This window comes from Azolla caroliniana, unplaced genomic scaffold (genome assembly GCF_043228905.1).
Source record: "Azolla caroliniana isolate FFs.n. ecotype wild unplaced genomic scaffold, voAzoCaro1.0.p SCAF_3, whole genome shotgun sequence".
In the NCBI taxonomy this organism is placed as follows: Eukaryota; Viridiplantae; Streptophyta; class Polypodiopsida; order Salviniales; family Salviniaceae; genus Azolla; species Azolla caroliniana.
The window spans coordinates 21886875-22018941 of NW_028230438.1; the positions used below are offsets into that span (position 1 = coordinate 21886875).

General features: G+C 40.3%; 7 protein-coding genes and 23 non-coding genes across 39 annotated transcripts; 26 read left to right on the forward strand and 4 right to left on the reverse strand.

Moving 5' to 3' along the window:
• Nucleotides 1-10215: 10215 nt before the first annotated feature.
• Nucleotides 10216-10292, forward strand: TRNAT-UGU (transfer RNA threonine (anticodon UGU)). Its single transcript has one exon. It is a non-coding gene; the product is annotated as a tRNA-Thr (tRNA).
• A 5982-nt stretch (nucleotides 10293-16274) lies between these two features.
• On the forward strand, nucleotides 16275-16346 carry TRNAT-UGU (transfer RNA threonine (anticodon UGU)). Its single transcript has one exon. It is a non-coding gene; the product is annotated as a tRNA-Thr (tRNA).
• Nucleotides 16347-16761: 415 nt separating this feature from the next.
• On the forward strand, nucleotides 16762-16833 carry TRNAT-UGU (transfer RNA threonine (anticodon UGU)). Its single transcript has one exon. It is a non-coding gene; the product is annotated as a tRNA-Thr (tRNA).
• A 407-nt stretch (nucleotides 16834-17240) lies between these two features.
• TRNAT-UGU (transfer RNA threonine (anticodon UGU)) lies at nucleotides 17241-17312 on the forward strand. Its single transcript has one exon. It is a non-coding gene; the product is annotated as a tRNA-Thr (tRNA).
• Nucleotides 17313-17728: 416 nt separating this feature from the next.
• Nucleotides 17729-17800, forward strand: TRNAT-UGU (transfer RNA threonine (anticodon UGU)). Its single transcript has one exon. It is a non-coding gene; the product is annotated as a tRNA-Thr (tRNA).
• Nucleotides 17801-18216: 416 nt separating this feature from the next.
• On the forward strand, nucleotides 18217-18288 carry TRNAT-UGU (transfer RNA threonine (anticodon UGU)). The gene has a single exon. It is a non-coding gene; the product is annotated as a tRNA-Thr (tRNA).
• A 407-nt stretch (nucleotides 18289-18695) lies between these two features.
• TRNAT-UGU (transfer RNA threonine (anticodon UGU)) lies at nucleotides 18696-18767 on the forward strand. Its single transcript has one exon. It is a non-coding gene; the product is annotated as a tRNA-Thr (tRNA).
• Nucleotides 18768-19183: 416 nt separating this feature from the next.
• TRNAT-UGU (transfer RNA threonine (anticodon UGU)) lies at nucleotides 19184-19255 on the forward strand. Its single transcript has one exon. It is a non-coding gene; the product is annotated as a tRNA-Thr (tRNA).
• Nucleotides 19256-19670: 415 nt separating this feature from the next.
• TRNAT-UGU (transfer RNA threonine (anticodon UGU)) lies at nucleotides 19671-19742 on the forward strand. The gene has a single exon. It is a non-coding gene; the product is annotated as a tRNA-Thr (tRNA).
• A 407-nt stretch (nucleotides 19743-20149) lies between these two features.
• Nucleotides 20150-20221, forward strand: TRNAT-UGU (transfer RNA threonine (anticodon UGU)). The gene has a single exon. It is a non-coding gene; the product is annotated as a tRNA-Thr (tRNA).
• Nucleotides 20222-20637: 416 nt separating this feature from the next.
• Nucleotides 20638-20709, forward strand: TRNAT-UGU (transfer RNA threonine (anticodon UGU)). Its single transcript has one exon. It is a non-coding gene; the product is annotated as a tRNA-Thr (tRNA).
• A 416-nt stretch (nucleotides 20710-21125) lies between these two features.
• Nucleotides 21126-21197, forward strand: TRNAT-UGU (transfer RNA threonine (anticodon UGU)). The gene has a single exon. It is a non-coding gene; the product is annotated as a tRNA-Thr (tRNA).
• A 408-nt stretch (nucleotides 21198-21605) lies between these two features.
• Nucleotides 21606-21677, forward strand: TRNAT-UGU (transfer RNA threonine (anticodon UGU)). Its single transcript has one exon. It is a non-coding gene; the product is annotated as a tRNA-Thr (tRNA).
• Nucleotides 21678-22084: 407 nt separating this feature from the next.
• Nucleotides 22085-22156, forward strand: TRNAT-UGU (transfer RNA threonine (anticodon UGU)). Its single transcript has one exon. It is a non-coding gene; the product is annotated as a tRNA-Thr (tRNA).
• A 416-nt stretch (nucleotides 22157-22572) lies between these two features.
• TRNAT-UGU (transfer RNA threonine (anticodon UGU)) lies at nucleotides 22573-22644 on the forward strand. The gene has a single exon. It is a non-coding gene; the product is annotated as a tRNA-Thr (tRNA).
• Nucleotides 22645-23540: 896 nt separating this feature from the next.
• Nucleotides 23541-23612, forward strand: TRNAT-UGU (transfer RNA threonine (anticodon UGU)). Its single transcript has one exon. It is a non-coding gene; the product is annotated as a tRNA-Thr (tRNA).
• Nucleotides 23613-24021: 409 nt separating this feature from the next.
• TRNAT-UGU (transfer RNA threonine (anticodon UGU)) lies at nucleotides 24022-24093 on the forward strand. Its single transcript has one exon. It is a non-coding gene; the product is annotated as a tRNA-Thr (tRNA).
• Nucleotides 24094-24509: 416 nt separating this feature from the next.
• On the forward strand, nucleotides 24510-24581 carry TRNAT-UGU (transfer RNA threonine (anticodon UGU)). The gene has a single exon. It is a non-coding gene; the product is annotated as a tRNA-Thr (tRNA).
• Nucleotides 24582-24996: 415 nt separating this feature from the next.
• On the forward strand, nucleotides 24997-25068 carry TRNAT-UGU (transfer RNA threonine (anticodon UGU)). Its single transcript has one exon. It is a non-coding gene; the product is annotated as a tRNA-Thr (tRNA).
• Nucleotides 25069-25477: 409 nt separating this feature from the next.
• Nucleotides 25478-25549, forward strand: TRNAT-UGU (transfer RNA threonine (anticodon UGU)). Its single transcript has one exon. It is a non-coding gene; the product is annotated as a tRNA-Thr (tRNA).
• A 414-nt stretch (nucleotides 25550-25963) lies between these two features.
• Nucleotides 25964-26035, forward strand: TRNAT-UGU (transfer RNA threonine (anticodon UGU)). Its single transcript has one exon. It is a non-coding gene; the product is annotated as a tRNA-Thr (tRNA).
• A 417-nt stretch (nucleotides 26036-26452) lies between these two features.
• TRNAT-UGU (transfer RNA threonine (anticodon UGU)) lies at nucleotides 26453-26524 on the forward strand. The gene has a single exon. It is a non-coding gene; the product is annotated as a tRNA-Thr (tRNA).
• Nucleotides 26525-43551: 17027 nt separating this feature from the next.
• LOC147866597 (pentatricopeptide repeat-containing protein At5g39350-like) lies at nucleotides 43552-46654 on the forward strand. The gene has a single exon (XM_087317032.1). It carries the CDS (start codon nucleotides 43593-43595, stop codon nucleotides 46566-46568), a length of 2976 nt encoding a protein of 991 aa, XP_087173158.1. The 5' UTR covers nucleotides 43552-43592; the 3' UTR covers nucleotides 46569-46654.
• Nucleotides 46655-47156: 502 nt separating this feature from the next.
• ALB1 (ALBINA 1) lies at nucleotides 47157-56863 on the reverse strand. Of its 2 annotated transcripts, XM_087317045.1 has the most exons (15): nucleotides 56537-56862; nucleotides 55455-55633; nucleotides 53887-53971; nucleotides 53459-53775; nucleotides 52937-53060; nucleotides 52722-52814; nucleotides 51367-51462; nucleotides 51079-51216; nucleotides 50806-51009; nucleotides 50340-50501; nucleotides 50141-50248; nucleotides 49926-50060; nucleotides 48414-48575; nucleotides 47810-47930; nucleotides 47157-47323 (listed from the first exon to the last, which is right to left on the reverse strand). In XM_087317045.1, exons 1-15 carry the CDS (start codon nucleotides 56792-56794, stop codon nucleotides 47235-47237), a joined length of 2271 nt encoding a protein of 756 aa, XP_087173171.1. In that variant the 5' UTR covers nucleotides 56795-56862; the 3' UTR covers nucleotides 47157-47234. The 2 variants fall into 2 exon arrangements, with proteins under 2 accessions (XP_087173171.1, XP_087173172.1); XM_087317046.1 differs by lacking the exons at nucleotides 47157-47323; nucleotides 47810-47930 and adding an exon at nucleotides 48303-48335 and having other exon boundaries at nucleotides 48378-48575; nucleotides 56537-56863.
• A 2014-nt stretch (nucleotides 56864-58877) lies between these two features.
• On the forward strand, nucleotides 58878-67837 carry LOC147866599 (splicing factor U2af large subunit B-like). Of its 2 annotated transcripts, none has more exons than XM_087317035.1 (18): nucleotides 58878-59355; nucleotides 61164-61369; nucleotides 61576-61692; nucleotides 62919-62995; nucleotides 63153-63214; nucleotides 63800-63844; nucleotides 63967-64026; nucleotides 64203-64263; nucleotides 64357-64469; nucleotides 64547-64662; nucleotides 64740-64838; nucleotides 66023-66098; nucleotides 66241-66329; nucleotides 66413-66476; nucleotides 66571-66723; nucleotides 66977-67058; nucleotides 67153-67220; nucleotides 67379-67837. In XM_087317035.1, the coding sequence occupies exons 1-18, from the start codon at nucleotides 59251-59253 to the stop codon at nucleotides 67514-67516; spliced, it is 1731 nt and encodes a 576-aa protein (XP_087173161.1). In that variant the 5' UTR covers nucleotides 58878-59250; the 3' UTR covers nucleotides 67517-67837. The 2 variants fall into 2 exon arrangements, with proteins under 2 accessions (XP_087173161.1, XP_087173160.1); XM_087317034.1 differs by having other exon boundaries at nucleotides 58879-59355; nucleotides 63144-63214.
• A 1818-nt stretch (nucleotides 67838-69655) lies between these two features.
• Nucleotides 69656-72214, reverse strand: LOC147866600 (uncharacterized). The gene has a single exon (XM_087317036.1). It carries the CDS (start codon nucleotides 71863-71865, stop codon nucleotides 70402-70404), a length of 1464 nt encoding a protein of 487 aa, XP_087173162.1. The 5' UTR covers nucleotides 71866-72214; the 3' UTR covers nucleotides 69656-70401.
• A 9045-nt stretch (nucleotides 72215-81259) lies between these two features.
• Nucleotides 81260-81333, forward strand: TRNAV-AAC (transfer RNA valine (anticodon AAC)). Its single transcript has one exon. It is a non-coding gene; the product is annotated as a tRNA-Val (tRNA).
• Nucleotides 81334-82097: 764 nt separating this feature from the next.
• LOC147866602 (transcription factor bHLH115-like) lies at nucleotides 82098-85434 on the reverse strand. The gene is made up of 5 exons (XM_087317037.1): nucleotides 85090-85434; nucleotides 83851-83913; nucleotides 83662-83739; nucleotides 83169-83331; nucleotides 82098-82736 (listed from the first exon to the last, which is right to left on the reverse strand). The coding sequence occupies exons 1-5, from the start codon at nucleotides 85212-85214 to the stop codon at nucleotides 82464-82466; spliced, it is 702 nt and encodes a 233-aa protein (XP_087173163.1). The 5' UTR covers nucleotides 85215-85434; the 3' UTR covers nucleotides 82098-82463.
• Nucleotides 85435-87364: 1930 nt separating this feature from the next.
• GI (gigantea protein (GI)) lies at nucleotides 87365-100658 on the reverse strand. 6 transcript variants are annotated; one of them, XM_087317039.1, is made up of 17 exons: nucleotides 100512-100658; nucleotides 100160-100361; nucleotides 99990-100040; nucleotides 98929-99428; nucleotides 96358-96429; nucleotides 96188-96242; nucleotides 95944-96086; nucleotides 95547-95842; nucleotides 95362-95420; nucleotides 94262-94502; nucleotides 93836-93986; nucleotides 92754-92972; nucleotides 90887-92410; nucleotides 90720-90788; nucleotides 90323-90544; nucleotides 90157-90240; nucleotides 87365-88018 (listed from the first exon to the last, which is right to left on the reverse strand). In XM_087317039.1, the coding sequence occupies exons 4-17, from the start codon at nucleotides 99016-99018 to the stop codon at nucleotides 87767-87769; spliced, it is 3477 nt and encodes a 1158-aa protein (XP_087173165.1). In that variant the 5' UTR covers nucleotides 99019-99428; nucleotides 99990-100040; nucleotides 100160-100361; nucleotides 100512-100658; the 3' UTR covers nucleotides 87365-87766. The 6 variants fall into 6 exon arrangements, with proteins under 6 accessions (XP_087173165.1, XP_087173168.1, XP_087173170.1 ...); XM_087317042.1 differs by having other exon boundaries at nucleotides 98929-99413; nucleotides 100160-100371; nucleotides 100508-100642; XM_087317044.1 differs by having other exon boundaries at nucleotides 95547-95833; nucleotides 100160-100371; nucleotides 100508-100642.
• Nucleotides 100659-117276: 16618 nt separating this feature from the next.
• LOC147866604 (uncharacterized) lies at nucleotides 117277-128423 on the forward strand. 3 transcript variants are annotated; one of them, XM_087317047.1, is made up of 6 exons: nucleotides 117277-117402; nucleotides 117573-118403; nucleotides 118616-118627; nucleotides 118713-118801; nucleotides 119014-119146; nucleotides 127795-128423. In XM_087317047.1, the coding sequence occupies exons 2-6, from the start codon at nucleotides 118220-118222 to the stop codon at nucleotides 127881-127883; spliced, it is 507 nt and encodes a 168-aa protein (XP_087173173.1). In that variant the 5' UTR covers nucleotides 117277-117402; nucleotides 117573-118219; the 3' UTR covers nucleotides 127884-128423. The 3 variants fall into 3 exon arrangements, with proteins under 3 accessions (XP_087173173.1, XP_087173175.1, XP_087173174.1); XM_087317048.1 differs by having other exon boundaries at nucleotides 117317-117345; XM_087317049.1 differs by lacking the exon at nucleotides 118616-118627 and having other exon boundaries at nucleotides 117279-117402.
• The last annotated feature ends 3644 nt before the right edge of the window (nucleotides 128424-132067 follow it).

The following is a 132067-nucleotide window of genomic DNA, read 5'->3' on the forward strand; positions in this document are numbered from 1 at the left end:
CAACATAAGCATTCCTAGAGTTCGAGCATCGTCTTGCTCGACTCTCGGAGCGGGAACAACGATTGGTGGGGGAGGATAAAGTCCTAATGTTCGTAAAATCGATCGATCGAAAAGAAAGGATGGACATCGGGATTGAACTCGAAGACGATGACGGTGCGAATGGTCTTACCGAAGATTGGGCCAAAGCCCAAAGGGTATGCCAGAGACATGATGAGAGGAAGATGAGAATCTTGTGAACGATATGGCCGATGAAGGATGGTCGATTGAAGACAAACGATGGAGCCGATATGAAGGCCGAAATACAACATGATGGTGCGATGGAAGAGGGTGTAAAACAAGCTACCCTCTTGTCTTGCGAAAGAACAACGACGAAGGATAAGGCTGATAACCCAAGTGTAGAAGAAGATTTCAGAATACAAGTGTCCGAAACATCGGGTGAAAAGGGGTAAGCATAATTGATGCAATGAAAGAGAGCAAGGAGGACTTGATTGAGGAGGTCACCACGAAAGATGACATCGAATTGAAGGTGGCTATGGATGAATCAACGACGGATGGCCATATCGAGACTTTCCCACCACTGATTCCAGAGACTCCGGCGGTTGCGTTCGAAAGGCAACGTGAGACCGAAGAGACGGAAGGTGGCGGAGAGAAAACAAAGGTCGAAGCCGATGCGTATGACAGAGAGATAGCCGAGAATATGGCTATGGGTGAAACAACGGAGGATGATAATACCGAGGATTCCTACCCACTAATTCTAGAGACTTCGGCGGTTGTGTCCGAGAACCAATGTGAGACCGGAGAGACGGGAGGTGGCAGCAAGGAAGGTAAAGTCGGAAGCCGGTTCGGATGGAAGATGATCCGTCTGAAATTCCGATGTAAACAAAAGCACGACAACGCGAAGGTCGGGTCTACGATGGGAGAAGCATGTAATACGGAGCACGCGCTACGGCACCAAAAGAAGCACGTGCTACGGCGTAAAGAGAAGCACACGCTACGGCGCAAAAAGAAGCACGCGCTACGATGCAAAAAGAAGCATGCACTACGGGGTAATACGACATCTTCCTCCACAGTGACGTTGATAGAGGCAAGTGAGTCACAGATCTCTTTGATTCGGGCCGTGTAATCGGCTAACGACATGTCCTTCTGTCGGACATTGCTCAACTCCTGTTGGAGTTGCAGCTTCCGGGCCGTAGTGCTTGCCGCGAAAAACTTCTTTAGGTTTCCCCAAGCTTCTTTTGGCTTCATGGCATCTCGGACATGGCTCAGCAGTTGGTCTCCGATACTGGACGCAAAGTAGTACACCACTCTGCTTGCCACTTGTTTCCACACAGGGAAGTCCTTGTGTGCCGCATCAGGTGTAGTGTCGTTTGCTCCGTCGACATAGCTTTTGTATCTCTTGGCCCTAGGCTTATCTCTATCACTTAAACTAGTAATTTTACAAGTTCCATATTCGGAGAACCAAAATTGTTTCCTATTACATTTAATAGTTTTACAAGGGTTTAGGGTCTTAGTTTGCCTCGGGCTATTGCGGCCCCACTCATTAATAGCCTGCATCAAAAATCCTCTCGGCTCTCCCCGTTGAGGGAGGCTCGATTGCGCTCATGGTTTGGCCTCACCGTAAGGAATTGGACCGAATGCTTCCCATCTTGGCTCTTGACCCTCGCATATGCCGACCCGTTGTCTAGCACCTTCGTCTCCATGCGAGCCGCCGTGATGTATGGTTCACCCAAGATGACCGGGTGCGAGGACATCTCTTGAACAAAGAAATGTTGATCTATTTCTACGTCCCCCACCTTCACACGTACATCCGGTTGCTTGGGTCGCCGCTCTAATCTTCCACCCGTGCTTTGTGTTGATCGACCACTTTCCCTTTATATAAAAGTCCATGGACATAAGGTTGATCTCAAAGCCATGGTCGATCAATGCTACAACCGGCTCTTTTACATCTCCGACCCGTACCGGTGTCTCCGTCGTCGCTCTTGCCCAATGCGGCCTTGTGTAGTGATTGTCCGCATAGTCTTCGTCTTCCTCAGGAACCTCAGTTGGCAATTGTTGAGAATCAAGCTCAACTTGGTCGAGTGTGTGAACTCACCTTGAGAGTGAAGAGACACTCCAATGGTCAAGAGTCACCATTATGTCACCACTTTGTATTCTAGCATTTAGTATGAGTCATAGAATCATATTCTATGAAACATAACTTATGAGCTTTCACATTCCCCATGCTTCATGAGGCTTGTAGTTAATCAACAGAGAGGGTGACTACATAAAGCAGCCTCCTCCCACCTTGTATTAATGTTGAGTCTTTCTCCTCTGTTAATATACTTTTAACCTTGCGTATACTCTGTGTGTGTCTCTCTCTCTCTCTCTCTTACACACACACATAACTCACATCTCTTCCGCTTCACAAGAATCCATCTCTTGATTCTTTACATGGTATCAGAGCGATTTGGTAGCTCGATCTAGCCCATTCACCTCATCGTGATCGTGTGTTGAGCTCTACGTCGACGACCAAGAATCGGCTCATAGCTATCGTAGCTTCACTACATAGCTCGCATTCGAAGAGAGAAGAAGAAGAAGAAGGAGAATCGACATAATGAATACTAAAATGGGGAGCGCTCTCCCTATCGAGAAGTTGGATCGAAACAACTTCGCATCTTGGGAGTACAAGATGTACCAATACCTTGTCGGACAAGGCTATTGGAGCTACATCAAAGGAGCGCATGAAGACCGACCCGCCGAAGCGGCTCCCGGATACGCGACATGGGAGCCGCGTGATGTATTGTTTGGCAACATGTGTTCACGACCACATGCTCGGTTACATTCGAGAAGCCAAGACGCCGAAGGAAGCGTGGGAAAATCTACGAAAGATTTTCGCCGCCAACACGACCGCGAGGAAGTTTCAACTCCGCCAAGAGTTGAACAACATTCAACAAAGGGACATGTCCATCGCGACATACACCTTGAAGATCAAGGAGCTTTGCGACTCACTTGGCTCAATAAGTGTAAGTATAGATGATGATGAGATGGTGCAAATATGCCTCGACGGCCTCGCACCACGGTTCGGCGCGATGCGAACCACCGTTCTAGCACGGGAGAAATCTCCCTCCTTCTTCGAGCTCCAATCAATGCTATTGGTCGAAGAAAACCACGTGCGTACAAGGAGCAATGAGTTGGAAGGACACATGCTCTACACACACTCTAATGGAGGAAGAGGACGCGGATGAGCGAGAGGCCGATTCGGCCAAGGACAAGGCGGACAAGGTCCGACCTACGACAACAACTCCCAATTTCGGCCGCAAAACGGAGGCCAACGAGGAACCTTCGCAAGAAGGGGGAGCTTCCACTCTAGCCCGAGCCATCAAAACGCAACCGAATGCGGATATTGTGGAAAGCTCGGCCACCACGAAGAAGAGTGCCGAAAGAAGATGCGTGAATCGGCTTCCACAAGCCGACAACTCACGAATTATGCACACAACTCCGACTACGAGGATCGTGGCGGAATGTACGCATATAACTCCGACCGTGGCAGAATGTTCATGATGAAACATAGAGCAAAGTCTATGTCGGCCTCTACCTCAACTAGTGCCCTCAATCCCGAGGACGTATGGTTTGTTGACTACGGAGCCTCAAACCATATGACATCCCACAAAGAATGGTTTCTCGAACTTCAAGAGCCGGAGCAACCCGGTTATGTCGAAACCGTAGATGACACTACGCACCCGATTCGGCACATCTGCAATGTTCCGTTCGGTGAAAGAGGTAAGCAAACATACATTAAAAATGTCTTGCATGTACCCACCATCACAAAGAATTTGGTCTCGATCGGCCAAATCGTTGAGCAAGGGATGCAAGTATGATTCAACCAAGAAGGGTGCTTCATTGAAAAAGAAGGCCGAATCATCACATGCGGAAGAAGAGAGGGCCGGATGTTCATTCTCGATTCGCACGAGATGAAATCTGCCATGTTCGCGAAAAGCACGAAAGCCGACTCCGACATAGAGCTATGGGATAAGCGAATCGGCCACATCAATCTTAACAAACTCAAAGCAATGAAATCGAAAGGAGTCGTCATCAGACTCCCGACATTCATAGAGAAGGAGATTGAAGGTGTATGCGAAGCGTGCCAATTCGGCAAGCAACACCGACACCCATTTCCAAAGGAGCGGAATGTGAGCAAAGGCGTACTCGACGTAATTCATTCCGATGTATGGGGTCCGGCTCAAACGACGACATTCGGCGGATGCCGATATTACGTGCTCTTCATCGACGACTTTTCTTGGCACACTTGGATCTACAAGATGCGGCAAAAGAGCGAAGTGTTCAGACACTTCCAAAATGTCAAGAATGAAGTCGAGAAAGCCACGGGCCGACATGTACGATGCCTTCGATCGGATGGCGGCAAGGAGTACTTCTCGGACGATTTCACGGCGTATCTCCGAAAGGAAGGAATTCGGCGAGAATTCACTTGCCAACACACTCCGCAACAAAACGGAGTAGCCGAGCGCAAAAATCGGCACATCCTCGAAGTAGCGCGGGCCATGATGAACGAGAAGCATATGCCCAAGTCATATTGGGCCGAAGCTGCAAATACGGCCGTCTACCTAATGAACCGGTGCACAACATCCGGCGTGCACGAGGTCACTCCGCACAAAAGATTCTTCGGAAAGAAGCCGAACCTATCACATGTTCGGATATTCGGCTCCATTGCGTACGTGCACATCCCCAATGAGAAGCATCAAAAGCTCGACCCGAAGTCGGAGAAATGTATCCTCGTAGGATACTCATTGGAGCAAAAGGGGTACAAGTGCTACAACCCCTCAACTCGAAAATCTCGGGTAAGTCGAGACGTCGTCTTTGACGAGTCCGCATCCTGGTACGCACCAGAGACAACTTCGACTCCGACCCCGCTCGACTCGGAATCCACCGAACAAGAGATAGAGGATGAAGATCACCTTACGCGCATGTTCGAAGAAAGTTCGATCACGACCCGACTGAGCCACAAGAGCCTTTGAGCGATCAAAGCACATCACGGCCTAGCCCGAAGATGGACAAAGGCAAGGCGAAAATGGTGGAATATGAAGACAATCGCTTCGACAACGATGAATCGACTCACTCACTCGACAGTGAGTTCGGCGGTTTCGAGGTACCAATCGGAGCTAAGAAAGCCCTCATCTCTGCAAATGAAAAACTCCGCCGATCCACCCGTGAAAAGTACCCCGTCAGCCGATTCGGCTACAACGATTATATGGCGTACCATTACGCCTTTATGATGAAGGTAGCGACAATATGGGAGCCGGAAACCTTTTCGGAAGCCGTGAAGGACCCGCGATGGATCGAAGCAATGAACGAGGAGATGGAGGCACTACGGAAGAACGAGACGTGGGATCTTGTTTCCACGTCACCACACAAAAAGGCGATCGGATGCAGATGGATCTACAAGGTGAAGTATAACGCCGATGGCTCCGTAAACCGCTACAAAGCTCGACTCGTAGCGAAAGGATACGCTCAGACGCATGGCGTCGACTACGAAGAGACCTTTGCCCCGGTGGCAAAGATGATGACGGTGCGGACCGTAATTGCGATTGCCGTGGGGAAAGGGTGGCACCTCCATCAAATGGACGTCAAGAACGCCTTTCTACAAGGCGAATTAGAAGAGGAGGTGTACATGATCCAACCACCTGGTTTCAACTCGAGCACTCATCCAAAAGCCGTATGCCCACTCAAGAAGCCACTCTACGGCCTCAAGCAAGCACCGCGTGCTTGACATTCGAAGATAATGCAATATCTTCATCAAATCGGCTTCCATATTTCAAAATCGGACAACTCCCTCTACATACGAAGCGATTCCGCAAGTTCGATCGTCATCATCTTATATGTGGATGACCTAGTCATTGGAGGTGAGCATCTCGTCGAAATCAATAAGGTCAAATCCCTCCTTTCCGACAAGTTCGAGATGACGGACATGAAGGAGCTTCACTACTTCCTCGGCATCGAGGTAATTCGGACTCCGGCCGGAATCATGATCTCTCAACGACACTACATCCTCAGCTTGTTATACAAGTTCGGGATGGCTGAGTGCAAATCCGCGGCAACCCCGCTCGATCGCAATCTCAAACTAGATGCGAACTCTGGCACCAAAGCGTGTGAGCCGACTTAGTATCGGAAACTCATCGGGAGTCTCATCTACCTCACGATCACACGACCCGATCTCAGTTATCCGGTTGGTCTCCTTAGCCAATTCATGCAAACACCGCGTGATACTCACTTGGATTGCGCTAAGCGAGTTCTACGGTACGTGAGTGGCACAATGGATTGCGGCATCCTTTACAAGTCCGCGATGCCAATACGACTCGAGGGGTACACAGACGCCGATTGGGCCGGCTACAAAGCTGATAGAAGATCAACCTCCGGATTTGTTTTCTCCCTCGGCAGCGGAGCAATATCCTGGAGTAGCAAGAAGCAGCCCACCGTCGCTCTTTCGAGTACGGAGGCGGAATACAGGGGCGCAGCCGTAGTTGCGTGTGAAACCGTATGGCTCAAGAGGATTTTGAAGGATCTGGGCGTACCTATTAAGGATCTGACTTCCCTTTACTGCAACAACATGAGCAGTATCTATCTGGCTCGAAACTCGGTGTTCCATGCGCGGACAAAGCACATCGAAGGAGTAGCAAGAAGCAGCCCACCGTCGCTCTTTCGAGTACGGAGGCGGAATACAGGGTCGCAGCCGTAGTTGCGTGTGAAACCGTATGGCTCAAGAGGATTTTGAAGGATCTGGGCATACCTATTAAGGATCCGACTTCCCTTTACTGCAACAACATGAGCAGTATCTATCTGGCTCGAAACTCGGTGTTCCATGCGCGGACAAAGCACATCGGAGTGCACTATCACTTCATCCGAGAGTGCGTTCTGGCTGGCGATGTCGACCTACAACACATTAGCACCAATCTTCAAACGGCCGACATCTTCACTAAAGCCTTAGGAGCCGACAAGCTATGGCAATTCATGACCGATCTCGGATTGACGATCCCTGACCTGCCAAGCTTGAGGGGGAGTACTAAAGACACTACGCAATAACGCATGGATTCCGCAACCACGCAACGAAGCAGTGAAGAGCCGATCTACCGCGCAAAGCCGCAAAGAAAGACGCAAGTCGAAGCACAGACTTCGCAACTACGCACGCAAGCCGAAGCACAGACTTCGCACAACGCAAGTTGGAGCACGGATTCCGCAACTCCGCATAAAACGACGATGCGAGTCGACGCGGATTCCGGAACCCGAGTTGAAGCAGGCGGATTTCGGATACCGTCTGAAACCGACCCGACTTGAGCTTGAGGGGGCGTGTTGAGAATCAAGCTCAACTTGGTTGAGTGTGTGAACTCACCTTGAGAGTGAAGAGACACTCCAATGGTCAAGAGTCACCATTATGTCACCACTTTGTATTCTAGCATTTAGTATGAGTCATAGAATCATATTCTATGACACATAACTTATGAGCTTTCACATTCCCCATGCTTCATGAGGCTTGTAGTTAATGAAGAGAGAGGGTGACTACATAAAGCAGCCTCCTCCCACCTTGTATTAATGTTGAGTCTTTCTCCTTTGTTAATATACTTTTAACCTTGCGTATACTCAGTGTCTCTCTCTCTCTCACTCTCTCTCTCTCTCTTACACACACACATAACTCACATATCTTCCGCTTCAGAAGAATCCATCTCTTAATTCTTTACAGCAATGCATTTACAATCGCGGGCTTTGTCACTTCTTGCTCCATTGAGAGCCGCTTCCTCTTCATTAGGTCGATGATGACCTCATGGAATTCTTTCTTGGCAATTCCAAGGACCTCTCGCAGAGTAAACTCTATGCGACTATCGAGGATCCTTTACTCCACTACCTTCTTCAACTCCGTTGCTTGTTCGATCTCCGAGCAAAGCTTGAAGTTGTGGGGGTTCCCCTTCTCTTTCCATCTTTCGTCGCGTGCTTGAGACTGGTTCGGCTCTTCCCTTCTTCGTGCACCTCGAGCGTCGTATTTCCTTGATGGACCGGCTCCCTCGTCATTTCCTACCTTCTTCTCTTCTACCATTACTTCGTAGTTTTGGCAAGCGGCTTCCACTAAGCCTGTCTTTTCTTTCACCAGATCCTTCCACCCGGTTGCTCCTTGGACCCTTCTTTCCGCTTCATCCGCTTCTTCTCTTTTGAACTTTCCCCTAGAGAGGCTTCCAAGGATTGACGGCCAAAAGTCAAACTCTTTCTCCTTTTGCCTCCTCACCTCTTTCCCCACTCGGATCCTAGCCGACGCCGAGTAGTGGACGGCTTCAACATGTCGTGCTTCGGCCTCCTCCATTAGCCTTCTCATGCCCCCTCGGCCCTGATTCAATCCCAAGGGATGCCTTGTCTCTGTCGAATAGACCCTATTGTTCCAAAGATAGACAATATCCCTTCTTAGGGCCTCTTGAAAGTCTCCACACTCCCTTCATTGGTGGTCGGGATTGTCGCACCACATACATCTTTGCGTGAACGGGGGACGTCGATCTTGAGGGCTGCCACTCTCTCTCCTAGCTTGCGCTATTTGGAGATCTCGCACCATCTTTTTGAGCTCGTCTATTACCGACCCTCCCGATGGTGCTTCAACCACGTTTCTCTCGGGGATGAACCTTGCATTTGCTTGCTGTCTTCTTGGAGGTGCTCTACCACCCTTGGATTCGTGTGTCTCACTAATGGAACCTGTGGTTGTTTGGCCACTCAACGAAGACCCGTTGTTCCATTCCCTTCTCTTATCGAAGCGACTACAAACCCGTTTTACCATAGCCCAATCCGTCATGAGCCCATCATCAGTTTCGAGGAGGAGGACCTTGCTTGTGTCAGGCACCATCCTATCGAGAGCCGAGAGTCACGCGAAGCGCTTCTCAAATTCTTGTGGAAGTGCCATAGTATTTCTCCCCTTGCCGGGAAGCTCAACCCACTCCATTAGATCCCTTTTCAAAATTCTGAGTGAGTCATCAAGGCCGTACTTTTAGAGGAGTCTTTCTTCGAACTCCACCCAACTGCAATAGTCCACTTGGATCTCAAGTACCTCTATTTTGATACTCGGTGTTACCACTCTAGCGAATCCGGTTAGCCACCTATCTTCGGGGACGTTTCGCATAAGCATTTCGGCCTTATAGGCATCCAAGTAGCTCGTGGTATCTCTTCCATTGAACTGACCCGTTGTGCCGACCACTGTCTCTATAGCCCGGTCTAGCCCGATGATGCCTTCTCGAGCATTTACCAAGCGGTCCGCCGCCGCCGCCATCGCTTCAACGAGTTATTCTCAACAAATCATGGTTCTCCCTTGCCGCCCTTTCACGTCAGGTTCGCCGCCGCCGCCATCGCTTCAACGAGTTATCCTCATCGCATCTTGGTTCTTCCTTGCCGCCCTTTCACGTCAGGTTCACCAATTTTATGTTGCAATGTTTCACGCGTGTGTGTTACTTGGGCGGGACCACGACAGTCTTGGACTAGGGAGTACTGAAGGGATAGGGAAGACTCGAGGTTTGCTTTGAGACAATACTACTTCCCAACCCCTTCCAAAGCAAGGTCTCGTTACCCCTTTTGTGATGCCGGTGGCTTTCGTTGATCACGACTACTCGAGTTCTCGAGCTCACCGGACGAGCTACTGATCAAACGGGTACAAGCAAAGATGAGCACGCAAGATGAACACACAAGGGGATGATAACACAAACATGAATGCCCGTACGTCTTTATGAGGAGGAGAGGTGCATGGGCATGACCGACCGCTCCCTTGTCACAAGACGTCGAACATACGAGGAAGACACAAAACACATGCACAAATGCTCATACGCCTTTATGAGGAGGAGAGGTGCATGGGCAAGCCCGAACGCTCCCTCGTCACAAAACGACCAAACGTACAACGAATACACAAACAAACACACAAATGCTCGTAAATCTTTATGAGGAGGAGAGGTGCATGGGCACACCCGAAACGCTCCTTCCTCTCAAGACGACAGAACGTACAAGGAAGACATAAACACACGCACAAAATGCTCGTACAAGCAAGATCGTTCTTTAAGTGTTGCGTTCAATCCTTCATGGGGCCATATGTCATCAAGAACGTAAACGTGCAAACAATAATATATTATTAAGGTTGAACGTCATAAAATGTCAACAACAAGTCGGATCTTAAATTAATTAACAAATAGGACATCTACGAATACCATAGCCTCTATAGCTCAGTGGTAGAGCGTCAGTCTTGTGAACTGAAGGTCTTTGATTGAATTCAATCCTCAGTGGGGGCATATACTGTTGAGGACAAAGGCCGTCAATGCGGAAGATCAAATAGCATTCGATTCGTGTTGAGTACCTGCGTATGACAGTTTGCAAGATCGTGCACAGAGAGAGAGAGAGAGAGAGAGAGAGAGAGAGAGAGAGAGAGAGAGAGAGAGAGAGAGGCACAAAATGACTTTCTATTCAATAGAAAAGAATAATACAACCAACCTTACAAAAAGGTTACTAGGTCACTTTATATAGTGACGACTTAGGGCAACTACCATTTATGCTAATTACACAAATGGCCCAAACTTGAGCTATACAAAGGGATAGTGTGAATACGTCCATTATACACTTGTATTCGACACTCCCCCGTAATGGGCGTATACATGGGTTATCTAAGATTACAGGTATAAACCTAGGTTCTCGGACATATCAGTTTTGTTCGAGTCGGCAGGGTCCGAAGGCAGAAGACCGGACTGGTCGGGTCGGAAGAGTTGAAGCCGATCATTAAGGAACTGATGTCGGTTGTCTGAAACCATCCTGCGCTGTGTCCGGCTCTAACCGGACTGGTTTGTCATTACGCCCATCTGATGCCGAAGGGACCGAAAGCGGTCTGCCGAAAGACACTTGGTCATTCCATCTGCGACATTGTCGGTTGTGGATATTTTCTCTAGACCGATTTTCCCTGAAATGACGCAGTCCCGAACGAAGTGATATCGAACGTCGATATGTTTGGAGGCGTTGTGGTGAACCGGATTTCTCGACAAGGCAACAACACCTTGACTGTCGCTATAGACAACTGGGGCCGAGTCATGGTCGACTTGTCGGAACGTGTGCGCCAGCCGGCCGAGCCACAAAGCTTCTTTTGCAGTGTCGGACACAGCTACATATTCTGCTTCGGTCGTTGAGGTCGCTGTGCACTCCTGAAGTTTCGACTTCCACGAAATTGCTCCATTGCCGAATTTGAAGCAGTATCCAGTTGTTGATTTCCGACTGTCTATACAGCCGGCGAAGTCCGAGTCGGTGTAACCGACTACGCCTGAGGTTGAGTTTGGGCCGAAAAGAATGCCGTGGTCTTTTGTGCCAGCCAGATATTTGAACACATGCTTGACTGCGTTCCAATGCGATCGGCCAGGATTGTGCATAAATCTGCTAACGACTCCTACGGCATGAGAAATATCAGGCCGTGTCGCGACCATCAGGTACATAAGGGAGCTGACTGCCGGTGCATACGGTACCGACTTCATATCTTCCCCCTCCGGACCGGATGTCGGGCAGTCTTGCTGAGAGAGCCGAAGATTCATGGGGAGCGGGGTTGAAGCAGATTTGGCTGATTGCATGTTGAAGCGTTCCAAGACACGTCCGATATAGTCGGTTTGAGACAAAAAAAGATGTCGTTTATCGCGATGCCGACTAATCTTCATGCCAAGTATGTGTCGTGCCGGACCGAGGTCCTTCATGGCAAACTTCAACCGCAATTGCCGAATGAGATCGGCAAGTTCGCCCGCGTGGCGTCCAGAAATTAGCATGTCGTCCACGTAAATGATGAGGAAGATGGGTGATCCATCTTGAGCTGTGTTGGTAAAAAGACAATGGTCCTCATCGCTTTTTGAGAAGCCGATCGATTGGATGAAGTCGTCGAACTTCTTGTACCATTGTCGCGGTGCCTGTTTGAGGCCGTATAGACTCTTCCTGAGTCGGCAGACTAGATGTTCTTGGCCAGTTGCCACGAAGCCTTTTGGCTGCTCCATATAAATTTCCTCGTCAAGATCACCATGGAGGAAGGCTGTTTTGACATCTAGCTGAATCAGCTCCAAGTTGTCGGCTGCCACTACGCCGAGTAGAAAACGAAGGGTTGTCATTTTCACCACTGGTGAAAAAATCTCGTCGAAGTCGACGCCATATTCTTGTCGGAAGCCCTTCGCAACTAATCTGGCCTTGTACTTTGGGGTGGTCGAATCAGACGTCTCTTTTAGTCGATAAACCCACTTGCAAGGAAGAGCACGTCGATTCTTAGGTAATTCGACCAGATCCCAAGTCTTGTTTGTCCGAATGGAGTGCATTTCCGACTCCATCGCCAGATGCCAGGTGGCTGAATCGACAGATGTCGATGCTTCTTCGTAAGACGTCGGTTCGCCGGCGTCGGTGAAGAAAATTCCAGGAGAATACCTCTCCGGAGGTTGCGACAGTCTCTCGGATTGTCGAGGTATGATTGGACTGGTCGCATCGGGTATCGAGGTCGGATGGTCCGAAAGCGAATTATTCTGCTGTGCCGAGTCAGAGTTGTCCGAGTCGGTAGTGTAAGGTTCAGCTACCCATGAAGCTGACCGTGTGTTAAGAGCGGGGCCTTCTTGAAGGGTCGGCACATCGGAAAATGTTACCCTTCGGACTTCGATCGGTGTTTCGACTGATGGATTCATAGCCGACTCGTTGAACACAACGTCCGAACTTCGAACGATTTGTCTGCGTTCGGGGTCCCAGAGTCGGTATCCCATTTCGCCGTCTGATCCATATCCAAGGAAGATGCATTTCCTGGACCGAGGTGCAAGTTTTCAGCGATCATCTTTCGGAATAAGGGCGTACGCCTCGCATCCGAAGATCCTCAGCTTGTCGTAATTCGGCTTACTGCCGATCCATAGTTCCTGAGGAATTTGAAGTCCTAGAGGTCTGCTTGGCGACATATTGATTATGTGTACTGCTGTAAGTAGAGCCTCTGCCCAGAAGCCATCCGACAGTCCGGAGTGTTGGAGCATGGAAACTATCCGTTCTTGGATTGTCCGATTCATGCGTTCTGCAATCCCGTTTTGCTCCGGACTGCGTGGTGCCGTAAATTCACGTCGGATGCCGCGTTGTCGGCAGAATTTGACGAATTCTTCTGATTTGAACTCTCCCCCATTGTCGGTCCGAAAGCATTTCAGTTTTCGGTCAGTTTGATTTTCTACCATAGCGAGCCAATCGGAGAAGATCGAGAAGACACGATCTTTGGTGCGAATTGGATAAGCCCACACCTTTCGAGTCGAATCGTCAATAAAACTGACGAAGTAAGAGGCACCGCCGAGAGACTGATGCAGCATTGGGCCACAGACGGCCGAGTGGACTAAATCGAGAGGTCTCGTTTCTCTTGGTGCTGATGTCGGGTGTGATGCGGCTGCTTGTTTGCCATACTGGCAATGGTCGCAGAATTGAGGGTCCGAGAAGGAGAGTTTAGGGATGTATCCGGCTCTAGATAGGTGCGTAATGCCGGCCTTGCTGAGGTGTCCTAATCTTCTGTGCCATAGTGATGACACAGGAATATCCACCAAAAACAGGTTACCCTCTCTGAGCGTAACATGTAACGGATACAATGAGTGTATCTTGGGTCCTCTAGCAAGCAGGAGGTTCCCCCTGTGGAGTGTCCACCCTCCCGAAGAAAAACCGGCACGAATGCCGTCTTCATCTAGTTGTCCGACTGAGATCAATGGCCTTGAGAGCTCGGGTACATGTCGGACATTGTGAAGTACAAGTGTAGAGCCACCTGCAAGGTTGAGCTCTACTGTGCCGATTCCAATGATGTCACAGTGTTGCGAGTTGTCGACTCGAACTGAGTCGGAGTGACGGATCGTATATTGCCGAAATTGGGATCGATGAGGAGTCACGTGAAATGACGCGCCCGAATCTAAGAGCCATGTGCTCGATTCTTCAGTCGTGAGCAGAACTTCTGATCCGATTGGATTTTCGATTGATAGTATATTCGGGTCGTTTGGTAGCACATCAGCTGAGAAGCTGACGTAATTGATCTCCTCATGCCGGCCACTCTTCTTGTCTGATTTCTGAGACTTGTCGTTCTTGTTCTTGAGTGCGCGGCAGTCGGCTTTGATGTGTCCGGGTTTCTTGCAATAGTTGCAGATTCGATTATCCCGTGACTGGCTCCGTCTTCTCTGATTGTTCGGCTGCCGTGAGGAATCTCTTCCTCGTATGTTCGATCGGTCTGTCGAACCTTGTACTACGTAAGCGTCGTCTGTTGAGTCTTTGGCGAAAGACTTTCTCCGAGCTGCTTCGGTCAGGATTGCGCTCGTGACTTCGGAGTATTTAACAGCCGTGGTTGACGCGTTGCACACGGTTGTGACGAAAGTTTCCCATGATGAGGGAAGGCTGCTCATGAGTATCATTGCTCTGAGTTCATCCTCGATTGCCGTCCCCTGAGATGAGATTTGGGAGCTTATGCTTTCGTACTCATTGAGATGTGCTTGAACCGAATCGGATTCTTTCATCCGCAAGTTGTAGAGGTGCCGGATCAGAAACATCTTCGTTGCGGCGACCTTCTTTTCGTAAGTGTCCGACAGTGTTTTCCACAGTTCGAATGTTGTCGTACACGATTGCACCGTAAAGTATACCGATTCCGATAGGTGCATCCGAATCGTGGCGCGGACGATTCTGTCCAGCTTCTGCCACTCAATTGGTTTGTATCCTTCTGGAGGTTCTTCATTTTCGATGGGATCGATTTGCCCCTTGACTATGAGATAGTCCTGCATTTGCTCTTTCCAGAAGTTGAAGTTCGATCCATCGAACTTTCGTAGACTCATTTCTGATGAGCCGGATGTTGATGCCATCAAATTTGGTTTCGGTTGATGAGGCTCGGTTCGGAGTTGACTACGAACCTTGTTGGAGTGCAGCCGGTTGGCTCACCCGATATCGTTCTAGTCGGATTTGAACCCGAGTCGGTTCGGCTTCGGATATATGTATTGTTGAACTTGCTCGAATTGACTCCGGTAACTTGAGGGACAGAACCGACTGGTCTTCCCGAATGTTGCCGAGTCGGAGTGAGCCCGGTTCGCTTCCGAATATATATGCCAAATACCGATTATTAAAACCGATTGTCTGAACCGATTCTGCTTCGGGTGACTGCAGCGACGAGAGAGACGGATCCAACTGATCCTCCCGAATGTCGATCAGCCGGATGAAGCACGAATTGGGGTTGTTGTCTTGAGACCGATCTGCACCGAGTGGTTACAATGAGCGGCGAGCAGCGTTTGATGACCTCTTCGGATGCCGTTTAACCGAGTGGAGCACGATCGTGTCAATGTTGCACAAGGGGATTTCACCTCGAGCGGTTACGATCACAAGGAACAGAGTACAACCGGCTGGCTTACTCCAAGCGAAGATGATCTAACGCGATGAGATGCAAGCCTCGTTTTTTCTTCTTCTTCTCTCTTCTTCGAATGACGCAAGAAACCGAATGTTGTGCAGGCTGAGACGACGGCCGACAGCGGGTTGAAGGACCGAATACTGTGCAGGCTCTGATACCAAATGTTGGGGACAAAGGCCGTCAATGCGGAAGATCAAATAGCATTCGATTCGTGTTGAGTACCTGCGTATGACAGTTTGCAAGATCGTGCACAGAGACTGAGAGAGAGAGAGAGAGAGAGAGGCACAAAATGACTTTCTATTCAATAGAAAAGAATAATACAACCAACCTTACAAAAAGGTTACTAAGTCACTTTATATAGTGACGACTTAGGGCAACTACCATTTATGCTAATTAGACAAATGGCCCAAACTTGAGCTATACAAAGGGATAGTGTGAATACGTCCATTATACACTTGTATTCGACATATACCACCAAGTGTCTTCGCTCCTATAGCTCAATGGACTTCTTAAGAGAAATGAAGTCTTGAGTTCAATCCTAAGTAGGCGCATATGTCAATAACGTGTTCTGTCATCTGTTGACAACACTTTCAATGCTATAAAAAGTATCTTGTAAGAGCTTTTGTAGAAAGTTATGTTCTACCCTTAGTGGGGGCATATGTTCAAAAGTGAGTTTTTGTATACCTTGACGCATTGACTAATAAGGAACAAGCAAGATTGTTGGTTGAGTCTTGTGTTCAATCCTCCATAGGACCATATGTCAACAAGAACATAAGCCTGCAAACAGTAATATATTATTAAGGTAGAACATCATACAATGTCAACAACGAGTGCGATCTTAAATAAATCAACAAATAGATAAAGGCATGTACAAAAATCCATAGCCTCTATAGCTTAGTGGTAGAGCGTCAGTCTTGTAAACTAAAGGTCTTGAGTTCAATCCTCAGTGGGGGCATATGTCAACAAGTGTCTTCGCTTCTATAGCTCAATGGTCTTGTTAATTGAAATGAAGTCTTGAGTTCAATCCTAAGTACGCGCATATTTCAATAATGTATTCTGTCATCTGTTTACAACACTTTCAGTTCTCTAAAAAGTATCTTGTCAGAGCTTTTGTAGAAGGTTAAGTTCTACCCTTAGTGGGGGCATATGTTCAAAAGTGTGTTTTTGTATACCTTGTCACATTGACTAATCAGCAACAAGCAAGATTGTTGGTTGAGTCTTGCGTTCAATCCTCCATAGGGCCATTTGTCATGAAGAACGTAAGCGTGCAAACAATACCATATTATTAACGTTGAACGTCATAAAATGTCAACAACGAGTGCGATCTTAAATAAATTAACAAATACACAAAGACATCTACAAATACCATAGCCTCTATAGCTCAGTGGTAGAGCGTCAGTCTTGTAAACCGAAGGTCTTGAGTTCAATCCTCAGTGGGGGCAACAAGTGTCTTCGCTACTATAGCTCAGTCGTCTTCTTAAGTGAAATGAAGTATTGAGTTCAATTCTAAGTACGCGCATACGTCAATAATGTTCTGTCATCTATTGACAACACTTTCAGTGCTCTAAAAAGTATCTTGTCAGAGCTTTCGTAGAAGGTTATGTTCTACCCTTACTGGGGGCATATGTTCAAAAGTGTTCTTTTGTATACCTTGACACATTGACTAATAAGCAACAAGCAAGATTGTTGGCTGAATCTTGCGTTCAATCCTCCATAGGGCCATAAGTCGTCAAGAACATAAGCGTGCAAACCGTAACATATTATTAAGGTTGAACATCATAAAATGTCAACAATGAGTGCGATCTTAAATATATCAACAAATAGATAAAGCCATCTATGATAATACATAGCCTCTATAGCTCAATGGTAGAGCGTCAGTCTTGTAAACTAAAGGTCTTGAGTTCAATCCTCAGTGGGGGCATATGTCAACAAGTGTCTTCGCTTCTATAGCTCAATGGTCTTGCTAAGTGAAATGAAGTTTTGAATTCAATCCTAAGTAGGCACATATTTCAATAATGTATTTTGTCATCTGTTTACAACACTTTCAATGTTCAAAAAAGCATCTTGTAAGAGCTTTTGTAGAAGGTTAAGTTCTACCCTTAGTAAGGGCATATGTTCAAAAGTATGTTTTTGTATACCTTGACGCATTGACTAATAAGGAACAAGAAAGATTGTTGGTTTAGTCTTGCGTTCAATCCTCCATGGGGCACTTTGTCATGAAGAACGTAAGCGTGCAAACAATACCATATTATTAAGCTTGAACATCATAAAATGTCAACAACGAGTGCAATCTTAAATAAATCAACAAATACATAAAGACATCTATGAAAATCCATAGCCTCTATAGCTCAGTGGTAGAGCGTCAGTCTTGTAAACTGAAGGTCTTGAGTTCAATCCTCAGTGGGGGCATATGTCAACAAGTGTCTTCGCTTCTATAGCTCAATGGTCTTGTTAAGTGAAATGAGGTCTTGAGTTCAATCCTCAGTAGGCGCATATTTCAATAATGTGTTCTGTCATTTGTTTACAACACTTTCAGTTCTGTAAAAAGCATCTTGGAAGAGCTTTTGTAGAAGGTTAAGTTCTACCCTTAGTGGGGGCATATGTTCAAAAGTGTGTTTTTGTATACCTTGACGCATTGACTAATAAGGAACAAGCAAGATTGTTGGTTGAGTCTTGCGTTCAATCCTCCATGGGGCCATATGTCATGAAGAACGTAAGCGTGCAAACAATACCATATTATTAACGTTGAACGTCATAAAATGTCAACAACCAGTGGGATCTTAAATAAATCAACAAATAGATAAAGACATCTACGAAAATCCATAGCCTCTATAGCTTAGTGGTAGAGCGTCAGTCTTGTAAACTGAAGGTCTTGATTTCAATCTTCAGTGGGGACAACAAGTGTCTTCGTTTCTATAGCTCAGTCGTCTTCTTAAGTGAAATGAAGTATTGAGTTCAATTCTAAGTACGCGCATACGTCAATAATGTTCTGTCATCTATTGACAACATTTTCAGTGCTCTAAAAAGTATCTTGTCACAGCTTTCGTAGAAGGTTATGTTCTACCCTTAGTGGCGGAATATGTTCAAAAGTGTTCTTTTGTATACCTTGATACATTGACTAATAAGCAACAAGCAAGATTGTTGGCTGAATCTTGCGTTCAATCCTCCATAGGGCCATAAGTCATCAAGAACATAAGCGTGCAAACTGTAATATATTATTAAGCTTGAACATCATAAAATGTCAAGAACGAGTGCGATCTTAAATATATCAACAAATAGATAAAGACATCTACGAAAATACATAGCCTCTATAGCTCAGTGGTAGAGCGTCAGTCTTGTAAACTGAAGGTCTTGAGTTCAATCCTCAGTGGGGGCATATGTCAACAAGTGTCTTCGCTTCTATAGCTCAATGGTCTTGCTAAGTGAACTAAAGTTTTGAATTCAATCCTAAGTAGGCACATATTTCAATAATGTATTTTGTCATCTGTTTACAACACTTTCAATGTTCTAAAAAGCATCTTGTAAGAGCTTTTGTAGAAGGTTAAGTTCTACCCTTAGTGGGGGCATATGTTCAAAAGTATGTTTTTGTATACCTTGACGCATTGACTAATAAGGAACAAGAAAGATTGTTGGTTTAGTCTTGCGTTCAATCCTCCATGGGGCAATTTGTCATGAAGAACGTAAGCGTGCAAACAATACCATATTATTAAGCTTGAACATCATAAAATGTCAACAACGAGTGCAATCTTAAATAAATCAACAAATACATAAAGACATCTATGAAAATCCATAGCCTCTATAGCTCAGTGGTAGAGCGCCAGTCTTGTAAACTGAAGGTCTTGAGTTCAATCCTCAGTGGGGGCATATGTCAACAAGTGTCTTCGCTTCTATAGCTCAATGGTCTTGTTAATTGAAATGAAGTCTTGAGTTCAATCCTGAGTAGGCGCATATTTCAATAATGTGTTCTGTTATCTATTTACAACACTTTCAGTTCTGTAAAAAGCATCTTGTAAGAGCTTTTGTAGAACGTTAAGTTCTACCCTTAGTGGGGGCATATGTTCAAAAATGGTTTTTGTATACCTTGACGCATTGACTAATAAGGAACAAGCAAGATTGTTGGTTGAGTCTTGCGTTCAATCCTCCATGGGGCCATATGTCATGAAGAACATAAGCGTGCAAACAATACCATATTATTAACGTTGAACGTCATAAAATGTCAACAACGAGTGCGATCTTAAATAAATCAACAAATACATAAAGACATCTACGAAAATCCATAGCCTCTATAGCTTAGTGGTAGAGCGTCAGTCTTGTAAACTGAAGGTCTTGATTTCAATCTTTAGTGGGGGCAACAAGTGTCTTCGCTTCTATAGCTCAGTCGTCTTCTTAAGTGAAATGAAGTATTGAGTTCAATTCTAAGTACGCGCATACGTCAATAATGTTCTGTCATCTATTGACAACATTTTCAGTGCTCTAAAAAGTATCTTGTCAGAGCTTTCGTAGAAAGTTATGTTCTACCCTTAGTGGCGGAATATGTTCAAAAGTGTTCTTTTGTATACCTTGACACATTGACTAATAAGCAACAAGCAAGATTGTTGCCTGAATCTTGCGTTCAATCCTCCATAGGGCCATAAGTCATCAAGAACATAAGCGTGCAAACCGTAATATATTATTAAGCTTGAACATCATAAAATGTCAACAACGAGTGCGATCTTAAATATATCAACAAATAGATAAAGATATCTAGGAAAATATGTAGCCTCTATAGCTCAGTGGTAGAGCGTCATTCTTGTAAACTGAAGGTCTTGAGTTCAATCCTCAGTGGGGGCATATGTCAACAAGTGTCTTCGCTTCTATAGCTCAATGGTCTTGCTAAGTGAAATGAAGTTTTGAATTCAATCCTAAGTAGGCACATATTTCAATAATGTATTTTGTCATCTGTTTACAACACTTTCAATGTTCTAAAAAGCATCTTGTAAAAGCTTTTGTAGAAGGTTAAGTTCTACCCTTAGTTGGGGCATATGTTCAAAAGTATGTTTTTGTATACCTTGACGCATTGACTAATAAGGAACAAGAAAGATTGTTGGTTCAGTCTTGCGTTCAATCCTCCATGGGGCAATTTGTCATGAAGAACGTAAGCGTGCAAACAATACCATATTATTAAGCTTGAACATCATAAAATGTCAACAACGAGTGCAATCTTAAATAAATCAACAAATACATAAAGACATCTACGAAAATACATAGCCTCTATAGCTCAGTGGTAGAGCGTCAGTCTTGTAAACTGAAGGTCTTGAGTTCAATCCTCAGTGGGGGCATATGTCAACAAGTGTCTTCGCTTCTATAGCTCAATGGTCTTGTTAAGTGAAATGAAGTCTTGAGTTCAATCCTGAGTAGGCGCATATTTCAATAATTTGTTCTGTCATCTATTTACAACACTTTCAGTGCTCTAAAAAGCATCTTGCAAGAGCTTTTGTAGAAGGTTAAGTTCTACCCTTAGTGGGGGCATATGTTCAAAAGTGTGTTTTTGTATGCCTTGACACATTGACTAATAAGGAACAAGCAAGATTGTTGGTTTTGTCTTGCGTTCAATCCTCCATGGGGCCATATGTCATGAAGAACGTAAGCGTGCAAACAATACCATATTATTAACGTTGAAAGTCATAAAATGTCAACAACGAGTGGGATCTTAAATAAATCAACAAATAGATAAAGACATCTACGAAAATCCATAGCTTCTATAGCTCAGTGGTAGAGCGTTAGTCTTGTAAACTAAAGGTCTTGATTTCAATCTTCAGTGGGGGCAACAAGTGTCTTCGCTTCTATAGCTCAATGGTATTGTTAAGTGAAATGAAGTCTTGAGTTCAATCCTAAGTAGGCGCATAATTCAATAATGTGTTCTGTTATCTGTTTACAACACTTTCAGTTCTGTAAAAAGCATCTTGTAAGAGCTTTTGTAGAACGTTAAGTTCTACCCTTAGTGGGGGCATATGTTCAAAAATGGTTTTTGTATACCTTGACGCATTGACTAATAAGGAACAAGCAAGATTGTTGGTTGAGTCTTGCGTTCAATCCTCCATGGGGCCATATGTCATGAAGAACATAAGCGTGCAAACAATACCATATTATTAACGTTGAACGTCATAAAATGTCAACAACGAGTGCGATCTTAAATAAATCAACAAATAGATAAAGACATCTACGAAAATCCATAGCCTCTATAGCTCAGTGGTAGAGCGTCAGTCTTGTAAACTGAAGGTCTTGATTTCAATCTTCAGTGGGGGCAACAAGTGTCTTCGCTTCTATAGCTCAGTCGTCTTCTTAAGTGAAATGAAGTATTGAGTTCAATTCTAAGTACGCGCATACGTCAATAATGTTCTGTCATCTATTGACAACATTTTCAGTGCTCTAAAAAGTATCTTGTCAGAGCTTTCGTAGAAGGTTATGTTCTACCCTTAGTGGCGGAATATGTTCAAAAGTGTTCTTTTGTATACCTTGACACATTGACTAATAAGCAACAAGCAAGATTGTTGGCTGAATCTTGCGTTCAATCCTTCATAGGGCCATAAGTCATCAAGAACATAAGCGTGCAAACCGTAATATATTATTAAGCTTGAACATCATAAAATGTCAACAACGAGTGCGATCTTAAATATATCAACAAATAGATAAAGACATCTACGAAAATACATAGCCTCTATAGCTCAGTGGTAGAGCGTCAGTCTTGTAAACTGAAGGTCTTGAGTTCAATCCTCAGTGGGGGCATATGTCAACAAGTGTCTTCGCTTCTATAGCTCAATGGTCTTGCTAAGTGAAATGAAGTTTTGAATTCAATCCTAAGTAGTCACATATTTCAATAATGTATTTTGTCATCTTTTTACAACACTTTCAATGTTCTAAAAAGCATCTTGTAAGAGCTTTTGTAGAAGGTTAAGTTCTACCCTTAGTGGGGGCATATGTTCAAAAGTATGTTTTTGTATACCTTGACGCATTGACTAATAAGGAAGAAGAAAGATTGTTGGTTTAGTCTTGCGTTCAATCCTCCATGGGGCAATTTGTCATCAAGAACATAACCGTGCAAACCGTAATATATTATTAAGCTTGAACATCATAAAATGTCAACAACGAGTGCGATCTTAAATATATCAACAAATAGATAAAGACATCTACGAAAATACATAGCCTCTATAGCTCAGTGGTAGAGCGTCAGTCTTGTAAACTGAAGGTCTTGAGTTCAATCCTCAGTGGGGGCATATGTCAACAAGTGTCTTCGCTTCTATAGCTCAATGGTCTTGCTAAGTGAAATGAAGTTTTGAATTCAATCCTAAGTAGGCACATATTTCAATAATGTATTTTGTCATCTGTTTACAACACTTTCAATGTTCTAAAAAGCATCTTGTAAGAGCTTTTGTAGAAGGTTAAGTTCTACCCTTAGTGGGGGCATATGTTCAAAAGTGTGTTTTTGTATGCCTTGACACATTGACTAATAAGGAACAAGCAAGATTGTTGGTTTTGTCTTGCGTTCAATCCTCCATGCGGCCATATGTCATGAAGAACGTAAGCGTGCAAACAATACCATATTATTAACGTTGAACGTCATAAAATGTCAACAACGAGTGGGATCTTAAATAAATCAACAAATAGATAAAGACATCTACGAAAATCCATAGCTTCTATAGTTCAGTGGTAGAGCGTCAGTCTTGTAAACTAAAGGTCTTGATTTCAATCCTCAGTGGGGGCAACAAGTGTCTTCGCTTCTATAGCTCAATGGTATTGTTAAGTGAAATGAAGTCTTGAGTTCAATCCTAAGTAGGCGCATAATTCAATAATGTGTTCTGTTATCTGTTTACAACAGTTTCAGTTCTGTAAAAAGCATCTTGTAAGAGCTTTTGTAGAAGGTTAAGTTCTACCCTTAGTGGGGGCATATGTTCAAAAATGGTTTTTGTATACCTTGACGCATTGACTAATAAGGAACAAGCAAGATTGTTGGTTGAGTCTTGCGTTCAATCCTCCATGGGGCCATATGTCATGAAGAACATAAGCGTGCAAACAATACCATATTATTAACGTTGAACGTCAAAAAATGTCAACAACGAGTGCGATCTTAAATAAATCAACAAATAGATAAAGACATCTACGAAAATCCATAGCTTCTATAGCTCAGTGGTAGAGCGTCAGTCTTGTAAACTAAAGGTCTTGATTTCAATCCTCAGTGGGGGCAACAAGTGTCTTCGCTTCTATAGCTCAATGGTATTGTTAAGTGAAATGAAGTCTTGAGTTCAATCCTAAGTAGGCGCATAATTCAATAATGTGTTCTGTTATCTGTTTACAACACTTTCAGTTCTGTAAAAAGCATCTTGTAAGAGCTTTTGTAGAAGGTTATGTTCTACCCTTAGTGGCGGAATATGTTCAAAAGTGTTCTTTTGTATACCTTGACACATTGACTAATAAGCAACAAGCAAGATTGTTGCCTGAATCTTGCGTTCAATCCTCCATAGGGCCATAAGTCATCAAGAACATAAGCGTGCAAACCGTAATATATTATTAAGCTTGAACATCATAAAATGTCAACAACGAGTGCGATCTTAAATATATCAACAAATAGATAAAGACATCTACGAAAATACATAGCCTCTATAGCTCAGTGGTAGAGCGTCAGTCTTGTAAACTGAAGGTCTTGAGTTCAATCCTCAGTGGGGGCATATGTCAACAAGTGTCTTCACTTCTATAGCTCAATGGTCTTGCTAAGTGAACTAAAGTTTTGAATTCAATCCTAAGTAGGCACATATTTCAATAATGTATTTTGTCATCTGTTTACAACACTTTCAATGTTCTAAAAAGCATCTTGTAAGAGCTTTTGTAGAAGGTTAAGTTCTACCCTTAGTGGGGGCATATGTTCAAAAGTATGTTTTTGTATACCTTGACGCATTGACTAATAAGGAAGAAGAAAGATTGTTGGTTTAGTCTTGCGTTCAATCCTCCATGGGGCAATTTGTCATGAAGAACGTAAGCGTGCAAACAATACCATATTATTAAGCTTGAACATCATAAAATGTCAACAACGAGTGCAATCTTAAATAAATCAACAAATACATAAAGACATCTATGAAAATCCATAGCCTCTATAGCTCAGTGGTAGAGCGCCAGTCTTGTAAACTGAAGGTCTTGAGTTCAATCCTCAGTGGGGGCATATGTCAACAAGTGTCTTCGCTTCTATAGCTCAATGGTCTTGTTAATTGAAATGAAGTCTTGAGTTCAATCCTGAGTAGGCGCATATTTCAATAATGTGTTCTGTTATCTATTTACAACACTTTCAGTTCTGTAAAAAGCATCTTGTAAGAGCTTTTGTAGAACGTTAAGTTCTACCCTTAGTGGGGGCATATGTTCAAAAATGGTTTTTGTATACCTTGACGCATTGACTAATAAGGAACAAGCAAGATTGTTGGTTGAGTCTTGCGTTCAATCCTCCATGGGGCCATATGTCATGAAGAACATAAGCGTGCAAACAATACCATATTATTAACGTTGAACGTCATAAAATGTCAACAACGAGTGCGATCTTAAATAAATCAACAAATACATAAAGACATCTACGAAAATCCATAGCTTCTATAGCTCAGTGGTAGAGCGTCAGTCTTGTAAACTGAAGGTCTTGATTTCAATCCTCAGTGGGGGCAACAAGTGTCTTCGCTTCTATAGCTCAATGGTATTGTTAAGTGAAATGAAGTTTTGAGTTCAATCCTAAGTAGGCGCATATTTCAATAATGTGTTCTGTTATCTGTTTACAACACTTTCAGTTCTGTAAAAAGCATCTTGTAAGAGCTTTTGTAGAAGGTTAAGTTCTACCCTTAGTGGGGGCATATGTTCAAAACTGTGTTTTTGTATACCTTGACGCATTGACTAGTAAGGAACAAGCAAGATTGTTCGTTGAGTCTTGCGTTCAATCCTCCATGGGGCCATATGTCATGAAGAACGTAAGCGTGCAAACAATACCATATTATTAACGTTGAACGTCATAAAATGTCAACAACGAGTGCGATCTTAAATAAATCAACAAATAGATAAAGACATCTATAAAAATCCATAGCCTCTATAGCTCAGTGGTAGAGCGTCAGTCTTGTAAACTGAAGGTCTTGAGTTCAATCCTCAGTGGGGGCATATGTCTACAAGTGTCTTCGCTTCTATAGCTCAGTCATCTTGTTAAGTGAAATGAAGTATTGAGTTCAATTCTATGTAGGGGCATACGTCAATAATGTTATGTCATCTATTGACAACACTTTCAGTGCTCTAAAAAGTATCTTGTCAGAGCTTTCGTAGAAGGTTATGTTCTACCCTTAGTGGGGAAATATGTTCAAAAGTGTTCTTTTGTATACCTTGACACATTGACTAATAAGCAACAAGCAAGATTGTTGGTTGAATCTTGCGTTCAATCCTCCATAGGGCCATATGTCATGAAGAACGTAAGCGTGCAAACAATACCATATTATTAACATTGAACGTCATAAAATGTCAACAACGAGTGCGATCTTAAATAAATCAACAAATAGATAAAGACATCTACGAAAATCCATAGCCTCTATAGCTCAATGGTAGAGCGGTAGTCTTGTAAACTGAAGGTCTTGAGTTCAATCCTCAGTGGGGGCATATGTCAACAAGTGTCTTCGCTTCTATAGCTCAATGGTCTTGTTAAGTGAGATGAAGTCTTGAGTTCAATCCTAAGTAGGCGCATATTTCAATAATGTGTCCTGTCATCTATTTACAACACTTTCAGTGCTCTAAAAAGCATCTTGTAAGAAAATTTGTAGAAGGTTAAGTTCTACCCTTAGGTGGGGCATATGTTCAAAAGTGTGTTTTTGTATACCTTGACGCATTGACTAATAAGGAATAAGCAAGATTGTTGGTTGAGGTCTTGCGTTCAATCCTCCATGGGGCCATATGTCATGAAGAACATAAGCCTGCAAACAGTAATATATTATTAAGGTTGAACATCATAAAATGTCAACAACGAGTGCGATCTTAAATAAATCAACAAATAGATAAAGACATCTACGAAAATCCATAGCCTCTATAGTTCAATGGTGGAGCGTTAGTCTTGTAAACTGAAGGTCTTGAGTTCAATCCTCAGTGGGGGCATATGTCAAAAAGTGTCTTCACTTCTGTAGCTTAGTGGCCTTGTAAAGTGAAATGAAGGTCTTGATTTCAATCCTAAGTGGGGGCATATGTCAATAATGTTTTCTATCATCTGTTGACACTTTCAGTGCTCTTAAAAGTATCTTGTCAGGTCTTTAGTAGAAGGTTATGTTCTACCCTTAGTGGGGGTATATGTTTAAAATTTTGTTTTTGTATACCTTGACGCATTGACTAATAAGCTGACGCGAAATATGCGGAATTTTACTTGGCCATAACCAAGTCTCAGATCGTGTCGTTTAGAATTGAATACCGAGAATGGGAATGGAGGTGAATACACGTACACACAAACAATATGAGAGAGGGTACACAATATGTTAACGTGGAATGCCCTAAATGGGAAAAACCACGGGAGCCCACAGACTCCAAACTATCACTATGTCAAAGAATACAACAGGGGGCACATAGGCAACGACCTCGTTGTCGTGAAGAAAACCGTCCACAAGCGGAATCGGTGCACCGGAGTGTAGGAACCGGCTCTTCATGCACGTGCGCCTTATGTTGTACATAGGAGATCCTAGGCAGGTAGATTCGGTAGGTAGGAAGTAAAGGGGAAACGGCTCCTTCCTTGCCTATAAAAGGAGGGAGACGAGGAGAGGCGAAGGATCGCGGAGAGTCGAGGACGAAGCGTTGTCGGTTTGTAGGCGAAGGCTTCTCTCTCTCTCTGGCTCGCAAACTCCGTGGCTGCTTTCTGTGCAGGGTTTCGGGAGGCTCGCGCTGCTCTAAGGAATGCCCGAGTGCTTCCGGCAGCACCTCCAACCTACTCTTTCCTCTCTGTGCGTTTACGAACAGGCATCGGCATCTGTCCGCCGGCCTGTTCGGTTGTAACAGACTTCGTGCTTCTTATTGTTTGTTTGTTAATATATATATTTACATACATTCGTGTCTCTCTGTGTCACTATCGCACTCGCGTCTCTGTGTCGAAGGGATGTGTCCCTGTGAATCTACTCGCACCTTGTGGGTCTCTTCCCCTCTCCTTTTCTCTCCTGCTCTTCGGTACAAGACCCCCGAGGTACCGCCTCGTTCCACGCATCCGCGAGGAATACCTCGACATCTTGGTGAATCGACGTGAAGGAGGCGGCAGAAGAGCAGAAGATGAAAGGGTCGGATCTTGCGGAGGCCATGGCTTCGGCCGTGGATCGGATATTGAGCGCACGCGAGGGCTCCGGCGCCCTCGACAGAGCCATTGAGGCAGTCGTCGGTAGGATCGGCCGGTTCAGCGGAAAGGATGCCACGAAGTATTTGGCGTCCTACGGGGCAGAAATGCTGATGCGGGACATTCCGAAAGAGAGGCGTCTTGCCGGGTTCCCTCGAATTGCGATGCCGAGCATCCATGCGGAGGTGCTCGAGGTACGGGCGGAGAGCCGTACCTGGGAGGAGTTCGAAGGCCGACTCCTAGAGAAATACGGGCTAGACGACGCACTCCGGGTTTCGAAACGGGACTTCATGGAATGGGTGGAGTTCCCCGGCAAGGGAAGAAACGCGTCGGCACTCCTTCGGGAGTTCGAAGAACGCTTTGTGCGCCTTTCAGCGCTTGACCGAACCGTTCTGGATACGAGCCGGGTCCTACTGTTCGTCAAGCCGATGGACGAGCGGGACCGGGATCAAGTCGGCTCCTTACTGGAAACCGAAGACGGGCTGACGACCGACTGGGCTGCGGTTAAGAGAGTCTGTGGCCGTTTCGACAAACGACGAGAATGGGCTGACAACGGGGCGGCTGTTGCGGGCTCTATCACAGCAAGGAGGCTTGAACCGGCACCACAAGGGCGAAGGGAAGAAACCCGGGAATGGCTCGAAACCGGTCCGGCTTCGACCGGCATGGTCAGTGGCTCGTCCGGAGGAGCAGCGCTGGAGGAGTTGACGCGGGCGATAAAGGATCTTCAGATCGCCCAGACTCGAAGGGAAGGCGGCGAACCGACTCGTGACCGACGGCCGGTAGCAGGGAACAGGTGCATGTGGTGCGACGAGGCCGGCCACATCCGGAAGGACTGCGGCGATTTCGTAGAAGCGTTTAGGAACCGGGTGGTGTACCTGTGGGAAGGCCGGGTGCACGCCGGCGACACCAGAAGGGCCCTAAACCGAAACGACGGGCGAGGAGGAATGAAGAGACTGATGGAAGAGGCAGCGGCCCAACACGAGGAGGCCATCCACTACTCGGCGTCGGCCGGCATTCGGGTCGGGGGCAGCGAGGCCTGAAAGGAGGGCAAAGACGGATTCTGGTCGGCAATGCTAGAAGTTCTTGCCGGCGCACGGCTAAGGAAAGATGAAACGGACCGCGTTGAGAGACGTGTCCGGGAAATAACCGGGTGGAGCGATCCGGTCGAAGAGAAGACGGGCTTCGTAGAAGCCGCCTGCCGGAACTATGAGGCTCTGGTAGAAGACAAACGAGTGGGGAAAGTCGGAGCGGCTGGGCCCTCACAATGGTACGAGACCCGATTCGGGCAACGACGGAACGATGCCGGTGGGTCCAGCTCGCAAGATAACCCCAGGAAGGGCGGATACCGACTAGGGACGGAAATAGAAAGGACTACGGACCTACGAAAGATCCTAGAAGAACGGATCCTCGACAGCAAAGTGGAGCTGTCATTGCGAGAGGTGCTAGGGATCGCCAAGAAGGAGTTCCACGACTCCATTGTGGACCTGGTGAAACGGAAGAGGCTGTCGACAGAGACGGAACCAAAAAGACCGGTGGAGGTGCGGACGACGCACATCGACGACATGGCGCTGGAAGATGAGTGGGCGGAGAGCCACTATTCGAGGCCGCACTGGGCCCAAGCGACCACGGAGACCCCGGTAAAGATCGGAGATGTTCAGGAACCGGTGGTGGCATTGGTGGACCACGGTTCGCAAATAAACCTGATGTCCATGGACTTCTATAAGAAGGGAAAGTGGCCAATCAACACCAAGCACGGGTGGAAGATACGGGCGGCGACGCGCGCCACCGAGGAACTGCACGGGGCCTGCCCGAACGTGCGAGTCAAGATTGGCGACGTCGAGATTGACCAGCACTTCTTCGTACAGGAGACGTCCTCGCACCCGGTCATATTAGGGGAACCATACATCACGGCGGCGCGCATGGAGACCAGGATGCTAGACAACGGTTCGGCCTACGCGAGGGTCAAAAGCCAGGACAGGCACCATTCGGTCCAATTTCTGACGGTGCGACCGAACCACGAGCGAAACCGCGAATCCCTCGGTAGCGAGAACCGGGAGGATTTTTAGAGAGGGTTGCCAAGGCGTGGGGCCGAGACAGTCCAGACACTCGGGAAAGACCCCACAGCTGTACAATAGAACCGAAACCGAAGATACCTTGTACGATAGGTAGGAAATTTTGCTTCTCCAACGACGGAGGGTGTGTAATGGTCGGCATCGTTGGCCGAGAAAAGGCAAGGGCGGAGGAGCGACTTCGAGCGTGCGGAGTTCTTGGCCCGGACGAGGAAATTAGCGGAGCCGTGGAGGCGGTCTCCTTCGACGACACCTTGGGGATGCTGAGGAAGGTAGCCGGAGAAGACCTTAACGAAGACCAGACGATACCGGTATGTTCCGAAGAGATGTACGAAGTCATCGCGGACTTCAGTCAAGGGCTCGAGTCGGATCGGATGGCCCGAGTTAGCACGAAGTACAAGACTGTGGACCGGAAGGTAAGGCCGGTCGCGGCACCCTTACCGGAGGGCAGCGAGTCCCGAATCAGAGGGGTGGCGTCGGACCCCAGTTTACGAGATCTGGCCTGCATAGGACACACCTTCACCGACGGGACGCTCCGGGAGCTCAAGATCGGTGGGGGCGGGTTCCTACTGCCGGCGGAGGAAGACCGGTTTCGGAGAATGCTCGGAAGGCACGAGAAAGCCTTCACATTCTCACCGGAAGAGATCGGGTGCGTAGACCCGACGATCGTGGAGCCGATGGTAATATTCACGGTACCGCATGTGCCGTGGAATCTCAAGCCGATTCCGGTACCGAGAGCTCACATCCCGAAGTTGATGGAGCTATTGAGGCAGAAAGTAGATATGGGCATTCTCGAACCGTCGAGTGCCCCATACTCGAACCGATGGTTTACCGTACCAAAGAAAAACGGAACGATGCGCTTCATTCAAGACCTGCAGCCGGTCAACAGAGTGACCATTCGGAACGCAGGAATCGGACCGACCATAGACGAGTTCGCGGAGGCCTTCGCCGGAAGGTCGATTTACTCGGTCGGTGATCTATACTCGGGGTACGACCAGTTCCAGCTAGCCGTGGAGAGCAGAGACATTACGACGATGCGAACTCCCCTCGGCCTAGTGCGAATGTGTACCTGCCACAAGGAGGGACCAACTCGGTGGCCCACATGGTGAATGCAATGAACAAGGTACTGAGGGATTGCATCCCGGACATCACCAATGCATTTCTAGACGACATCCTGATCAAGGGGTGCCCGGTGGAAGAGAAGGACGCAACACTCGGACCAGACGGATGTCGGCGATTCGTGGCAGCACACATTGACGACTGCGAGAAGGTGCTACAAAGGCTAGAGGATGCGAGGCTCACCTTCTCCGGGGAGAAATCGGCCTTTGGGCAATCAGAAATCCTGGTGGTCAAACACCTATGTGGACCATATGGCCGGAAGCCGTCTCCGGCAAAGGTAGAAGCCATCTCCGCGATGAAGGCCGATTGTAGCTCGGTTACGGAAGTTCGGAGGTTCCTGGGGGCATGCGCGTTCTACCACATATGGATCCCGCATTACGCCCACGTTGCGGAGCCGCTATACGGGTTGCTGAAAAAGGGGCGAAAATTCGAGTGGCGAGACGAGCACACGGAGTCGGTCCGGAAGCTAAAGGAAGCTCTTGCGGCAGCACCGGCGCTCCGGAAGGCTGTCTACGAGAAGGGTACCCCGGTATACATAACGGTGGATACAAGTCCGACCGGGATCAGATGGGTCGTCAACCAAGAAGACGAGGACGGCATTCGGTTCCCGATCCGATTCGGCGCGAGGGTCCTCAGTGAGCGACAGCGAGGGTACGCCCAGGTTAAACGCGAACTCTAGGGTATCGTTTCGGCGATAAAGGCTGACAAAGACTACTTGATCGGGACAGAAGTGATTATCGAGACGGATTGCCTACCAATTCTCGGCATGGTTTCTGGATGCGCTACACTGGACCTGGCGATGCTCAGGTGGATAGCGTACATCAAGTCCCTGGATCCGGAAATACGGCACATTTCCGGAAAGGACAACGCCATGGCCGACATGCTTTCGAGGGCGAGGTTTGATGACGAGGGCGGCATAGTTTCGGAGGACGAAGAAGTCGGCGTGGACTTCTTCGAGGCGGCGTACGTGACGACCGATGGGACGAGCACTCTGGCACTTAACGACTTCGACGAGAGCAAGTACGACGGCGAGTGGCTCCAGATCGGTGGATTTTTGAGGACAATGACGCCGGATGCGTCATGGACGAAGGACGAGGCCAACAGGATCCGGAAGAAAGCTTACCGATTATTTCTCCGGGACGGATACTTATGGAAGCACCCGAAGAAGAGGAACGGCGTCCCGCTCCGGGTGGTGGCGATGAAGGAAGATCAGGAGGAGCTGCTGACGGCTTACCACGACAGCCCTTGGGCTGGTCACCGTGGAACGTGGGCCACGTTCGAGAAGATAAAGGGGAAGTACTGGTGGCCGGGACTGTACCGGGACATGCATCGGTTCCTGACAACTTGCGAAAGCTGTCAGATGCACTCCGTAGTCCGACATCGGGACGAGCTTCACCCTACGTACCCTCCAACCATCCACTTCAAATGGATGGTAGACCTGGTGACGATGCCGATGGGAGTAGGACAAATGCGGTATCTGGTCCTGGCTCGGGAAGATCTGACGAACCAGGTAGAAGGCCGAGCCCTTCAGAACAAAACGACCGCGGTCGTATGTCGGTTCTTGATCGAGGACGTGATATGCCGGTACGGGTGCGTCAGGAAGATCGTGGCTGATCGCGGGGAGTTGGACGCCGAAGAGGCCGAGGAGCTGTTCGACCGGCTAGGAGTCAAGCTCTCGCTTACCACTGCGTACAATCCGGAGGCGAATGGGAAGGTGGAGTGCGGACACGGACCGATCGTCAAGGCGTTAGTTCGGGCATGCGGAGGTCAAGTCGAGAACTGGCCGCGGCTGTTGCCTTACGCGTTGTGGGCAGACCGAACTACGCACAGTTCGGTAACCGGATTCATGCCGGCAGAGCTCATGTTTGGGCAGAAGCCGATCATGTCGATGGAACGTACGATCTCCTCATGGGCAACCGTGGACTAGAGAGACAAGATGAGCCGGGAGGAACTGTTGACGGTGCGCATACGGCAGCTCGAGCGAAGACCGGAGGACGTGGAGCAGGTTGCGGAAAAGCTTCGGGTGGCAAGGACGAGGAACAAAGCCCGGTTCGACTGGACGCACCGGCTCCGACCGAAGAAGATCGAGGAAGGCGACTGGGTGCTAGTCGACGACAGCAGCCTCGACAACCAGCACCGAGCGACACGAAAGTTCGCGAGAAGGTGGTTCGGGCCTTACGTGGTACAAAGCGCCAACGACAACGGGACATACCATCTGGCGGAACTCGACGGCACGAGAATGGCGATACCGGTAGCTGGGAAGCGGATCAAAGCGTTCAAGAAGCGTCACGACGACGAGCCGGATCCGGATAACCTGGACTGGGACGACGAACGATCCGAAACCGACGAAGAACCGACGGGCGGGGAATAAAGGCTGGACCGGTTTTCTCTGTCCCAACTCAATTTGGCGCATGCCGGTGGATGCGCGGTTAGGTGGGGGCGGATGTCGTGAAGAAAACCATCCACAAGCGGAATCGGTGCACCGGAGCGTAGGAACCGGCTCTTCATGCACGTGCGCCTTATGTTGTACATAGGAGATCCTAGGCAGGTAGATTCGGTAGGTAGGAAGTAAAGGGGAAACGGCTCCTTCCTTGCCTATAAAAGGAGGGAGACGAGGAGGGGCGAAGGATCGCGGAGAGTCGAGGACGAAGCGTTGTCGGTTTGTAGGCGAAGGCTTCTCTCTCTCTCTGGCTCGCAAACTCCGTGGTTGCTTTCTGTGCAGGGTTTCGGGAGGCTCGCACTACTCTGAGGAATTCCCGAGTGCTTCCGGCAGCACCTCCAACCTATTCTTTCCTCTCTGTGCGTTTACGAACAAGCATCGGCATCTGTCCGCCGGCCTGTTCGGTTGTAACAGACTTCGTGCTTCTTGTTGTTTGTTTGTTAATATATATATTTACATACATTCGTGTCTCTCTGTGTCGCTGTCGCACTCGCGTCTCTGTGTCGAAGGGCCGTGTCCCTGTGAATCTACGTTCGCACCTTGTGGGTCTCTTCCCCTCTCATTTTCTCTCCTGCTCTTCGGTACAAGACCCCCGAGGTCCCACCTCGTTCCACGCATCCGCGAGGAATACCTCGACATCGTGCTCACACTCTTCGCCTGGCGGCGGTTTCAACTGAGAATCACTCTGAAGACCTCACTAAGATGCAAATTGAGCATCGCAAGAGTTGCATGCCACGAGTTATGCAAGATCGTAAAGAAGGGCATCACGCCTTTTACCGAGATGGGCGAGTGATCATAAATGATCGCACTACTAATTGACGGCGTGTGGCCCAAGTGACAGAAAATGCACTTAGGATGACCTTATGGAATTGTAACGGCGCACTCTAGACACACCCTGCCCGCCTAGAGGAGATATTAAAGGTATCAGATATACTTTTCTTGGTAGAAACACACCAAAGCCCAAATAGAGGACTCCCACGGGTCGAAGGATTCCGTTGGGAGTCCGCTTTTAGACAAACCTCATGTCGACACACTACCAGGGGATCTGGAGGTGTCGCGATATTGTTTCGTAGAGAGCTAAATAATAGGATAGAAATTCTGAGGACAAACCCAAAAGCTCGTTTTATGTGGGTGAAAGTCGCCACAAGCAAGGACCAGGCAGTATGTTTCGCCATTTGTTACTTTCCCCCAAAAGGATCTCGTTATAATATTGTTGGCTCGGCGAGATTAGTCGATGAAGGAATGCCACATGGGCCTTCCCCATACGAACCTCTATCAGATGACATAATCTGATATTCTTCCCAAGGAGAAGTATTCCTTGTAGGATACTTCAATGCAAGAACCCAATCCCGACAATGCACAGTATTTCAGATGAATAGAAACCTAGGAATGGTAAATGTCGATCCTTTAGACATAGGCACCACACGTAGATCAGAGGATCAAGGTGCAGACGCCACGAGCTTGGCAGTCGGCACCGGATGGTCATATATAATGGTTTAGCCAAGTGGCCGGGCTCAGAAGAGCTCACATGTTTCCCACATAGAGGAGGGGAAAGCACAGTTCATTATCTAATAGGACGCCTTGAAGCTAACCACATGATTAACTCCTTCCGGGTGGCCCCATGCCCTATTGGTGCAGACCATAGTTTCTTATACTTTGAGCTAAAATGTGATATCTCTAAGGTCACCAACTCTAGTCAACCACGTCATCACACCACAAGACATTTCACACATGAGCTCTCTGACATATACTCTCAACATGTTCAGGCCCATCTGTCCTCCCTTGATCCCTCCCTACTTTTAGAAAGCCTTAGTACGAAACTCACACACATCCTTCACTCCGCAACGACTAGTAGTTTCCCATATACAAAATACTCAAATCAAGGTAAATCAGGATCTATGCCACAAAATAAATGGTATGATGAGGATTGTAGGGACTTACATAGACAACTTACAATATCACAACTCAATGGTAGTATTACCTCAATACAAGCTCACAAAGAAATGCTCAAGATGACACGTCGTAAGAGACAGGTGTGGGAGGCATCCCAATATTGGGAACTCTACCATATGCTCATGAGTAGCGATTGCGCCACGGCATGGAAGAGACTACGAGAGCCAAGACCACAAACACCCATCGAGGATCTCGAAACTTGGCACACATATACAGAGAGACTTTACCAAATCCCAAACCAACCACCCATTCCAATGCCTTCCACACCCCGACCTACCACGGGGTCATAAAGAAATTACAACATAGGAAGTCCATGGACCACACAGGATTGCGAGCAGAACACATTATATATGCGAGAGAGTGCCTAGCTCCCTTGCTAACTCTAATCTTCAATCGTGCCCTTGCGGAGGGTTTTCCACCACATTGGACTATGAACACAGTGGCCCCCATACATAAAGGGGGGGACCCCATGGACCCAAATACATATAGGACCATTATGATAGGTCATACCCTTGCTAAATTATATGGTGCAGTAATGGAAGCAGAGCTTAGCGATTATATGGAGACCCTAAATCTTCGTGCACTTGAACAACCTGGCTTTAGACGAGCCTTCTCCACCATTGATCATATCTTCACACTTAAATGCTTAATTGACCAAACTAAGGCTCGCAAGAAGAAATTATATTGTTGTTTTGTAAACTTCTGCAAGGCCTTTGACACAATACCTAGAGAGCGGTTGTTTGATAGGCTTAAAAGCTTGAGGATACCAGATGACATGGTTTGGGCCATCTACGCACTATATGAACAAGTGACCGGGTGTGTCCGATGCCCAGGTGGCCTATCCAATTGTTTCACTAGCACTATTGGTGTAAAACAAGGTTGACCCCTATTACCGACACTTTTTGGGTCTACATTGATGAGATCACAGATTTTATTGCTCGTAAGGGAGGCAATGGAGTAATCCTTGGGGATACGCAGGTTCGTATCTTGCTCTATGCAGATGACATAGTTTTGCTCTCTGAATCCGAACACAACCTACAAAGGCACCTTAATGCCTTAGATGACTTTTGTGCACAACGAGGATTGGTAGTGAATCTAGGGAAAACTAAAGTCCTTATCTTCCACACATTGGCCCAAGTTAGAGCCAAGTGTCACCTAACTATCTCCCATAGCCCAATTGAGGTGGTTGGATCATACATCTATCTCAGAGTCACTTTCAGTGCTCGCTCAGGTAAATTCTCGATGACACAGGCAACAAAGGATAGACTTACGAGAGGACATGCATCCCTGTCACTCCTAGAGAGACAATGCCACCAAGCATACTTTCAAGAGCCACGGACTAAAGGGTGGCGCTTTGACTCATTAGTGACCCCCTCCCTCATGTATGCATCAGCGGTTTGGGCTCCAAGATTACCATCTTTCATGTGGACGAAATTAGAGAGACCATTGGTGATGATGTTATCACGCCAACTCCGAAGCAAATCAATAGTACCACATGACATTATTAGGGCTGAGTTCACATTACCCCCAATGTTAATAGAGGCGCTTTTCCAACTTGTATCTTTCTTCATAGGATACATAGCCAACCACATGATAGAATATCTCATCGAGCCTTTAAGGCCTCTCGATCATTGTATGAGTCCAGTTATACTAGCTCATGGTATGGCATGATGGTGAGTTGGCTTCTTGTGAATGGTCTAGACATTAATAACCTACCTCCCCTTAGGTACAACCACACGATTGATAACACTTTAATCTCTCATGAGGACCGCAATAAAGTAATATGCCAAGACATATGGCAAATTTACACTTGGTATAAATGGATCACCCCATGAGAGCCACTCCCATCTAAAATGTTGTACGATAAGGAACACTTCATGCACTTCTCTGAGTTAGGTTTTATCACGTGGCCAAAATATCTAGGTGTATTCTTACCACATGCACCAAGGGTTGCCATTGGAAAACTTAGAATATCATCTCACCAACTTGAGATTGAGAATGGTCGTACTAATGGAGTCCCTAGGGAGGAAAGGATATGTAGGTTATGTCACATAGAGATAGAGGATGAGTATCACTTTACATGCAAGTGCCCAATCTACGCCGAGATAAGGGAAAAATACCAAGACATACTTGGTTCCTCTCCCTACCTCCCCAAACTATTAGATATTCTAGATATAAAGAAATTAGGCAAATACATTCTAGAGCTAAAACAACACAGAGAGAATAAGTTACAAAATGTTGACAATAATGTTGTTAATGTTCACCAACATGTAACAAATGAAGTTTTTCAGGAACAGGGGGAGCCAATAAATGTTGACACACTTGCACCACTCGGCCTTTCCCTTGATGAGGCAGAAAACCAAAGAAGAACCAGACGTCCTCAGGTGCCAGGTTTCAAAGCAACTCAACGTGGTGTGGAAGCAATAATGAAAATAAGGGAACGTGAGTTACACCGCCTAGAAGCCATGGCTAGGGCACTCTCTACATTGGAACCACGGGTCACACCCACATCAAAACCCTTTCACCCCCCACTTCTTTTTGAGAGGCTTGGGTGGAAATAAAATTAGGATTGGTGTAAAGTCACTTCCTTTATTGAGTATACCACGTATTGTACACTACTAGAACTCTTTTAGCTTAAGTTCTATATTTACTTTATTTTATTTTAGTTATGATGACTGGATAAATACTCATTTTGTTGTAAACCAATTGTCTCATGGGCCAAATTTGGCCTTAGAAGACGTTAATATCTCTCTCTCTCTCTCTCTCTCTCTCTCTCTCTCTCTCTCTCTCTCTCTCTCTCTCTCTCTCTCTCTCTCTCTGTACAATAGTTACAACTACAACGCAAAGAATGACCAACTACACAAAATCATACTCATAAGTGTTTGCCCTAGGTCATATTTATACTAATATGACATTAGGACTATTTATAGGTATAGCCCAAATGGACTCTCAGAAACATATTTACCTATATGTCCCTTCATCCGGTGAGAGGTTCTCACCGGGCCTGCATCATCCGGTTCTCACCAGGTCTTCCTTGCCGGGTACTCATCATCCGGTTCTCACTAGGTCTTCCTTGCCGGATACTGATCATCCAGTTCTCACCAGGTCTTCCTTGTCGGGTACTCATATCCCATCCGGAGGGACCAAAATCCTAACAAACTCCCCCTTCACTCCGGCATGGGATGCCTCGTCAATCCGATCCGCTTCCGGCATGTGTCAAGACTAAGAGAGAGAAAGAGAGAGAAAAAGAGATAGAGAGATAATTGAAAGAGAATTATTATATTGAAGCGTAAAATGGATTACAAAGAGTAGGCTACAAAATGGCGTTGAACCAATTTAGGTTTGGGATGGGTGGTAGATCCCTATTTATAAGTAATAGAGAACTCTCTAGAATATTCTAGGTTATCCTAGAATGTAGAGTAATCTAGAAGATCTCTAGAGTATTCTAGAAGGTTCTAGTGGTATAGAACACTCTAGAATATTCTAGGTCATTCTAGAATGTAGAGTAATATAGAATATTCCTATGATATTAGATTTCATATTCTAGAGACTATACATATAAGAATATTAATACAATGGTTAAGGATTTGACATGTGTACAACAAGGTCGTGGGTTCAAATCCTTAGTGTCATGATAACAGTCACATCATGCATCGAAAGGATCATGACAGCATGCATCCAGCTTGTCGGATGTCAGCACCTTGGCCAGCATATCCGACCCGTTCTCCTCCGTGTGGATCTTCGTCAGCACGAACTCTCGATCTTCTACTCACCCCCGGATCTAGTGGTACCTGTGTTGGATGTGCTTCATTCTGGAATGGTATGTCGCGTTCTTTGCAAGGTGGATGGCACTTTGACTGTCGCAGTAGAGCCGGTATTCCTCTTGCCGGATCCCTAGCTCTCCGTTGAAGTCCTTCATCCACAATATTTCCTTGCCGACTTCCACAACTGCCATGTACTCCGCCTCCGTGGTTGACAACGCGACCGTCTTCTACAACCTTGACTACCACGAAACAACTCCCCCTTTATATGTCATAACATATCCCGATGTTGACCGGCTGGTATCCGCATCAGCCGACATATCCGAATCGGTGAAACCGTCAAGTTGAGGTTTACAATAGCCGAATCGGAGACACATACTTGAGGTGCCTTTCAAATACCAAAGTATCCATTTTACCGCATTCTAGTGCTCCTTGCCGGGATTGCTCATAAACCGGCTCACCACTCCAACTGCATATCCGATATCCGGTCGGGTACACACCATTGCGTACATTAAGCTCCCAACGATAGAGGCATATGGTATCTTCATCATAACCTGCAATTTGCCGGGAGTGTCGATCCGACCGGTTTCGCATCTGACATGTTGAACCGTTGAAGCACCTTTGTCACGTTGTCGTGAAGATTTCCGGCTACAGTGTGAAACTGGGGTGGAATAGGGCAAGTCGGTGGTGTGCAACACGTGCACATGTATAGTAGGAGACAACGTATAGAATAAAGGGGTGGCTTTGTCCCACATTGTAACGCCCTCCCCTCCTTGGTCTATAAAAGGGAGGGAGGGTCCCTTGTTGAGGGGTTGCCCATTTTGTGTCGTAAGGGTATACCATTTTGTGAAGGGTCTTTCTTTTGTTACGAGTTTCTAGGGTTAGTAACTTCTTTTTCTTCTTCTCCTTCTTGAGAAGTTGGGCGCGACAGCCATGGCGGCGAAGCTCTGTTAGGGTTAGCTTCTTTTCTTCTAAGCGTAGCTCGACTCGAAGTCGGGGTTGTATCTTTCCCCTTGTAATATATACATACATATCTGTTTGCGCATATTGGTGTCTCTGGTGGTGTCGGGTGCATAGCCCTCCTTTGTTTCATGTACATAAGAGTCGGTGTAGCACACGTGCTCCCTCTCTTTCTCTCACTCTCTCTCTCGTGTTCGGATGCCTCTAGTACGTGTCCAGAGTCGGTTTTCTACTTAAATACATTTAGAATTTGAAACACATCACCTCTATAGCTCAGTGGTAGAGCGTCAGTCTTGTAAACTGAAGGTCTTGAGGTCAGTCCTCAATGTGTGCAAATGTCAATGAGTGTGTTCTTGTATCTTTTTAGGGTTTGAGAGTTCTACAAAACAAAAAGCAAGATCTTTTGGTAGAAGGTTGATTTCAGTCCCTAGGGCAACTGATCTCAATAAATGTGGTATTCTATCCCTTAATGCTTTGAGTGTTACTCAAAGCCACGATTAAGATATTTGGTTGAAGGTTGATGTCAATCCTTAGTGGAGGCTTATCTCAATCATCTCTATAGACGTCAAAACGATAATATCCCTTGAGTGTCATGTTGCTCGTTGAGGGAAACTCAATACACCATGTAAGCATAAGGCTAAGCACATGCTGAAAAGGTAATTCAATGGTGCATGTTAAAAGAGTTAATGTTATTTTTATCCTAAAAGAGAGCTCATTTTTGGGTCTATTACTGTGGGGATTCGTACGTCTTGACTTCATCAACAAACAGAGTTGTATGGTAGTGAATAAAGAGACGCAGAGGAAGTTGTATTACGTGCAGAACTATAATTGATCATGAGATAGGTTTTTCATAGTTTTTCCTATGATGAGTATGCTCAGGTTATTTATGAAAGGAACGAGTGTATGAATTGCATTATTCAATTCTACGGTGTGTTATCATTTGACCACTTCAAATAAAGCGGTAAAGTGTGAACACACTAGGGCCTACCGTTTTTCTGCCTATATAAGGAGACTAGCTACCTTCTTCTCAAGGGGAGGATTGACTTATGTTGAGACTATGATAGTGTGGCTATGGCTCTTGTTAGCTAAGGACGTGTGATCCTTGCAGAACCCTCAACGGTATGGGACATCGAGGAGGTTCAAGTCTATCTCACGTCGTTGCTACGGGATGGTTGACAAGTGGTTGACACCCCTCTTCCTTTCTTTGGTCAATACATCCTTATATTTTGCTTGATTAAATAGTTAGATTGTAACATGCCGAAAGTTGAGGATATGCCCCCAACATTGTTCTTTCTTTTAATCTCATCACTTTATGGAAACGAAAGGCTTTCAAAACTATGTAACCCATGTAATTTGATTTACATTGCCAAATATGTTATAACGCCACGAGATTTATATTTGAAAATCTCTTAGAATATTCTTATACTTTCATTTTTAGTTTTATTTGTATCTTCTAGCTTGAAACCATAAGTGATGTTGCTCCAAGGAAGATACAACTAGGGAATATGAGAAACTATGAATTTCCTAATGGTCTTAAGTTCGATCATTAGTAAGTTGTGTTTCAATAACACCATACCTTCATATTATGCGTTTCTTGGAAGTTATTTGTTTCAAGATAGTTCAAGTCACAATTGATACATGAAGTCAATCACTTAGAAATGGTCTCATAGAGTGGGGGAAACCATTAAACTAATCACTTACGAAGTAGAGGAAGAAAGAGCCATGTTGCTAGCAATGTTATCATAGAACTTACTCATCGTAATTATAATTTGAGATGGGCAAACATAATATTGACTACTCAAAGTGAATGACAATGCATGTTGTAGTGGCAACAATTTTAGGAGTATCCGAGAAAGAAAAAATTCCTCAGCGTTCATAGCATTCAACAAGAGGAGTAGTTGAAGTACACCTACTCCCTGTGGAGCGAGAGTCAATGTGTGACATGGATAAGGAGTTACTTTCTTCAGGCCTCAATGGAGTAATTGAATTACAATATGCCATTATTGATAGGCCCCATACAAAAGCAACACCGCATACAACCAACGAATTCCACAAACTAATGGTGAATGCTAGAGAAACAAGCAAAACCACAACCCGTGGTGGGTTATATATACTTGACGATGAAGAAAATTAGGGTGGAGGCATGCCTTCAGAGTATGAGAGAACAAACAAGGAACCAAAACAAAGTCTCACAAGAGACAAAAAGAGTCAATAATGCCTTGGATCAATGAGAACATGAGACAATAACCCAACTTCCAAATAGCACCTAGGAACAAATATAAAAGGGTAAGAGTGGAATTGGAGCATTCCATGCAACTCTATAGGTAGCAAAGAGGACATCGATGAAAGGCACAAAGATGAAGATCTTCCATGATAGATGCCCCACATATAGATGTGAAGGGGATGTATGATGCCCCACATACATATGCATCCTCACCAATTGAAGATTTGGATCAAACCGAACTGCGAAACTACAGCTTAACAACTTAACGCTTTAAACGGTTCGGTTTAAACGGTTTGAAATCGTTGTTAAAACGTTTTTATGGTTTGATGCTTTAGGGTTGTCAGTTGATTATCATTATAATATATATTTTTAAATAATCTTTTCATTTTTAAGCCTAATTCTCACATTTTAGGAAAAATCTTTAAAATTTTGAAAAATTAAAATTTGCAAATAATGAAAATTTTTGAAATTTATAATTGAAGAATTGAAATTTGACTTAATTTGAAAACTAAACCAAACCACGGAACCACGGTTTTAACAGTTAAATGGTTTAACGATCTTGACTTTTGTAACGGTTCGGTTTAAATGGTTTCGTGGTTCGGTTCAGTTCAAGTTTCAAAAAAAACAATTTAACGGTTCGTTTTAAACTAGTTTGGTTTTGACACTCTCCTAGGGAACCAAACCAAAGCATTGCTTATTGTTAGATTTGGTGAGTCCAGCAAACCCTGGAGATGGCCGAGCCCTAGCAATGGGCGCGGTTCGGTTCGGTTTCAAGGCAAAGAAACGAAACTGAACCGAAATTGAACCGTTTATTTAAAACAAAAACCAAACCAAACCGTTTATGAACTCTCAGTATTGAAACCAAGCCGAACCATTTAATAAAAAATTTTAAACCTAACCACTTAAATTGAACTAAGTAAACATCTAAATAAACAAAAATACATTAAATTAAATAAGCATTTAGGTTAAATTTATTAAATCAATAAACTATTAAGGTAAAACAAAAGTTAACCAAAAACCTATAAACCCGAGTTTTAGAACCGAAACCAAACTGATTATCGAAAATCCAAACCAAACTAAACCATTAAACCAATAAACTGTTAAACCATGGCTTAACGGCTCAGTTCGGTTTGAGCCGAAACCGTGCCCATTGCTACCAAGCCCGAAGATTTTTGGACATGATGAAGGAGGGGCAATTTTGAGAATTTTGGAGAAACATGGAGGAGGAGGGGTATTTTGAGGAATTTTGTGAAAACCTTTGTTAGCATATGTGAAGCAGCAGGGAACAAGTAAAAAAAAAAAGCTCTTCTGTTGAGAAGAAGCAGACAGGGTATGCTCAGACAATGCTCTAAGAAGAATAACCCAACACAGAAAATCAATTGTTTCTCCTCCTCCTCCATTGAAAGAGGTGCTCGGCATGAAGAACCTCTGCAACCTAGGCCTTGCTATGCCCCCCTCCCAAAGAAACAGAGTCATTTGGTTCCACTATTTCTGCACATGGATCAGTCCAGGATGAGGAACTTGCAGGGAAATCCTGATTCCTCCACTTATGCAAGCCTCATTCGATCTGTCACTCTCTCTAAATCCTTATCAGAAGCACATCGGATCCATGAAGAGATACTCCGTTCAGGCATTCTCCATGGAAATAATATCCTTTTCATTGCTAACCTTCTCATCAGAATGTATGCTCATTGTGGAGATCTTTCCATCTCTGTTTCTATATTTTCCGAAGTCTTCATTAAGGATGTGTTCACATGGAATATCATGATTTCTTCATTTCTATTACATGGAGAATACCGACAAGCCATATCTCACTTCAATCAGATGATGATCCAGGGTATTATTCCTGATAAATGTAGCTTCGTTAGTGTTCTGTCAGCTTGTGTGAACGAAGAAACCTTAGATGAAGGTAAGCAAATACATAACCAAGCCTTTTCACTTGGTTTTAATGAAGATTTGCGAGTGGGTACTTCATTGCTTGAAATGTATAGAAGATGTGGTGATATTGACCAGGTTTTGTTTAGCTTCAGTAGAATGCTGGATAAGGATGTATTCTCATGGAGTGCTGTGATTTCTGCATGTGCGAACTATGGGAAATGTCAAGATTCTATGTCTTATTTCCAACAAATGATTCAAGAAAGTATCTTTCCCGATGAAGTGATATTTTCAAGTGTCCTTTCATCATGTCATGGTTCAGAATTTTTACCAAGTGGAAAACGGATACATGCTTGCATAGTTGGGAATAATTATGATTTAGATATTGTCTTGGGAACTTCTTTGATTAACATGTACAGCCGATGTGGAAACATACATAATGCATATAGCATGTTTAAGAAACTACCTAAGCGAGATACCATATCATGGAATGCTATGACTGCTATGTTTGTGAAACATGGCTTACATAAAGATGCCCTAAAGCTTTACAAAAAAATGATGCAAGAAAAGGTGAGTCCAGACCGTGCTACTTTTGTGAGTCTTCTCGAAGCATGCTCCATGCAAGAGTTGTTGAATGGTGGCATGAAGTTGCATAGAGATATCATGTTTATCGGATTTGATTCAGATATTCTTGTGAATACATCTCTTATGAACTTGTATTCAAGGTGCAACAACCTGAAACATGCATGGAAGGTTTTTGAAACAATTGCTATTCATGACATTGTTTCATGGAATGCTATGATTGATATTTGTGCTCAACATGATCAAAGTGAAGATGCTCATCAACTATTTGGAGAGATGCAAAATAATGGTCTTGTTCCCAATAAGGTGACCCTTCTAAATATGCTCCAAGCATGCACAAATGAGATAGGTTTCTCTCAAGGCACCCATATACATAATGATATTGTGGCCAGATCATTAGAACTGGATTTGGTTGTTGCAACTGCCCTTGTTACCATGTATGGAAAATGTAATAGCTTGGAAGATGCATGGGAGTTGTTCACAAGGATACCTGCGAGGAACTTGATTTCATGGAATTCAATGTTAGCATCTTATGCACAACATGGTAGAGTTGAACAAACTTTTGCATTGTTTGAACAAATGATCTTGGAAGGAGATTTGCCAAATAAGGTAACTTTCCTGAGCATGCTTTCTTTGCATCAAAGTAAACTGTGTGTATCTCTAGTTGGCCGATTGCATTCTTTCCTTTTAAGCATTGGGCTTGACAAGGATGTTTCTATTGGAAATGCTTTGATATGTATGCATGGGAGGTGTGGCAATCTTAAGGCTGCAAGTTTAGTATTTGATACATTGTCTGAAAGGGATGTAGTTTCTTGGACGGCTATGATGTCGGTGTATTGTCAAGAAGGGCTCCATAAGGATTGCCATCTTCTTTTTGAACAAATGCAAAGGCAAGGAATTACAGTTGATAAAATAGCCTTTGTCATAATGATCAATGCATTTTCCAATGCTGCAACTCTACATGAAGGCAAAATGATACATTCACATGTTGTTCAAAGTAATTTGGACTCAATAATTGATGTATCAAATGCCTTAGTCAATATGTATGGAAAGTGTGGAAGCCTTGAGGATGCATTCCAAACGTTTGATGAAATGCAAACAAAGAGCAAACAGACCTACATCAACATTTTATCGACATGTGCGAACTTGGTTGCCCTTTCATATGGGAAACAAATACATCATGAAATGATGCAAAAGGGTTTTTTGTTGAATGGACTCTTAGGAAATAATCTTATCAATATGTATGGGAAATGTGGCTGCATTCTTGATGCTCAAAGAGTGTTTGATAAGATGCAAGATAAGGATGTAATATCTTGGAGTACCATGATTTCAACATATGCTCAAAATGGACAAGGGAAAAAAGCATTGGAGCTGTTTGATTGTATGAAGCGTGACAAAGTATGGCCAAATGAGGTGACCTTTCTTGGTGTTCTTTCGGCTTGTAACCATACTGGGTTGATAGATGATTGCTACCATCACTTTATGTCAATGAATGAAGATTATGGAATTTCACCACTAGAGGATCATTACACTTGTGTTATTGATCTCCTTTCAAGGTCAGGACGACTAGATGAAGCGGAGAATACGATACTCAAGATGCCTTGTGAAAGTAGGAGTATTCCCTGGATGGCCTTACTTGGGGCTTGTTTATTTCAGGTAGATGTGGCCAGAGCAGAACGTGCTGCTAATGAAATTTTCTCACTTGAGCCCAAGAATCCAACACCATATGTGATGCTAGCAAATGTGTATGCAAGTGCAGGGAGGGAGGATGATGCTACAAAAGTGCTCAGTAAAATGAAACAAAAGGGCCTTTATCATGCTTCTAGCCCAGATTTGATTGGAAATGTCTAAAAATGCCTTTGAAATTCTTCTTTCAACTCTATGCATTCAGAGTTTGGAAAGCTCAGTAGAAATTCTTCTAGATTGTGGAAAATGTATTAAGAACATTTTTAGAAATTCTTCTTTCAACTCCATGTACATGTACGGAGTTTGGAAAAACTCAGCAGAAAGAAATACAAATCAAGAACAAAATGCCCTTATAAAATTGGGACTTAGGTGATTGCTTTTAAGATTTAGTTCACACCTCATTTTCAAGTAAATTCTAATATGTTTTTGGTCAAATGTTTGGTCTTACAATCTATACACCCAAAGCCTTCTCTTAAAATCTTTATCAGTACACAATTTGGAAAATAAAAACAAATCTTTATGCACAACAAATTGATCCTCAAGTGTCCAATCAACTTTTTTGATGGCACAAACTATCTCATAACCAAAGAAAGAATTGCACTGGAGATTGATGAACATAAATTTTTTTATTAGCTTTAATCAGATACGAAGATTAGTAATAGAAATACAAAAGATTAGGACTAGGGTTTATGCCTTCATAAAAATCGGACTCAGATTTGAACATAAATATCACTGCTGTCAAGTTTACTCTACAGTTGCAGATGATTTTCTTTGTTTACATCGACAATGTGCTGAAATAGGCATGGAACGCGCGTAGTCAGAGAATACACATCAGTAACTGCTCTTCATTTCTGACAATGCCTCTTTTGTAGCTGCTGAAATGACAGCATCAGACGCATTCGGTAGATAATAATATTTTCCTGGTATAACAAAAAACAACAAACAAATGCAATACGGTCAGTTTCTAAAGGCGGTTTTCTAAAATAAGGAAAATCCATTACTTTATGATTCATGCATGTTGAGTGAACACTTCAGGATTTTAAATAACCCCACCAAATCAGGTCTAAGGCATCCAAATTATAATTAATATTTCATTATAGATGTGACTGTACAATACTCTAGTTTGCAAATAAACCAGACCCATGACAAATATGCTAAAAGAGTTTTTCCTTACACATGCACAATCACCATGACATAATATTGGATCGAGGGCAAGAGAGTGGGCATGAATATCTACAAAAGCATCCCTCAACAACAAATTTTCCTTTCTCTTTGTCTGCCATTTAATGCCATAAGTGGATAAACTCACGCGGTCCAAGGATACCCATGCACTTTGCTCTTTTCTTAGCATAGTAATAAATCAATCTAATGTTTGTACACAATTTAACCTATTATTTGGCCATTACCTTGCGCAACTCTTGCAATTTCTTTCGCAAAACCCGTGGAGACAAACTTGTTTTCTGTGTCAATTACTAGCAAAGACATGCCAGCTTTGTAAATCTTTCCAGCCACTTCAAGAATCTCTTCCTGCAGACATTCAAAAGAGCAGACAAAGATTGGAATCACATATCAACTTCCCAGGAATAATCTGTCTGAATTCCAAAGTCAGGGAGTTTCATTGGAGCAATTAAAACTTTTATAATTTATAGGCGTTGGAACAACTGAAGTTACTGTCATGTTATTGACTATTGAAGTTGGCCAAAGATAATCATCTTCAGCAACTTGGAAAAATAACCATTCCTCTCAAACGGATGATTCTATAACCATTCTCACTTTATATCCCAGAACTGTTAATTACAACCACAAATTCTTTGAAACCCGTATATCAATGATTCTTCATCATTCAGAATGGAAAATAGAAATTTTCAATCACGTATGTCAATTTCCTTGTTTAGAAGTCTTAGCAGCAGTGAATCACATTACAATATATTTCTTGTAGAAAAATATTTTTTATTAATAAACTAAGAAGAAAACTTTTGTACTTAAAATAACCAGGAAAATTATTTTCACCTTCAGCTCAGCCTGGGAAGGTCGAGGTGCATCCTCAGCCAAAGCTTGTGGATCACCATTTGACTTTTTGATGGAAACATTGGCCCTCCCATCTGTTATAGCCACAATCATAATTCTACCCACATCGCCACTTTTCTCCGCATTTAAGCCCACTCGGACAGCCTGATAAGCAAGTTATCTATCATACAAGTATCCTTCCAAGTACATCAATGGCATGCTTCTAATGAAGAGAGCAAAAATCACATGGATTACTAACTAGCTTAGTAATGACGGGGTTGTATTTTATGAAAACAGAAAATGAAGAGTTCCTCCTTACATGCCAGTGCCATAAGTCTCAGATAAACCAGGAAAAAGAAACCCTAAATCTGATCCTTTTACAGCATGAGATGCAGAAGATAGCAGATGATTACCAGTATCAGATTAGAAGTCATATTACACAGTATAGGATGTTACTCTCAAACCCTTCCACATTGACAGAACCTTTCAACTTCAAATTGATCAATCAAGTTTTTAGATTCCATAACGTATAACTTTTCCACACATCAACGACCTGAACAAACAGACATTAACTTTGAAAGCAACTTCTATGCCAAAATAATCTGTAACTGGTTGTGCTCGATGGAGATGGAAGGTCCTGTAAAGATTAGTCTCCTTTAAAATAAGTTTTGAAGCTCTAGTAGTCAGTAACGCCTTGTTTACCATCATGTGGTCAGTTTTAATGCAAATCCATAAATCAAGGAAAAACCCCATCAAACAGAGAGAGAGAGAGAGAGGGAGGGAGGGAGAGGGAGGGAGGGAGAGAGAGAATGAGAGAGAGAGAGGGAGAGAGGGAGAGACGCAGGAGCCATTCACCAATGTCAAGAAGCAGGAGGGAGGAGGTTGGCGTGCAGACTTAAAGTCTTGACATGTGTTGTACAGAATAGCCAAATATCCTTGGAGTTTCAGTTAAAGCAACCAAGATATATGTTGTTTATTTTAATGCATGGCTGCTTATTTCACCATCCTAGAGCACCTATGGAACACTCCAATTCTCTCACACATAAGTTAACATGATTTCTCTATTGAAGACATTAATGTATCATTTCATTTCACTTTATTTTCTAAATCTCCTGTGCGAAAAACCACCAATTCACATGATTGAACTGCTACTGGTTCTAAACAATGGCACTCTTATCAGTTACATTGTAGTACTAAAGGAAAAATCTCAATATGAGATGTCATTCCACAGATTGAGACTCTTTGCCAAAGTGGGAAACATAGTAGTATGAATTCCATGGCATTCCAGAAACCTCCTATGTGTATTGATATGATGTTGCAAATTGTGTCTCTTTTCTATTTATCCTCTTTCCGTGTCAAGGTTTCAATTTGTATCCTATTCATCCTCCTAAGACAGGGAAATAGTTCATATCCTAACTATGGATCATCCTTGTTTGTTAGCATAATTCTCTCAATGAATCTAATTGTAGTAGTACTGCACAAAACAAATTTGCAGGGGGAAAGAGAAGCAAGGACCATGCTTAACCCATGTGCCAAGGGCGATCCACCTCCACAGGGCAACCTTTCCAGCCTATTCCTGGCCATAGCAATAGACCTTGACGGTGGCAGAAGAACTTCTGCAGCATCACCTCGGAAGGGAATGATTGAAACCTATTTAAACAGAAGAAAGTTTGATTAAGACAGTTCTAGGGAGAATCGTCAATAAAATCCTACGAGTAGAGAACCAGAACCTGATCTCTACTTGTGTAGCTTTCTGCAAGAAGTTGCATGGCTGCACCTTTGGCATTTTTCATTCGATTTAATGCCATACTGCCACTTGCATCCACAACAAATATCACCTGAAACCAAAGCATATCAACAGATGATGAAATATGTACACCTTGTAAACAGAACTATATTTGTCACATCCATTGGCAACATGGAGATTACCAGGGCACCTGCTTTCCTTGCCATTCTTTTAGCTCGCATATCTGATTGTTCTACATATACTTTCCTTCCTTGTCCCTTCTCTTCAGCGCGTTCTCGCCGCAGCTTCTGATAAGGAGCTGCTGCTCTCATAGTGGCATCAACAGCTAGTCTTCTCACGGGACCCTAATAGTACAATCATAATCTAAACTCTTAGGATTCTTACATTTCCATTGAAGCAGCACAAATCAAGCCTTTAATTATCTAGGTATTGGCAAAATAATCATACTTCTTATAAACATCCTTTATCCAAAGATTACTGCGCTTGGATGGCTACATTGGTTGTTACTTAATAGTCAACAGAATGCAAAAATTCTCAAATTTGTAATGAAAGCAGAAACGTTTGTTATGCATATCAATAAGTTACTTATTTGCAGGTTGCTAAACGTTACAGCAAATGCATAATTGGCAACAAAAGGAAGTATCTTACCTTTGGTAGCATAGGTTTAATATATCGCCCTCTATCTTCAGAAAATATCACATTCTTAGCTCGACCTGCTTTTCCCTTCCGTCTTTGAGCTTGTTGAGCAAAGAAAAGAAGCTGTGGATCTACCATCCCACCTTCAGCATCGAAAATAAACTCTTCTGGTACTTCTTGATCTTGTTCTTCATCTTTCTCGTCATCATCATCCTCCTAGAAGGAAATGAAACCCAACTTTAAAAAATCCTCAACTTAATAACAAATTAACTGGCATTAGTTTACCTCTTCCTCTTCATCCTCTTCCTCCTGATCATTCTGATCCTGATTCTGGGGTGGAGGTGGAGGCGGTGGTGGTTGATTTTGCTGCTGGTCCGGGGGTAAATCCTGTGGAATAGATCGAGGCAAGATAACTAATTCCACCTGCAGTGCAATTTGCTCAACATAAGATATATATGGCTACCTCTCTAAATAAAGAAATCTGTGTATTACTCCAAACAAAATCCATCATTCATCAACTATTATTTACCATGCTCTCTCGACAAATAAGAAAATTGGAATATAAATACTCACAGCTTTCTTTAAATCATCGACACCAACTTTATCACGACCCTCTAAAGCTGCCAAGGCCTTTGCAACTCGTACAGCATATAGCTCCGCTCTATGACCCTGAACAAAATGACCTAGTTATTTGTAACTCTTCTTCCTGAGAAATAAGGTCTCTCACTCCTTTTGCATCTTGTAAGTCATTTTGGCCTTTTGAATACATTAATACCGCATTTCATTTCATCTCCAGTAGTACTACCAGCCTCATGCTGACCTTAGCAGACATATTACCACATATTTGTTTAGTTACTATAGGCACAATATCTTCTCTTTATCCTTGGTAAGACATAGTATCGGATCTTGCCAGGATGCAATTTTCTTTGGTCCATAGGTCATTTTTCTTTTTTGAAGACGTTAATATAATATATCATTTCTCGTGTCTCTGAAGACCACTTACTCAAGCTTTGATACCACAAGTGCAATATGTATCAACCAACCTGAACCAAGCAATAGAGTATCAAACTAGCAGAGAGGCGGACAGCTCAAGTGATGATGGTAGATCTATCACTAGAAAATGAAGTGTTGCAAAAACATTGATTACCCTACTCCTGCAACCCACCCCATTAAACAAATTTACATTTGCGTAGTTCTTCGGCAACATCACACTTTTACCTTGGCTTTTTATTGTTTAATCTTACCAATGGTACAGATTGATGTAAATGACTGTACAACCCTTTAGAAAGGATGGAACGCATGTGACAATTGGTATATTAATTTGAACATAATTGGCAGTGTAAAATTATTCAAATAGAAAAAGAGGTGCACTTTGTCTAGCTCTTACCGTTGCAATTAGAAAGACACAGGTTCCACACATAAGCCTATACGCATGTGACAATTGGTATATTAATTTGAACATATTGGGCACAGTGTAAATATTATTCAAATAGAAAAAGAGGTGCACTTTGTCTAGCTCTTACCATTGCAATTAGAAAGACACAGGTTCCACACATAAGCTTATACGGCAGTAAAGTCTTCACATAATGCATTTTGTTGCATTTATTCCAACCTCTTAAACAAATACCAGTCCTAAATGAAGGGTAACATGATTTAAAATTTGGTATAAGTTAGAATATCTCCTGTTACATCAGCCATGAAAATCTCTGTAAACATGGCCACACCTATGCTATAATATTGAAAAGACTAATAGGAAATGATTATCATGAGCTACAATCTTTATGGCTTACAAACCAAGCAGCCTCATGAGAAGACAAATGCATTATCATTGTCCACCTAGCTCTTAACTCTTTATAATAAACCCTGATAATATATTGATGCTTAGATAATGAATTACTTAAATAGACCATTTTGTGGAAATAGAGTACCTGGCAAGCACCACGGACAGCCTCAGTAACAAGGTATTTCAACTGCTCTCGGCTAATTTGGACATCCTTCAACCATTCTCGAGCAAGTAAAACCTGTCAACCACACATATTTGGATATGTTGATACAATGTGTAGCACAAATATCTTGAAGAAAAATGAATATACATTCATTGTTCATAATTTTTTATCCAAATAAGTGTGATGAAAATGAAAACCTGCAGTTTTGCAGCGTCAGTGGCTTCTGAAGTCTGCTTAAGAATAGATGGTGCATTATCCTGGAATTGGGTAGCAATACCAACGGCTGCCACACGATCTTCAAATCCTAATTCACCATCTGCACTGCATCATAAGGTTCAGTGTATACATCAAACTTATGTTTGAATTATACATAATAATAGCAACACATAAATTACTTTATGGAACAGCTCCAAAATAATGCTGAGTTTTCTTTATTTCCCCAAATGCTCTTGAGTTTCCATTTTTTTCCTCAAACACCCTTGGTCAAGCCCCAAGAGAAAGAAAAATGGAATGATTTGACTATTTAATTCCTCAAATAACAGATATAATTTTGAGAAACATGGGATGAATCAAATAGCACCATATAATTGCTCTTTGAGAAGTTGACTGAGGGCATTTGGGGAAATTTAGGAGAACAAAAATAACTCGATCATATTTCAGAGTTTTTCACATTATTTTATAGATGAATCAAAGAGAAAGCTACAAATGAATTTTGGTACCTCAAATTGATTGCTATTCGATCAAGAAGATGCTCACGGACAGAACCTTCCTCAGGGTTATAGGTGGCAATAAGAAGTGGCTTGCATGGGTGTCTAAAGCTTATGCCCTCTCGCTCCACCACATTTACTCCTTCCGTAAGAACATTCAGAAGCAAATTACTTATACCTTCATCAAGAAGGTTTATTTCATCTACATAAAGTACACCTCTATGAGCTTCTGCAAGAAGCCCAGGCTGAAATACAGTAGTTCCTGTTCTCACCGACTCCTCAACATCAACAGAACCCAGCAATCTATCCTCTGTTATTCCTAATGGAATCTAACAAGCCAGTCACATAAATCAAAACCAAGAACTATGAATTCCTCCCACTAAGAGAGAAGAAAACAAAAGCAATCCAAAACAATTGAGCTCAAATAATGATTATTCAACCTGGATAAATGGTGCTCGAATTATCTCTGTTTTCAATGTACCATCTGCATTATACTGCACATTATCAGCAAGGCCAGCTTCCCATCTGCATCATTTGAGATCATGATTGGATGTACAAAGCATAGTGAAATCCATCAACTCATAAAAGTTTATGTTATGAACCTTTACAATTACATTCAAGAAAAATTAGCACGAGGATGAGTTTTTTTTCCGCGGGGGAGGAGGGGAGACTACGTTACAACTGCATCCATTAGGTTGAGAGTCTCTGTAAAAGGAAATCAGGAAGGTCCTCCTAATACGTGTTAAGTTAGACACGCCATGATGCTAAGCTACGCTGATTTAGGTTGCATGAACAGTTAACAAGTGAATATATAATGCAGGCAAACATCCCATGATGCTAAGTCACGTTGATTTAGGTTGCAAAAACAGTTAATAAATGCACAATTAATTCAGACAAACAACCCATGATACTAATCCACATGGAGTTAGGTTGCACAAACAGTTAAACAATGCTCAGATAATGCACGAAAACATCCAATGATGCTAAGCCACATTGATTTATGGTGCACAAACAGTTCACCAATGCATAGATAATTCAGGCAACCTGTCAATCAGCATTTTTAATCATTCTCGTCTGCATCCTTTATACATAAATAGGACGAAAACTTTCCCACCCCACCTATAAAAAAGAATCCTTGTGAAGTTGGGCATCACATATCATCAATCCACATTGATTAAGCCACATATACAGTCAATAGTTAATTAATGTATGAATACCACAGGCAGCCTATAAATCATCCTTTGTGATCATTATAGGCAGATCAAAGTGGCAAAAATGAGTTGGGAGAGTACCATATATACTTCTATAGCAGCAGAATACTTTGAGCTTCCAGATTAAAGACTGGTAGAGAGAAACAGAGTGAATGAGTGAATGGTAGAGAGAAACAGAGTGCGCTACAGAGAGTGGTCTATTAACAAATTAAAAGCTAAAGTTTGGGTATGTTCTCGATCTGTTCGTCATTTAATATTTTGGATCAAAAGAGTTACCATAGGGTGGCTTATGACTCCTATAATCAAAGTCACAAGCCTCAAACATGTGGAGAGATACATAATAGGTTATCAGGTTCTTGAGACCCAATATACTTTCTCCCGAGATGCATGATTGATTGGAAATGCTTGAATGATGCAAACTGTTTGATAGAAAAAATATGCCCTAGAATCAGGTTTACCAGTTAATATTGCTTTGAGAATTCAGCTGTTCGCTTTTTTCTATGTATGAATATGGCCACACTGAAACCCTAGGTCTTATCTACACAGAGTGCAAACTATGTCTGATCATTGGGCATATATTTCTAGCCTTAGTTTGACTCCTAATGCAAAATTGATGCACTGTTATGTGTATGCTTACAATGGGGTCTAGAATTAATTTGATTCATAATGCACAATAGATGCATTCTCATGTGTATGCTTACAAACAGGATCACCAATGTGTGAATGAGCCTATAAAGGGAAAAGAATAACTTTCTTTTAATGCTCTGAATGTGCATTCAAGGGACCAAGAAACTGACTCATCAGGGCAAGTGGGATCAGCATTGGCAATCGACCCGGCAACAACTTCTATCGGTGGGATCAGTGCATGCATCCCCCTAGCCATCACAGTCTTAGCTGTACCCCTCTCTCCTGCTATAGCTATGCCCCCAATTGCATTGTCCACAGCACCAAGTAAGAGAGCAGTTTTAATGGCATCCTGCAGAGATCAAAACACTTAACACAAACCACTCCAAGATCTCAACTATTTATAATACGTTCAAGAAAAACAGCTCTACAACCTATTTTCATTTAGCTGCAAAAGAAAGGGAAAATTACCAACATAGCACTATTACTTGCGGAAATTCCCAAAAACCCATCCAATTTTGAAGATGAAAATGCCATAGAAGCATGCAATGATGAAACCAAAAAGAAAATGACTAATCACTTCCATCCACACACTAATAGCTTTCCATCAAGTGAGAATTACCACTATTCAAACATGAATCAGCCCCAACTATTTTATAATCACTATATAGTGTGAATCAGATCTATGTTTTAAACCATGGCATTTCAGATATTGTGTGACCATTTTTTAGGAATTTCCTCAAACATTAATTGTTATATCCAGAGTCTTTCATTTAGTTGCAAAGAGAAACTAAAACCACTCCGTTTTTAAGTACAATAAAGCCATCCCATTTTGCATGAAATTACCAGATCCATCCCATTTGGAAGAAAATCAAAACCATTTTGCTTTCATGAGCTGTAAGAAAAGTAAAGCTATACCATTTTTAAGAATAAGAAAAACCAGCCCACTTTTATTTAATTGCAATTAAAAACAAAAACAACCCCATTTTTATTTAATCGTCCAATTTTTAAGAGAATCCAGAACCATCCCTATTTTCACTTTAGTTGCAAGAAAATGAAAACCATCAGGAAAAGAAAAACTGGCACATTTTCATGCAACGACGGGATGGAAATAAGCCACTTTCTGTGCATTTAATAAGAGAAATACATTTTCTTTACATGAAAGTATAAACAAAGCCCAGTCATTTAACCCCCCCACTTTTATTTTAGTTTCCAAAGAAATGCAAAAGGAGAAGGGGCAAAAGAAGCAGCTAACCTGTCCAATTACAGCTGCGAGAGGGAAATACTGACGCCCATACGGTTGGTCTTCGATGCTTCTGCGAGAGGAGGAAGTAGCAGCACCATTGGAAGAAGACGGAATGGTTTGAGCTACAGATGCTGCTGTTTGGAAAGTACAGCGGAGACGAGGAGAGAGAGCGGTTAGGTACGGAACCGGTTTGGGGAGAGAGACGCCCAGAAACGGGGAAACCAGGCCATGGCGATGGGTGAGGCTCTGATGAGGGAGAGCTACCATGCCTTCTCTTCTCTTCCCTCTTCTTTTTCTTCTTCTGCTTCTTCTTCTTCTTTGCTAGAAGGTTCTGATAAGGCAGTTCAACTGAGACTGAAGTTTAAGCTAAATGATGATGGCTATGGGATCAAAAACATGAATATGTAAATAAGTGGATAACATCATATTGATTCTTTTATTTTTATTTTATTTTTCTATTTATTTCTTTTATTTTTTATACTTATTTACTATCTACCTGGTACCATATGTACATACATATGTCCATATTTGGAAGAAATGGCACCCACTTCCCCATATGTGTCGATATGCCACTCTAATTGTGCATCATAACGAATATATTGTCCAATCTAAACCACAAGAATAGGTATCTCCCCACCTGAAACCCCTCCAAAGAAGAACATGTGAAATATAGGTATCTATCTATATACATTATCTTATTGTTCGTAGAAAGAGAAAGAGAACGACAAAGGCTGCCCAAATGGATGTAGCTCAGTTGGTAAGGTTGCCCAATGAAGAGTAGGTGGTCATGGGTTCAACCCTTTGTATTCCATAGTGGCATCTACTGAAATAAGAGATATATATAGTGTAATAGAGAGGTGAGAACATTTGGTTTTGAACCTAAGATGTTGTGTTAGTAGTGTAAACCACTTACATTGGGGTAAGCTAATTATGATAAATAAAAAGAAGGTTATGGTAAATGGTATTCTCGTTTCGGATATTGAACATTTTTTAGCATCTAGTGCACGTTAGTAGCCTGACAATGGTGCACACTTATTCTCACGCGTCTCACCAACAAGAGGGTTTGACCATGAGACGATCCAGCACACCAAGGTTGCGGTGGTTCTCACGAAGATTGCCTATGTAAGATGTAGGATTTGACATTGTATTGAAATGCATGTAATCATATCAATTGTAAATAAATGATGGAGTCATAAATGGGTTCTTTGGTCTCAGCATTAGAGCTAAAGTTAATGCCTGTATCTCTTTTATCTTAATTAGCTTACCCTAATTTATAAGTTGTTGCACTACTAGGTCTAGGGTTTGAAACTTAATTTTCTCATTTATCTATTACTTCATATATATCTCTTTATTCACTAAATGCCACTATGGAGTGTAGGGGTAGGTTTTACACTACTAACACTAGGTCTTGGGTTCGAGAACGATTTTTCTCATTTCTCTATTTACTTCATACATATATCTTATTTCACTACATGCCATTTGTGGAATGTGGGGGTTGAATACATGACCTCTTGGTTTCTATTGGGCAACTTACCAATTGAGCTACATCCTTTAAGTTCTCTCTCATTAATTACTTTCATGAAGTTCAATTTTTTGAACCCAACAATTGTAATTAGCTGAACGCCCTCGTAATCTCTTTGCAAATCATACGTGTTGGTAAAATCCTAGTTTTATAGCTCTCTTTGCGTGTGTTCAAGTGCGGCAAAGTATCTATTGTTTATAGTTAAGTGTTAATCATACGACCGTGATTTAAGTAGCGCACAAAGATTGGAGTTTCTATAGCACGCACGAGTGCACATGAGTAGCTCAAGGGTGGTTGACACCCACTCTTGCCCATCTTGCCAACAAAGAGTGCATACAAATGATACAATGTTGCATACTAACATTTTGTGATGGTTCTCACGAAGAACACATAAGTAAGACATAAGATTTAGTGAAGTGCCAAATGACACTACGCATGAATATACTCATGGGAAGGCCAAATAGTGTGTTGTTATGATTACTTGATAAAGGGAGACATGGTGATCTGTTAGTTTGTGTTTTGAGAGGGAGGGTATCCTCAACTCTCCTCCGCCTCCAGACTCCTCGTGGCAACAAAGACAAAAAAGGGAGGAGGGGTATTCCGAGTAAATTTCAAAAACCCTTCCTTACGAGAACATGAACTGAAAAGGGAGGAGGGGTATCTCTTGTAAATTCCTAAGAACCCTTCATCGTAACTGGAACACACAGAAAAGGGAGGAGGGGTATTTCTGGTAAATTTCAAAAACCTCTTCCTCCTCAGACTGACACAGGCAAAAAACTGTCTCTCTGCCGGGATTCAAACTCAGAGGGCTTCTCTGAGGATTAGGTTAAAACTTTGCCGCCGCCGCCGCCGCCGCCGCGTCTTCTTCTTCATCAATTTGTCGTGGTTACAGTAGGTTTTTGAACTGAAGATTAGCTTCCCTCGGAAACCCTGTTCGATTCTTAGTTAAGCTCAATATGGACCAGGGTCAGGGTCAGGATATGGGCTAAGAAGAGGAAACCCAAGCAGAAGGAAGGAAGAAAGAAAATTTACATCTTGATTTTTCATGGATCTTTAGCAGAAGAACCTAGTAGCAAAAGAAGAAGCAGAAGGAAGCGAGGGGGAAGAAGAAGAACAAGGAAGAAGGAGAAGCAAAAAAAGTAGAAAAAAATAAAAATAAAGCAGACATCTTGAGACAATCCGCGTCAGATCTTCAATCAGAATGGGAGTTTATGAAAAGGACGAGGATCTCTTCCCTGATTGTGGAAAAGAGGAGTCTCTATCTCATAGCAGAAAAGATCAGTCTAATGGAAATAGATCCCATAGAGTAAGAGCTCCTTGATTATTTTGATTCCTCTTTTTCATTCTTTTTCTCTTTCTCTGTATTCTATGTTGCTGCATAATGGATAAAATCTGTATTTGATTGTGCAATCGAGGTTCTGTAAGATTTCTAATGCATTAGTTTCAGCTGATTCTCTTTGAAAGGTAATCAAAGTTGTCCATAATCTCTTGACATTTTCTGCATAGACTACAATTTTCAAGTGCGATCTAGTTTCTGTAGGATTTTTCACGGCATTCACATTTAAATTTTACTTGTTCTTTTTGACAGGTAATCAAAACGGTTGTTTTTATATTTATTTTTCATTGCTCAATAGAGTGCATTTTTCTTGTGGATTGGCAATTATATCACTTCTCTCTTGAGAGGTAGTGAAAATAACCGTTTTTCCTAAGATTTTTATTGTTCAATAGACTGCATTTTCTCATGAATTAGATTAATCTAGGTATTTTATGCATTTACTTTTTCTTTTCAAATGAATTGTCATTTTGATGCTACACTTTAATTTAGATGTCATTTCAGTGCTACTTCACATCAATTTTCGCGTTTATTAAAATGCTTGTTCTTTCGAGAGGTACCAAAACAATTAATGCAACAGAATCTCCAATGCATTTCTTGTTTGAGAAAGAAATGATATTCCTTATATGAAATCGTTTGCCAGGAATGCTGCATTTATATGTGAGTTCGAGTACTATGAGATTTTGACTGCATTTACTGGTGCATCTACAATTCTTGCAGCTTTGCGGAACTTGTGATATTACCTCATTTCAAGAAACTAATGCTTTTTATGCCAGCTTTGATTATACATGCCAAATACAATGTGTTCACTCTGTGAGTTGAGTAACTTAGGAGTTTTTAATTCCCACATTGATGAATGAAAGAGACGGCATTATGGATTTTGTGAGGCAAAGCATACCAATCTATCTATATACTGTGGAGGGTAGTCCTTTCACCTCCATAACCGTGTACACCTATGCATGTACATCCTGGCTCATAATTTTGAGCATTAAAGGTGAATACAATGAAAAATGGGCTCTTTCCCATGTAGGAAAATGCAAAATGTATTGTCAATACATTGTGTGGGATGGAAGTTCTGTACTCATGCGTGCCGTCTAAAGCTTACTGTGAATGCGCACTATATGGCTGGTTTAATATTCACTTAAGAAAGAGATGATACATCATGATTATTTTAAAAACTTGCGATGTTTTGAAATGAATTTAAAGACGGTATTATAGCAGTGATTATTTGGTCATGCATCTTAATTTAGACACAAAGAGTGAACTATAATTCGAAGTATACTTTTCTTCTTTTCCTAAAACAAGTTTGTGATAGAAAAATCTCATAAGGGAAAAAGTGAAAAATATGATTTGTATAATTTTTTTTTTTGCAATTGCCCAATGCATGGCTATCTGTTAGCAATTCTATGTGAACATCATGACATCTCTGGAACTCAATATTTGTGTCTCTTATTGCAATCCTTGAACATTGTGTAGCAAACAAATTTATGATGATTCTCTGATGTTAAGAGTGATGTATCGGATTACTACTGCCATGAAGCATTTTCAAGGTCCACTTATTCTATCAGTGTAGGTTGCATGGGTAATTTTTCGCATGTTGAGCTTTCCTTAAATATGTTGAAATCAGAGCAAAATCTTCTCTATTTCAAATTGTTATTGCTATCTTGGTTCCATGAGGTTTTTTTATACGTATTCAAGTCACTTAGTCCAGTAGGCAGCAACCGATTTTTTTAAAGGATTTTCTAAACAATGATGATTGTTATTCTATTATAATGTGACAGCGAGATTCCCATGAATCTAAAGGTAGAAACCATACGAAAGATCATGATGTTCCTTCAAAACGTCAACGTGGAGATGATAGAGTTCGTAAAGAAAAGACAGATAAAAGTAGTGAAAATAGATCTCAAAGAGACAACGATCAGAGATCTCATAGAGATAGCGAACATAGAAGAGGCCGTGATCGTGAAAGAGGGCATGATCATGATAGGTATGTCTCCCATTTTTATGATTTGAATGAAAATTTAGTGTGCACTATATAGAACATCTTGTTGATAGAACTTTCCATTAATTTGGCATGATTAACTCATGATAAACTTTCACAATTTTTTGGATTGTAACCTCATTCTAATTCTTAGACTAGTTCGCTATTATCAAGGAACGTGAGGGGGTATTTATATAATTAAACTGATACAGGCATAGCCAAGGTTACGGTCAGGATCGAGAACGTAGGCACAAACAAAAGTCTCGATCTCGTTCAAGGCGCAGGTCTAGGCAGCGTTCAAGGTCTCATTCGCTTTCTCGTAATACAAGGTATGCTACATGTTTCAAAAGTCTTGCTATTGTTACTTATTAGAGTTAGTCCTCATTAAATGTAAGATACTAGTTAACATACTTAATCTATACAAGTGCAAAACTGGCAAATTATCTCTGTAAATGCAGGAGAAAGCAAAAGAATGTATCGTATTTTTATTTGGGAGAGAGCTAGAGCGAGAGAGAGATCTATTTATGCTTGAACAGGACTACTCTGCCTATTAGTCAAATCAATTTTACGATGTAATCCACGTACATAATCTATTGTAAAACCCGAAATACCTGAAACAAAACAATTGTACTCTAGCATTTCAAGTGATTGTGTTATGATAAACATACAGCCATTATAGATATGGATCCCATACAAAATAGATATATGGAAGGTGGGATAAGGATACCTCTGAAAAGGAAGTCATATCTTCATAGTACATTATATGAAGTGGCTACTCTATATCTCTCCCATGTATGATTGGACTTTTTGTATTCTAAGGTCTCTCCGGAGTCTGAGTTCAAGTTCTCATTTTTGTAACGCGATTCTCTATGGATGTGACTTGAAGTGAATGATCACTAATAGTCTCAGTATTGGGATTATGTCTCCCAAGAAGTTTGGGCTTTGCACCTAGGATCTTTTCCTTGTTCTATTACAACCTCTCTATAGTGATTTGCAATAGATCTTTGCCTTGTTTATTACAAGCTCTCTATAGTTGTTTATGCTGGGCACTTCTGTTTTGGATATGGGCACTTCGGTTTTGGATATGTATCACTGGAAGGCGTAGACCATTCCTGAATAGACTCTTGACAGTACTTTGGTGTCCTCAGATGTTGAGCATCTTTACATTCTACATTATCTTTTCTCCACTTTGTTTGCCATGTATCCTAATGGCTTCTAGGGTCTCAAGCCTCAACTGTGTGTTGGATCTATCCAGTGGTCACCGTCATGTAGGAATCTAATATAATCCTCTTAGCTGTCTTGCAACATGCTGCAATGTTTTTATAAGGCATGATCCTATCCTAGTTTAAAGTTTCTCAATCAGAGTATATTGTGGAATGTTGAATGTGATCATTAGCATGGTACTCCATTGTCTGATGAACTTATTTTCCTTGCATTCAATGAAAATTGGAGGTTTTTGATCAAGAGGAACCTTGTTTAGATAATGTAAAGTTCATTTCAGGAATTTTCAGGAATAAATAAAAGACATGTTTGTGTTTACTCTCCTTTTTGATAGATCATCCAAGCGGCAAAGTGGATTTGACATTGCCTTGCCAGCAGTTTCTTCTTTTGATGCTGGTGGTGCGTTTACAGGTTTGTCAGTTTTTTTTCATGTTTCTGTAGCAGATTCTTTTACTGTGATTGGTAACTAGTTTTCTTAAATAAGACATCAGCAAATCCATATTTTGTGAATGCATGGAAGTTTTTATGTGATTCAAACTGACGGTTAAGTAATGCATAGGTCCTGTAGCAGCTGGCCTACCAACAGTCCCAGATGTTCTTCCTGGAATGTTCACCTTTGGTGCAGCTCAGGTATAGATCTATTGATATCAGGAGAACATTCTGAAATCTCCCAGGGTTTTTCTTTATTTCCCAAATGGCCTTGGGCATCCCTGTCTCAAGAATGTTTGTGCTTTAGTACTAACTCTATGGTCCAACAAACATTTATCCCCTTTTTCTCAATTATATGTGTTATTTTGAGCAACTATATTGTTACATCATCTCCTTGTTTCTCTCTTTCAGGGGTTGACCTAAGGCATTTGGGGGAATAATTGAAACTAGGGATAATTGGTTCTGGAAATAAATAAAAATCTCAGGGGTATAAAGTTTTTCCCCAGTAAAAACTACCAAAATAACAATTCACTTTTTTGGAAATTTGTAACTAGCATTCAAAATGTGCGCACATAAGCTAGCCATGACGTCCTTCAACACTGTTTTTCCAGAGTATATCAAGCATACTTATCTTATATGTGTCTGTTTAGAAGTATGTAATCATGAGTATGTAGCTTTGTTCAATGCTTGAGGCTTGGAGACACTGCAATATATACAACCATATGTGATAACGTTTGACTTTTGTACATTCTTCACATCTAAAAATAGAAGCATTACCTTTTGCAGTTTGGAAGCTTACCAACTGTCTCTATGCAATCTATGACTCAGCAGGTCTGCTCGTTCTCCTGTTAGATTTATTGTATGCCTGATGTGTCTTATTTTTGTGGCAAATTTATTCAGCATCTCATTTACTTTATTTTGACAAATTTGGCTCATACTTTCCATGGAAAAAGGCAACAAGACATGCAAGGAGAGTTTATATTGGGGGTCTACCTCCATTGGCCAATGAGCAGGTATGTGTACTGTGTGTTTTGGTGAAGTGGAAGTACATATATAAGAATCCGATTGTTATCCATTATGAAATGCATAGTATCAAGTGTGATGGTAGATGAAAAATTCAATCAAATCTCTATGCTTTGTGGAGTATGCAGAAATATTTGTTTAGGAACTAAGTTTCTTTCCTGCCTAGACGATTGCAACTTTCTTCAGTCAAGTAATGGCAGCCATTGGTGGCAACACAGCTGGTCCAGGTAAGAAATTATTGGAACTGGAGGGATTACTATGCTTTAAATTAAAAGTGGTTTATGCAGATAACTGATCTCAAATTTGTATGATTTCACTAGGTGATGCTGTAGTAAATGTGTACATTAATCATGAAAAGAAGTTCGCTTTTGTGGAGATGCGAACTGTTGAAGAAGCAAGCAATGCAATGGCCCTTGATGGAATTATATTTGAGGTATTTTTGTTGGTATTTTATCGTTCAGTTGTTATAAGGTTCAAACTGAATTATATTTACATAGTTCTCATGTGCAGAGTGTCTCAGTCAGAGTAAGGCGGCCGACAGATTATAATCCCTCAGTAGCTGCTACTCTTGGCCCAAGTCAACCAAGTTCGCACCTGAATCTATCTGCTGTTGGGCTTACACCTGGGTAAACTCATTTAAACATTTTTATAATCCGATTATAATTACTCTATTGATATTGATATTTTTATTTTTATTTCTTAGGGCTATTGGAGGTGCTGATGGCCCAGATAGGGTTTTTGTTGGTGGGTTACCATATTATCTAACAGAACCACAAATCAAAGAACTCTTGGAGTCATTTGGGTATGCCACGCATACTGAAGAGTTATGATAGTAAACATAATACTGAAATGTGCTTGTGCATATCTTTTTTTCTGTAAAACGTATATGGTTTATTAAGGTGGATAGTTTCATCTCATATGCAAATCTATAGCAGTAATGTTTACTCTGATACAATGAAACATGGTTCAATAAATTAATCAGGTTCTCATTATCATGAAGGAGTACGAGGACATATAACCAAGATTCAAATATTTTTGTTTCATAATGTGATTAATCATCATTGGATGTGTACCGTAGATTAATCTCTCACTATATTGAGCTATATGCTATGAATTCAAGGGATTTGATACCCTGTATCAGGCCATGATGCTGAATAAGTACAATTATAGCACTTCCTAGTGTGTAGCTGCTTTGACTTGGCATATGCCATTAATTTAAGTAGACTTGTTATCCTGGATCATACAATTGTGCAGTCCCAATGAGAGGATCCGCTGTTTCCGTTTCAGGTGGAAAGATCAATATTTTAACAATATATTATCTAAACAATAAATAAGACATAAGTCAATACATGTTACAAATAAATAACCACTGAGAATCAGTTAAGAACATGATGCAAAAATCAAGAAAAACCTTGATGCTGAGCCAGCATCAAGAAGAAACACGGCAGTAGGAAAAAAGGTAAAGCGAAATTCCCTGGAAAATGAGAAGAGAAGAATCTGTAGAATAACAAGTTCAAGCCTAGAAACAGGAAATTTCATAATCCAACCATAGGATTCTGTCCTGGTGGTGAAGTAAGATCAACCCTGTGAGCTTACTTCCTCAGGTCTGAACATCCCTCATACTCCCTCAGCGAAGTATGAGGGTTTAGGGAGTTGCAGCCTTCCCAACAGGGTTGGGGAGGCCTGCATGATGAACCATTGATTCAGTTGGTAGAGCACACCCCTGATAATTGCAACTAATATGAGCCCTATAAGTTCTGGTGCTTCCTTAGTGCTGCTGGATTTGCTGTAGGCCTCTCTTCCAATGGTGCTGGCGTTTCTCAAAGGATAATTTGTTGCTAAAGGGGCATTCTCTATTTTCTCCATTGCATGGGCTTTGAAGCTTACTACCATTGGTGCTTTGAGTTTTGCAAACATGTACAGAATCTAGAAGCACTTCATTGGACATATTGATATGAGTAGGAATTTTGGATCTTCTGTTTTCAGATCTCTACGTGGATTTGATCTGGTCAAAGATCAAGAGACAGGCAACTCAAAAGGCTATGGGTTTTGTGTCTATCAGGTAAATAAGTTAGTCTCTGAATGTTTATGTGGCTAATTGGCAGCTTCAAGAGACATTTATTCAGGGGATTCGCTAATGCATGCCAGAAGCAACAAAAATAGCTGTTTTTGTGTTGATTTTAATTACTTCATAAACATATCAGGATCCAGCTGTAATTGATGTGGCATGTGCAGCACTAAATGGACTTAAAATGGGTGATAAAACGTTGACTGTTCGAAGAGCGTCAGCCAGGTAAAAGAAGTTGCTGGGTCAATTTAGGATTCAGGAGTTCAAATTTACACAAACATTTTCATGTATAACTACATTTTGTGCAGTGGGCAGCCAAAACCGGAGCAAATGTTTGCTCTTGCACAAGCTCAACAACAGTTGACAATGCAGGTATTGGACCCAGGAACAAAGTTATGTACCAATTCTTGTGCAGTAATGCTCCTTTAATAAACTAATAATTTATCTGGTATATTTAATTGTTTAGAAGCTGGCTATGCAAGTCGGTGGAACAGTTTCTCTTCCAGGTTTTCCTGGCTTGATGACAGGAGTATCTGCTGGTTTGATGCCTGGAATACCTAAAATGACTAGTATCCCTTCATTCATTGAGATTCCATCGAAGGTTATTTGCTTGAGCCAGGTAATGGCTTCTGTTTGTTTGATTCTTTAGATGCATAATATATATGATGGCATATCCATTCGCATGTAAGAGATTTGTACATACATGATAAGTACTTACATGTATACTATATAAATGTAAATGCCAATATATATATATGTAAGTACAACAAAAATTCTGAAATGGCATATGAGGCCTAAAAACATTAACTTTGACAAGAACATGGGGAACACAAATTTGGAAGAGAGTTTTAGAGGAAATGCTTGTTTTACAGGTAGTGACCATAGATGAGTTGAAAGAAGACGATGTATATGAGGAGATATATGATGACATGAAGGATGAGTGTGGCAAATATGGTGAGTTGCCTTTTCTGTTTACTTCTAAGCACCGTACAAGTTTGCCAGTGTCCTCAATGAAAGATATTGTTTCTTATTGTGTTTGTTTAATCAGGAACCCTTGTAAGCATAGTCATTCCTAGGCCAAGTTCAATTGGAGAGAGTGGTGCTGGTGTAGGAAAGGTAATAATAGTTCATGGCTTAGGTAAATTAATCATGTATGGCTGTAAAATATTATAAGCTTTGTTTTCTAACTAAACTGGGTATATGCCTGGTCGTCTGAGTGTGGCACTGTACGACATCGCTGTTTCTATGTTAACGTTTATGATCTATTCTTGCAGATATTTTTGCAATACAGTGATGAGACTGAATCTATAAAAGCAAAGGGTATATTGCATGGAAGGAAGTTTGGTGGCAACACAGTATCAGCTGTTTATTATCCGGAAGCTAACTTCGTAAGGGGGGAGTATGATAGTTAACACATTTTGTTTTATAGTAAAGCAAGTCTCTTTTTCAGGCCCTGAAAAAAGATGGTGGCATAAGTGGAAGATGAGGAATATGTAAACAATCATGTATAAGTATTTTGCAGTCCTTTGCAAGGATGCCAAAATCTTTTGCTTCAAAAAAGCTTCGTAGGATGTTATGTGTTTTCAGAACATTCAAATGTATTCACTGGCAAACTGTAGATGTGAGTGTGAAAGGCCAACTAAACTTACACGTCTTTAGAGCAGTTACAATGGAACAGTTGTATCAGACAGTTTTATTGCTACCTCATGTGAATTGTGAATTGGAATTTGTAATTGAATGGTGTATCCTAATGGAAGGATAGAAAGGCAATGAATATCTTTTTTTGAGGGCAAACATAGGCCAAATATCTCAGTTTGAAGATGGAAAACATCTAGAATCAATTGATCAAGAGCACACCATCTCTCTTCCCAAACAGGGGAGACCTAGAATATTGGTTCCCCTTGGGCATGATAAAACTATACAAATTCCATTGTTGGTTTGAAACTTCAATTAACATGTGCACAGCATATTCTCTACACATACACAAAGTATAGCATATTCTACATGTGCAAGAGCACACATGCACTTGAAGAAGTAACTAGCTAGACACAAAAGAATCAAGCTAATGGATGAACCTACTCCTTGATCAATTAATGATGATGATTAAAGCTGCTTATTGGCTACATTAAGGTGAGGATCAGATTGGGGAGTTGATAGCATTCCTTTTATACGTGCTCAATAAAATACATACACCATCAAAAGTGCACCCAAATGCAAACATCAAGTGAATTACAAATACTCACTTTATAGATAGCTAAGGCTAAGGGAATCTTATATGTAGTTTGGTTTTGTTTCCATGTGTATGCTATACAATTAATACCCAAAGATTTAACATATAAATAGTGAACACAAATGACAAACAAGTGATTTTGTTTTCCATCTTGCTTGTTGTACATATAAATGCTGAACACATATGGCAAAAACAAGTTATTTTTGTTTTCCATCTTGTCTCGAGTCACTTGTGGACTACATATATATAGTCTTCTCCATTTTATTGCAATTTTTGTATCCATCCCTAAATTAGATTAGTTTCAAAATATCTTCCTTTGGTGGTAGTTTGTCAATAGGTTCGAAATTCTCGTTGTAGTCACGATTAATATTGGTGACAAACACAAATGAACTTGTCAACATGATTAGTACTAACTAAGCTAGTTAAATTTGTCATTTGTCGAGACATAGTTCCCATTGTTATTAGTGCTAATTATAATGGCTAATATTAGTTACTCCTTGATTAAGTTCTTTGTTAGCAATATTAACCAACAATACAAAAGGCATGACCCATGGTAGCATCCCTCACAAAATGGGGAAACAAGAGATATCTCGAGATGATGTTTGAAGATATGTTTTAGACATTTAACATAAAAATATTCAAAATATGTTGGGATACAACTCTACCAACACTTATGGAAACCCATCTCATCAAGAATCCAAACGGCACTAACATGTGTAAAAGCTTCTTGTTTGGAACTAACATGTGTAAAAGCTTCTTCTAAAGTTTTTTTATTGTTAAAGATGAAGTTACAAAATGTTCAATCATGGCTTCCAATGACAAGCAATTTGCGAAGGATTAATGGACGTGTATTCTTTTAGTTCCTCTCATTTGCTATTTGCTTTTGAAAGCCAAATTTGGAAGGGTTCTCGACATTCTAGACCATATAGTAGATGCCATACATGATCATATATACAATAAACAAAACACGCAAACTAGAGACATACCGAGGGCTGAACCTTGTAACAATCCTTTTTTTCACAACTTTCTTTTTCTTTCCATAGAGTGTCCCATATCCAAACATCCTTTAGACATAGATGCCCCAAGACCAAGGGATACCAAGGCCCAAACATAAGTTACCCATAATAATTTATCTACAATACAAACAAATGCCTGAAAAGAATTGATCTACAAATACAAACAAATGCCCGAAAAGGACCAATATATACTAAGGACCCAAAAAGACCCATCCCCACAAGATTCACCTTATCAAATGATAGGAAATCGGAGATGTTAGATTTCCAAAGATTTTACTACCACACGTTAACTAGAGAAAAACATAAAAAACAACAACAAAAATCCTCTCTTTTGATTGATGAGTCTTCATTATCAAGCATGGGGATCAGCATCACATTGGGATCCTTAGTTTGTACTTATTTTTCAGAATTTGGGGTGTTTCAAGGACAACAAGAGATCGCCTTATCCACACATCCATTGGTCACTAACTTTAAGTACTACAAGTAACAAACTTACACAACGCTTTCTCATACGTTCCTACATACGATATGTATATGCACCTTTCATTTACTAATTACCCCATCCCCACCTTCTTCAATCCATGGGGCACACACACAACTCCAACAGCTCTTGTATTGCTTTGTATCATCGTGTGTTCTCTGGTATGTATGTCTTTCAAGCCTTTCTCACGATCAAGTCATGATGATCTGCCTTAGGGCTAATTAACTTGGGATTCACTTCTATAATGTCTGTTAATCTTGTGCTCACCTCGATCAAAAGGGCACATCGCCTAACCAAAATAAAAATAAAAATACTGGGGTGGATTCGACTCGAAGCCCCGCTCACCCCCGATCGATCGTTCATTATTAGTCCATTGTCCGTCCGTCCGTCCGCCCGTCTGTGACCGCAATTCCGATTGGGTTGAATGTCGGTTTCGTCTCTTGTGATTTTGGCTGTTACGGGCGGTGGTGCCGGCTAATCGATCCAGTCAGTGCAAATTGCTGCAGCTTACTCTACTTGAGTCTTGCGCAATGTGGATTGAAAGGATTTTCTGCATTGTTATTAGTATCATTACAAGTGATAATCTCCTCCTCCTTGGGCTGTGCCGCCCCGGCTACCGCTACTCGCAGCTGAGCTAACAATAGTATATGCTGCTGCTGCCTCTGCCTGCTCGGCTGTATGATTGTTGATGAAAGCTTGAGCAGCAATGGCCATATTAGGAGGTATAATATGTTGCTCTGCCATTACAGAGATAGTGTCCTGCACATACTGCTGGCCTCCTCCATCCATATGGTATTGAGAAGGAGGTGGAGCTATGGCCCTTGCCACTGCCCCTGATGGCGTCCATGGCGACGACACCAGAAGCGGCCCTGCCCACATTGGTATCGCCCCATGGCCTGCTTCTGTATTTGACCTAACCAGCCCTTCTGATGGCGATACTGATGCTAGAGGCACAACACCTCCACCATCAGGACCTGCTCCAGAAGGGGTGCTCATCACAGAAAACAGTGGCCTCGCTAGATTTGTAAGGAAATCGGTGCCCGCCTGTTCGTCTTCTTCTTCATTCTTGAGGTGCCTCAGAGTTGAGCCTCCCTGGATGAGGCCGGTTGCTTTACCCTGGTTGAGATCCATATCCATGGGCGGATTGGTGCAGGGATCACGGAGCGTGCAGCCATGGCGATCCGCATCACTCAATCCCTGGCCTGTGTACAACAACTCCATGATCTTCAGACTTGCAAGGCTATGGCGATGGCTATGAGGATGAGGATGAGGAGGAGGAGGAGGAGGGGGCGCTGCCCATTCATTGCCATGTGGAGCAGGAGTGCCATGATCTCTTCTATCTGTACCATCACCATCACCACCACCACTAGTACTACTATTGAAAGCAGCAATGGCATAAGGGGTGTGAACATATGGGTATGGTATGCATCTTGTGTCTGCGAGATCTGCCGGAGAAGAAGAGGAAGAAGAAGCACGGCCGGAAGGAGGAGGAGCGGTTGCGATGGATTCGATGACGATCGGGTCCACGGTGGGGAAGAAGAAATTGTTGTCGAGGAGCGAGGGGCGGGCGGGGGCATAGGGATAGGGATAGGGATAGGGATATGGGGGGATGATCATATTAGGGTGTAGCATGAAAGGCATGGAAGTGCCATGGTGATGGTAACTGTTGTAGTGGTGATTGAGAGGGGCCGTTTCGGATGCGGCAATGGCAATTGAAGAGGAAGAGGAGGAAGATCGGATAGAGGCGCTAGAGATGTGGAAGGAGGCGGGTACGGTTCCGGTCCCCGTGGCGGAGAACACGGCGTGCTCGGCGTGGCGCAGGAGCCATTGCACCGTCTCCCCGTCCGACTTGTGTCCGAGCTCGCGTGTGAGCTGGAAGATCCGGGCGGCGCACGCGGCCGGCATCCGCACCCGCCGCCCCCGCCCGTCCACCTTCGTGTGCCGGTCCTTCGTCGAGCTCCTCCTCCCTTTCTTCCTCCGCTTCCCTCCTCCTCCTCCTCCTCCTCCTCCTCCTACTTCTTCTTCATTCTTCATTCTTCTTCATATTCTTCATTCTTCTTCATATTCTTCATTCTTCCTCATATTCTTCATGCTCCTTTCATTCCTCTTCAAATTCTTCATTCTTCTTCATATTCTTCATGCTCCTTTCATTCTTCTTTAAATTCTTCATTCTTCATCTTCTTCATGCTCCTTTCATTCTTCTTCAAATTCTTCACTCTTCTTCATGCTCCTTTCATTCTTCTTCATCTTCTTCATGCTCCTTTCATTCTTCTTCAAATTCTTCACTCTTCACTCTTCATATTCTTCATGCTCCTTTGATTCTTCTTCATTCCCATCCCCCCCATCCTTCTTCTCCATTCCTTCAATCATTTTGCCCCCCTTCTTCCTTTTCTTTGTTTTCCTCTCTCTTTTATTTTTTTCAAGGACCGGATGCTTTGGGACAAACAAGCAAGGAGCCCAAAAAAAGCACAAAGAGCAGCAAAGAAAGAAACCAAAAGGCAAAAAGCAAAAAGCAAAAAGCAACAAGAACAAGGAGGAGAAGAGAAAAAGCTTGGGTAGTTACAAGAGAGGTTAGACGAGAGTCTCTAGCTCGTGTGCGACCTCTTTTGAGTCCTCGATCTTATTCATCGTCAATGCATGAATCAAAGAGGGTTGGTCTGAGCAATGCATCTTTTGCTTAATGCCCATTAGTGCTTAGTGATAAAGAAGAAAAACAAAAGGCAAGAAAGATCTAGAATTCGATACCCACCCTTCCCCATACGGACGCAAACACCATTATCGCCTCGTCATAGATTTGAGACATTGCAAAGCCTTTATTCACTTGGTACATCGAGTTCTTCCATGCTATCTTCGAAAGATATTGGTCACTCACCCATATACACAAATCTTTCTTAAATTAGGTCCACAATGAGACGACATAAAAAAAGAAGGAAACATGAATTATGAGAAAAGGCGAGACAATGTCTAGAACGAGGGGAGAGAAATGCAAACGGATTAGAAAAGCAATGGACGAAGACAGAAAAGGGAAAACCTAAAAAGCATCACTACCCCTTTTTGGCAAAAAAAAAACTAAAAAAAGAGTCACATGTGCTCCTTCATCAATATATTGGGGCAAATTATATCGCCCTTTAGATTCTCATCCATTTACTTTTCTTTTCGTAGCAATTGGAGATGGTATCACAACACAAACGGATGTTTACTTTCATATATATAAAAGCCTCCTTCCTTATCCACATCGTTGTCGAACCTCTTGATCGAAATCAACGTTGGTTTAGACACTTACAAATACACGCCTCCAAAGCTTTGATTGAATTATTGGAAATTATCCTTGATTGTATATAACCACATACATAGACATCACCAAAGCAAATGTATCCGCGATGTTGGTTAGTCACATTCCACCATTGTTTCAAAGCTTAACTAGATATCTTGTCCAATGTTTCCATAATCTTTATTTCAAGCAAAATACTATCATGGTTTCAAACTCACATATAGTGGTCATTAAAGAATTGTAAAATGCGTAGATTTCATTTTATTAACTCAGGCTCACACACTTGCATAACATTGGCTGGACAATTTGTCGCATTGTCTGTCATTGCTTGCAATTACTTACAAGTTATACCTATTTGATTACTATCAAATTATGACTGATCTATTGGTATTATGTCAAACATCCACGTATACATGCATCTTTACTCTTAATAAACAAAAATTGCTAGGAGCAACAATATTTATGATGTGAACAACTTGATTTTTCATACTTGAATGGTCCACTTGCTTATCATTATGAATGTCGGGGCAAACAAACAAAAACTACTTTATCACATTTGCTGTTAATTACAAAGAAAACGTTACATCATTCTGATTTTAAATCACACATTCCTCACCAATGTGCTGAGTTATTGGACCATTGGCAAAATGTCAAGGTGAAGACCATGGATATGTTAAATTGGAGTTATATCATCTACGTTTTCTCTGATTTTGCACCTTCTTCGTTTTCTTCATGTTTTTGCATGCATTTTTTTGTATGTGTCTTTGATCAATGGGAAGGGTTATGTATATATATATATATATAATGAGTTCAATGGTACAAATTTCATAACATTGTTTGTAGTTATTATTTAGGAAAAATATACGTTTTGGTCATGAAAAACTCATACGTAGGGAACGAGGGTAAAACTGGTCATGTTTATATCCCATTTTTCATGTGCATATGTGTGCATTGTCGACCTAAATGCTAAAACGTATATATAAAAATCATGCATACTTGGCGAAGCACTCAAAATATCATAAAAATCAAATTGCCACCACTTGCCTTATGAGAGTACTCCATATGAATATTAAAATGATGCAACAAAATGTCAATGCCAAGCATCCAATTGTGAAAATTTTTACTATTATTTGTATCCGCTTAATTATAGGAACCGTCTCTTCGATAACAGTGAAAAGTCTATTCTTCTCCTCTTCTTGCACAATGGTGCAACGAATAGTGCCATCTTTCATTTTGTGCATGTGGCGTTTCAATCAAATCAATATCCATGTCGTTTTATCTACATCAAAGAAACTATACTCTATCCAAGCAATGCATAACCACAATTTCTTTGATATAACATGCGCATCAACACATGTCGCGGTCTCCATGGGATTTTTTCTTCAATTATAGAAACTTTGACAAGAACATCTAGCATTGACAATCATATTTAGTTTACATACTGATGTTTATTTCATGATATTGATAACCATTTCGATGCCAAAGATTTTATTACTAGAAGACAAATATCTTGTAATCCCTATAGGTATTACACAAGCATATGTTCTTTTACAAATAGATGAAAAATGTATAACACGAATGATTGTATAGAAAAATTATGAATTAACATATGGGGGTGGCGTAGGGGCCAAGCAAACCATCAAAAATATTTTGGTGCACATTGCTTTTAACATTTCTTTGAAAACATCCATACACTTGAAATAGAAAATATGATTATATTATTCCATCACCGTGAATTACATATAGCGTTACAAAAGAATTTAAAAATGAGGATTTCACAAAATTGGACTTTGTCAAGAAGTTCTGTTGGTATAACCTATTTGGAAAACCTTAGCAATCTTGTTCGGAAGAAGCACTTTCCAAAATGTCAATTAAACCTTTGAATGGATTACACAAAATACAATATGCATACACAACAACATACAAATGCATAACCCAATAGTATATTTGTAGTTATTCATTGTTTTGATTTAGGTAATCCAGTATTACATATGCTATAGTAGCTAAACCTTGAATTGTGTTATTGAGTTTGTATGATTGTACTTACTTTAGACATCTTATTAGAAAATCCAAGAGCCTTGTTAAAACGATGTGGATAATGGTGGCGATTCATTTCAACAAGCTCACAATGTTTCCATTCATACGTACACAACTCAAGATTGTGGGAAGGCACACAAATCTCATAGGATTTTTTCATGCATTGGTGAATTTTTTACTATACCGAACTCAGCCATCCATGCATAATCATGCTTCTTGTTGGAATGGTTATTTCAAGTTACCGTGTCTACTTTGTATAGCTTATAGTACAACTGTATGACACAAATCTTATCCTATATTATCTCCCTCACATTGTAATCATTTGAAGTAAAACAACATAATTCACAACTATGATCAAGTCCCTTACCTATAAGGATGTCATAGAGTGTCACCCATTAGAGAAAATTCAACCACCTAGAATTATTACTATGACCAAGAGATATGCCTTTAGTACGAGGTCACACTTTTTCAGAAGGGAAATCACCATTTTATCTCTTATTTCCAAAAATGTGATTACAAGTTTATCTCCAACGAGTATTTGCAATACACCTCTCCTCATTCTCTTCTCCTTGTGTTTCAGAAAAGAGCTTTCTTCCTTGTCATACTTCTATGTTGGGTTGAGTCATTTGATTTGAAGTGAACATTTTGATTGTAAGATATAGCTCTCCAAAGAAAAATATCTACCCCTAGCCTCTAATTATTTCTAGCACATAAAAATGATTGAATATAAAGTGTTCAATCACACTACTGTAGAATATAGACATGTGCACATTGTGTCTATTCAGGATCAACATCAATTAGCATCTAGTTAGACCAATATTTGTCGGGATCTCATATGGTTTAGTTCCATATAGAAGTTCCTATAATTCTAAAAAGCAATACTCATGGAAAGTTGTATTAAAGTATCGTCCAATCACTTGATGTTGAGAACCTTGTCAGATATTACTAATGTTGGCACAAGGTAACAAGGAGGAGGAAACCCACAAAATAGCACTACTAAAATGTAAAAGAAGTATAAAAACAAAAGTATAAGTTTGTTACTTCTTCTTCACTATATCATCTTGAGTCAAAGCATTAATCTCTCTCTCTCTCTCTCTCTCTCTCTCTCTCTTTGGTGAGAACACACAATTATATTAATAAAAGCGTGTAAAAAACACTACTTACAATGGGTGTCGCAATGGAGTATGGTCACCCACTAACTACACTACATGGGCAGTGGAATATGTTGAATTGCCAATAGGCAAGACAAACACTCCATTGAGGAAAGAATTTCCATTGCTCTAATAAAGAAAATTCCCACATTAGTATTCCCTTCAACTTTTGTAGATATGCTTTCACTCCATGCCTACCATCACATACAAAAGCATTGCGCATATCCCAATTACGACGCAAACCCCAATATTTGAGAAATAGGAAAACGATCTTCATCTCTAATTTTGGGTCATCTTATGTAAATTGTGCAAACACCCACTGTCTAGGTGTCAAATAATACCGTGATAAAACTTGGCAAATTTGTGAAATGTAACTCCAAATATGACAAGCAATCGGACATTGTATAAAATGATGAGTACTATATTCCATTTGAATTGTGCAAAAGAAGCAATTATTCGCCGCTAGTCCATGACACTTTAGAGCTACTCCTAGAGCCAATCCTCCAATCAAAACTCTCCAAATGAAGACCTTTGCTACAAGTGGCAATTTAGAATGCCAACTACGTTTTAAGATCTACCACCACCCATGATCAGATTTGTGTATTTTCCATTCTTCTTCAGATGCCAACCACGTTTTAAGACCCACAATCTCATTATTTGTTGCAAGCCTTAATAACATCACTAACAATGATTGAGTAACAATAACAAACAACAATGGACTAAGTGGGCATCCTTGACGAACGGATATTGTGAGGGCAATATCTGATGTACCTCCCCCATAAGGCATTACTTAAGACACCACATCTTGTCCTAATAAAAATATGAGGCAAGAAATACATGGTCCAAATCCCATTTTATGCATTAACCCAGAAACAAAGGACCAATTAACATAATCATAATCTTTCTCCAAATCAAATTGCAGCACCATAATCAATTCTTGATGAGTGTTTCGTACATAATCCGTTATGGGTATGAACATATAATATCCTGTGGTAAGATTGTACCGTAGTATTCTATACACGTGGATAAAGTGTGAGGTTTAAACGAGAGTGTAAAAGGGAAGGAATAATTTTAATCCTTGGGATTGAGACAACCCATTAAGGACAAGTATGAACTTGCATGGGGGCCTTAGGTCTGGCTATGAATATGAGGCCTAGCTACCCTCATTTGATCATCTCTTCACTACGTTGAGACTTTGTCCTTGTGGTGGATCAACTCTTGTACCGAGCATGCCAGTACCAGGTACGACTCGAAGCCACGACGGTGGTATGGGACGCCGATCGAGGCTCAAGTCCATCTCAATCCCTTCGCTCGGGGGTGGTCGGGTGGATCAATACCCTTCTTTCTCTCTCCTATCTTATTTTTCTATCTATTATATCCTTATCTCATGCTTGCATTAGGATATAGCTCTAACATAATCCATGGCCATTTGAACATTCACCACATTATGCGATATATTCCTACTTGCAATAAAACCATATTGGGCGGAATGTATCAACTTTGGCTTGACTATAACATAAAACTCTAACCTCTATCTTAAGTGTTTAAGGTCACTTCTTTTATATGGAAGTTTCTCTAAATTTGTAAACAAGCAAAATTTGTGGTGTTATGTTTGTAAGTATTCTCTCTCTCTTTAAGCCTTGGCTCTCATTTTGACCCATAACTTATAACATAAATATCTAATCTCTATCTTAAGTGTTTAAGGTCAACTTTTTTTTATGGAAGTTTCTCTAATCTAAATAAGCAATATTTGTCATATTATGTTTGTAAGTATTGTTCAATAACTTCATGTTGAGAACCTCATCAAATGACCATCCTTAGCACAACGTAACAACACAAGAGGGAACCCACAATATACGAATGCTAAAATGTAACAGATGTATGAAAGTGAAAGCATAAGTTTTATAATTCTTCTTGAGTTTATGATCTAGGGCTAGAGCCTTGGTCTCTCTCCCTCTCCCTCTCTCTCTCTCTTCATGGGCTAGGTCCCATCTCATAGATCACAATAGGTCTTCCCTATCTATCTATCTCTAGTAAGAAGTTAGAACACACAATTATATAATTTAATAAATGGGTGTAAAAACACTACAATGGCACTATATTGAGTGGTGTCACGACTATGTGGGCAGTGGGACTTGCTAAATAGCCAACGGGCAAGACAAACATCGCATAAGGAAATAATTTTCAAAAACACAAAATCATTGTGCATGATTCAATTATGACGCAATCCCCAAAATCTCAGAAATAGGAAAACGATATCCATCTCCGATTTTGAGTCAACAATGTGTAAATTGTGGAAACACCCATTGGCTTGTTGTCAAATAACATGAAATCAATTGCCAAATTTGAAATATGTAACTCCAAATTTGATGAGCAATTGGACATGGCATGAAATGATGAGCACTATCTTCTCTTTCTCTTTCTCACACTTTTGGAGAAAACATACAATTATATTACTAAATTTGTGTGAAAAACACTACAATGGTACCACAATTGAGTGGTGTCAACACTACTGGGTGGTGGGACATGTTGAATCACCAATAGGCAAGACAAACACTCCACCGAGAAAAGACTTTGCGCTTGATTTGATTAAGAAAACGGTCACATCTCTGATTCTCTCCCCCTTTGTCTCTCTCTAAGCCTTCATAGTCATTTTTAGTCTTAGCTCAAACTTGAAATATACATATTAAGTGTTTGAACTCAACATCTTGTATGTGAGTGTGGTTAGTTTCCTTGTTCTGATTAATAAGAGTCGTCAATGGTGGTATTTTGTAATAATGTGCATTTAGTTATTTGTTTAAGTAAATGTGGTAGCATAATTGAAGTTAAATGATCTAGTTCACTTTGTTGGCGCATGCACGGTTGAGAGTGATCAATACCTTTCTTGTCCATCCCACTTAAAAGTATCTTGTAACAATGAATTAGTCTTAGCTCAAACTTGAAATATACATCTTAAGTGTTTGAACTCAACATCTTGTACGTGAGTGTGGTTAGTTTCCTTGTTCTAATTAATAAGAGTCGTCAATGGTGGTATTTTGTAATAATGCGCATTTAGTTAGTTGTTTAAGTAAATGTGGTAGCATAATTGAAGTTAAGTGAGCTAGTTCGGTTTGTCGGCGCATGCACGCTTGAGAGTGATTGATACCTTTCTTGTCCATCTTGCTTAAAACTATCATGCAACAATGAATTAACTTGTCAAACTATCATCATATATTAAGTTGGCTAGATTGCTTATTGGTTTAACACAAATGGCCTATGAAGTTATCAAACATAAACAGGTGATGCGTATACATGTTATGAGTTTTATCATTATCACCTATAAAAATAGTAAACTACAAAGTTTGTTGAAAATTTGGTGGTTTAAAACAACAAAATTTGCCAATAAGCTCACACTTCAATTTCTATAAAATTTCATTTGAGCACTATGAAGGATTTTAATACAACATTGTAGCCTAGGTATATTATCTTAAACCATAATCTCTCACACTTTTTGACTTAAAATCTATGTGCAGTGCAATGTAGTGGATAAAATTGACCACCGCTTCTTCCACAAGTAATTCTTGTGTGTAGTCAAAAGTTTAGCACTTTACAAGTATAGAATAAAGAAGTCATGTGTATAAATATATGTTTGTCTGCATGTGGAATGATACATACATAGTACATATATACATTATGATGATAATGTTTTCGCCTAAATATGGGACACAAAGATGGTTGGTGCACACAATGTTCTCGTTTCCTTTTGGTGAAAAGTTTACCAGGTTTGCCTTTCATATTTACTGGTAAAAATGAAGAATAAGCAATAATATCATGCTTAATGGAAGAGGAGGGGAAATGATGAAATTGTTATATTTTTTGTTTGCTTGTGCGAGAATATTGTTAATTCTCATAATTCTATTGTACACAATAGTTTTCTTGACTCATATGGTGTACACAATATTATGCTCTTGAACAAGAGCATAATACCAATGCATATATAGAGGTTCAAAGAGGTAACATAGATATTTCTATTATTAACTAAGAAAAATAACTACAATGCCTATGACAACCTCGTTCTACAAGCTCAAACACATTATGCAAGGCTATCACATGCACAAGCACAAGCACAAGCACTAAGCACTTCGTTCTTGAACTAGATAATATTCTCCATCAACAAAATATAGTAAATGTAAGCATCTCTTTCTTTGAGCAAGCATTTTCATAAGTGTAACAAAGAATATAGAGAAGATGACGTTGCCTTACGAAATCTTCAAGATAACATTTGTGGTTGTCTAATAACCATCTACATAACATGTAGTGGTGCCTTCACATGGGAAACTATATGCTAATGGCCACAAAATTTGAATCATCTTGTTGCTCAAACCATCTGAGTTTGGGAAGTAGACATGTTGCACATCTTAATACATGAGTACATATATGCTTTCAATAATAAAGAAAATGAGTGAATCCATGAATATGATGGTATCGTTAGCTAGATAGAATGACGGTGCACATTCATCATAATTTAGTTTTTGATGAAAGATTATGAATATTAATCGAAGGTTTGAGGACTAGAGCCCAAATAGCAACTTCCTGCCTTGTTTCACAAGCTAGAAACCAAGGAATGAGCAAATAGAAGTGTGCATAAAGACATACATATATATAGAGAGATAACTAGGACGTAGTAAGCCTAAAAAGGAAACGAACATCATGAAAAAGATCCATGGGCACCTCATAACCCAATTATTATAGAGGATTTGCTTACAAAATATAGCATATGTTGCTCGTCTCATTCCAATATGTATCCAAATTTAGTTTGGCCAACTTTCATTTGAGCTGAACGTTCCCCACCACATTCAAGTGTCTTAAAATATTGTACAAGCATTTTTATTTGTAGAAAAGAATGTCCTTTTAAAAGTAGTATTTTTTTATAAATATACTTCATGTTTTTATTGAAATATTGATAAATTTTCTATTTACTATAACCAGTGGTCTCGTGGTGTAGTTGGTTATCACATCAGTCTAACACACTGAAGGTCTCCGGTTCGAGCCCGGGCGAGGCCACTCTAGAATTTAAGTATTTTGGTACTTTCAAAAAAAATCAAAGGCTTTTCAAGCATGGTCAATACCGTGATGTTTTCTTTGCTTTTTTTACTGGTATTTTCCCAATTTCTGTTAGCGGTTGATTAAAGCATCAAGCTAGTTCAAGGTCTCTCATTCAAACCTTCATGACACCAAGTTGCATTGGTTCATGTTGAGCAAACACGTGATTATGGTTAAAAGATGATACAATAGACACATAAGAGAATGTCCTCCCAAGGAAGCATACACAAGACAACCTTGGAATGGATTTAGATATACATACCCTACGTTTTGCAATATATGAAATGAAAATGACATTGTTCATAAAGCAATGAAGATGAAATGGAGTTCTGCGCTTCTTCACTCATTTAACTTGCCAATCAAGACAAATCTGTTCTCAGATCTGCTAGTATATACGTCATTTCATCAACGCTACGTTATGGAGGGAAAAATTAATATGGCATACATTTAACTTGCCACTCAATACAAATCCATTACAAGATCCACTAGTACATATAATATGGATTCCATGTACATCTGAATGATCAATATATCAACATAAGATATTTTACGTTATTTAAATCTATTAAATAATAATAATTACCAATCATGCAAGTCATGAAAACAGAACTTCAGTTCAAGAAAAGAAAAAGCAACAAAAATGAACATTGTCTTTCCTTATACAAAAAAGGTTTCATCAAAATGTTAGTAAGTTGCAAATCGCTAAATTATTGTGGACAAATATATCAATAATGCAGATACCTTTCTGTAAAGATCAAAGAAAAAAATAGGTTAAAATGCATTTCTCTGCATCAAGAGGCCTCAACATAAATGTAAGTATTCACTTGCAGGTCCAAAGTTAGCAAGGTTGTCAATGAAGTGCAAAAAACAGTCAAAAGTCAATGTCCTTAACAAGTGATCTTGAGATGTGTCGACTTGTGTGTGGCAATGTAGTGCAACTCTATAATTTGGAAGACAATTTTGGCGGATAAAAGAGAGTAACTAACTTATTTCCAAAGTCAGCTACCTATCTTTGAAGACAAGGGTCTAATCTTCACCACAGTTTAGCTGGCTATGTTTGAAGAATTAATAAAGAGAGCAAAAATGTAATTCTATGCAACCGGAGGTCTCAACATGTGATCTTGAGATGTGTCAAGGGCAGCTGGTGGCATCCATTGCCACATCCCCATTCCCATTCCCATTGGTACAGGAACTCTATGCTTCACAGCAGCTGCTTGAAAGGCAGTCATGGTCCCATGCAATGCAGCTGGATGTGGCATATTGTACCCAGTTGGAATTATTGGTGTTAACTTCATCTCCTGTTCCAACCTTTCCTTCTCAGCCTTCAACTTTTGTTTCTCATCTCGAAGCTCACTTTTCTCCAACTAAAAGAAAGAAAGAGAAGAATTTAGATGTATGAAAGATAGACACATATTCTCATCAATGGTCAGGAGAAATGTGCCCTATTCAATAAAATGCCAGTCCAAAGTTTGGAACTCATTCAATAGAAATAGTTTACAAAGGGAATATAACATCCAACAGGTTTTATGTGAAGTATTTCCAATAAAATTCGTTTTCTTTTCTCATCATTAATATGTCCTCAATTACTAGCATCTCGGTTGCCCTCTCTTGTTCATCAGGAAAACTCTGCTATGAACTCATATATATGTTAAGACTAAATACCATATATCATGCTCTACATATGTCTATCTCATTTTGCTCTACATATGTCTATCTCTACAAGAAAATGAAAAGCCTGAAATGGAACCTTAAAACCTTTGACCAAAAAGAAATAATACAAGGGAATAATTTCAAACCTTAAGTTTCTTGATTGCTTCCCGAAGCCTTTCATTGGATTCGGTTACTTGCTGAGCTTCAGTCCTTAACTCATTGAGAGTATGCAATGCATTCGCAAGAATAACCGTTTTATCAGCTGTTGGCGTCCTTCCTGGCTCTAGAAGCGTGCTTAATTCCAAGAATCTGGGATATCCATTTTTATTTTTTCAAAAGTTGAAGATTTCATGACATTTGAATGATACACACACACACATATCTTTCCTGGTCCACCCAAAAGATTTAGAAAACAAAATGAATATAGTCGATTACCCAATTACCATCATCTTTCAGCAAAGTAAGTAAAATAGTGAAGATTTGCAGAGAGGTTTTTAAGACTTTTGTAACAATAAAGGATATATTGGGAACTTTAAAAATACTCGTGGTATTTTAAGAACCTTGAAATTAGTAGGAGTAATTTGTGACGAATTGGGGGTTATTTTGGTGAATTTCCCATGAAAATATAAAATATTGAACCTATCATTAAGACGATCCCGACGTATCTTTTCTCGACATGCCTTGTTCGACGTTCCATTGCCATTAGTGATTCTTGATCTATGAAATACAAGTCAATTAATAACATCAAAAGGGTCACATTTGTTTTTGAGCATGAATTTATATTTTCATTGAAATCATTGTTACTATCTAGACGGTACCGAATTGCACCTTTTCCTTGAGCTTGGTTTTTCTTGATCATTCATACCATGTCTCAAAGAGTTGTTATCGACGCTGTCAAAACAAATGCAAAGTTAAATTACAAATTGTAATCTTTAAACATTATTATCTGTTCTAGTGAATCTTTTTCTGCAACAAATTAATAACTCTGCAATTCAATTCCTGCAGCTCCTGATGGATAATCTAGTTATTGACACTCTAAGCTTGTACAAGTTTACACTAATCAAATATTCATGCAAATATTTAGTCACCAAATGTGTAAAGCATTAGATATACACAAGAAGATTTATGCATTTTCACATGAGGGAAACAGCTCAATTCCCCTGCAATGTTCAACACGGCGAGTGAGATAGGGCTCCACATATCTAACTAGGTACAGTAAGTAACATTGAAAATTGCTACCATTAGGAAAACTAGAGCCCACTTTCCCCAACATTTTAAGTTTTTGTAGGCGAGGTTTCTGCAGCGCAGGAATCAGGGTATATCTTCCCTTGTGAGAAATTAGAACATTATCAGCTTTCATGAACAGCTTCATCTTTCAGGCTCATCATCTCTCCCTGAAATGTTCAACATGATGAGCTTTGGCCAATGATCTGCATACCTATTTAGGCATGAGAAGCAGGGAATATTTTCCTGTGTGGGAAATCAGATCCCATTCTCTACAATTTCTCCCTTTTCTGCTTAACTTAAAATAAGCTTTTTCGTAGGTAAGGTTCCAGACACTTTTACCTAGATGGAGTGGGAATCACAGGAGACTTCCCCATATGGAAAATAATACATTATTTCTTATGTGCTAAATTGAAGTTAACTTTCACTGATCCGGTCTCGGCAAGATTCTGCATCCATGGCCAAGCATGGAGGGAACCAGGGGGCATTTTCCTATGTAAGAATTTGGAAAAGAGCCATAATTTTACAGCTGGGGACATTTTTTTCTATTTCGGAAATATGTTTTAATAAGCAAGGATCCACAAACCTAATGAAATACATTTTTTCATCTGGGAAAGAACCAGAATTTCTCATGCAGAAAGTTAGAACCCATTCTCCTCACCACGGGTTACACCTGGGAAATTCAGGCCTAGTTTCCCATACAGTGTTCAACCACTGTATGAGCTTCTCCAAGACTATACAATGTATTCTTTTGTGAAGAAAAATGCGCCAAACATGGAAAAAGCGTAGGAAAAAGCTCATGGAAGGGAAAAAAAAACAACAAGGAAAGAAAGAAAAACATACCTGAGATCATCAACCTGCTCATTGAGGCCACACCAAAAGAAGGAAGCATTGGGTTCTTCCAGAATTTGATCATCCAAGAACCATTTGCTCTGTGGAGGAGGAGAAGAGGAAGAAGGAGACATCATTTCTGAATCGACTCTGTTCTTTCTTTCTCAAAATCTCTTCCTAAGAAAATTAGAAAGCCCTAAAATTTTCTCTCTCTCTTCTCCCTTTCTTTTCCTTCTTTTCTTGCAAGATTTAAGGACCCAATTGCAAGAAGGATGGAATGGGGGAGATCTTTACACCCATCAAATACAAGTGCCACCATAGACACACAGAGAGAGGGTAGGGGAGGAGAAGAAAGCAAAGGAAACATAAAATGGATTTTGACTATATCTTCTCAATTTATGTATAAAAAAGTGTGAGGTTCTCATGTAAAGATACATATTGCAAGTCTATGATTCTTCACTAAATTTGTTGTGAATCTTTTTTTACAAGTCTAAGGTTCTCCTCTTCTATATATTCTCTGTGTGAGGGGTTCTCAAGTCCACAGCCCATGTTTTTATCAAGTGTGTTCGAGAAAGAATAGTCTAACAAATTCCTTTTCCAATTTTGTAAATTGCCAGTTTGAAACATATATGAAATCGGTGATACAAGACCAACCCGATATCCTGCCCCCTTCTATGCAATGCGAATACAAGGAGCCGATTTTAAGTTGGTTAATGAATCATTTCATGCAAGAAATCATGAGAGCCCTCTCCTCCCAAAATCATCATATCATGTGAAAAGCTTGGGATTCTTCACTAATGCACGTCCTTGCTCTACATCTGAACTCCTTGAGGGTAATTCATCTAATATGGCATCAACCACAAAATAATCAACTTAGTTGACCACTTCTCAAGGCTTCTTGAGGATGTAAAAAATTAAGTGGTGGACGGGCAAGGAAACTTAGTGTGTAGGATCATATGTATGCATGCTCAATCAATAAGAAAGCTTCTATTGTTAAGCATGTGGCACTTGCACATCGCTTCTAATGTAAGTTGGGGCCGAATTTGGAATAAGCCTAAGTTGAGTTAATCATTTATTCAGAAAAATATGACGGCATCCACCAAAATATTACTTGCCTATTTGCAACAGTTGTTGAAATTTGAAGGTTTATGTATCCATTTATATGCCTCGTGTGTATAACCAATATAGTACAAAAACTTTATGTATATTACAAAAAAATTTCTAATTCATGAAGTGTAAGGTTCGTAAAGTTAACAATATGCATGTAAGTATGCCTAGATGATTGGTATGTGTATGGCCTTGTGTGCATGTCTTCTATATTTTTCAATGTCTAGTATTTCACACAGACATATATAGATACATGTCTATGCAAGGAAATTGAGGTCTAATAAGAAACTTCTACATCAAGTTGCTATTTAAGACAATTACAACAAGTGCATATAACTCATTGCGTTTGACAAAGATAACCATGTTTCAATAAATGAAAGGAGACTCCTTTTCGAAAGGGGTAATGTTTTGATGAAATGTGTACTAGAAAGAAACAAAGCATGTGATACATTGTGATACATCACAAGGATATGCAATCGAGAATTACACAATCCTGAAGATGAAAATCATTCCCATTTAAGCGCAAGCTGGAAAATGCCATTCCATGTATTAGAGCAAAGAATGTATGTTCTGCATCATTCATTTATTTTCCTATCTAAAACAAGATTCAATTTGGATCAAAATCATGCTGTTGGGTTTATGAGATGGAAATGGGTTGAAGGAGCAGAGACATTAATACCATGCAATTAGTAAAGTCTAGTGAATGATATGTAGGTATTTTCAACATTCAATGTTTAAAACTTGCTAAAGTTGATGTACAATGCTCCCACATACACTTTCATCTTGGTTTCCTGTCTAGCCATCTCCATTTTAGTGAGTATTCACTACAGAATGAAACTTCAGTAGCATCCCATGTTAAGCCCAAGAGGAGCAGCACATCAAAAGAACTCTACTATCTCTTTCATCAATCTTGTGCTTCCAAAAGAGCTCAATGGAACATTGATATGATGCATACTCAACTCCCCAGTTAGTTGTAACTTGTAAAAGCATCATTTAAAACATGTTGTAACCACATTACAAATGGCAACATTTTGTGACTAATAGTCTTAACATTCATTTCAATGCACAAGAAGAGTAGATTGCGTTACAGATTAAGAAACAAATCGCTCTTAACACAAACAATTTTTCTCCAATATTGTGTAACATAGTTTTGCGGAAAACGTCCAAAAAACAACATATGTTTTCATAACAGTCACATTTGTTAGCAAACGTATGAAAACGAATATTTGAGCAGAAGAATGTGAATATTGCTTTCTATGGAATTTTTGCCCTTGCATTCATACAATCAAACAATTACAATTCTGTATTGCAAAGTTTGAGTTATCCTCCACCATTCTATATCTCCATTTCTTTGAGGATGAATCGTATCATATTCATATTATCCCTGTACAGCCCCACCACAAAGGGACATATAAAAAAAGAAAAAAAGTTAAGATACACAGCCTCCTGATTTGTTGATGTGTGAGTGATTGCACCTACACGAAGCCTTGTGGAGTAAACTAATTCCTCATAACAAAATTGAAGGAATATGTTATATTGTGATTAAGCTGATAAAAAGCTTTGTATGTAAAAAAGCTTTGCCTCATACAGAAACACAACAGCCAAGTGACGTTGCTGCATCTAAAAGCATTGAAATAGACATTCCCATGGCTAATAGATGTCGCATTTCTCTTGCAAAACATTGCTCTACCGACAGTTTCCAATCTTCTTCTTTCTTCTTCTCCTCTGCACATCCTAACTTTGAATACACATCATTCCGAAGTAATGCCATACTCAGAGCTCTCACATGAGCACTGTTGTGTGATAGGCAGTGGACAATTGCAGGAAGGCGCCTCTGTAAATTTAAGGAAGCTCTCTCTCTCTCTCTCTCTCTCTCTCTCTCTCTCTCTCTACTCAAGCATGGATAACAAGATCAGATCAGAATTCTTATTGGGTGTTGAAATGGCGGCATGCAGAACGCTGCTTGTAACCGACTTTCTCACAGATATGCCACCTTTGGTGCTCTTATGAGACAATGTGCATTTGCAGTTCCAAGATCCACTAACTAAACTGTGGCTATACACTCACTCACGCCACCTACTCTTCCCTATGGAGTAGAAACACGGGACTGAGTCTTAACAAGGCAAATAACTGAAAAGATTTAGAGAAACCTTTAGTCTTTCTCGCATGATAAGGAGCAAAGCATCAGTGCCCCATGATATAATCCAGGCAGAGATGAGAGCAGCCCCTATAATCATCTAGGCATTATTTTTATCAATGACCTGTATCCAATTGCTTTGGGACCTCCCTGAATGAAGGTACCCAAGGTTGGCAATTTATATCATCAAAACAACTTGCTGAACATAGAGATATTCACTGTTGGTATGCTGAAATGTAACAATGGTTCGAGCCACATGGCATAAGTGTAAATTCATTACCCCCTTTCCAATATAGATTCAATTGTCCCCATCTAAACATGACCAAAGTAAAAAAGAATCGAGTGATCCGAACTGATATTATAAACTAGGGGAAAAAAACGTGGATCAGCCCCAAAATATCTGAGCTGTAGGAAGATGGCCCACTATAAGACACTGCTTACACAAATCAGAGGATGGATGCTTCATCTGGCCATCTTATATGGGCATAGGACTATCTTATGCACTGCAATATGTGATAAGGCAGCTGCAAACTTCATCAGATTAGTTAGAGATTGAAGTATGCAAATATGCATGAATACCTCCAGAAGAAAGAATTTGCTGATTATATCATCAGGGAAGTAAAATCTGAAAAACAGTCACTAGAGTGTTTTTTATGAAATAAGAGGGAGATACGATTACCTCTTTAAGTAGGGCTTTGGCCCACTGAGCTAGGTAATCGAATATGAGGACCAACGGTGCCTAGGACTTTTCTTGCAAGAACTCAAGATCCACAGGGAAAAGTTGTTGAACGACGACAGTACAGCTACAGAAGCTCATCCACAAAGAACAATCACAACTTTCTTTAGCCCCATTACTCCTAATGCTACAAGTCAATCAAGGTCTACAAAAATGGGCTCCTAACCAGGACATTGCAAAGGGGTTACAATTGATTAGGCAATTGCAATTCTCCATGCACATAAGCCCTGGCCTCATGGACCACAATCTCACCGCCCTTGTCATCGAAAAATAAAGGCCATTATCTCCCACCATTGTAGGTGCTTCCCTCACTTCAGAGACCTCTCCATTCTGGATCAACCTATGCTAGAGATCTTTCAAAGACAAATTACAATAAATTTAACTTAAGAATCTTACATGCACCATAGCAGGATTATTTGGTCACTTTTTATGTTATTTACTTTTCTTTACTTAGTAGCATTTATTTTGGTTTGTTCTCAAAAACAAGACAAGAGTTAAGATGTAATCTCTTGTTTCGTCTTATAGGCTAGTTTGGCCTCTTAAAAGACGTGAATATATCTTTCTTTCTCTCTTTCTCTCTCATGGGCCAAATTTGGGTACAAATCCCATTATTTTCAATGATTGGGTACATGTTACATTATTTTCGATGATTGGGTACACATCCCATTTTTGTAATCAATTGTCTCAAGCGCCAGATTTGGTCTTAGAAGACGTTAATATATCTTTCTTTCTTTCTCATACATGTTGGGCCATAACCCTAGTGATGCTCCATATTTTTATCAACCAGTAGACTCAGGTTCAAATCCCACCAATTTGTTGCTACAATTTATTTGAATGCATTCAAGAAACATCACAAGACATATATGCCAAGCAACAATAAACAGGTGCAAAATAAAGTAGAGTCAATCCAAGCCCACCTGTTACTGACATAGCAAAACCAACGATTTCATACAAGAAACACACAAGAATCTTAAATAGCAGCTCATATTGTCAGAGCAACATATTGGATATCTATCCCACCACTCTTGATCTTAGAACAAAGTGTGGTTAGGTTTAAGTTAAGATTGCATATCAACAGCCGTTCATAATGGAAGCATACCTTTAATAGTGTCAGCAATGACTCTAAAGCAATACTATTACTTGCTTGCAAAATTCGGGTAGCATCTGCTGCAGCCTCTAACAACTAAAAAACAACCCCAGAATAAGCAAATAAAATAGATGGAAAGCAAAATATTGTAGTGCTGGAACATAATAAGATGTATTACCTCTAACTGTGGCATTGTGCACGCTTCACCATCAACAGACAGCCCTTCTGTTGCTTGTTCAACAATAGATGAGTGCTTTGCCACTACAATCAAAGCTTCAGGTGCACTGTGTAATCTCAGAAGCTCAGCCAAGAGGCACACAATGCGCTTATTCACCCTCCACATATCGACAAATTCTGGGATATCAGCATTATCCACCCAGGGTTGCAGGTCTCTCTCCACCTGTAAATCAGTTAATAAAATCAAAGCAAGAGAGCAGATTCATCTTTCTGATAACCAACTTTGTGATTCTGCTTTGACATCAACCAAGTTTAATAAAGAGTAACTGCATATAAGAGAAATGGGAAAACGATAAACAATGGCGGGATGCAATCATAATATTCAAGAGATCATTAACCTGAAACATGATTGCTGATGCGGCCTTCTCTGGATACACAGAAACAATATTGCATAGAGCTTCAACAACCTAAAATAACCAAAATTAAAAACATGAATCATTTCCCATGTCAATCAGAACAGAAATTAAAACAGAAAAACTGAATGAAGGTTGCTGAACTACATCACCTGTCGCCACCCTCTTTTAGCAGAGGTGCCTTCACCACTTGCAGGAACCTCGGGTGCACTAATTAGTTTCTTGCAAAGCAATGGCACAGCTGCAACAGATAAGTCTTTATTTTCTTGTAAAACTGTTGTTATGAAAGATCCTACATTATCACCTGACCCATTCTCTTTTTCCATGCACAGAAGTGACACCACATCTGACGCATTTATTGGTAGATTCACTAAATTTTTCTCTCTATGGGTCTTAAAAGTGACATTCACAGAATATGTTGGTCCACTAGAGCCACAACCATTACATATCTGCAATCTTCTACGTGCATTCATGCCTGTAATAGATGAATCTACAGGAACGTTTGATCCAAGGGCCATTGACCTTGAAACTGTACAACTTTCTGATGCTTCAGTACACATATTTTCCGGATCACCAGAAACCCCTACTGTATCAACAGCTGCAGCTACAACCTTTCTATTACCTTCAACAAGAGCTAACACAGAAGCAGCCTTGGCAGATAATTTTGGTTCCAGTGAACAACGCATTATCGCTGAAAGAGCATGCATGCATGCCTTTGAATTGCCCAACACCTCAGATATATGAGCAGCTACTACAGCAGCAGCAACTATTTCACCTGAACTTCTGCTACCACTAGCTGGAATTACATTATCTGATTGTGGTACTAAAGCCAATAATGCTTCTAGCAGCCTAAGTAGTCTCCATGCATTATTCATGGCAGATGCAACTCCATTCTGCAAACCATTCAATCCTCCATGATCATGGTTGTTTAGCTCCCCAGTGTTTGATTTCGGTAAGAGAGTTGCTGGTAAAGAGAGGAGCTGAACTTCACAGGCCAATGCACACACTGCAGCTATAACATATGAGTCAAATGTGGACACTGCTCCCCTTTCTTTCTCTGCAGTTTTTCTCACTCTGACAGTTGCAGATCCTGTGTCCACTTCTGATTCATTGCTACAATGTGAGTTTTTGGATTTCCTTATACCTTGTTGTATAGCATCATGGCTCAGATAAACTGTGAAAGCAACTGACAGCAATCGAGCTGCAAGTCCTGCTGATGGGCATGCCTCGGTAAATAAAGCATGAACCATGGCCCGCAACTCTGTACTAGCTGTGTGCTTCAAACCAAATCTACCCGCACCATATGAACTATTCCTCTTTGTCCCTGCTCTTTGCTCCTGATGCTCCTCAGTTGGAACTGACCGATGCAAAATAACTTCAACAGTGGCAGTAAATATTCTTAGTAAACAAGCCTCAGAAGCACTTCCTTGTGGCAAATACTCGAGCACACGGAGTAGAGGCCGGAAAAGGTTCCATGATAAAGGAGGAGGTTGTAAAGGTGCTGCCACAACAAGTTCTGGCAAATTTGCAGCACAAGAGTTCAGGGGCAGAAGTCCATACGCTGCCTCCCATAGTGTGCATATTTGCCATTCAACATCTGGCCCATGATCACACATCAACGAGGCAATACCCCTTGCAGTTGCCTCTTCAGTGGCTTTGGCAGCAGCAATGACCATCTTAGAAAGAAAATCATTATACAAGTTAGACGCACAATAGAAACATTTGCTCCATGTAAGTATATTACATCCTATCAATCTTTAATGTCATGTGTTCACTTATTAATTAGAAAGGCAAACTCTGAAATACCCATGAATTTTTCTTTATTTCGCCAAATTGCCGAGTTCTCATTTCATGGCCAATTTCATCCCTGTTTCCTCAATTACATATGCTATTTGAGAGTTGCTCTCTTTCAGGGATTGAATCAGGGTACTTGGGAAATGACGAAAACTTTACGGCATTTGGGGAAATATGTGAAAACTCAAGGGTAGCTTGGAGCTTTTGCAAAGTGCTTAAAATTACCTGCTCCCGTGGACTTGCAGCATGTCTTGGGAATCCGTACACTGACTGCCGAACTCCATTGAGATCTTGAGCATGCCCAGGTGGAGGAAACAGCAAAGCTGGCTGTGAAAAAACACGAAATAGCAAGGCTGCTGCTGCATCTGCTGCGATCCCAGAGCGCATTGCTAGAGCTGCCCCAACAGGTCGTAAAAAATGCAAATGAAGCCAATTCCTAGGAAGCTGGAAAAATACATAAACGGAATAAGATCAAAGAAGACTAACAAATGCATGTAGTTATAAACCATTAGCAAATTGAGTAGAGCAAAACATTCAGCTCTATGCAGTACAAATCTCTTAGGTAGGGCAGGATTTCAGACAAAATCATAGATGCACTAGAATTGAAGAAATGCATATTCTGAACCAAATGGCACCAATCTTAAATATCAAGCTAGTACACTACAGCTACTAATAAGCATCTCCCTCTCAAACCAAGATCATACTATTTATACAGTCTCCACCCTTGGGAGATTTTTTCTTTACTTCTACCCTATTTTTCATAGAACAAGCTGGAGACTGAACCTCATCAGGCTCATCGCAACATATGTTAATCAGACTTGCATCTCACCAACTTTTAATTCCCCTTTCAGCCAGCGCAACAGGTGTTGCAAATTATGTAAACGCCAATTCCAATCGTTGCACCAATTCTTCACCTATGCTTCCAAGGGATCCATTCAAGAATAATCCTGGTAACATGGCATTACCTGCTCACTGAAAAGGATTCTGTACCATCCTTAATAGAAGAACTCGGATAGCAATTTTGGAAAGAATCTTGACGAGGTTCCCAAACAATTGAAAGTTTTCCAATTCAGATGAAGAAAGAAGGTTGCAACAAATTTGCACATTAATGGAAGTCTATATTGGGCATAAACAAGCAATACACAATAACATGTTGAAAAAAAATGTAATATATAGAATACATTGCACTGCACTTATGTTAGAAATAAATCAATATTTACAAATAGGAAGGTAACAATTATCTCAGTATCAAACCAATTTGTACATGAGATACAATTTGTACGCTTAAAAATACTCTTGCAACTGACCTGCATTGAAGAGTTATAATCTTCTGCTGCCCTCAGTAGTTCCACTAGCTGAACGGCTGCATCAAGTGCATCAGGAGCCCATGATAGTGGTGCCTCGAGAAGACCTAAAAATAAACGTTGAGTTGCACCGGGGGTGGCGATGGCATAATATCTGAGCAGAAAAGAACAATTAAATAAAGGCTGGCATAACAAGAATCATGGCATTAAATAAAGTGTCCCTGACATGATCTTTATTTGCTTAGATGCTGAAAGAGAGGAAAACGGATGAATTGACCATATAATTGCTCAAATATAATATCATTGCTAGAGAGGGGGTTGAAAAAGCTAATTTAAAGAAATAAAGAAGAATCAATCAGAGTTTGTCAATTACAATATTTCCTCCGTCCAACACATCGAACATCAGCTTAAGATGATGCATGTTCTCACCTGTGAAATAGACGAGCAAATGGCTCCAAAGGCGGTAATCCTGCAACCAAATGCTGATCCAAAGCAGTAGCTGGTGGAGGAAGTAATAAAGCTGGTACAGCAGCTGCTGTAAGGTCAGCTGTTTCATAGCGTGCAACTTCATCGTCACAAACACTCAATATTACTGCAGCACCATTAGCAACAGCCCACCTCGGAGTTGATGGCATTAATTGAGGATGCTTTCCAGGACCCTTGGTCCCAACTACAGAAGAAGACAATATTCTTAGAGGTAGCATAATCTACCTTCGTAAACAGTGACTGCATTATTGTAAAAAGACACACTGAATCCATAGGTAACACATTTTATGCCCCCTAATTTTTCTTTTTCCATTACATGCATTGTGATTCATATCCTTGTACACAATAAAACTTAAATGACCAATAAGTCACATGATTACTACTGAACAGAAAAATGAAGACTTTAAGAGAATGGTTAATTAACAGCTCCAGGAAAGTTGACACACTGGTTAAAGCCATAGTCCTTTATACCAGAGTTAAAATTCAATTCTCACCACAACCCTTAGTTGCCACAAACGGAAATTAGCCCGCATTAAGAAAAATAAATTGGTGATCACTTATAGATGAACAGGGCTCAAAATTACTATGTAAGATTTTCTATGAATGCCACAATACGTGGGTGAAAATAGAAACATTTCCAAGAAACTGACCAGTAATATGACCAAACCCTCAGGAAAATGACAATAAGTTCTAACATATATGCTGGAATTTCCACTGCCTGCCCAAACTTTGTGAAACCATATCAAATTCCATATAGAATCATCTCATGCTGGATAACTTCAAAGGCACCAATTTCAGTTGCAATGATCAGGCACCAAATCTGATTGGTGTCTATTACTCATGATTACACATGTTCACGATCTTTAGTTTCAGGAAGCTAGAGTCAAGGACATGTTTTTTGTTACTCACATTTGAAGAGTTAACATAAACAAATGTAAGCTTTGCTAGATCTCGTAGGCCATTATGATCCTCTATGGATGTTAAGATATTTTTCTTTCTTTCTAAGTTCACTTGAGGTGGGATATACATAGTTAAACCTTCACCTGTCGTTGGTGGTTTTAGCTCTCCTCCAGCTGCATATTTCCCCATTACACCACCACACCTGTAAGGAGAATTACGATTACAAATCAAGGCTATTATTGGACCTAGATTGCCAGAGAAAATAAAAAAAGAAGCATGTCCATGCTGGCCCTAAAGAATTTCAAGAGGAGTAAAACTATCTCTTTACCATCTGAAATAGTCGCTTTTCACACCCAATGGAGCAGCAAGTAAACTATCAGTAATCCAAGGTGTCAGAAACCTTGTAGGCATCTTTCGCTCTTGATCTTGGTAAGCATGTACCTCCTCAACCATGTGACTTGAGGCAGCACTGCCTGAACTTGATTCACATCCAGCAGTTTCAATGGATCGTCGCAGTATCTGACTGCTCTCAGTATTAGAAATTGGACGATTATAGTGGGTTAACACTCTAAGAATTTCCCCACATGCCAAAGCCCACTGTTCAGACAAATCTTTCTGCAAACACTTCATTGAAGAAGACAAGTTTAAATAAACAATTATAAAAGAAGTGCCTAGGCCTTAAGTATGTCTCTAGCATCCCTATACATCAGGAAATTTTAGCATACCTCACTTGAAGGATTGAATAAAGATATGAAGGATCCAAAAGGGGGTGCTTTCTTGTCATAACTAACAGTTCTATCGATGATACAAGACAATAATGCGTGTAAAATTGCATGACCATGTTCAGGATGATGCAAGATAAAAATCGCTGCAAAATAACAAATTTGAGTGTCAGATCAGGCTTACGACGTGCAGTCTCTAAAACAAATGGTGATTCTCAGTATTGAAACAAAGGAATCGAGATTTTACCCAATACATCATCCAAGAGTGAAGCTTCTGAATGAGGATAATGACTTCGAACCAGCTGTAAGTTTACAATAGCAAGCACAACGATGTCCAAATACAAAGAGCATAGTTAGATTCTAGACCAACTTTTAAAAAAAGTCTTACGGAGACTATAAAACAACATTTGCAATTACCTCACTAATATCATGTCCGAAGGCCTCTGATGCAAACTGAGCAAACAATTCCACATATGCCAATATCTCTGTCTGAACACCACCACATCCATATCAGAAAGATGGTTGACCAGAAAGAAAGAAAGAAAGATATATTAACATCTTTTAAGAGGCCAAAACCACCCATAAGACCAAACAAGAGATTGCATCTTAAGTGTTATCTCATCTTTGAGAACAACAAATCAAAATAACATAAATGTCACTAAGGAAAGATAAAAGTAAATAAGACAAGAAGAGACAAAAAGAATCTTGTTATCAGCACATGTAAGATTCTCAAGTAAGATATATCGTAGCTTTTGTCTTCAAAAGATCTCTAGCATGTAAGTATATTCCAGAATGGAGAGATCTCCGAAGCGAGGGAAGCACCTGAGATGGCGGGATATAATGGCCTTTATCTGTCGATGACAAGGGTGGTGAGATCGTGGTCCATGGGGCCGGGGCCTAAGTGGACGACAAATTGCTATTGCCTGATCTATTGTAACCCCTTTGATATGTATGTCCTGGTCGGGAGCCCATTTGTGTAGCCATTGATTGACTTGTAGAATTAGGAGTAATGGAGCTAAAGAAAGTTGTGATTGTTCTGTGGATGAGCTTATGTAGCTGTATTGTAATCGTTCAACAATTTTTCCCTGTGTACCTTGAGTTCTAGCAAGAAAAGTCCTAGGCACTGTTGGTCCTCATATGCCATTACCTTACGTAGAAAAATCCTCCACATAGAAGCAATGAGATCAAAATAAGATCGAATTATATGCAGTAGCCACTTTGCAAAGAACCTTTGAAATTTCCAAGAAGAAATCTGCTTAGTGAGCCAATATTGCAACAGCCTTACATGACACAATGGATGCCTTCCACCAAAGGACAACAAGTTACAACAAGACCCTTATCATGAAAGTCCCCTGCTTCAATGTTCACTTGACGATATGCAAAGGCTGTACCAAACCTTGCATTAAAGGCAGAAAAAAGGCTACCCTCACTGGCACACAGCATATCTCAGACATTTCCTTTCTTAGCGCCTATCCTAGGACAGTTCCCCTTTCTGATATAGAATAACGTACGACAGATATTTAATAGACATGAAAGAAAATCATATGAAACTACATCTTACGTTACAGTGTATGAGATTGAAATCTTGCTTATTAAGTCACACAGAAAGTACAACTAGAAACATGGCACACATTTGACTCATGGTAAAATTCTCCCTTGAGGTATGAATGTGGGAAGACGTTATAAACATAGGCTTGGCAGGGTGATTTTTTAGCTGATTGTTAAACAACATTGATGATTGAATATCATATTGTAGAACCGTAATGGGCCTTCATACTCATAGTTTATAATATATATGAAAGCCACTCTCTTGTCATTTGCTCAGTGATTTGCACTTGGCACACTTCTTATTAAGATGTTTCTTCCTACCATTAATCCATTAATCAAAGGAGTGTCATTTCTCATGGCAAAGGTATTTGAGACACCCTGATGTGCATCAATCATACAAAAAGCCCATTGTTACCAGAAGAGTGTGAAAGCAGTTGGATGGAGGTTAGGTGATTCAATAAATAAGACCCTGAGCCCAAATTCTCGTTATTGAGTGATCAATTGGGGCCACGGTCAGCTGCTCCTGAAAACCCCCATTATTGGGACTGATGCCATATTCACTTCCACCACGAAGCAAGTCCTTTACCATGTATGTGTGTATGGTTTGGTCCTTGTCATATGCGCAGGTTGGAACCCAAGATAATTAATAGTCGTTTGGTATATGTACTAAACTAAGGCTGATTGAGATTAAAATCCTGACATTGAGCGTTTTTAAACCTACATCTAAGTCCAGACTTCAAATCATAGTCATCTAGACTATGCCAACTATGTGATTGTCTATGAGCTGGATCAATCTCTACCTAAATGTTTCCATTAATGCAGGTTTATGTGTGTACTTAACAATGTATTGTCAGTTATAAGGATTGTGATTCCAACTGGAGACATAGTACAGACTAATTCTCATTCTTCATCATAGTCTACATTTTCTTCACCTCAAAGAAACTGAATAGTACAAAGGATAATCTCAGCATACACAATTATTATTTGACTGATCTCCATGCTTCCTCAACCAATGAGTTTGTAAATATCTCTAGCTATTTGCATCCACAACAGAAAATCGGAGAGGATCCCTCAAACCATTTTTCTAACCCTCATAGCTGGAACAGCATAATATAGCCCACCCTTCAAACTATAATTTGTAGTCTTCTGTATCCTGCAGTAGCACCAACGTCATTATTGGTTATATTCCTGTGCTATATTGGACATTATTCGTCTCAAGATGAGATACAATTACTCTAAATTTTGCTTATATCATCTCCCTTGTTGTTAGATGGAGCTGATGACTTTTGTGGGCATGAGTTTCTATCTTGACTAATCAGAGTAGATCAAATGACTTTCAGAATTCAAACCAATTTGAATCTATAAGAGTGTAAAATCCAAACAAACATTACAAAATGAACAGTTTTTATAAATAAAAAAAGCGGAAAATCTGAGTTTGACCTGTCGTTGATCCAAATCTCGCGGAGGCGGTCTGACAAGGGGGGATGACAAGAGTCTGCGAATCCACTTCTGACGAGGGACAGTACTCATTGCAGGGTAAATGACTAATTATTTTCCTGTTTTGTAAAGCAGTTGACTATATAGATATCAATTTGGGATATAGTAATGAATATGAAAATATTTCTGCTTTTGTTTGGATCTGATAATGTATATCCTTCTGCTTTTGATTTGATCCGATAATCTCTATAGTTCTGCTCCTGTTTAGAATCTGGTAAAATGACTATACTTCTGCCTTTGGATCTTGCAGTGACTTTATTCTGCCTCCTGTTTGAACGTGGTAATGACTTTGCTTCTGTTATGGATCTGATAATGGATATAAAATTCTGCTCCTGTTTGGGAGAAACTGTTGTATGGCGCAAAAAGGTTAGGGATCTGGTAGCAATAGTCTTTGAATCCACCACGATGGGATCATGAACACACTTCCACTGTAGAATGTGCTGCTGCCAGAAGTTGTATTCGTTTTTTAAGGATTAATGCATAAGCTAATCAGTGCACAAACAAGATGAAGAAAACACACAAGTAGACAAAGTAGCGGAGAAGAAGAGAGAAACTGTTTGAAGGTGCGTTACATGAATCCGTAGCACAATATCAGATCACAAACCAAAGCTATGCATAAACAAAGTAGAAAAAACTGTCTGAAAATGAAGATTACATGAAACTGTATCAATCAAAATAAAAGTATGTGCATAGAAGAAGAAGAACAAGAAGGGAATGCGAGTAACTGTGAAGCTGAGGTGTTTGAGAATTACGGCCAGAAACTAACACGTTCACAGCAGAAGAAGAAGAAGAGAAATCAAGTAACTGTCTGACGCTTTGAAACAGAAGAAACTGTTGAGGGTCGGGAAAAAACAAATTTCTGCATACGCGAAGAAGAAGAAAAAAAGAGTCTGAAGCTTTGAACAGATAAAACTGTGGAGGATGTGGACAGAAAACAAACATGTGCATACATGAACAAAGAAGCATGGAACTGCACACGGAAGTAGTAGGGGAAAAAAACAAACCTTTGCATAGAAGAAGAAAAGGATGCAGCGAAAGCGAGAAACTGCATGAAGCTGCGAATAGAATAAACTGTTTAGTATTAGGGGAAACGTCAACCTTTGCAAAGAGTAAGAAGAAACTGTCTAAGTCTGCGGGCAGAAAAAACAGTGGAGAATTAGGTAAAAACACAAACATTTGCATAGACAGACGAAGACGCAGAAGACTGTCTGAATCTGTTGAAAGTGAAGAAGAATCACGAGACTGTCTGAATCTGTTAAAACTGAAGAAGACACACAAAACCTTCTGAATCTGTTCAGGACGAAGAAGAAGAAGAAGGAAGAAACTGTTTTAAGCGGTCGAACGAAGGAGGAGCACAAGCATGAAACTGGCTGAATCTGTTGAAAACTATCAGAAATTAGACAGAAGAAGCTATAGATAATTAGGGAAGAGAAGAAACATTTGAATAGACGCAGAGGAAGAAACAAGAAGCTGTCCGAAGCTAACCGGTTTAACTGTAAAGGATTAAGTTAAGAAATCACACCTACCTGTGCATGGACGAAAGGGAGCCGCAGACCTATCCGGAGCTTCAAACGGAAGAAACTCTAGAAATTAGGTCAAACCACAGAGAATCTGTGCAGACACGAAGGAGACGAAGGGAAAGCAGAAACCTGCCATGGCTGAAAGCAGAGAAGGAAGAAGAGATCCTCGTCCGACGTGGCGTTTCTGTGGTCCTACGTGGCCTCTGATATTTACCTCCAACCAATCAGAACGCTCCGTCCAGTTCCTAGTGGCCACGTCATCGAATCTCCCATGATAGCCCCAAAGAAATATCTACTGCTGCGCTGGCGTAATGGACGGTGTGGATGTATCCGCTGCTGCTCGCGATTGGTTCCACGTGGCCAAGTGCACGTCCAGTTATAGATCTTCCCATGTGGGACTGTTTCCAATCGGCTTCTGCCACGTGGATAGAAGGGGTTCACGCGAGTCTCTTTTATTCTATGCACACATAAACGCACGTAAATCCCCCACGACTGGCAATCCACCAAACTCTTGGGAACCAATAGAATTTACTATCTGCGTTTTTCATTAGTAATTAGACATCGGTGAATATCTCAATAGAGCTCACCTGCAAAAAACACAACAAACCTCTCTCAACCAATCCAGTTCCGTTAACAGGCGTCAAAGACTTTCAGAGGGGGTTTTTTGTGTGCATGTTCACCAAATATAAGAAATTTATAATCTATGTACAAATATGTATGTATGTATTTAGGCCTATATATTAAGGCAAAGATTCTTGGAACATTCTTTCTTTGGGCAATATCATTGGTCGAAATACCTTCGAGAATTCATCGATATCTTTTTAATGTCCATTGGTTATATATATATATATATATATATATATATATATATATATATATATTGTGGTGTTCATGTGTTCTTATGTGCATTTCACAATATATATATATATATATATACATATAAAATTTGTCATTTTGGATCAAGGAAAGGGCTCGTAAAAATACCTATTGGTCGAAATGCCTCAAAGAAGTTCGTTGATATTTTTTTAATGTAGACCTGTTTTTATGTTTATATTCTTTCTTTGGGCAATATCATTGGTCCACATAACTTATAGCATTTCATCGATATCTTTTTAATGTCCATTGGTTTATATATATATATATATATATATATATATATATATTCATTTATGTTTAGAGATACATATACATTTTGTCATTTTGGATCAATGAAAGGGCTTGTAAAATACATATTGGTCAAAATACCTTAGAGAACTTCGTTGATATATTTTTAATGTAGACTTGTTTTTATGTATATGTGTACATATAGTTTCACTGAGGTTTAGAAATACATATAAAATTTGTCATTTTGGATCAACGAAAGGGCTCATAAAAATACCTATAGCTTCAGTTCACATAGGTTGTTTTTCAACCGATCATATAGCTATTAGTTGTGAGTCGTGACCTTCAATTATTTTTTAATATGGAATGCAACACCATTTGATTTACATGAATCCTTGAGAAAGCATGTTCATCTTTTGCAGATATTGTCAATATATCCATCATACTATGGGTAATATCTAAAGTCTACCTCACGATGTGAAATTAATCACCATATGCCCTAATAAAAAAGGTAGTTTACCTTTAAAAACATAGTAACTATAATTACATGCATATCTACATAATGTGATATTTTCACTGTAATTTTCTTGAGCAATGCACATTCATTTTACACAATTGATGCTCCCAAGTATTGCACATTTGTTTACATGATTACTATTGCTCATTAACAATTCATGAAAATAATTAGCAAGGTTGATTGTAAATATTCTCTTTTATTATTTGGGGAGTTCATGAGGTCAAGATCGGGGATTATGAAGCAAATTCATCATGTACATATTTGACATCTCATTGTTGAATTTCATGTGTAAATTATTGTGTATTTGCCTATAAACATTGATAGAGACAACATCCTTTGTATTGCATGGATTAATTCAATTGGTTGGTGTCCTAGCGTTATGAAATTTTGATTTATGCATATAGACATACATTGATATGGTCGTCCTCTTAACCTTTAGACTTTAGTTTTTTTAGCATGTAATCTTCATTGACAATATAGCAAAGTCATTGTATTCACACAACATGAAATTAATCCTCATCGATGACATAGTGAGCACGTGTAATAAAGTTTGGATTTGCTATATTCATGATGCACTTACATTGTTGAATACTTTAATTCATGTCTCATCTCTCTCGCTTTGTACCTCGTAGGCAAATTTATAAGAGGTTGTGCATAACATTAGGCTATGTATGTAATCCCTCATCGTTTCATGAATGTGCATAAGTTGAATGATAAATATTAAAACAAGGAGTACAAAGGGCAAACACACGATAATGAAATACAAAGCATGAACCCGTAAGGGATTTTTGTATACCTCACAAATAATAAATTATAATTTGTTGTTGAATGATTGGTTTGTTGGTTCACGCTACAATAGGCGGTTGTTTTACAATCTTCCTGGGCTATTCCCATTAATACATAAGGGTTTTTTCCATATCAACCGTCGTACTCACAATTTTCACACTTAGGAATCCATGTACATTAATCCACTATGTATTATTCTTACATGCAAACTTGACTAAATTGATTACTATTTTGATCAAGCGTGTTTTTTTTATCTTTCTTAATTATATGTTTTATCTTGGTTATTATGGCAATTAGAACCTTGACATTAATTAAACAATATATGTATGTGTGTGTGTGTGTGTATATATATATATATATATCGAGAGAGAGAGAGAGAGAGAGAGAGAGAAAAGAGCAGAGGTTACGAAAGGAGAATCAAAATTAGAAAAGGGGTTCTGCATGTCGTTGTGTGTCTGTCTATCTACCTCTCTCTTTCTCGTTCTCTCTCAAGAGACAGATTTCCTATGACAGAGTGTAAATAAAGACACTCAAAACGAAGAAATTGAGAGGGAGAAGGGGGGAGAGAGAGAGAGAGAGAAGAGCTTCGTAACGAGATATAGCAAGTTAAAATTGATGGTCTGTGCGAGAAGTAGCAATTAAAACAAGGAATCTTGTGTTGTTGGCATCCACATACTCAACACACATTGCGGGTCTTCGATTGTATTCATCATCTTCGACCTCTTCAATCGGGTGAGTTCCGGTTGTCTTTCTTGTTTATGGAAAATTGTTTTTATCCCGGATCACTATCACATCGAGAATAATGGATATAAACATAAAATCCTCTCAATTTGTGGGGGACATCAATATGGAAACAATTGATCCAAAAAAGAGTAATGTGATGGTTGAATGTAATCGTGAAAGGGAAGACATTGGAAGCTCTAAGAGGTTTAAGGGCATTGAGGAAATTAATGAGAAAAAAACGACATGTGCCGAAATAATACATGTAGATGAGGTTGACAAGGATAATTGTAATTGGGATACTTTATGGGGAATTGCCAATACCTTATTGTCTAATATTGTGGAAGAAAATGAAAATGCAACAAAAGAATGCAATGATAAGGATGTGCATGATGTGGATGTTGGTGTTAAGGTATTGTTGCAATCTTTTGATATATTCTATGATCGTGCAATTATATTGTTTTTGCTAGGAAACCCCCATACATTAATTGGATTAAACAATGGTTGAACACAATTGTGTCACCAAATTGTGTTGAAGATATATATGCAGGACCACAAGGGTTTTATGATGTAGTGTTCCGTTCACCGGAACATCGAAGTGCACTGTTGTCTAAAGTTCCAATGTTTTTTTATAACCGATTGGTGCATGTAATGCAATGGTCCCCTGTTGTGGACTATCATGCTTTGTTGAAACAATAATTGCCCTTTTTGGGTAACAATAGATTGTAAGCATGTTTTTTTATGGCCACTTTTACTAGAGTTGATGAGTCAAATGGGTAAAGTGTTGGTATCTCCACATGCAAATGCTACAAATAAGTGCAGATTTTGTGTGTTATGAGATACAAGTCGTAAGAGGCCAGGATGGGTGCGTATGAACACACCTAGAATGAAAAGACTTTGTTTTAAATTGAAGTGGGAGACATTTGCAGGTCACTGTTTTGGATGTGGTGAATGGGGTCACTTTATGGCGGAATGCCATCGTAATTGTCCTTCAACTATAGAGGTTCCTAATGAAGGGAATGGTAAGGAAGGAGTTGGGAGAGATGTTGGTGTGTCAGATATGGTGGTTGTTATGGATGAAGGAACATCATCTAAAGCAGGTTATAAAGAGGTTTCACTTCAAGGTTTGGGCCCTAAGAATAAAGGAACTCAATCTATGGATATGGAAAAACAAAATTTGGTAGTTATAGATAAGGGGAAAAAACTGTTGGATAGAACTAGTAATGATGTTGTTGTTGAAAAGGATTGGCATCAGGTTAAGGGCAAGTTGAAGGGCAAATCAATGAATATGCGACGTAATAGTTTGCCCACTACTCGTGAGACTACTTGGAAAAGTAATTCAGGAACTAGGGAGGGTCCTCGAAAAGTTCCTTGGCAAAGACAATTTAGGGATAAGGGATTACCCCTTCACCTTCAATTTGATTCATTGGGACGGGTTGTAAATTCATCGAATTCTTGAGGTTTTCGTCAAGCGGGAGAACCTAAACAAAAGAGTTCGACAGACAACTCTAAGGATGTGGTGCATGAAAATCCATATGCAGCATTGGGACATGCTTTGACTAGTTTCATGACATCGATTGCTCTAAAGGAGCGAGTGCACCCATAACATTTTTGACTGAATAAAAGTGGTAACATGGAATGTGAGAGGGGCATGTTCTCCTCATAAGAAGTATATATTATGGCAAACTTTATTAAGTAAAGAATGGGATATATTATGTGCAATTGAGCATAAGTGTCATGAGTTAGCAGGATGCACATTTCATTTGCGTGGATATTCATCATTCTATGCAGGACATCTTAATAATCATTATTCAGGTGTGGTATTAATCGTGCGGGATAAGTATTTCCTCAGGTGGTGCATAATGATCCTTATGGTAGGTTTTTGGTTCTAGAAATCACTTTCTTTGGCGGGGTTGTGTGGGTGGTTGGGATTTATGCCCCTAACCAAGCCACTCAACGTATTGCATTATGGGGCTCACTCCGTCAAACCCTATGTGTGGGCCGTCCAGGATTACTTATGGGTGATTTTAACATGTGTGTTGATGCATCTCAATCTACGTCTGAACATTCAATCATGGATGATCCTAAGCAACTTGCTTGGGATTCATTGGCTATGGAGGTTTTGAAGTTGGATGTTTGGACATGGTTACATGGGAATGATCCATGGTTATTTGACACCTAAACAAAGGGTGTTTGCACAATTTACATAGGTGGACCCAAAGTCAGAGATGGAGATTGTTTTTCTATTTTTGAGATATTGGGAATTGTGTCATAATTGGAATATGCGCAACGCTTTTGTATTCGATGGTAGACATGGAGTGAAAGCATATCTACGAAAGTTGAAGGGAGTACTAATGTGACAATTTTCTTTATTGGAGCAAGTGGAAATCATTTCCTTGGTGGAATGTTCGTCTTGCCTATTGACAATTCAACATGTTCCATTACCCATGTAGTGTAGTGTAGTTAGTGGGTGACCATACTTCATGGTCACACCCATTGTAAGTAGTGTTTTTTACACATATTTATTAATATAATTGTGTGTTTTCACCAAAGAGAGAGAGAGAGAGAGAGAGAACATTCCACAACCGCATCTAGTGAATTAAGGGATATGTATGAAGTATATAATAGAGAGAGAGAGAGAGAGAGAGAGAGATGTATGTATGTATGTACTTTAGGGGGGAAAGCAAGCTTATTTTCTTACACATATGAGCATATATTGTTGTCGTTTTCCTAGAGTAGTATAGTTGCAATCACATATGGAAGGCATATGGAAGGGGTAAGGAAGAGAGAGATAAGCATGGCGTTATTCTCCACAATAAATATGTAGTAATTCATTTTCAGAAGTAAGTCAAGTTCTTCTTTTGTAGTGTCATACTCATAATTATTTGTGGCTACTAAAGAAACCCATAATGCATGCATATATGCAGAAACAATCAATGAATGGCTATCACAACAAACACTAAATATAGAGATAAAAAATAAACATATACCCCACAAATTTTTTAAGTATGTATATATAAACGATTCAAACTAGCATTACATTATAAAACATACGTTTGAGACTCATTGAAACTAAGTTTCATGAGCAACACTAACCCATAAGTTAATACAAAATAAAAGTAGCGACCTTCGTTGGCATATTTCCCCAACACGCCATACCGTCCCATTCTCCCACTCAAGTTATTTTACAAATAGACCCTTAGCTTTGTCGCTCAAATTGGTTGCCACCCAAATAAGCAACATGTACATTATTGTGGCCATCAACTACTCCACATAGTAAGTGGAAGTAAAGGCCCATTGGGATCATACACATGCATTCACAACCCATTTTCCGCAAGAAAGCCTTTATCACTTTGTCAAGTTAGTCCATGATCAAAGGCGACATTTCATCAACCAAGTCATTTATGCCTTAACAATGTGATCACAAACTAAATAGGCTTCACAAGTAAACTCCATGAAATGACAAAGTAAGACCCGCTCCAAAGCAAACAAAAAAATCACAAATGGATGAGTGGAACTCTAACCATATACCTGCTCATGATAGCCTACATTATTTAGCATTAGGCCACGAGCGCAACCAAATTTATCATTCTCATAGCAATGATCCACTAAGTCATTGTAATTGTGCCGCTTGTAGCTATGCACAAAGCTCACTATGTGCATGACAACATGGTGGCCATTCAAGGGCCTATAAAAAGAGTATACAAACAACCTAGTTGTTTGAAGGGAGAGCATGGAAATCCCATGAAGTAATATTGTGTTGGTTATCCAATATCCTTTGAACATGAAGTTCTTGGACTGTCGAAGTCTCTTTGTAGCATAATGTAGGGTCCTTACTTGTCCTTTCATGTCTCATTGTGTTAACCAAGCTATTATTCTCAAACTTTATTGGATCTCATGTCTTTTGTCTAAAATCTCAATTCTTCATCAGTAGCACACAATCCTTTGTGCAATCCACCACAAAGACATTTGGAAAACCCGATATCAAGAAAGTGAAAGAGATGGCAAATTCAATCATAAAAAGGTATTGTACTAGACATATTCCCAACAATTATCCCATCCAACTAAGATAATTGGATATCTTACCCTACCATAATCCATTAACAATTGGCAACAATTCAGTTGAGTTTGAGAGTGTCAAAACCAAACCATTTAAAAAATTTGAAACTTGAATAGAACCAAACCATGAAACCATTTGAATCGAAACCGTTAAACCATTAATCCATTAAAACCACAATTTCATGGTTTGGTTTTGGTTTTTAACTTAGGTCAAAATTCAATTTTAAAAATTTAAAAGATTTAATTATTTTAAATTTTTATTTTTCAAAATTTCCAAAATTCCCCTAAAATGTGAGAATTAAGCTTAAAGATGAAAATTTTGTTTTAAAAACAAATTATTATTATTTTAGCAAATATTTAAAATATAAAAAAAACCACTAAACCGTGGGTTCTAACCATTTAAACCAATATGTTTAAACTTTAAACCATTAAGCCATGGTTTCGTATTCTATTTGGTTTAAATCGAACCATTGCCGATTGTTACCTACCATATTAAAAGTAGCCATAGAATTGGTTCGCAAGGTTATGCCTATAATAGTGGGTGTGTCATGCCTTGATTTAGCACGATACATACTTGTTCTTTGAGCTATGTGGTGGATGATGCTCTCTCCTTAGTGAATGTTTTGTGTTATATGCATTGGTGTTTATCGTGATGGCGATTGGTATGAAGTTCATAGCTTTAATTGACACAAAGACTAGTGTCATGACCACCTCATGTGAGCATTGGTTGCGCATGGGTTTTAAGAATGTGATTATTGGCTTTGGCCCTTGATTCCATCGTATGCATAATGGATTTTGAAACTAGAACAACTAATATTGAGGCTCGAGTAAATCCTACAAGAACCTTGGCGAACTCGTGCGCCCTCAAACAATATTGGCACGAGCCAAGCAAGTGCATGATAGTACCAAGCACGCAATTGATATACTTTCCAATCAAGAGGTATTATAGATCTAAGTACTAAAGTAAGCTTAAGATAAGGATAAAGTAATAATAGATAGAAAGGAGAAAGAGAAAGAAGGGTGCCGATCCACCCGACCACCCCCGAGCGAAGGGATCGAGACGGACTCGAGCCTCGATCGGCGTCCCATACCACCGTCGTGGCGTCGAGTCGTACCTGGTGCTGGCGCGCTCGCTACAAGAGTTGACCCACCACACGAGCAGAGTCTCGATGTAGTCAAAAGATCATCAAATGAGGGTAGCTAGGCCTCTTATTTATAGCGATACCCAAGGCCCCCAGGCAAGTTCACACTTGACCTAATGGGTTGTCTCAATCCCGAGGATTAAAAGTAATCCTCCCCTTCTTTACACTCTCATTTAACCCTCACACTTATCCGCGTGTATAGAATACTACGGTAAATTCTCACCACGGGATATTAAATGGTCATGCCCGTAACATACTCCCCCTCTTTAAAACATTGCACTCTTGCAATGGAAAGTTAGGGAAGTTAGTTCTAAGAGTATTTTCGCGTTCCCATGTGGCATCTTTTATTGATTTATCCATCCATTTTATTTTAAATTCTCGGATTTCTTTAGTACGTAATTTTTTTGTTTTAACATCGAGAATTCTTTCTGGTACATGTGGTTTAGAAGATAATTCTTGAGAAGTAACTAGAGTTTCAGTCGTAATTGTATTGTCGCCAGAACCTAGAAGTTCTTTTAGACGACTCACATGAAAGACTGGATGAATTCCGACACCATTAGGAAGAGCGAGACGATAGGCTGATGACCCAATGCGTTTGAGGACTATAAAAGGTCCACAAAACCGTGGGGCTAACTTAGCGCACTTACCCGTAGACAATGTCTTAGAATTGTGAGGTACACGTAAAAATACCTTCTATCCAGGGTTGAATACACGAGGTTGCCTATGATGATCGGCATAAAAACGCGCTCTATCTTGAGCTGTTTTTATATTATCTCGTGCAATATGCAACATATCTTGCATATCCCGAAGAAAGTTTTGCGTACTTCGCAACTCATCATGATGTATATTAACATCAATCGGAGCTCGTGGCTGAAAACCATACATCAACATAAAAGGACTATATCCCGTCGACGTATGCTTGGAGCTGTTATAAGCAAACTCCAAAATTGGGAGATAGCGTTCCCATTTTGTTGGTTTTGCACCAACGTATGCTCGAAGCATGTCCTCAATAATTTGATTTACTCGTTCTGTCTGTCCATCGGATTGAGGATGATGCGTGGAGCTCATGCTCAACGTAGTTTCTAACTTCTTAAAGACTTGTGTCCAGAAGTCACTAGTAAACTTTGGATCTCGATCACTCACGATATCCATCGGTAACCCATAAAAACGAAACAATTCGTCAACGAATTGGTAAGCCAATTCAGGAGCTGTTACCGTGGTTTTGGTAGCAATAAATCTGGCCATTTTAGTTAGTCGATCAACGACAACCTAGATGACATCATGACCTTTTTGGGTGCGAGGAAGGCTAACAATAAAATCCATGGATATACTTTCCCACTTATTATTGGGAATGTCCAAGGGATGTAAAAGTCCTGCGACTTTAAGTCGCTCGGCTTTGTTAACCTGACACTGGTGACATTTAGTCACATAACTATGTATGTCAGGACGCATCTTAGGCCAATAAAATTGAGTGGAGATGAGAACGAGTGTACGATGTATTCCAGGGTGCCCTGCTGAGGGTGCATCATGGCATTAAAAAAGAATCCTCTTTTTGACCTTGGGTAAATCTGGAACACAAACCTTCCCATTACGGTAGAGCAAACCGTTAGCAATGTGGAAGTATTCCTTTGAGGATGTGGTGGTGTCTGTTCCAGACTCAACTCTTGCCCAATATTTTGCGAAATAACTGTCATCAGGATACTTTCCTCGAAGGTGATCATAAAGATCTGATGATATTTCAGTGAAGCTAAGCGTGTTAACTTCACGGATGCGACTTAGTGCATCAACGACAGTGTTCATGGAACCTTTACGATATCGTATGGAAAAATCAAAGTCCTGGATGAGATCAGCCCATCGTGCCTTACGACCTTTCAGGTCTTGTTGGTCACAGAAATATTTCAAGGACTCGTGGTCCGTAGTTACCACAAAGTGATTTCCATAAAGATAATGGCGCCATGTTTTGAGCGCATGTATAACTGCAAATAATTCCTTTTCTTGAACGGTATACCGACATTGAGCAGAATCAAGTTTCTTACTCTCGAACGCTATTGGTTTACCATCTTGATATAAGACAACACCTATAGCATAATCGCTCGCATCGGTTTCAACCTCAAAAGGTTTTGAAGGATCAGGTAAAAGAAGTGAAGGAGCCTTGCAAACCAGGTCCTTGAGTTCCTTAAAGGCAAGGTCTAGTGTAGCATTCCACACAATAGGTTTTGTAGACTTACGCGTTTGACCTTTTAAAAGATCAGTAAACGACGTCGTCAATTGGGAGTAATTACGAAGAGACTTTCGCAAAAACCCGACAAAACCAAGGAATGATCGAACTTCTCGAATATTCCGAAGAGTGGGCCAAAGCTTGATTTTCTCAATGCGAGAAGGATCAATTTCAACTCGTTCGGTTATGAGATGTCCTAGATAAGTAATTGATTTCTTGAAGAACTCACATTTTGAGATATTCGCATAAAACTATTTGTCATGCAATGTTTGTAAAACAAAGCGGACATGTCTAGCATGTTCTTGTAATGTACGGCTATAAACTAAAATATCATCCAAGAAAATAACGACAAATTTTCCAAGTTGTTCTCGGAAAATGTCATTCATTTCTTGTTGAAAAGTAGCCGGAGCATTGGTCAAACCAAAAGGCATAACCAAAAACTCGTAATGGCCATAGCGCGTACGAAATGCCGTTTTAGGAACATCGTCCTCACTTATTCGTATTTGATGGTAGCCAGTACGGAGATCAAGTTTCGTAAAATACTGAGCTCCCTGGAGACGGTCAATTAGATCGTCAGCCCGGGGCAATGGATACGAATTCTTGATCGTCACTTTATTCAAGCGTCGGTAATTAATACACATACGCCATGTGCCCTCTTTCTTTTTAACCAAGAGAACGGGTGCACCCCATGGAGATTTACTATAACGTATATAACCCATTCGTAAATAGTCCTTGAGTTGCTTAGATACCTCATCTTCTTTGGATTGACTTAAGCGATACGGAGGTATACTTATTGGTGCAACACCAGGTACAATATCTATACGATGGTCTATATTACGTTTAGGAGGTAACCCATCAGGTAGTTCACTTGGAAAAACATCATGAAAATCATTTAAGATTTCATCAAGTTGTTGTTGTTCAAAATATGATAATTGAACCGGGACATTATCGATATTGTAAACGTGAATGTCCGGATCAAGTACACAATAAAATAACGTAGAACAAGACAACTCAGATATTGATGGACACGAGGAAACAATCAAGAGGGATTGTTTTTTTACACATTGAATAAAATGCGTACAATCGTTCAGTACAAAAGAAATGGAATCACGAACCCAATCAATAAATAAAGAAGAGTTTTTATTATAAAACCAGGAATAACCCAATATTACATCGGTGGTACAAAGATTCATTACATGGAAGTCTACTTCCTCTATATAAGTATCAATAGAAATTCCTAATGAATGAATCGCCCCGTTGATGTATTGTACTCTTCCATCAGCCAAGTGCACCGTGTAGGTGTGATCACTTACGGTGGGTTGGATTCCCCATATCTGAACCAAACGATCATTCACAAAATTGTGTGAGCTTCCCGAATCAAATAAAAATTGTACGGGAGATCCATTGATATACCCGTTTGCACGTAGTAAATCATTGGGACCCAATACATAGTGAGGGAAAGAACATTGACAATTACTTAAATGATGTGTATAGACTTGAAGGACATTAGGAATCTGACCTTTATGGTCTGCAGCTTTAGCTTTGTTGTCGTGCTCTTTCCGTTGGAGCTTTCGACATTGATCTTTTGTATGACCCTTCTTTTTGCAAAATACACAAAAAGGATGTTGTCGCTTACAATCGCGATCCATGAATTCGTTGGGTGTCTTGCGTTTCCCAACAAATTGCGACTGCTTAGTCCCGGGCGCTTCGTTGGGTTTGTTATGGTCCTTCTTCGAAGTGCGTTGATAGCGAAGAACTATTTCAACGGCCTCTTCGAAGGATTTTGGATACTTATCGTGCACTATCCAGTGATAGTTCGAATTGGGGATGCCATTGACAAAACAAGCTATCAACCAATTGTCCCCTTCTAGACCCGATTTTTGGATTTGGGTTCTAGCATGGTGAACATAGTCTTCTAGCGAGGAAAATTTCCTGCTAGAGAGGTTCATTAAAGCTTGTGCTGCCTCGGTTCGAGAGGGAGGTTGCAGAAATTGGCCCTTAAAAACTGTGACAAAATCTGTCCAGGTATCGGGCAATTTCCCCATAGTACGGAGGCCACGCCACCAGGCGGCGGCCTTACCCCCGAGTTCTCGGCCGACATATGCAATCTTCGTACTATCTGGCGTGGGATAGAGCTCAAAATGAGACTCCCATCGTCCCAGCCATGTGCAGATTGCTTCTTCGGTTCTTTCCTTTTTGTCTCCGGTAAATGGCTTAACGACAAATGATGGTTCACCTTGTCGCTCATCAGGTCTATTAGTCTCACGTTGTAGACTAATGACACGTGCCTCAAGAGCACTCTGAGATTGCCGAAGTTCGGTCATCTGTTGAGCGATGAAACTAAGGTATTGGGTTATTTGTGCCAAATACATCTCAGTGGACATTTGTCCAGGAGGATTCCCTTGAGTTCCTTCCGCTTGAGTGGATGACATGGGGTCGTTAATTTGAGCCATTAAAGATTATTTCTGGAAAAGAAATAGGACAAGGTCAGAAATATAGTCATAACATCATGTCGTGATGTAAACATATCATGGGCGAGCATTAATCGATATCATTATCTCACGTCAATACCCCTCTAGACGTATGAGATGAGATTCAAGATCAGGTTACTATGGTAACACAAAGGTGTTTTAAAAACCATGGGGGTGACAAATAAATGTCTTTCCCTGATCTCTATATCGATTTTTTTATGGTGGCTCCCCGAGGCTCAACCATGTATGTTCGCGTCATGAATTGTTTATACACGAAAAAAATGTTAATAATAAACTATGTTTCGGTGCCCCCATATGTGGTTTCAGCTCTTTAAGTCCTATTACGAGGACCCCGAGGTGCACTTAGACCTTAAGTCTAAACATGTGTTATAGTCATATGTATCAAGGATGTTGTATGGTCTTGGTCATATTTGAACTCAAGACCTCGAGAACAAATACATTAAACACTTGAGCCAACCAAGTAAGTTGCTCTTCTCGAATGCTTAATATTTGATGCGTATAAGAGATATGCGAGATCATATATGTTTTTTTTCAAAGAACATATATGTCAAGGGTCCTTATTTCGCCCTCATTTACCAAAACTATGTTGGTACGTTACCTATCCTCAAGTCTCGTAATTACGATGGCATACGCCAAAGTGCAACCTAATGGTGAAGCCAAATGAGCCCTTGTTTCGTAGTAGGCTCACGTGGGCCATCACATGGTCACGTCATTACGAATGCCTCTCGTAAGAACGAGCTCATGGTGGCATCGTATCCATTTAACGAGGGAGGGATGTTGGATACGTGCGTCATTGGAGCGACCGCACTTGAAGTGGGTCAAGCCCTACGTACTCAACATCATTATGGCTATTGGCGTTTCTTTACGTAACGAAATCGAGGTCATCAACGGGGTTATCAACAATAAAAAATTGTTGAAAAAGGGATGGTGACAACGCCATTCTCACAAAAATGTGAGGACGGCCACCAACATCCTTTTCCCGACCATGACAACTTTCGACATAATCACGTAATAACGAATATACACATATGTTTACTTTTCACATATATACGATCAAATACGTATATATGTGACCACATATGCCAATATTAAACATATCATTATATTAAATAGCCACAAATGATGTGATCGAGATACGTAATCGAGGTATATACCTCTACGCACACGAAATATCCACAAATAAGAGATCATCGTAATACGCAATTGAGGTATTGACCTCTTACGCATACGAGACCAACCGCATATCGTTTACAACAAATCAAGGTATTAAAATCATACGCAAACGTAACATATGTTCGTGAAAGTAATACGTAATTGAGGTATTAACCTCGTACGCATACGACACTCATCACATATTATTAATATGTCAAACGAGGTATTGACCTCGTGCACATATGTAAACGTTTTAGATAATCAATTAAAGACCACTACAACATCATTGACTTAATAAAAAAAAATGACATATAAACTAAACACATGATTAGATGGGAGAAGAGAGAATAGAAAAAAAATTCTGGAAAGAGTTATCAAAGTTCTTTGTTGATCGTTGTCTGGATCAAGGCCGACCGCACAACGATCGATCAGCATCAATCAAAAGACAAATGAAAAACAAAGAAACATTAGTACAAAGCTTAAGATAAGGATAAAGTAATAATAGATAGAAAGGAGAAAGAGAAAGAAGGGTGCCGATCCACCCGACCACCCCCGAGCGAAGGGATCGAGACGGACTCGAGCCTCGATCGGCGTCCCATACCACCGTCGTGGCGTCGAGTCGTACCTAGTGCTGGCGCGCTTGCTACAAGAGTTGACCCACCACACGAGCAGAGTCTCGATGTAGTCAAAAGATCATCAAATGAGGGTAGCTAGGCCTCTTATTTATAGCGATACCCAAGGCCCCCAGGCAAGTTCGCACTTGACCTAATGGCTTGTCTCAATCCCGAGGATTAAAAGTAATCCTCCCCTTCTTTACACTCTCGTTTAACCCTCACACTTATCCATGTGTATAAAATACTACGGTAAATTCTCACCACGGGATATTAAATGGTCATGCCCGTAACAAGAGGGCTTTAGCCGAAACTCCTAGCATGATACGTAATCCAAAGACAATCACCTCAAGAGGGAACTCCGGCTGTGCCAAAGCCCCCACCCCTAATTCCAACATCATTACAATTGAACTACATGAGGAAGATGTCATGTCGTTTGTTCAATATTGCAATATTCCCAACCTTTGCACTCTGATACACCCTCGTCCCCTTGTTTATCACTTGTTGTGGATCCAACTCCCCGCATTGCCACTAAAATGAACTCATGTCAATCATGGATATTCACGATATAATAGTTTAAGTGCATGCAAGGAGCCTCAAAAGTGTGGTGAATAATGGAAAGCTCCCCAAACATGCCCAAAATCACTATCAATCTAATGTTTGAACACTTCCTCCATTTCTTCAAGATGAGTTATTTTTCGACTAAATGATTGCCTAGATCTAACTGGTTCCATGCTCCAAACATTTACAACATGAATGGAACCATATGAAGAAATTTGATCCTTTGTCACCATTATACCACCTCTCTCTAACTACTACTTGGGCAATTACCTCCTCGCATGGACAATGCCAATGTCTTACTTCTAATGACTCTCCCCTTTCGTTGGTAACTTCATCCTTTCATTAGTAACTTCCTCTTCTTGTTAGCAATTCTCTCTTCTCGTTGATAACTCTCTCTTCTTGTTAGTAAATTTCCCTTCTTACCAATAAATTCCCTTTTTTAGTTGGTAACTCTTACTACTTACTAGTAACTCTTTCTTCTCAACAACAATTCTCTTTTCTCGTGACATGTGCACTTCTCTTATCACTATTGTAACTTCCTCCTCTTGTTATTAATTCTCTCTTCTCACAAGTAAATCTTTGTTCTTACCAATAAATTTCCTATTTTAATTGTTAACTCTTACTTCTTACTAGTAATTGTTTCTTCTCAATGATAATTCTCTTTTCTCACGACATGTGTAATTCTCTCTTCTCGCTGATAACTCACTTCTCATTAGTAAATCTCCCTTCTCACCAATAAATTTCCTCTTTTAGTTGATAACTCTTACTTCTTACTAGTAACTCTCTCTTCCCGACAATAATTATCTTTCCTCACAACATTCTCACATGTTGAACACGTTTTATCTTTTATCAACTCGAATTTGAATCAATGACATTTCTCTCTTCATCCCTTTCACTCAACCCACTGAACACGGCAAATACTCCCAACTCGACTCTTTTATGTCTCAAAACTTACCATTTTGTGTTGGACACATTGAAACAAAATACCATATGAGAAATTCTATAATCTCCCTTACGTAGGATTTAGACCTAGAACATCTCATTGAACACTCACAATCTTTAACCAATGGAATGGAGGCAACATGCTTTGTTAATACTTGTTTTCACATTTTGTTTAGGAGCATGGTTCCCCCTTCCAACTTTCGTTGCTGTCTTTCTTGATATGTCTCACAAAGACGAGCACCACTTGTAGGCGCAAAGGTGGGCATCATTTTTCTGCATGAATATGAAAGAGCAGACCTCACCCCAAGAGTTAAATTAATTGAATTTATTTACAAAAAAAATGCCACTAAGGGGTATTTTGGTAATTTAGGAGAATAATGGGTGGATGGACGCGGGGTTAGTTTCGGTAAATTAAAAAATATGTGAAGGACTGGATGCCTTTTCTTCTTCTTCTTCTTCTTCTTCTGCTTCTTCTGCTTCTGCTGCTGCTGCTTCGTGAATGCCTGTTGCATCCCGAGGAATCGCTGCAATATTGCGACGTAATTCCTTCTCCGCGTCTTTCTCTTCCCCATCATTCTCTTCAGAATCTCAAGAACGTAAAATTTCTCAGGATTCATGGTCCTGTAAAGTAGAAGGTGAAATGTTTTCTTTTCCCCCCTTACTATTGATCAACTGCAACTGTTTTTCTGTTCCAAATGTAAATATAATCCTTTGAGAAATTTCACGTTGAATAAAGTGAACTTGTTTTTTCATTTCTGTTTTTCAGCTTAAAGCTCTCTCTGCTGATTCAAAATTAGTGGACATCCAACAAGAAGAACAATAAGAAAAAGAAATGGACCGCTTTCACTAGTGATCAGCAGTAACTGATTTTCTGTTCAAAACGCAATCGATCGATCACTCATTGTCTTTTCAAAGAATAGAGATGGTTTTTGTGTGTCGAAGAAAGTGAAACGTATTTTTGGTCTGATTCTGCAACTTCAACTTGGGATCAAGAAGACGTAATATTTTTGTCAGGATTTGCAGTTTTCAGAACAAGAAGTAGAAGTGAACCTTTTCCAGTTACGAACTGCAACTGAAAGGCTGCTCAAAGTGTGGACGGAAGATAATTCTGAAGGAAAATTAGAAGAAGAAAATGAATGTTTTTCCAGACTCAGCAGCTATTAATCTATGTTTCAAGAATGTAGAGGGCGATGTTAATGATATTTTCTGTTGAAAAAAGACAATGTGTTTCTATATCTGATTTAAATATTCCATTCCTTTCCCAACCTTTGTCAAAAGAAGAAGCAAACTGTTTTCACTTAGCATAATCGAAGAAACGAGCTCTATTTGCTGGTTACATATCATCATTGCTGTTCCGGAATGTTAGAGATCAAAATTACAACCTCAATTTGAATTCATCTGTTTGTTGTGGATATGGCATCTGATCTTTTGTTCTCTCCTCCGAGATTACATTGCTCTTACAGAATTGCAACAATTCTTGTCTGTGCTTGTAATGTCTTAGCTACCCTTTTTCTTCTACGATCCTTTATTCATCCTCTTTTCCTCAAGCCCTCCCCGTTCTCAGCTCAACGACAGGAAATTTTAAACTCCTTGAAAGGTAACAAAGATATCTTTTAAGTCCCTTCTCTTTTTTTTCATTGAAAATTTAAAGTCCTTGAAATGTAATGTAAATTTGTAAATTTCCTCCTTGAAAGGTAACAAAGATCTCTTTATGTCCTTTCTCTGTTTTTTTCATTGAAAATTTAAAGTCCTTGAAATGTAATGTAGATTTACAAATTCTTTTTTTTCTTCTTCTGTTTGCAAACCTAGTTTCATTGAAAGGTAAGAGAGTGTGGTTTTTATTCTCCTTCCATATAGAAATTAAATGTATGGTTTTTTGATAAGTGTTTTTTTTCATTGTTTGCAGCCATCAAGTATACAGATGCACAAATGAAGCGAATGAAAGAGTCAATAATTTCATGGAGAGCTTCCAAGCCACTTGAACTTGTTAAAAGGGTAAGCTTCCATTTTCATTTTTGAAGTTTTATTGTTTTCATGTTTGTTTCCTGATCTAATTGTTTATACATTTTTATCACAATGAAAACAGTGATCCATACTCGTAGTCAATAAAAATTGACATTGTCTTCTGAGTTTTATGATTCATAGGGTTTGGCAATAAAAGGAGTTTCTTTTGCAGAATTTCTCACCAGTTTATAATTGATTCACAGGTAAAAGAAATCCGAGAAGAATCTGTAGGATCTTATGGATCCAAACCGCAGGAGGTTATACAAGGAATTGGTAGTTCTGATTTGGCTCAAAGATTGAAGGAGATACATGATGCAAAAAAATCTGATCAAGAAGGTTTGCTGATTTTAGTTGTCTGAATAAATTCATTTATTTCACAAATTTGTCATAATATTACAACATGATCTAGATTCTGGTTTTAAGTAGTAAACTATGGTTGAGGAGACAAGATGCATATTTTTCTTAGTCAGCTGCTTCTTATCAAAGCATTCAGATTGATCTAGATGTTTATAATGCTGAATTACCAAAAGATTTCATTGAACATATTAGTAAGGCATGAACAGGACCATGATATGTTGGATCTTTCCTTGTTTTATGGAATGCAATGTTATCTGATAGATAAGGAACATGCTTGTAACTTATCAGTGCCCAAATTTCTTCTTTTGAAACTGAATATTCATGAATTATTATGTGAAAATCTTTAATGCGGCTCAGATTGTGGAAATAATTGAATTCCGGAAGAACTATGATGAGATGGATCATACAAGAAGTCTATTTTTAACAAGAACTTTTGGTATTCTTCCTTGACTCACTTATTTCAATAGAGTTTAACATGAACAACACAAATATGGCTGTTGGAACATATGCATGAGACATCCGTTTGAGCAAGATTCGAGAATGATTAACTTAATATACGAATTTAATAGAGCCATGTGTGAAGGTTTCCCTACTAGATGGACAGAACATATCATTGTGCCAAAACTCCAGAGTGGAGACCCTAGGATGCCAAGCAACTTTAGGACAATCATGATTGGCCATTACTTGGCTAAGCTATATGCATTGATCCTAGAGTCAGAATTGAGTATATGGGTAGAGCGAAATGGCTGCCGTTCAGCTGGACAGGCAGGCTTTCGGAAGGGGTTCACAACTTTGGATCACATATTGACCCTCTGAGCCCGTATCGAGGAGGGAAGAGCCAACAATAAGAGGATTTATTGCTGCTTTGTGGATTTCCGAAAAAGCCTTTGACATTGTGCTGCGTGCTTGGCTGATGCAACAGCTAGAAGCCCTTGGTGTCCCTACATATATGCGATGGGGAATCTATGCACTGTATGAATCTGTGTTAGGGAAAGTCCAGTCTCCTAATGGTTTGCCATAGGTGTTGGCTAGCACAATCAGAGTAAAACAAGGATGCCCACTATTGTCCACTCTCTTTGATCACATTACATAGAGATTTTCTGGGGTTCGGGACATGTCTAGTGGGTATAGCTATACAAATATTACTATATGCTGATAATATTGTGCTGATTTCTGACTCTCTGGAGGAACTACGAAGACATCTAAATGCCTTAAAACTATTTTGTACGGACAAAGGTTTGTTGATAAACATGGAGAAAACTAAAGTGATGGTGTTTAACACCACTCAAGCATGGGTAACAAGATCAAAACCAGAATTCTTCTTGGAGAAGAAAAGGTGGCATACCCACACTCCTACACATACCTAGGAGTAACATTTATAAGGCCTAGGTTCTCCTTATGGGAGTCTGCTTGTGCCCGTCTTTTTGCTGGATATGCCATTATCTCCCGCCATCGCAGCTGCTTCTGTTACACTTAATGTGTATCCTATGAAAGCTTTGGTGTGAACATAGTTATAATAGTGTGAACCTAGTTAAGTAGTTGTTGGGTGTGAACATACTTAGAATAGTATGAACCTAGTTAAGTAACTATTAGGTGTGAATATAGTTAGAATAGTGTGAACCCAATTAAGTGACCGTTGGGTTTCTACCTACCTGTAGACACTGGTTATATAAACCATTCTACATCATTGTAATCAGTGCTCGTTTTCCCTAATCTACTGATATTTCCTTAAGTCTTCTAAGTGATTTTCTTGTGTGAGAGTTAGTCTAAGATCCCTGCATTTTATACAGATTCCCTCTCATTGGAGATCTATCCGTTCTAGATTAAAATATGCTACAGGTCTTTCGAAGACAAAAATTACAATTTTTTTGACATGAGAATCTTACATGTGCGATAACAAGATTCTTTAGTCTCGTTTATCTTATTTACTTTTTTGTTTACTTAATAACATTTATTTATTTTGATTTGTTCTCAAAGGCGCGAGAACACTTAAGATGCAATCTCTTCTTTGGTTTTATAGGCTATTTTGGCCTCATAAAAGGCGTTAACACATTTATTTTTTCTTTCTATGTGGACTATTTAAGAGCTAACATATATATATATATATATATATATATATATATATATGTTCTAGCGTTATCTTTGTGAAATAGTTTTTCATAGCACAAGTGGAGTGTAATTCTCTCTTTTTTTTGAGTTTCTTTTCTCTTCTTTCGCTAATGTACAATTATCATATCTCCCTCCCTCTCAAGAACCACCCACCCCGACTTGAACATCACCAAACCCATTACAAGCCTTGAGAAGATGGATGGAGATTTAGCAAACCTTGAGCAAACATGACATGATTTGATAAATTCAAGCAAGAAAAGTCAAATATAGTGATTAATATTTTTCAACGTTGAATCTTTGCTCTTGAAGAAAAAGAAATACCCTTGGATTGAATATGAAGCAATGAATGCAAAGATTGTTGAGAACGAAGAGGGTGAAGTTTACCCTACCCTCCAGAACATCAAAACCAAGTTAAATAAAGGGAGGGCGGAAGTGGTGAAAGAGGAGGTAAAAGAAAAACTTGATGTAGCCAAAGAAGTGGAAGTCATCAACGTAGACAATATCAAAGCCAAACTAAAGAAAGATCGGGCTAAAGTAGTCAAAGAAAAATTAAGCAAAAATCAAAGCAAAAGTGTTGGGATGTGGTAGCTAAAAAACAGGTAAAACAACAAGAAATTGAACTTGTGCATTAGACAACTGAATGCACACTCACATGCATCCTTTGAGTGACCAAATGGCACCCTCAACCAAGAAGGGTGGACACTACAACCAAGCTTGGATATAGGAAGGAGAATCGACCCTATTCACCGAATCTTGGAGATTGGAAAGACACAACTAAAGCTCAAGCATTCATATTACAATTTCGGATCAAAGTAGCAAGAATTGCCTTCCTCAAAAAGCTATTCATACTATGGGGTAAGGATGCCCCCTTATTTTTCTTGACGAGGACTTGACAAAGATGCAAATCAACCATAGAAAATAATGTGTGGTTACAGTGTCGCGGAGATTCGCACTTGTGTGTTGTTCGGGCGGAACCATGATGGTCTCAGAGGGCGAGGGAGGTTGCACCTTACGACTTCGTGAGCTTGATGCTTGTCGAGTTTCGTCGTTGGCTCTCGACCGAGTCGGCTTCTGGCCCGCGTTGATCAAACATTCGGCCCGCATTGGCGTTCACTTCCGGTCCTCTGCTCATCAACCATTGTCTACACTTGACGAGTGTTTGCCCGTCGAACTTTCGTCTTGTCTATCAAACGTAGGGTTTCTAACTGAGTAGCTCTAAGACCAACATAATGATTAACCCGTGGTTAGAGATTACGCACAGGATTAAGACAAAATTTTGGGAAAGGAATATACACGTGTTATATTAAAAACGGGGTTTATACAACGGTTAGGCTTAACGTGACAATTTCGGTGGCATTTATAAGAATTGTTGAAGCGATTAAGCATAAACGGCCGAAATCAACCAAGAAGGGGCTAAATAAACAGGTGAAGGTGAGTCTAGTGGGCTCTGAGCACGACTACCTCCGGTGGCTATTCTGCGACCGGCCACCAAGTTAGTCCGCCCTTGACTCGTAACCACCACGACAACAAACACTCTCCATCGTGAGAGGATGATTGAACCACCGAGCAAAGGACTGCCAAAATGCTGAAAGATCTGTTGTAGAATAAACCCAAACTCAAAATCTCTCAAACAAGAAGAGAGTAGAAGCCAAAACACATAAACCCTAAAACACCCACAAAGAAGACACCTTGAAAGCTCTCAAGAAAGAACCCTAAAACCTCAACTCACTTGAGGAAAACCCACAAGATGAGTAAACCTTAACCCTAAACCCCCTAGTAGGAGAACATGAAACCCTAAACGAATAGGAAGAAAAAGAAGAAACCCAAAAAGGAAGAAACCCTAGTGGTGCCCTCCAACACACAATGAGTGTTAGAGCTTGATCCTAAAGGAAATATATTATTAGAAAATAGAGAGAAGAGAGAGAAAGAAGGGTGCCGATCCACCTGATCACCCTCGAGCAAAGGGATCGAGACACACTCGAGCCTCGATCAACGTCCCATACCACCGTTGTGGCGTCGAGTCGTACCTGGTATTGGTGCGCTTGGTTCAAGAGTTGATCACCACGAGGATAGAGTCTCGATGTAGTCGATAATGTGTCAAATGAGGGTAGCTAGGCCTCATATTTATAGCTAGACCTAAGGCCCCCATGCAAGTTCACACTTAGCGTTAATGGGTTGTCTCAATCCTAATGATTAAAAGTAATTCTTCCCTTCTTTACACTCCCATTTAACCCTCACACTTTATCCACATGTATAGAATACTACGGTACAATCTTACCAGGAGATATTATATGGTCATACCCGTAACATACTCCCCCTCTTTAAAACATTGCAGTCTTGCAATGAAAAGTGAGGGAAGTTAGTTTTAAGAGTGTTTTCTCGTTCCCATGTAGCATCTTGTATAAACTTATCCATCCATTTAATTTTAAATTCTCGGATTATTTTGGAACACAAATTTTTTGTTTTAACATTGAGAATTCTCTTTGGTACATGTGGTTTAGAAGATAACATACCACCGCCATGGCGTCGATGTGAGGACAAAGTTGATCACCATGATGACAGAGTGTCAACGTAGTTGATAATGTGTCAAATGAGGGTAGTTAGGCCTTATATTTATAGCCAAACCTAAGGCCCCCATGTAAGTTCACACTTGGCCTTAATGGGTTGTCTCAATCCCAAGGATTAAAAGTAATCCTTCCCTTCTTTACACTACCATTTAATCCTCACACGTTATCCACGTGTATGGAATACTATGGTAGAATCTTACCACGGGATATGATATGGTCATGCTCGTAACAATGAGGGACCACAAACCCTAAGAAAGAAAAGAAGAAGAAGAGAAACAAACCCTAATTGTCTACCTAGAAACAACAAAATGATGACCCCTCAAACCCTAATGTGCCCAACCTCCAAAATGGGCGACCCAAAATAAGCCCTCTTTCCCCCTTTTTATAGAGGAAAAGAGGCGCCTATTTTGGCATTTAATGATTTAAATATTCCCTTGGTCCGTATAAAAATGTTATTTTAAATGCGCTAGCAGAGACTCGAACTCTGCACCTCTCTGTACCCACTTAGCCCTAACCACTATGCCACTGACACTCATTTATTATGCATATATTTACATATTTATTTGACCTATTGTAATGTGTGTCCAACCTCTTTTTCCCACTTTTTCTCATTGTGGACACGCCACATCACGACAACAAATGTAAGATAATGTCCAACGAGCAAACGACTGAGACAAGTGACGAATAATAGAATGGAGTAAAGACAGAGAAGGTGAACGAAGAACAATGAAGAGGGAGATGAGACTATATAGAATCCAATGCACCCAATAACTGGTGTTAAACTTCTTGAGGAAAACTAGATGAGTACAGTCGTTATATACAACCAAGTATGCAAGAGGTACGCCATGAATGTGTGCTATCTCTCACCTCTCTATGCAACATGCTGCCACTTTTTTAGCATCAGACAACCAAATATAAACTATTCCATTTCATGTCTAGCATCACATTGGTAGTGACAGTATGCCATATATCATCCAAGCACACAATGAAGGCAAGATTATGGTCCGCCAGGATGGTTGCAATCCAATCAGTGGCAAGACCATCGAATAGGGATTTCGAGTCCATGAGACAATAGAATTAAAGGTGCACATTGTAATTTGGAACTACAATAGAGCACTTTGGACACACTACAAAGATCATGGAGGGACGAGATATGCTCATCTATAGAGGGGGTTGAGTACATGCCTCGAGTTCAATGCTTTCTTGAAGGACAGAGGTATTATCCATCAATGCATCACTCCATACACATCACTCATGGAGATGGCAAGGTGCATGCTCAACGGTAAGAACCTACCTGATAAGTTTTGGTTGGAAGCTGTAATGTGTGCAAACTATGTTTTAAATAGATGCACCCCAAAAGCAATAAAAACTATCTCTCCATATGAGGCTCGGAATGGTCACAAGCCAATTGTTGGTCACATGAGAATATTTGGAACTACAATAGAGCACTTTGGACACACTACAAAGATCATGGAGGGACGAGATATGCTCATCTATAGAGGGGGTTGAGTACATGCCTCAAGAGTTCAATGCTTTCTTGAAGGACAGAGGTATTATCCATCAACGCATCACTCCATACACATCACTCATGGAGATGGCAAGGTGCATGCTCAACGGTAAGAACCTACCTGATAAGTTTTGGTTGGAAGCTGTTATGTGTGCAAACTATGTTTTAAATAGATGCACCCCAAAAGCAATAAAAACTATCTCTCCATATGAGGCTCGGAATGGTCACAAGCCAATTGTTGGTCACATGAGAATATTTGGAAGCTTGGTTTATGCATTTGTGCCACAACAGCCGCTCAATAAGCTTCAAGACAAAGCAACCAAATGCATTTTTGTTGGCTACAGCAATGAAAGCAAAGGTCATCAGGTGTTTCAGCCCACTACCGGTAATATCATCATCAGCTGGGATGTGATATTTGCTGAAAATGCAGCTCAACCTCTTGTGGATTGCTCCAAAGAGATAGTTCTTGATCAACCAAATGCATTTGATATATTGTTACCATTGCTCATGTGTGTGTGAAGGTAATCGACTAAACCATCCTCATGGAGGTAATGTGAAGGTTTTGCATCAGCAACAACATGCTCCAAACAGAGATGTAGAGAAGCCAAACAATGCTCAAATTAATCTCTTGCAACAGTCCAATGTGGTTGAAAATGAGCAACCAAACATTGTTGATAAATGATGATTTATAGGTCATTAATCAACATGATGTTGATATGGAATTGGAGGAAGAACAAGCATATTCTAAACAAGCAAAAACAGTTCCTATATGGCTGATTAACACCCTTATGGAGAGTAAACTCACATCTCCTCTTCAAGGTAAAACCTGGTCAACCAATCAGCAAGCTGAACTGCAGTATGTGCATTGTGCTCTTATTGCTGATATTTGTGATGAGAAGCCATTCTCTCTTGCGGATGCATTAGCGCATGACCATTGGATTGAAGTCATGAAATTAGAACTTGAGTCCATCCACAAGAACAACACTTGAAAGTTATGTGATCTACTTAAAGGTAAAAAAGCAATTGCCACCTAATGGATTTACATAGTCAAGCAAAATGTGGAAGATAGCCTTGATCATTTTAAAGCAAGACTTGTAGCAAAAGGCTGTTCCCAAAAAGAGGGGATAGACTATGAAGAAACCTTCGCCCCCATGTCAAGGATGAATACAATCAGAGCTACAATTGCCACATCTGCAAATAAAGGATGGAAGATTGACCAATTGAACACTAAAGCCACCTTCTTAAATGGAGATTTAGAAGAAGAGGTTAATGTAACTCAACCTCCAAGTTTTTTCTTTAAAGGTGCAGAAACTAAAGTTTGTAGGTTACTTAAAGCTTTGTATAGCTTGAAGCAAGCACCTTGTGTGGAATGCTCATATTTTTCAACTTGGTTTTGTGAACAACCCAACCGAAAGCACTCTCTATGTTTGAAAGGATGGAAAAAAATTACTAATTGTTGTGCTTTATGTTGAGGATTTGCTAATAACAAAACCTAATGAGCACAGAATTGCTGATTTCAAAGCTTATCTTAGTTAGACATTTGAACTTATAGATCTTGGTCATCTCATTACTACCTCAGCATTCAATTCATTATTGTTGAGGGTGGCCTTTTTGAGTCAACAAAAGTACATTTAGAAGTTCCTACAATGATTTAGGTTTGAAGAGTGCAAGCCAATCTCCACTCCTGTAGGAGCAGGCTTCAAATTCTCATGTCAAGACAAAGGAGAACCAACCAATGTACTCTTATACCAGCAAGCACCAACCTTTCCGCTAGACACAATCATTCACTTTACTCATGAACTATCAAGAATTTATAGTCAACATGTCCAACAAGGATGCTACTATCTAGATCCAAACACATCCTTCAATGCCTGCACCTCCAAACTCTCTACTACACTCCATACCTTTGCCATCAATAGTTTTCCTTACAACACACTATCCGGATGCCACATTCCTATGAATATACCCCAAAATTATTTGTATGAAAAGGGGCACAATCATTCACATTACTCGTGAACTATCAAGAATTTATAGTCAACATGTCCAACAAGGACGCTACTATCTAGATCCAAACACATCCTTCAATGCCTGCACCTCCAAACTCTTAATACACTTTACACCTTTGCCATCAATAGTTTTCCTTACAACACAATATCCAGATGCCACATTCCTATGAATATACCCCAAAATCATTTGTATGAAGAGGTAAAGATGTTAATATTCTTCTTTCTTTCTTTTTCTCTATGTAGAAGGTGTGTGCTCAACTAAGTTATTTTGTCATGTGAATTCAATCTATCTAGAAGGATGTGAAAGGCATTAGAAATAAGGGATGGATGATAAAAAATTTCTTATCTCTGTTGACATATACTGCATGCAAATGCCTGTCTTGTTTAGTCATTGGGATGTTTTTCTTAAAGATATTTAAGTTGTGTTCCATTTTTCAGCCTTGGAAGAATGGCGTAAAAAGAAGCTAGAAGAAGCAAAGAGACGCTCGCAGATAATAAAGTCACAGGAAGAGGATTATATTACATGAGATATTTCTGGTTTTAAGGACATTATTCAGTAAGGAATCCTAGTTTTGTCTGGTAAGGGGTGTAATGTTTTAAGGCAGTGAAGGGATAATTAGTTTGAAATATAGCTGTATGGTATTTCCATTCACATTACCATTGGTCTTATTATAAGTATGCTATGGTATGGTGGTACACATGGCGAAGATGATCTTATCGAGGGCTTTGTTTGATGGCTATCTGTGAAATAAGCCTTTGTATGACAGATAACTGTGAATCACTAGTTGCATTTTCCTCCACATTACCATTGGTCTCATCATTAATATCACATCATATGAAAGTGATGGTTATAACAGATGGTGAAGTTGATTGTATTTTCTTATGGATATGAAGTTTTCAATAGGGCAATTTAGTCTTTCTTGGTGAATATATTTATGTTCTTATGTATGAATATCATCCTCCAACAACCGTCTAACATGAAGGTTATGCATGGCAAAACACAAATATTGAAAGCAAGTCCAAGAAACCCATTGCAATGGCTAATCTCTCAGTAGTGTGTTGCATTAGTCATTGCTGTGTATCTCCCTTTGATTTCCATAGATTTCCCTTTTTGTCTTTTTGCATTGGTTTTATTTAACAGCATAGCCATAAGAGGTTAACAAGGTTTATCAATTTTATGCTTACATTCATCCAAATCCCCCGTTGGAACACTGTTAAATTGTCCTCTTACCTTCTTGGTACTCTTTCCTTGACCTTTTCCGCCAGGAGCAGTTTCAATTTTGGTCATCTGGGCATGTTGCTTGTTCTTTGTGCTGTATTTGCAGATGCCATTATGTGATTATCATCTCACAGGTTGAACGCCTTCAACATTTGTGATGTGCACAACATTGTCTTTGATAAACTCATTGTTCTTTTCAGTTGCCATCGTTTTTTTATTAGATCCTTTTTCAATAATCCTCTCTTGCGTGTTGTCAAAACTATTCTTAATTCGACGTGAAGAATAGCTTGGATTCTATTTATGATGGGGAGGCCAATGATAATGCTTGTAAGCTTGTTTATTTGATGTGAATCCAGCAAATCTATTTTTTATGTTGATACATCTGTTTATGTAAATTCTGAAAAAGCACTCGCAAAGCAATGCCACAATTGTTGCCTTTACATTTAACTAATGAAATCCAGTTTTTAAATGTCAAGGTTAAATATATTTATCTCCTTTTTATTCAACATTTCTTTTAATCGCGTTCTTTTGCATGTATCTTATGCACACTTGTCGATTCCATTCTCATTTTCTTTTGTAATAAGTTTCCATTAACCTTTATATATATTACTTGGGATATATTAATATTAGAAGATTTTTATCATTTTAAATCTCCACAACCAACGTATGCTATATTGCTGTTTTACTAAGATTGGTTCGTGCAAGGTTTCTTTTGGTAACTTATTTGTTGATGATTAGTCCTTGTTAGCATTTCTAATTGTTTGCCTCATCTAGCAAGTTGTAATTTCTACCTAGTCATCACTAGTATTAGTTCACTTGAGTTGTGATATATTAGGAATACCCTTTGCAACCTACGTTAAAGTTAAGCTCAATTAGCTCATGTGGTCAAGATTACCAAGTGATTAGGATGCTCTTGGTCATAAACTTCTATGGAATGTTGCAGTACCGCATGCTAACATCGATAATTCATTTATCCATGATTGACATAGGGGTTGTGGTTATGCATTTGGTACAGTTTTGTTGCAAGAAGGATAATATCATGCATAACTATCTTCATGGGCTTAGCAATATGGTGTGTCTCTTTGTGATATTGAATTTGGAACCTATTAGTAGAACTTAACCATTAGGTTAGTCACGAGGAGAAATGTCAAGTGGGATGCTCTCTTGGATTACAATGATGAACTATACACTTGACACATCCCCCACACATCCCACAAAGGATATGTAATAAGACACAATACCATCTTCATGAGCATATTCCAACCAACCGAGTTATATTCTACAACACTAGTTATATTCCCACACCAACCCAATGAGATCAACGTGTTGTTTAGAGAGCTTCAAACTAAACCATTCAAACATGAAAATGAAGACCTCAAGAAAATAAATTTAGCTCCCACATAGAAAATGAGAAATCCTTTTCGAGGAGAGGCAATCACCCAAGGATTTCTAAATACCAAGTATTGTTTGATGACTCACTTTTTTGGGTCTCTCTTGGTTTGTGTTTGGCCTTAAGGATAACCCACACATTATGTACAATAATGAGCAACTTGAATATGTGGAAACCTTTAAACACCTTGGCTTTATGTATAATGCATTATATGGAATGAATGTGTGACTTGCCACCTAGAGGTGGGAAAGAGAGCATATTATGCATTCGAGAACACATGTAATTATGGAGAAATAAAGTGTTGGGTCCTTAAAAAATACATCTCATTGCTTCTCTATGGGGTGGAAGTATCGGACTATAGCATCCCTAACTCCACTTGGAAAGAGTTTCCCAAAATTAAGAAACAAACATCATACACCCTCCTTGAGACATTATCACTTCCAATTGAGATCATGGCCATGGAAAGGGTTGTCAAATACATGCTTAATGTTCAAAAAGTCCATCCATTACATGAACTTCCAAGACTTGGATGTGAAGCAAGACAAAATATCCAAAAGACACAAGCAAAATTTTGATTTCCCATTGAATACAAGATATGGAAACATGGTTTGGAAGATGGAACGCAACATACTTGCATCATGATGCATCAATAGATTCCTTTGTAAATGAGGCATTTTTCCAATATCAATAAGGAAAAATGAATTATACTATAAATGTTGTACTATAAATGATGACGAGGAAACCACACACATCAATACATGCTACACCCCATGCCATTGTTTACCATGCAAACCATTGCTTACATATCTCATAGCTCACACTCACTACGATGTGAGAGAGGGTGTTGGGGCACAAGTGATGAGAGTAATCATACTTTGCTTAAACAAGTTCAGGAATCTAGGTATCACATTTTGATACAATGCTCTACCTTTGACCACATAAGTTTATGCTTTCCACACATCTTCGACCAAACTCAATCCTTGCAATGAATTTCTCTCACAATCACATTGTGCACACTCCTTTGTGACATTCATAGTGAAGTTCTTGAACATCGAGAGTCGCTCACTTTCACGTGTATTATGTGAATATGTTATATTTTTTGTCTCATAGGTCATGAATATCCGATAATAAAATCTCTCTCTCTCTCTCTCATATATATGTATTAAATATATAATTGTTGTGATCATGAATACAATCATAAAAAGAAAGAGCTTGAAAACTTCTAACGTTTTTTATATGCATGGTACATATATATAAGTAATTATTTTCTTCTATATTAACATTATAAAGTATGTATAACTTTTGACAATATATTTCTAATATAATTATAATCTAAAAGATGATAATGATAATAATGTGTGAGACGATGACATGGCATCCATGTTTATCCACCATATTGTAACTAGTGATAGCATTGTTTACAAGGTTTTATGAAAGTATTAGTGCAAAAGCATTATAGAAATTGTATTGATGACTCACCTTGATGGTATTTGTTGTTGGGTTTCGTTCGTGGGTATCTTTTATCATATTTGTGCACAATGCATTCCTCCAATATGTTCTTAGAGATAACATTCAAAAGGTGTGTGTTTGAAACCCCTTTTTTTTTTGCTTTTGAATGTTGTGTGTGATAGAATAGGTTTAAGAGTGATGAAAAGTTTTCAGTAGTTATTTTAGAAAAGTGTACAATAATATGAAGTGCTTATCCATGATGATCCATGTTTAATATTAATCTTAGGTCAATTCTATTATATGCCACTTCAACTCTTTATTGCGTCTGTTCTTCTTTAGTGAGTATGCATTTTCTATACAATTGCGTTTATAAGGTTTTCTGTGTTGTTCTTGATTACTTTTAATATCTTCTTCTCAATTACTTGCTATAGGGTCTAATATGCAAATTGTTTCCATCGTAAGTAAAAGAGATGCTAGAATAGGAAAATGGAACTGAGCCATAAATTATATTAATATTATAGATGCTATTAAAATATCATAAGTTTATTTAATAAATATGGGTTTTGCAAGATATTATTGAGATATTACTATATGGGCACATGGTAAATGAGGAGTCTTAAGCAATTGTTGAAAAGGTGTCCAAATTTTTAAAC

Bases quoted from the DNA above. Each gene is read 5' to 3' on its own strand.
- LOC147866599 (XM_087317034.1), top strand. From the start codon at position 59,251: ATGGGAGTTTATGAAAAGGACGAGGATCTCTTCCCTGATTGTGGAAAA. The intron at 61,693-62,918 runs GTATGCTACATG...CCTTTTTGATAG, and splicing joins TCGCTTTCTCGTAATACAAG to ATCATCCAAGCGGCAAAGTG. The intron at 66,330-66,412 runs GTAAAAGAAGTT...CATTTTGTGCAG, and splicing joins GTTCGAAGAGCGTCAGCCAG to TGGGCAGCCAAAACCGGAGC.
- LOC147866600 (XM_087317036.1), bottom strand. From the start codon at position 71,865: ATGAAGAATGAAGAAGAAGTAGGAGGAGGAGGAGGAGGAGGAGGAGGA.
- LOC147866597 (XM_087317032.1), top strand. From the start codon at position 43,593: ATGCTCAGACAATGCTCTAAGAAGAATAACCCAACACAGAAAATCAAT.
- LOC147866602 (XM_087317037.1), bottom strand. From the start codon at position 85,214: ATGATGTCTCCTTCTTCCTCTTCTCCTCCTCCACAGAGCAAATGGTTC. The intron at 83,740-83,850 runs GTGCAATTCGGT...TGTATTTCATAG, and splicing joins AAACCAAGCTCAAGGAAAAG to ATCAAGAATCACTAATGGCA. The intron at 82,737-83,168 runs GTTTGAAATTAT...TCTTTCTTTTAG, and splicing joins AAGCAATCAAGAAACTTAAG to TTGGAGAAAAGTGAGCTTCG.
- ALB1 (XM_087317045.1), bottom strand. From the start codon at position 56,794: ATGGTAGCTCTCCCTCATCAGAGCCTCACCCATCGCCATGGCCTGGTT. The intron at 53,972-55,454 runs GTCAGTTTCTTG...CAAATGATGCAG, and splicing joins GATCCCACTTGCCCTGATGA to ATGGGAAGCTGGCCTTGCTG. The intron at 51,217-51,366 runs GTGAGTATTTAT...ATTGCACTGCAG, and splicing joins TCGATGATTTAAAGAAAGCT to GTGGAATTAGTTATCTTGCC.
- GI (XM_087317039.1), bottom strand. From the start codon at position 99,018: ATGAGTACTGTCCCTCGTCAGAAGTGGATTCGCAGACTCTTGTCATCC. The intron at 95,421-95,546 runs GTAAAGAGATAG...TTCTCCTTACAG, and splicing joins AAAAGCGACTATTTCAGATG to GTGTGGTGGTGTAATGGGGA. The intron at 90,545-90,719 runs GTTAATGATCTC...ACTGATTTACAG, and splicing joins CATCAGCAATCATGTTTCAG to GTGGAGAGAGACCTGCAACC.
- LOC147866604 (XM_087317047.1), top strand. From the start codon at position 118,220: ATGGCATCTGATCTTTTGTTCTCTCCTCCGAGATTACATTGCTCTTAC. The intron at 118,802-119,013 runs GTAAGCTTCCAT...ATTGATTCACAG, and splicing joins CACTTGAACTTGTTAAAAGG to GTAAAAGAAATCCGAGAAGA. The intron at 119,147-127,794 runs GTTTGCTGATTT...TCCATTTTTCAG, and splicing joins AAAAAAATCTGATCAAGAAG to CCTTGGAAGAATGGCGTAAA.